Source organism: Glandiceps talaboti, chromosome 7, assembly GCF_964340395.1.
Source record: "Glandiceps talaboti chromosome 7, keGlaTala1.1, whole genome shotgun sequence".
NCBI classification, from domain to species: Eukaryota; Metazoa; Hemichordata; class Enteropneusta; family Spengelidae; genus Glandiceps; species Glandiceps talaboti.
In genome coordinates, this window is record NC_135555.1 from 11782645 (window position 1) to 11926245 (window position 143601).

Consider the following 143601-nt stretch of genomic DNA (forward strand, 5'->3'; position numbering starts at 1 on the left):
TACGAAATATGTCGTGTAAATTAGCCAGTAATTCTTTAAAACAACAATGTCATCCAATTAAAGCCTGCAATTTTCAACCCTGAAGCCTAAATAGGCGATTGTTTTCATCAAAAAGAGACATCTCGTCTATATACACACTGTATTTGGTTATTACAATTGTAAATCTTTTCTTTGTATTGTTGTTTTGGAAAAAAAACCGAAGGCATCTTGGAGACTTTAATCGTAGACTTGTCGCAGGATGTTTATACAGTTGACACCTTGCTGCCACCATTGTCAGTGGAGGAGTCTTCTCCGTCCGAAATGATGTCTGTCATAGAAAATTCTAACGCCAGGTATTCCTATGTGGAAGAGTTAACAAAAATTAAAAAAAAAGATATGTTAATCACATCTAGGATTCGGATTGCAGTCTATTCTAAACAAATGTTCTGTTCGATGGTGTTCCTTACCAATTATAGCCAGCATTACACGCCTTTTACTACAAATGGTAGGTGACCTATTGGCAAGTTACCACAGATACAAACTAAAACCATTATTGTAACATGTGATGTCACCTATCAGTGGACGATGGTGCAATTACACTCACAGTAGGGTGACGTCTCTGATAGAGTTTTCTCAACTGAGGCATATTCAACCTCATTCAGGTTTACACTGTCTTGATTACAGTCTGTTTATATATCCACCACTATCACTATTCTGGATGCTAGACCCCTTGGGCTAGTCTGCTTTACTCTAAAAGCGATCGAAGGCCGCCACTCATTCTGTTGGTGCTATCTGAAGGGCCCAGACAGAGGTCCTCACTCCTTTTCAGCTGAATTCGGTAACCCCCAAAGCCCAGATCCAAGGTCTTACTACAAGACTACACTATCACCCTCCTGTGTCATTTACCACCACATCCAACAATAATAGTCGTGTCCATATTAGTTTGCCGATAGCACGTTTTGCATAATAATATTACACTTAACAATAATATCTATTTGTTTTCAATATCAGAATATACATCTCCTGTTCGACCAAACTTCTAGAATGACCACCAGCTACACTATATATATCATTTGTCTCCTCATTCACTGATAGCAAACATGATTGAAAATCGTTTAATTGACTTTTCCAATCCGTGTATAAATAATATCTTGGTGTAAAACAATGCTTAATGTTAGATCAGGATAATCACCTCATTGGTTGACTGTGATAGAAGTACATCAAGGTCATTTACTAATTTAGGGAAATCGGGTCTATGGCCTGGCACAGTAATCCAGCAACGACGCATAAGTCCATAACTACAAATACAAAATAGAAGTGATTCAGCCATGTCATTAGTTGGGATTTAGGCTTTGTAAGGATATATTGTTACAGAATAGTGATATGTTGTTTAGTCTATTCAAAAGCTATCTTTTAACACCCGTGTCAAACATACAAATAAACGAATGATATAAATACGATCGAAGCATACATACATGCATGCATACATACATAGATACATACATACATACATACATACATACATACATAGACATACATACATACATACATACATACATACATACATACACACACACACACACACACATACATACATACATACATACATACATACATACATACATACATACATACATACATACATTCATACATACATACATACATACATACATACATACATACATACATACATACATACATACATTCATGCACCCATGCATGCATATTTCTAAATATACTTACATTTCAAGCGGACATCCCTTGGGGCAAGCCATTCGCTTGCCTGATTTCAAATATTCAAACATCGTTTCAAGGGGAACGCTTGGATATGGAGTTCCTCCCAATGTCATGATTTCCCATAATACTATACCAAATGACCAAACGTCACTTTTTGTGGTATACACGCGATCGAATAACGCTTCAGGTGACATCCATTTTATAGGAACTCTTCCCTGCAATGGTAATGCGTTATCGTTTATACAAATGCGACACGTTTAAATTGAGTGCATGCTATCCATAATAATACATACATGAATATTAACCGCAAGTAGCTCTCAAAATAGCTGTAAAAAGATGGTAATTGAGGTGATGTATGAGCAATTGACATGTAGATGTTGCTCAAAATGTGATTGTATGACTAATTGAAATGATGACAATTTGCCATGAACTTTTATTTATTGTTGACGATGTGACCATTGTCAATATTTGCAATATAGTGATTATACGATGTCCGTCCGTCCGTCCGTATGTGTGTATGTACCGGTATGTACATGTATGTATGTATGTATGTATGTATGTATGTATGTATGTATGCATGTATTGTTATAAAGATGAAGATCTGATTTATACCATATGCTCGTTTATATCTAATATAAAACATTTGGTACTGACATTTTAATTTCCAAGAATACGTACTTGTGAGTTTTTCTTGTAGTAATCTTCATATCTGAGATCTCTCGCTAAACCAAAGTCTGCGATCTTCATAGTGAAAGTTTCGTCAACGAGGACATTTCTTGCCGCCAAGTCTCTGTGAACACACTGTGAAATACATGTAATACATGGTCAGTAATTTACATCAAAAAGCTTTCTATTGCATGAGTGCCGCGAGTTAAAGTTTTGCAAGACAGTTTCTTCGTCTTAATGGTGACGAGATAGTAATGAAACAAGTCTGTAAAGCATTTGCCAAATTTTCGAATTACACTTTTTTTAGCTTTCTCTCCAATCAGCTCCAGGAACCTTTCGAAAGTGGTTTACTTAGCAGTACACTCTCATTTCGGTCACTTTTACCTGTCTGTCGTGCTGCAAAGGAACTGTTTTTTACCACACCACCGCCAAAGGCTGTTAGATATACTTGTTCCTCGTGAATATATATATAATTTGTAGCTTCGTATGATAAATTACAGAACCAATTACCGAAGGGACAGCATGTCTATTGAAGATGCTATCTGAATATGTTCCTCCTACTGTTATAACATAGCGTTATGCATAGGTGTAGTAGAGGGTAATCAGCACAATGTTTAGAGTGAAACGTTAACGTAGCAGACGGGGGCTAGCACAGTCACAGCTCCAGCGCCGTGGACAGGCTATCTAACGGTTCGCAAATGGCATTTATCCTGAACTGTCTTTTTACAGGGTGAGTTTGTTATAAAAACTGCAGTCAATCCAACTACAAGAAAGGTGCATCTTTAGGCATAGATTTGATAGACTCTACGTTAATTCAAATTTAATAGCGGTCAACAAGTCATATTGTCATCTTCAGTATCAAACTGTCTTGGTGGTCTGATAGCTGTGATGTGGTATAATGAATCAAGTAAAGTGGAGTTTGGGAGCTCGAAGCAAACGTGTTGTATGTAAGGGAATTTCATACTTCATGTATAAAAGGTATATTTATGTGCCTCAAATCTGTTTCCAGGACACTTCACGAAAACGTCATGTGGATTTGTATTATCGTAACCGGTATGAGGTATGTTGTTCAATCAAATTGTCTGATCAAAACTAAAATATTTATTTGTGTCTACAATCCAACTTCCACAGTCATTTGCGGAAAAAAGTATAACATATCAAACGTACCTTGCCAGAAGCGAGGAATTCCATACCCCTGGCAATCTGATATGCAAATGAGATTAGATTCTTATTAGTAAGGGGTTGTGTCCCTTCTGGTTGTAAGTTTTGGTAAATACCAGTGTGTCGTCTTGCTCGGAGAAAATCTCTCATATTCCCGTGAGCTGCGTATTCAAAAATCAATAACAATGGACCTATGGAAAGAAAAATGAAACATCAAATACAAACGTGTTATTTATTTATAACATACCCGTAAGACCATAGAAGATACCTTACAAATGGTTATAGTAATCACACAATTTTGTTTTCTCAATTTATTTTGGAGAGAAATTGACACGTACACGTTCTGTAGATCGCCATGGATACTCTATGCATCCCATATATACGATATCCTTTCAAGTAAATTTTTTTTTTTGAAAACACGTCTTTATAGAAAAAAATTATTAAATTCAGAGACATTACGTCCAATAATCAGAATCACATATTTTATAAGATGTCCAATAATCAATATTTAATGTAATCATGATTGTTTAACAGCTTTTTCATTTACATGAGCTTCGTTTGATCTATAAGAGTGTATAGAATTGTTCATGTATTCTTGTTGGGAAGATATAGACAATTAATGCACGTACTCAGGAGAAACGAGAAACTTCATGCGATGAGAAATGTTTCTAGTTAAAACCATGGGCAAGAGATCGAGAACAGAAGGCCTATCTCCTTTACACTATACAACCGTCCGAGGTGTAAACAACCATGTTACCTCAGACCACGGTAGTAAAACTGATATCGGTAAGCCTCCATATTCTGTACTTTTGAATCATAGTTTTATGTACAGTGTACATAACAATCACTATAATTGAACGAGTCTTCCATATTTTTCCCCTGACTCCTATGGCACTCTTTAGGAGCATCATCCACATATTTGTAACGTGCCTAATTCTCAGTACCTGCAATACCTGTTTACCCCATGCTAGAGGATCGAAGTAGAACAACAATGTCGACTTCTTCTCACGCGCGCCTATAGTAATGGATGTGAAGGGCATGGAGCGGAAGTTACAGTGTCCACCAAGAAATCTAATGTTCGTTATTTTCATGATCTGCCTAGGTAGTCATATTCTATTTCAGGTACTGAGCATTGTATTTGGTACAGACAGAAAGTTACAATTATGTAACACGTAGATATGATTTACCAGTATACGATGATGTGATTTATTTGTTGTTTCCAATAAAGTTCAAAGGTTCTGGCGTTGTGTTTGGTAATCTTGATTGATTGTCACTTTATTAGTGAAGTAATTGTGTAGCTTCATTCACGCAATTAGTACAAGATCATGCCCACAGGCGCCCAGACTCTCACCGGGCGGTGTGCTCAAAGAGAAAAAAACGACGGTTGGTTCAATTCATAATGTTGAGCAGACTGAAGTATAGACAAGACAGTGGGGTGTAAACATTGTAAGTAGTAGTCATGGCGTATATGTAATGGACCTTGAGGAAAACCTCGACTTGAACATCATTAATCAAACATATCCTCTGCTTGGTAGCTTTACAAGATATGAACCTTTGTCTAAGAACTATATATATATATAATAAATGTACATACATACATACATACATACATACATACATACATACATACATACATACATACATACATACATACATACATACATACATACATACATACATACATACATACATACATTATTTCTAAATAAAAACATATATCATTTGCTTACCTCCCACTGTGCAACACCCAAGAAAGGATATAACATTCACATGTTTACCAACTGTTTTCATGTAGTCCATCTCTATGTTTAGAGCCCGCATATCTGCGTCAGTGGCATTGGCTGAAGGTAAAATTTATGATACAGAATTTCATTTATTAGGTTTAAAACTTAGTAATCAGGTATCCAAATTAAGTTGAGTTTAATCTTCTATACTTTATGAAACAAGGGTCATAAAGTTAATTAAACGATAAGAACGTTTATTAAAGAAAAGTACTTAGAAGTGGATTAAGTTGGAATATTGTATCCTTCAATCACGCAAGCTTATTTGACAACACTCATAAAATTCACTGAAAAGTCATAAAATGTATTTAAGAAAACATTCGTTAGCATTGTAAGTACCGTACTCTGCGAAAATCGCGTGTTACAGAATTGTTATTAATTTGTTTCTATCATTTAATTTATCATGGTAGTCCAGTCAGGCTTATTGTTGTCTTCAGTACACTTGTATTGATTACTGCTATCCACGTATATATGATCTTGGGTGATACAATAGCACCTCGGTAACTTAGTTATGTTTGAAATCCTTTTCTTCTTTTTTAAAATCAAAAACCTATGGTGCATTCTCGCAAACCAGAGTTATTATTTCTACCACTACATTTCGAAATATGAGGCTCTTTAAGAACGTTGCCGTAAAACAAGCCGTGGTTTGCGACGATGCTCTGGTGATGACATCACATTTACAAAAGATTGTGATGCTCATCACAAGAGGTTTTCCCATAAATCCTTACAAGCAATCCCCAAAATGACCGAACACATTTCAAGTGCAGAAGGACCGCTTTATCACCCAAAAACTGCATGTAAACTGATAACAGTGATCATAATATGTATACTAAAGGCAGACATAAGTTTGACGGGACTTTTAGAAACGTTGATAGCATATGAATAATGAAAGTAGAGAAACCATCGAACCGCGAAATCATTCATCCTCGTATGAATGCTGTGGTTTGCTGAATGTGTTCATTTGACTGACATAATAACCAACATTCGAAAATTTCAGATCAGTGACTCGAATTATATAAAGAGGTTTAACCATCGTACGAGTGAGCATGAGTACGTGACATGTAGAGCATTTCCAAGGCCTGTACACTTCACTGACCCGGTAAGTCTGCATTCATGAGTTTCATTTCTAATTAGTAACATACATGTACGAACGTGAATTTAAACATTATTTTTTTATTCATTCACCTTTCAGCATTTTGACAGCGACGGTTGTTTCTGCTTGTTCTTTCAAAATTCCACAGGCATCCGCTTTCAAAACTTTACCAAAGGCACCCTCTCCAAGACCATCTCCTAACTTTAATCTGAACAAAATACAAGATTTACGTTGCAATGAGTATTTTTTTAATCACGCCACCGAAGGTGCAATTAATATGTAACTGTTTCCCTGGGATGTAGTGAACACCAAACGCGTAAATCAACCCTTTCAGGAGCATGGACAGTAATATGTAACCTTCTAATACGATATCTCTCAACACCATTGTGTCGTAAAACTAATGGCCATCTTGACTGAGTAGAAAAACGCGGAAAACGTCAATTTTTTTCCCCCAATTAATGTCGAAATATATATTCAGGGAGACAATTAAGTATAAACCTTTTCCGAAAAATCATACATAAACCTAACCGGAGATAATACAAATTGAAATATGACGCATTCTATTGAAAGTGAGATGGTTAACGATCTTCCTTGTGACTTCAGACAACTAAAGATTTTATCTTCGTTAAACATTCAAAGAGCCAAAAAAAAATCTAATGTAACCGTTTACCAATTCATTTTGCATTGTGTTATATTCGGATTTCGATGATACACTTCTAATTTAATTATGTTCTCATGAATCTACTATTTTACTGTGTTCTAGCTCTAATCTGAAAAATTATATATCGTTGAATTCAACTTTTTTTACTTGTTTCTAGCAAACTCCCACGCCGGGTCCACTGATTCCTTCATTATGTCAGGTTTTGCACAGTGCGTAGATTCAACATATGAGTTTTTAGTAGTTATTCTGTTGACACCTGCAGTGTTCAATATATCACAGTTAGTGTACGGTCCTGATACCGACGATGCCTGAAAAATACAATTCATTTCACTTAAATGAATTGATTAACAACAGGCTCACTTTCTGTGAAAATATATTACCCTGAACAGTTTTGGATAAAAAACATGTTATTTTGTCAAATGTCAAAAAGAAGTATATTTATATAAATAATTACATACAAACACACATTATCGATCTGTCTGTCTGTCTGTCTGTCTGTCTGTCTGTCTGTCTGCATGTCTGTCTGTCTGCGTGCCTGCCAGTCTGTCTGTCTGTCTGTCTGTCTGTCTGTCTACCTGCCTGTCTGTCTGTCTGTCTGTCAGTCTATATGCATGCATGCATGCATGCATGCATGTATGTATGTATGCAATGTATGTATGTATGTATGGATGGATGGATATATGGATGGATGGGTGGGTGGATGGATGGATGGATGGATGGATATATATATATATATATATATATATATATATATATATATATATATATATATATATATATATATATATATATATATAAACAAAGAAGAACCCCTTTTCTTTCATTTTTGTTATCTGTGTTAGATATTTAGATATCGGTACATGTATATGTGTGCTGGCGATAGTGTTAATTGGCGTCGTTGTTGATGTCATTGTCGTCATCATCTTTGTTGTTTACCTTAGAGACAACCAAAACACACTCACCAGCCTGTGAAAAGTTAGATGTTTTCCTTGGGCTATCCGTAATTCTCGATTTCGTGAACGACGACATCTCTTAGAGACGAACACGACCACAAGGCAGACAATCAGCAGTGTGAGTGTTGGAACAACGATAATTATAGTTGTAAGAAAACCTGTGGTTTGGACGAATGAAAATATCATTACTATTATTATTGTGTGATACAAAATATATTTTTATTCTTTTTTATTATTTCCTGGTTGATTTATTCTTACATATTTACCGCGTTCATTCCAAATCCGGTCTGTCGTGTGATGTAGGCCTAATACCTTGTCTTGATGTAGGAAAATACCTTTGGGGTTATGAAATGAAATGGTTAACATGCAGCAAAAATAGACAAACGTAAATGGCGTGCATTTATCTTTTGCTAGCAAAGAATCGACAATTTATATTTTATCAAGTAACAGGACTACGTGACGTGCTTTTCTAATTTCACCTGACTGAAAAATCACATACGCTTCTGATCATCGTATTTAAATATATTTTCCGAAAAACGTTATCTGCATCAAAATCATTTATTACCATATTGCTGATATATATTATATCTCTTTTCACCCGTCAAATAAAAAAATTGTTGTCATATTAAGAGTAAAAATAGATCCTAGATTTTTTTTTTAATTTTCATTCACCTACTGCAAAATTAGCGTGACGTGATGATAATGCTGCGTCTGAATGTACAATTGTGTTAAGCTAGCCAAGTCGAGCGAGTATAACATCTGCATTTATTAATTTATTATACTCAGGAACGTTGTGAAACATGTAATAATCTTAACCATACGTTATGCTTCCAACATCTATTGATATGTTGCACGTTCCTGATAAGTATTTTTCTACACCTTACGTCGTTTTGTCAATCCATTGAGAGTGTCATTAGACTCAAGAACAATAAAAAAGTGCTAACTTGGATAAAAGTGTTGTGCACTTATAATGGTCCAGTGAAACAGGTTCCCCCCCCCCCATATACCAAGACTGATATTCCAACAGAATCGATAGAATTTGATCATTTTGACCTTGTATCATTTAGTCCCCTCCCCCGAAGAAATTAAAACCCTTCGAGGGAAAATTGTTCATTCAAAGTTACAGACGCAAACTGCACATATAGGTTTCTGTCAGATTATTAACCCCACCCTAAACCCCCTTTCTAACCCCGGCAATAGACTAATACTCATACAGATCCTTAAACAATCAGCTGCAGCCCATAGGCATAATTAGAACATATAAGATGAGCCTTAGTGAGAAAATGTGGGCTTAGTGTTCTGTAATCTTCCCTAGAGGGTGATATAAAAAGATACTGTTATTAACGGCATCTCGTCAATCTAGTAAGTGCTAGCCGAGAGACGTGTATCGTAATATTGAATGAGTACCCTTTTGTTGCTAAAGGAGGAAATTTATTGTTGGTTCGTGTGAAAATTAAGTATATACGGCTATCTGTTGAGTAGTAAAACATCATGCAATGCGTTGGCAGCATCTCAACTATCTGACTTTTTCGAATTGACAAACAGCAGCAGAGATGAAATGAAACGCATGGACAACTACCGAAGACTTGATACATGCAATTGTTGATAGTAGCTGTGGGATTTAGCAGCTATTTGGATTGAAACAGGGTTGATTACTTTGTTATTTGATAATCATCGGTATTGAGCCAATTATATTTCAATATTGCCAAGTTTTCTGATGACTTTTGAGATAGGATAAGGCAGGTTCCCAAAGTAATGCAAATATCAATGCAATTTGAATACATGTCCTAGTAACACGTGAAGCTGTGGCGTCCTATTCATGCGACCCACAAATTTTAAAGTAACATAATGATGAATATTTAGTGCTGGTGAACCGTTGATAGAGAAAGATCGTAGATAAACAAAGCAAACTATTAAAAGGATGATTGGTGTTCTCACTTCCTGTGCGCAAATCGACATGAATACATCACATGAGTTTTATGCATTTATCTAGTAAAAAGTATGCGTGATACTGTGCTATTTCTTTCTTTCTGTGTTGAGGGTTTTTTCTTTTATGGCAAATGACAATAAAAAATAATTAAATACTTTGACATGTCTTTTTTGTATTAAACCTATACAAATATGAGCATGACATTTATAGATGATGGATGTATGTATGTATGTATGTATGTATGTATGTATGTATGTATGTATGTATGTGTGTGTATGTATGTATGTATGTATGTATGTATGTATGGATGGATGGATGGATGGATGGATGGATGGATGGATGGATAGATGGATGGATGGGTGGATGGCATGTATGTATGTATGTATGTATGTATGTATGTATGTATGGATGGATGGATGGATGGATGTATGTATGGATGGATGTATGCATGTGTGTGTATGTATGTACGTACGTACGTACGTACGCACGCACGCACGCACTTATGCATGCATGCATGTGTGTGTGTGTGTATGTATGTATGTATGTATGTATGTTTGTATGCATGTATATGTGTGTATCTATCTATGTATGTATGTATGTATGTAACGAATATATCCGCTAGATCCATGTGGAATAATTCAAAATACCGAGTACGTATTTTGGCATTTGTACTATTTTCTGTATCGAGTCACGATCAAAGTGTATTCACATGTTTCTGATATTGCAGTGTCTCGCGATCGGTTTTCAAATAGTTAAGAGTGTTAAACAGTCGTCAGTTATATGATTGATATTAAATAATTGACGAAGGCAACAATCACGCATCGATGATGACGATAACACGAAACCTACGTCATAACCCAACAGTGACGTACTTGTAACACCAAGTAATCTAACTTGTATGTCATAGAAAACGCTTGGACTTTTTTTCTCGATACAAAATCTTTGTGTCATCACATCAGGTCTGAGAACCTTCATTATGAAGATAGGGTTTAGTTTGTTGCGAACGCAAAGATACTGGAAAACTTCTATCAGTAGAAAGGACGAATGGCTTTTGAACGGTGAACTTTTATGTTGGTCAAACGTTGCCCTGCGGTTGTTATTGCGATAATTTTGTGTCTGTCGCTATTGGCAGTGCTCCATATATTCAAACAAATATTCAACATATATGCTTTTTTACTTAAATGTGAGCAAACATAGAGTAATAAAAATGTTAGTTTGCATATAGCGTTTTCCCACTTTGTGCTCAAAACACTTTACAACTATTACCTCTGGCACGGACCTATAATAGCACATGGGCCCTTTATACTTCCTCAGCTCCCTCACAATAGTTACAGACACTGGCAGCTTACCTACATCTGATTCAGTAACATTAACACTCGTTACTGTTAATGTTGCACTGCTGTAATCAGAACCAAGGTCATTGGAAGAGTAACAAGTGTATATACCAGCATCGCTGAAATCAACGTTTTGTAAAGTCATTGTGGTGCCCCCCTGTGGATAAATGAAAACATGGAATGAGACTTTCCTTTCTCGTTATATAGAACCAATGATCAGACACAATGCCCCCCTCCCCACCCCGTGGTACAAAATTGGGAGAATATTTAAACACATCATTATTTTTAGTTACAATTTTAATCATATGAGCCATAATTTCGATTTCCATGCATTAAAATAAATACATATTACAGACACTGTAGAAGAATAAAGCTTGGTGTGGAGATAAAACATACTGAAAGCGATTTTTTAAGAAAAAAAGAAGCGAACGTTGGGATTAATAAAAACTATATTCTTTGTATCGGTGCCCTATATCAAAAGAATGAACTATGATCTCCAGAGAATGTGACATTTGCTTCTGTCGTTGAATTTCTTATCAAAAGTTCATTAAGGTAGGAGGAGACTTTTGTTTTTGATGCACTTATTGACAAGTTTATTGAAATGTGTACAGTGTTGCTTTAATACGTACACGTGGTTGGTCAACCTACAGAGATTGTATGTCAGGTCTTCAACTCTCAATGGATGCAGTCTGCGAGGTTGATGATTCATTACAAGCTGTTTTTCAATATATATGTAATATTTTTTATTCATCTGGTTCGACGAAAATTTAAGTGCTATAGGTTCAATGCTTTGGAGGGTGCAATCACCTTTTTAGTGGGTATTTTTTAGTTAATGCCTGAAAAAATGGATACGTTCTTACGTTGTATATGATTTGTGAACAATCCTAGTAGTAGCACAAGCAAAAGGAAATGTAACAATGTTCGCAAGACGTTTCTCCGGCCAGACTATGAAATATATCATCATTGGCTAGTAGCGTGAAAAATATGTCGTTGTTTCCACTTAGGTTGGCCCTTATTTTTTTCTGTTTCTCATTACCCGACTGACCCACATGTTCAGCTCCGACTTCAAAATTTAAAAAAAAAAAATTTCGCCCGCCCGTAATATTTTGCGGAACAGCGCTCTCTCTGGCAGAAATAAGCAAGTGTCTAGACTGTCGACGTCATCTCTACAGTGATGATGGTGGCGGCGATGACACTTGTTCACGAACAGAGCACTTCTTTCATGTCGGAAGTTACCAGGAATCAAATGCAAAGACTGAAGTTAGAGAGGAGGAAAAAGAGAGGCAGAGAAACACGAGAAGAAAAAAATCGACCGACAGACCCATGGTGGCTATAGAAAAGACACGAGAAACTTTTTTTTAAATGGAGTCTCCCTTATGTGATATGCTCTAACCCGGGGTAGCGATCGCGAGTGGTTGCATAATTGGACCAACGACTGGATCTTGCAGACTACGTTAGACTAACTTAAAAGACTTTTCGACAAGCCAGGCAATGTTCTGCTTACGCGTGGTTGACTGATTTCTGCTGTAAAACGTATTGCTTTTGTGTTGTATGAATAAAAAGTTATTGATTGTCATTACGGATGTGAACTGACATTACTACATGCATCAAGTACTTCATTTACTTTGTATAAACGCATCAATATCAAAAGTAGTAACCCATGCATCAATAACAACTGTTGTTACTATCTTCAAAACGTGGTAATTGAATAAGTTATGTGTAAGTCGTACCTGGAACACTAGCTCCATCACCATGTCGTTGAATAAACCATTCACGAATGCGTTGATACTGGTGTTGGAATCTGCTGCCCTTGAATTCTATTCAATGAAACATAAATTGCATGAAAAACAAAAATTGAAACTGAAAGGTATCATGAACGCTGACCCGCTTTCTTCCTACTAACCGAACATCATGGTAATTTCAACAAAGTTCTGGAAGAAAATAATTTGTTTTTTAAAAAAAAGGTCTTTAAAAATATCATTTTTTTGCAACTTTGTTGAGCTCTAATACGTATAAGAGTACTTTATACTGTATTCTGTGGTGTACAGGCAACCAATGTAGTTCCAAGAGAATTGAAGTGATGTGATGTGATGTTTTATCTAAATTTGTTGGAGGTTAAAACCCTACGCTTTGCGATAAATGTGCATGCAGAAAAGTATACCCTCTCTTATACCTTGTGAGCATAAAACACCCCTTTCCAAAGGACTCTACCCGTATGGTTGTCTATGTGAGTTGCCCCCCCCCCTCCCGGGGGTGTAAGAGCTAATAATGGAGTTCATCAGAACTATCTTATATTGTCACATTCATAATGTTTTTTGAAAGAACGCCGGAGGTTGATGCTGCTTATCGTAATCACAAAGGTGCATGATTTTTCTAGATGATATGATGGGATGGCTAGAAGCGTGTCGAGTATAAAAGAAAGTTATCTATATGTATTAAAAGTAACTGACGATGAGAAAATCTGCCCACCATATACGGTTTTAGTCTTCATTGCAAGTCAATGGACTCAACAGAATGACAGTGATTGGACCGAGTGTTACTGTCCAGTGCATAAAGATACGGAGTGGGGTATGCTGGGGTGGGGAGAGAGATGAAATAGCTAACGCATTTGGAAACCCTGTAAAATAAAGAAATCTAATCCTTAGCCACCCAATTCTCCAAACTTCCCATCTCTCGCCACCACACCCCCCCCCCCCAACAAATAGTTGCAAAAGAGTCACAATTCCATATAATATCTGACTTACTTGAAATGCTTTCATGTTTGCATTGGCCTGTTCCTCATTTGAATATTTGTGTTTCAACCAATATGTATTTTGCAAGGGACCATTGTTGACTTGTATAACACACATGAACGTGACATTCGATCCAACGGTGACTATCTTATCTTCTGGATACCTTTTGTCAAACACTGGCATGGTACCTGTGTGAGGATGATAACAACGTAATGAATCAGTGAACGCGTGTGCTGATTATTAGATCAGTCGGTCTTAAACCTGTAGTAGTTGCAACTGGGACATTTTTTTCATCAAAACACCAAAAATATATTCATACTGCACATGTTACAAGATACTGCACATGTTAATCGGTGGTCGAGCCTATCCGTAAAAAAATAAATAACAGGTTGGAATCATGATGGCCGTTGAGGGCGCTGATTTAGGGTGCGAACCCAATAATCAATTTGAGTTTATTTATTGTACCATATCATACATACATATACAGCTACAAAAATTACGTTCACCCACAACTGGTTCAATACTATTCAGGGTTTAATTACGGTATTACGTCGAGTAAGTTATTTAATCTAACAATACATTTTCAAAAAGCTTTAAAGTGATTGTATGGATAACAAATACTATTATTGCTTTTTCCATTTTTAATGAGTCTATTTTTCTATGAAATATATAACTGTAAAACAACATATATCACATCCATGTATACTAAAATTACACTTTAGCACTGTCATTTAACTAAACGGGTTCAAAAATAAAAATGGAGGAGTGGGCAATTCATCTTAACCAAGTTGATACTTAAGTTGATTTTATTAAATTGAATGGACACATTGAATAGTTCTAAGGGTACTAAATGTTGGCAATATGATTTTATGGGCATTTAACAGCTGCCAAACAGCTCTGTTAACAGATACAGCCTTAGGGGTTGGAAACTGAATCAATATTGAGTAAACGAAGGAGATGATAGCAGATAATGTTCACACAATTGTCTTGATTATATTCCTCTTCCGTAATTGTTTTGCGAAAAAGAGTCTCACATCTTAGACATGGTAAATACATGAAATAATTTGTAAAACATAAAGACGAGTAATCACTACGTCACATCTAGTCTACTTTGCATATGGTGTTTTTCGAATTATGATGCATAAATAATTTCATAACTTGTTTACACACAATTCCTTTTATCTTTTTGGACAACTTAGAACACTGACCTGGTCTATGCTGTTCAATATTGTTTTATCATGTGGATGTGGAGCAAGAGAGTAGAGGTGTTTCATCTACTATAGGTCCAAAATAAATACCCCTTTCGTATCCACATGCCCACTCTCAAAATAGAACTGTGGCCTTTAGATTAATGTCCAACCGTTAACCCCTCCTCTACTTAATCCCTTCGTCTCCCCCCCCCATTCTCCTCCTCACATTCACCCTTATTCGCAGCGTAATAACCACCGAGCATATATACGTAGCGAATTCAAAGAATTCCAACAAACATCCCGAATGTAATTCCGCTTAAAGTTTTGCCTATAAACGAACACAGCAAAGAAAAAAACATCAAGGGCTGGAAATGTATATCCATGTCTAACAGTAATTTACTGACCAGGAAAAAAGACTTTGATGATAATTACAATGAATTAGTAAGTCTGAATTTCACTTTCTAGTCCAATGATAACGCATAAACAGTGGAACTTACCGTGATTACTAATGAAAAGAGTAAACATAAACTCCAGACTACATGGACCGTCTTCAGCAATACACTTGTAGTATCCCCCATCACTTCTCACAATAGACTGCAAAGTCAAGTTTCTCTCCACTTGAATAGGCTGTACAACAAAAAAGGACAACATACAAGACAGTCATAACCATACATTAATTCTAATGACATCAGACATTGTGGGATATCTGACTATGCCCACTATGACTTCTAGCGAAAGTACCGGGTTTATAACTTTTTTGTAAAAGTACGAACACTATTCAATGAAACTACAGATAAATAACGTCATGTACATCTTGACAGTACTGTGAACACTGACGAAATGAAAAGGATACGTGATTTATTCACTATGTGGATGGTAAACTAAATGTTTTCAGCCTAGCTTTTAAGAATGTATTATTTCAAATGTCGTTCCATTTATCGTTCCACGTCATAAAAGTCAATAAAAGTTCAAGATGGGTTAAACTATTTCCTTACATCATGATTTCCAACTCTACTAATTCTGTCGGTATAATTGCTGGTACCGGATGGCTTCTTCATCCATCGATACTTTAATATGCCGTTACTCTCTACTGGACATGTGAACGTTATGTCTTCACCAATCAGGGCTGCTTTATTTCTCTTCTTAGGTCCTTCCGGCAAATATAGATTTCGAATCTGTGTATTTTCTGCATTTGACTCTACTGGTCGTGTATAATTGCACTGTACATCACGTGAAGAATTCCTGAACTCTACAAGAGAGAGAGAGAGAAATTAATGACATCTTCCAAAATTTGAAAACAATAGGTTTAATAGGTATAATAAACATCATTGATGGAGGTTGGTTTTGTCGAAAGGCCTTGCATGGTCTGCAGAGGATGTGTGAAATACCTTTTAGGTACATGTGTTATTTGATTAAAGTTCCTACCATTTCATGCTGAAAAGCAACGTACAATATTAACGTCACGTGACGTCACGTCACGTGACGTCACGTCACTTGACGTGACATGATGTAACCTCACCCGATCATCTGATGTGACCTGGAATGACCTAGCCTGACCGTAATGTGCAAAATTCTTTAGAATGCCCACTTTGATAGAAATTCATGATAGCCGATGAAGCATAGCATATCAAAGCTTGTGCTAACGATTTTACCCCGGTGATCTAAAATGAAATGACAGAATGGGAAAAAAATACCCTGCAACACAACAAACTCGGGCACAGTTTTGGCACAATAATAGCATCAGTAACATTTGTCCCGAGGGGATAAAGAAATCATTTATTACTTTACGGAACACATGGATATGTATACAGTGATTTATGAATAATTTAACAGCAGGCCAAACATACCAGTACGCCGTGTGGATGTTAATATGTCTATCAGAACGGTAATAATTGTATTTTACAGATAGTCATGTGTATTAGTCTTGGCGATGGCATACATCTCGTTTCTTCCATCGGTGATGGACATTCTAAGGTCAATTAAGTTGATATTTATTGCTATAGATGCGTCATTTTGTCTGTTACAAAGGTTAGGATCGTACTTAAATCATTCAATCTTTCAAACAGTAGATGTGTAATTACATATCCCATTGGTTTTATGTATCACACAAAGATTTTCAAATGCGTCAGTGGCCTACACAATTACTTGACTTTTAGCTTTGATTCTGTTGAATTATTCTTGTAATACCTTCATCTAAAATTCATTATCTTATAATTGCAAATAAAGGTGCAAATAAGTTCAGCAAAATGCATAGATATTGGTCTGAATGAAGAAAGGTGCATTACCCTTACCGAATGGTGTAGAAGCCAGCGTGTATAAGTAACCACTTTTCATGTTAAACATCAAAAAGCCAAAGGCCACAGATAAACGAGTTACAGCAATGATATGGGTCATTGTGACGGAGAGTTAAACGAGATCAGTACTTAGCGATACTGAATACCAATCGTTGTCCTGATACTGGTATACTGTCAACTCCCGTGATCCTCTCTGTGAATGTTAAAACAGAACGGTCACAGTTATTATTGCTTCGAATGGTGTGCGTTGTGACTCTATGACTACACAGTGTAACTACCATAAGTAAACTGTGCGTTTAGCACCACTCGCAACTAGTTATTGCAGATCGTCGCGGAGAGTCAGGCCAATGTATGGTGATGTCAATTATGTTGATGAACATTCTGAATGTGATTGATTGCTCCTAATTTAAATAAAACGAACAAAAATATCTAGTTGAATAAAATGCCACAGCAATCTCAATAACATACTGCTGGGAATTCATTATCCTCCTGTAATCATAATACACTTAAGAGCAGTATTAACCTCACCCACGTTTATCAATTATTCATACGTCCTCCCAAAGCATGTAAAGCATTCCTCAACAACCGTACAAACATTATTAATATACCGTTCTTTTTGTACGTGCATATTGTACATCTTTTAAGGATTATCTTTTATTGGCATGGTAGACAATCTGGTTTTAAGCAATTTGGAAAAGTCAATGTTTAGAAGGACACTAAAGGTAGAACTTGTGCGCCATATCAAAAAGGTGTAGTATTTTACGTACTAAACCATTGGCAGATATTGCCAGATCACATACCTGCTTTTAATATATATATATATATATATATATATATATATATATATATATATATATATATATATATATATATATATATATATATATATATATATATATATATATATATATATATATATATATATATATATATATATATATATATATATATACCTATATATATATATATATGTATATATATATATATATATATATATATATATATGCGTGAAACTCCGAGTTACAACCAAGAAAGAGTTCCAGAACTACCATATATATATATATATATATATATATATATATATATATATATATAGTATATATGTACACTATCATGTCGAGGAAACCACTATTATACTACATATTCATACTAATAGCGCCAGTAGACATTTTAATGCTATGAAGGTATGCGTCGGCAAACACATTATACAGGTAATCGACGTTAAATGTTAGTTCTATACAACAATTAGAAAAAGCCTTATAAACTCAGCCTATGCCAAACATTTCGAGTTCAATTCAAAAATAAAAACCTGACAAACACAATAACAAAACACTTCCCAACAGGAAGAATGACGTCATCGTTCGTTGTTTATTTCCTCGTGAAATATATGACCACATAGCAAGGGCCAGTCAGGCTAAGCACCCACGCTGTGGAAGTAGGTTTGCGCATGATAATCATCCACGATTGATGAGTTATTGAGTCAAAAAAAAGTACGGGTTGATAGATATTTAAGAGTTCATGTGGCCGTTTCATTTCACTTTCAAAAAGTATCACTTAATTAATTTACTTTGTAGAGGAAAATAACATCTATTGACCTGGAACGTCATTGCCATATCGTCTCAGCAAGCACGGTCTTTATTACCATAATACATTTTTGAGTTGCTATCAGGTCTTAAGTGTTATCATCTACTAAATTACGGCGTTATCAATAATTAATAATGAATCTATAGATTTAAAATGCAAGCGGGAAGAAATACAAGCACAAGAAAGACAAAGCTATCTCTTGATAACTTTTACCCCATTCCAAATGATTTTTTGTGTTTCATCAACAGCCCCATGGTAAGTATACATTTGATGTCAATTTTCATAATTCATTCTCTCTCTCTCTCTCTCTCTCTCTCTCTCTCTCTCTCTCTCTCTCTCTCTCTCTCTCTCTCTCTCTCTCTCTCTCTCTCTCTCTCTCTCTCTCTCTCTCTCTCTCTCTCTCTTTGACCCTTAAATTCACTTTCTGTCAACATCTTGTATCATCATTATTCTGGACAGTTGAACAGAATATGCAAACCACGTTTAACCGTGGAATTAATTCTGATCCGCTTCACAAACCTTTGGGAAAACATTTCACTAGCTATCAACCTTCCGTCACTGATGTTCGTCAATTTTCATTATATTTAAATAGTAATGTTTCAGTTCGATTTACATCAAGCAGATCAAGAAGATGATAACAATAGCTTGTAGATGTGCGTCAAATCGATAATGGCCATCGATATTATAGTTCAAAAACAGTTTCAAATGTAAAGTACAACCGTTACGCTTTAAATGAAAGTTTACCTTATATATGTCCAGCCTTCGCTGTTTGAGTAAGGACATCTCAACTTATTCTAACAACTGTGGGAACTGCTGCCGATAACACATCCTTCTCTCAAAGACGCATATCGAGTAATGATGCTAAAAACCTTTTCTCGTCCGCATGAAGTCCTTTATTTAAAATCTGACGCTAATTATGTGTAAATGCGAGTGCTGCAGAGTGGAGCCCTGCCGGGGAACGTGCAACTGGCTTCGCCTTAATTACGACACTATTACATTTCAGTAACCGAATGCACCGTAATAAGTGTATTTACCGTATAAATTGTTTAACCAACCAGAATTGTAAGGAAGCCAACTATTTGTGGCGCAAAAGATTGTTGTTGTCACGCGGCTAACCTTGGCAGAAATCATGACGACCTAAGAAATTGTATGGCAGAGAGAATCAATTATATGGCGACGCATGATTCGGTACTTGTTCGGCTTTCGTTCCGACATGTAGGCAGCTAAAGTAAGTATGGTTTCACCAAATCACAACTTGAAGTGAAAAATGATGAGTAAGAGATCATAGAGGTGATGTCGAAAAGTCACAGGAAGGATTTCTCTTCCTATCGATTAGATTAAGGTCATATGAAAGACTTGAATTTGTATGGTAAAGGCAATCAAGTTGTAATCATGGGAAACCGCTATGTCATTACAGCTTGCACGGCATAAACATGTCTTTTTTCACTTTACTTCCCTACCACACCGGAAATCCTTTAAGTTTTATTGGTTTAGCAGTAAGACGTTCGTTCGTGTTAAAGAATATCTTACACATAAGACACCTGTCGACGTTAGACAACGTCTTATATATAATCATATAGTATATAGTTTAGTAACATAATGACCACACCAACTGTATCTATACAACATCAACATATTGCTAGCATACTGGGTATGACTGCGCATATTGAGAAGAATGTAGATATTAGAGAAATCTTCCTTACAAACCGTGACGTTGCGAAATAGAATTTAGATCGGCAATTAAACAGACATATATTTGCAAAATTGGCATATGCATTCTGTATACAAAAATGTAAGTGAACACAGTATTTTCCAAAGTTCAAACATTTCATGGGTCACATGAGTATGAATAGAAAGTCACATGTTTGCTTAAATTGATATTCTGTATACAAAAAATATTATAAGTGAACACATGATTTGTCAATGTTCATTGCCTTGAAGAACTGGTAATACATTCAAAAGTTACTCGCGACTTTTTTTAACGAAATCGCTAGTTATTATTATTATTACTATTATTATTATTATTATTATTATTATTATTATTATTATTATTATTATTATTATTATTATTCGAGAATGGCTACGTTTAGGGACCAGGATAACAGAATAGTAGAGAGGATTTTTATTAATTCAAAACATAATAGTATAATATAAATCTTTCCATTTCTTACATCAATTTCAATTCATCTTGATCTCGGAATCATGAATTCTTTAAACCATGAATTCATAACCAAGTCGTCTTTTATAATCAGTTCTAAGGATAACTTGGCCAAAAATGTCTCGATGCCCTCGCGACCAAAACAAATATAAAACCTATTTATTTCATTAGAGTTTTGAATTATGAAAAAATAAACTGCCTGAAGCGATGAAATCAGGCTTCGTGACTTTAGTGGTATTAACTTCCTGATTAATTATACTGCTATAATTTTTCAATTACCATGCATCATTCCCATCAAAAGCTTTTAAGAGCATCTATACGAAATTTACTTCGAAAGTCTGGGCTTAACTCAGTATTTTAAGTACTTGGAATGAGTTTGAACCTTTGAGGTGAAAAAGAATCGATGTAAAGTAAAGGAATTATGTACCGGAAATAAGGACATACAACACGCTGTGTAATAGTTTGGCTTATACGTACGATTCATAGTAATTTTAGCGACTATTCGCAAGGAGACAATTATTCTCTCAAACTAATGGAACGTAGATGATACGAGTCGAGTTATTGGGATATTGTTTTGATTTACAGTTTCCAACTACACTTAGTGACTTTCAGAGAAATGGGAGAGTAATAATAGGATTTTGATTAAATAGTAAAAAAAAAATAGTTTAAAAAAGGATATATTTTAAGACTTTGTCACATAACCATTCTATTTTATACATTTTATTTATTTTGATTTGTATTGTTGCAAACGCCAAATGCGTGAAAAAAAATTCGAAGTTATTGTAAATATATTATAAGGCAAATAACAAAGCAAATGACAAGCTTGTGATAAAAACTATATTGGTTTGATACAGACACTTGTATTATATTTAATAATGCTTTTTTGCTAAAGTATTACTAAAAACATTTCATGATTATCCTGGCAAATGGCACTGACACACACATAATCACAAATGTTCACTCTCAAAATTACAGATACAACCAAACTACTGGAAAAACAAAGTTCTTGAAAAAAAATAACACCCAGTACTATAGCTGGAAACAATATCACACTGTCAGAAACAGCACACATTATAAGGAAACTTTCCAAGCAAAGATGTCATATGCAAAAATAAATTAACAAACACGTGTGTTCAGAAATATTGCAACTCACGAAGAATGCATGGCTTCCTAGATCATATCATCCTATATCCGGATATACTCTCGCAAACTCATCTGTTCTTATCTAACAACACTAAATCATGTTTAAAAGCTACATTTAGAAAATGAGGACTTGAAGTCATAAAATCGAAATGCGACTTTAGCTTGAAATGTTCATTATTTATGGTTACATGAAATCAATTCCCCAAAAAGATGGAATGTAGAAATATAAACGAAAGGAGTTATAACGTCACCAATTACCTAAGGAAGTAATACTACTATACTACGCTAACCACGTAAAGTAATAACAGTTGCTGATTCCAGAGATATTGAAAGAACTCTGAATGACTTGGGGTTTTTTTCAAATAAGGATCTATCCAATGACTCGATATGCTCAAAAGCTATTCATCAACGGTTATATATCTATCATGGGTCATTTGATCTCAAAGATTCTAAGCCTTTAAATGTCTCAAATGAAACAAAGCAATAAATAAGTCCTTTTTTCAGATAAAGTAGTATTTCCTAACCACTATTAAAGAGTACTCTTCACTGTGGGCCATTTGTCATGTTACGTCAAGGTCATACTGACCTACTTCCTCTCGGACATGTTCGAACGACTATAAAGACTATTTTGACGAACATACGTACATTTTTATTTAAATGTATGTACAAGCATACAATAATTCAAAAATTACTAATAATCCTGGACTTTCCCGTTTGTGATATCAGAGGATATTATTATAACACAATGCAATGATCCCAACTGTAAAACGCCTTGCATACACTTAATTGTGGTGTTGTATAGTAAGCAGGAGGGAAGTGGGGAGAAAAAAGGGGTGGATTGGAGGACGATGAAGATTATGGGAAGGGATGATGATGATGATGATGATGATGATGATGATGATGATGATGATCATGATGATGATCATGATGATCATGATGATCATGATGATAAGGCGAAGTTAGGCGGTGGAACAACAACATCAACAAAAAGATGACCATGATGAGGAGGATGAGGGGGGGGGGAGTGGGAAGGAAAAGGAAGAAGAAAGAAGATTTGAGTGAGAAGGAGAGGAAGAGAATGATTATGAGAAAGGAGGACGCGGAGGAGGAGGATAATGACAACAACAACTATATTGGAGGAAGTGAAGGAGAACTTTCGATGTGAGTGCCAGCAGAGAGTGAGTGGGTGGGTGGGTGGGTGGGTGGGTGGGTGGGTGGGTGGGTGGAGGAAAGGGACAGGACAATTAAGCGTGGTTGGTAATAAAGTTGAAGAGTGGATAACAGTGAAGTAGTTTATTTCAATCTAGCGAATCAATTAAGGTGATTGATACAATAATGTAATTCAATCCAAGTTTGTTAGATAATGAAACCCAGTAACGAAGCCGAAGAAGGCATTTTCCATCGCTGGTACAAATTGAATTTATACAGATACATGTATAGGTTGAAACTTTTACTAGGAAATCATGTCCCCTGTGTCCGCCGTTCGACTCACTAAAATCGCATACAAAATTCTGAGATCCTTTGCGAAAAAAAACAACCACTTGTTATACCTTGTGCCAATATAAATGAATTCGGCTCTTGTTAAGTTGCATCTAATTGTTTTCAAACTCGGGTATTTGGTTATTCAATATCCTCTCGGTCCCACTCGGGAATCGAAATTACCGGCTTATGTAGTCATAGAGATATTTATAACGTGATGATTTCTAGGTCTAAAGTATGCCTCCGAAATGTCCTTTACGTTACTGTCAACTCGAATGAACGTCAATACTGTCCAAAAGACTGTTTTCGTGAAAACTGAGACAGTATTTTCTATTGACGTAGACTAGACCGTCTCTCCTGCCCAGTAGGCTAAATACCTTACCATGAATCACACAATCAAGCACAATTTGATTGATTGGGCATTAAAAGGAAGATGTTATTGCAACGCGTAACGGATAACTAAAGCGTTTCAGCTACTTGTCCAGTCACTTAGAACGTCCACATAAGGTGTAAAATAACAGTATTTAATTATCAACCCAGTAGTAGTAGCTCTAAATGATTGTACTCAATTTGTAAACAATGTCGCCAGCAGACGAAACCCAACTGTGTCACAATTAGAAAATAGACAAATTGTATTGACACTTCATCTACCCTTACAATGAGTAAGTATTGTTACTGACAGATTACATTTAATTAGAGTGACCATGTACAGAGCTGATTATTACAGCAGTCAAATGATATATTGCTATTTTACACCTGATATGAACGTTCTAAGTAAATGGGACAAATAGCTGAAACGCTTTAGTTATCCGTTACGCGTTGTAGAACATGTATTCAACAGGTACTATCCACTGACGATAACATAGTTTGTAGTGGTAAACGCGCCAAAAACTTAACAATTATTACTCATTATACAGACCTAACGACACAACGTCTCTTTCTACTTCGCCATTATGATCAGCTCTCTGGGAAGTATACAATCCAATGCAGCCTCTATAATCGCATATAAATAACTCCTTCACACAGCCACCGACATCCAACCCTAGGGGCATAATGGTGATTCAAATCTTGTCCACATTCTTCAGCCGTTCAGACAAAAGTGATAGCAGCGCGGCGAGGCTTGCACCAACAACTTGCAGATTCTGAGCCGACCACTCTTACTATTCAGCCATCATGATTCCAAGTTTAATATAATGTATTCAGGTGTCTGCAATAAGGGTTTCAATATATTTTTTTCTGTTTCTCATTACTTTTTCATAGCAACTATGGGTCGGTCGGTCGGTCAGTCGATTTTATTTTTTAAAAAGCATAAAAAATCATCTTCATGTTTCTCTGCCTCTCCTTTTCCTCCTCTCTGTCTTCTTTTTATTGGATTCCAGGTAACTAGCCCTTTCCCAGCTTCTCTACACAATAGGCATTGCTTCTCTTCTAAAACCCATCCCCCTACTTGAATAACTTCCGTCATGAAAGAGATACTTTGTTCGTGAACAAGCGTCATCATCGCCGCCACGACTGTAGATATATGACGCAGACAGTCCAGACATTTGCTTATCCTTGTCAGAGGGGGTGCTGTTCCATAAATATCAGGAGAGAATGGACATTTAAAAATAGAACTCGTTAACTTGCTGCGGAGGAGCCCGATTGGTTTACACAAAGATATACTAAAAATGCAAAAATCATCTCTAGTGTGTTGCGCAAGTTGTCATGGCTCTATATGTGATCATATACATTAGATTTTAGGTTCGCAATCGTGAAAGACAATTATGCAGATTGAATATGTGGTAGATAATCACTCGATGATAAAGAGCCTTTGTCAATTATTTATAATCCATCATAAATACCCTACAGCATGTATTGAAAATGATAAACTGGTTTGTATCCTTACCCCATTGAGTAAACAAGTAGTTGGATATAAGTTGAAATATCCATGATCACTGTATCAGTACGTCAGTATGTGACGTACACAAAGCAAGACTAATTCCTGATTGCGTCAAGACTGCCATTACAGTTCATTTACATATTGTATAGACAATCTTTTCATTTCTATGAAAATATAAAACAGATAAAGGAAAGCCCCTCGGGTATTCTTTATACTTCAAAGACTGAAGAAAAAAACGTAACGAATTTCCAAATATAGCTCAAATGTTATTCATTTGTTTTATCTTTCGGCGTATGTGTTATTTATACCGGTCTACATACATATGTATTAAGCACTGCTTATTCAAGCATAGACATTTTACAGAGACTGAGTTAATATATTATATATATGGTATATATATAGTATGATGAAAGCTCGTCTGTGCAAGAGTTCAGTCTAAATTATATATATATATATATATATATATGGGGTACCTGGCTTTCACCTCAATCGAGTTGAGTGCAAGTATGTATGTTATCGTATAGGCGAGACTTATAGAACTGACCTTCAAATTATAATTATTTCTAATAATTATAATGTGAAGAAGTCATTAATCAATGACCAGTGGATAACATTGCCCAAATTACTAACAAAGACTGAAAGGTTGGTGGTATAATATACAGAACATTATGAATTGAGACTTGAATGGTTTCTTGTTTGTAGCAAGATACGTGATCCCACAACTACACGTTTTAACTGTAGAGAAAGAGATATCTGTATATGTATTATTGACTAACGTCGTTGATATTCATAAGATAAGCCAAATACATATAAAAGATCACGACCTGGTGCCAAACTGAATTAATTTGCTTATAAACGGTTCGATCTTCACTATCTCACAAAAAAATCGATAGTTTGGCACCGCAAGGGCTGATACTCCGGGGAATTCTTGAAATGTGAAGAAGTCTGATACCCAAAACTAATTTTACAGGTCTGGAATAAATTGCTAGTTGGGGTTACGAAATTGTATACTCCTTGTCAGGCAACTATGTTTTGACAACGAATATATCCTTGAGTAAAAAATGAGATTGGATTCAAAATGTTTTTTTTTCTCGAAATCCGTACGGTGAAGTAAATTGATAATATCTTTCTCCTGCGATTCAGCAAAATACTACAGTATGGTTCATACTGTGTAATTAATGAAAAGGTATGGAATTATTGGAGGGGGTGACACTTTTCGATTTCGGTGCATCAATTGGCTTCATCATGTCTCGGACACATATTGCCATTCACCTAAACTAGCTACTTTGCATGAAACTAGTTACTTTGTCCCTCGGGGTGAATACAAGTTTTTAACACGCACAATAATGTGGTTTCTTTTGGGAGAACACGTTAACGCTTTACAAGGGGTAAGGGTAAATATTGACGTTCTTTTAATGTTGTCATATAAAATAATAAAACGAATTAAACTGTGAATCTGATTTTACATAGTGAGATTAACAATGATATTATTTTACTTTAGATGTATACTAACAGAGAAATTATCATAGTAAATCTTTTATACTAAATTGCAGTGAGGGAAAAAAGCTTTTAACTCTTGCAAATAATGTGAGGGTACATAAATTATCTTAGACAACCAACACAGTTTGTGGATGATTTTCCAATTATTTTTGTACATTTTTCATACCGTCAAAAGACATAGCATTTTGTGAAGGCGTTCAAATACTTAATTCCTCATGTTTGGATCTAATAGGCCTAAATTCCTAAAAAGCTAGACGACCGCACTACCGACCTAGGTAAACATCCCTACTGCACCACATTATCCCCAATATCTTACCACACTGTGAGACTCACTCCTCTCCTTACAACTGTCAGGTAATTCATTTCCTCTCATCGACAGGATATATTACATTACAATGGTGAGAGTGGTGAGATGTAGTAACAGTGGGATATGGAACCGGGTGGTAATGGTGGGATCATGCCAAAATCACGATAATGCAAGTTAGATATAAAAAAATGGGTCAATGTAAAATGTCACCCTCATTTTCTAAAATATGGTCCTCCCCAAGGAACGAATAAAAAGTGCCTCCCCCCATCTCCCCTTTAATTACTGAAGGCTCCCTTGAGGCACTACTCAGGGCGGGATGTGGCGGCAGTTGGATGTGGCATTGGTGGGATTTACCTTGAGGCGTTCGTTAAATACGCCTTCATACTTTCTCTATTTCATCTAGCCACTCATCATTACCATAACACACACATACTGAGATAGATGATGTGAATGTAGTACTTCATCCATGACAACAATTTTAAACAAATTATCAAATACAAGAGTAAGAAAATCCACTGAAATAATATAGAAGATGGTCTTTATCATTTTTTGAGAAGTACATTTTAGCAGTCCATTACACCATACAAAAGGTGTTGTCATATCTGTTGCATTTCATTAGATATGCTTACGTTAAACAGTCAATAACCTGTACAATTTAAGAAAGCTCTTGGTCTCCTCAATGGGGAAATGCAAGTGAAATATCAAAATACTTAGGTCTTGTGATCTTACAACAATCGGACACAGCCCATTTTTGTACCAGGAAAATACCCTCCTCTGTCATCGAAGTGTACAAAACCTTCTCTGGAATTCTTTATAGATTCTTTCATATCTACACCCAATGACAACATAAATTTTCACCTATTTAAAAACCAAGGATGTCTTTAGCCGGTCACATATCTTATACAACGCGAATGATTATGAAGAAAAAAGAAAATTTCGGTGACCAGCATACATCAAACATATGAGAGAAATTACAGACTAGCCATTACATGTTTTTATATATGTGAACATTTCCACAGAAGAATAAAACACTATTGATTTACAGAAACTAAGAAAAGGACGAAAAACCTACAATTAACAATTGTAAACCGACAATTGTCCATCAGCTGTGCTATAAATAATACATACTTGTCGAGACTTTTATTTCGGATTTTATCAATTATAACCATGATAATGGTTGATTATTGGTAACAATTTGATTGTCAAGGCCTTAAAAAAACAAGGAAACTATTTACAACAAAGCTTGTAAACATAATGTTCATACTGATGAGGTAAATTTGGTGTAATTTTATTGGGGAAATGCAGCTGTTATATTGTTTGGGTAATAAATACCAAATCTATAAGAATTAAATGCTTTGTTTAATGGTAAGAGCTAAGTAGACGTCATTCAGGGACTAAGCCCGACAGAATGACGACTACTTGTCAATCGCTTTTCACACCTTACAGTTTTATGTAAAGCACAAACAGACACAACAACATATACTATTTATTTACATATCTCATGAACAGTAGTGAATAAAGTCATGAAAATTTCCATAAAGTTCCTGAAGACAATGATCTGTCATTGTTTGAAATATCTCAACGCCCGGTGACGGTCCTCGCAATGCTTTGTTTTAATTTAAACAGTCTAAAAAATGACAGTTTTCCCCCACTTTTTAAGCATTATGTTGTTAAATTGTTGATATTGTTTTTCGCACTATCAATTCTTTTCAGGTCTTTCTTAAGTGATATAGTGTTACATACACTTGCTCTTTTCATTTCTTAGCGCCATTTTGTATTTACTGGTCTGATGATGTTGTTGTTTGAATGGGCTGAAATCGAAATACATAAACATAATGTTAAGTTTTAGATATAAGCAAATTACATAATCGTCGGATGTTATCATAATCACTGTACCCACAACCCCTACATACTGCAATAGACGCTCCCAAACAGTAACGCATTCTATAAATTACAATTTGTAAGATAATAGGCCTAAGTTTCGACCATTCCCAATTGTGGGTGCACAGGTAAGAATAATTCCACACCACCACAACCCCCACCACCACGTGCACTACTGTGGGAAAAGGTTAAATCTCAGACCACTATAGCGCCCAGGGCACTGACATGGCTCAGTAAGGCGAATGTTATTGTTCATGGTGGATCAATGCCAAATTGCATTTTTTTATCGTACAGCCTCGCCACATTGCACATAGATGATATGACCATCTAAATCACCCATTCTATTTTCCTTAACTTTTCCTAAACTTTTCCTTGTCACTATCAGTAAATTTAGAGAAAACTGACACGCCAACATTTTTCACAATCCAAGTCATGCGTACACATCTGTGAAAATTTGTATACCTTTATAATAAATTCTCCTGGTGTGGGAATTGAATTGCCAAGTACTTGACTGAGAATTGTATAGAAATCAAAATGTTTCCCTCTAATAAGCAAGACCCGTGTGTAAGTTCTCTTCAGTAATTAAACGTCACATCCAATGGAATGTATCAGAATAAAGCTGCAGTTTAAGAGATTTTGTCGGATTTCCGTTCAAAACAATTCAGGTTTTTTTACGATTATATAGAGCTGTGCCTGATTACCTTTCACAGTGTGACAGAAAGTCTATCACCTGTCACTCGATTGTCAAATTAGTTAGTGTACATAACATCAATTCCTTGCAAATGTAATTGTTCACAGTTTCAATTAACTAAGTGGGTATCTAACCTGTGTATATATTTGTTTTATACCAAGTTGAAAAAAATGAAATCTATACTCTGGCTACGTCACGACAGCGCGCGTCTCGACAACGTATGTCTTCGTCACTGGTGCTGTGTTCGAAATAAGAGTCAAAACGTTCATAATTGCCATTACTCACCCACCCCCACCCCCACCCACGATTTTTCTTTGACATTACTGGCGCTGGCATAATTATGTTACTCTCCAATATTTTTCTTCATTCACCCGGGAAATACTCATGACCTAAGGATGACAAAGGTCCCTTAGGTCCTTGGCTGAACGAAGAAAAATATTGGAGGAATAACATCTAATTACCTGGACCCATTAAAGTTCTTCTATATATCTTATAGCTTCAAAACTTGTTGCGCACCATCAACTTTCTGTATTCATGTATAAAGAATCACTATAAATGGTAGCCATAATCACTTGCCAACCCTAATCTGTGATGTCATAACTTGTTATCCCTTATGGAGCTATATATTACCACAAAAATGATTAACTCTACATCACATACGCGGGCATACAGTTTGAGTATACCGCCATAATGTTCAAAAAGGGCATTTTTGGACTATTGCTGTGAGCTGAACATGTTTTTAATTTGCTGAAAACTAGCCATAACAATGCAAAAATGGAAATGAAGTGTTAATTGTAAAATAGCCAAATTCAATATGTGTCATTTCTTTTATCCCAAAGGACAGGAGAAATAGAATGCTTTATAGTACGATTTAAGAAACAAAGTGTTGAAAAGTTGTTAATAATATATGAATTAAATGATTGTTAATTTCAGTAATTTCAATTACAAAGAAAACCGCCAAGGTCATAATATTGATATACATAAATTTAATTAAGGCAAATTACTTTTCAATGATGTTGATTTGTCTTTCAAGGGTAATGAAAATTAATAATTTATTATTCTCTAATAGTAATGGATATTTTATCATGGGCGTAAGCATCAATATTTCTCCACGGGCTTTACGGTGTTTAAGTAGAGGCAATGTATTCGTTGATGAATGTCTGTTTGTGTGTGTGTCCAACTGCCTATAGCCCCAATATCTTAAGCAATTTGGATGATCGCAATACAATTTTGTACACACATTTGTCCAGGTTTCCGCAGCAAGAACTTGCTAGACTTTTACCAATGTCTGTGTACTTTAATTAGCATTATTAACATATTATTTTGAAGAATTTATACATATTTTACATGATGTATTTAACTTTGATACGGGCATGAGTAATTTTGAATTGAAATTCTTGCATACTAATTACACTACTTACCATGATTCTACCAATATGTCTGTATATTTCTATGGGATTTAGCAAACTTGACATGCAACTTGCTGATACTACGATAAAGATACTTTCCAGTGGAAGAGGGGAATTTTTATTACCCCAGTTAGCATAGTATTTGCTGTTTTATGACTACAAGCATTCCATTTTAGTCAATATATTATATATTTGACTTATATTTGCTAGGTTTTCTTGCATACTAATGAGCTAAATCACCATAATTTTGATAACGTCAATGTATATAATAAATCAAGAGGTACAGCTGAGCTTAAACGTGGGTTATTTTTTAATTTATTTAACAGTAATTATAGTATTCTACTCATTGAAGAATTGTTTATCTTTCACCGACAGGCAGACCTCGAACCTGGTATTTAGGCATAATATGTAAAAGCTTTGATGACATAATTTAGTGTGCATGCTATTAGAAAGTCGAAGAAACCTTTACACTGCCACTAACTGTGCGAACAACACCAGAATATTGTTTTAAGCTATGGTGGAAGACATACAGCAATGTTAATATTATACATTGTATTTATCCTGAATAAAAAGTATACAAAATCAAGCTTGTTATACTGATAACGTTTATCAAGTAAAATAAGCGTGAAAACAAGGTTAATAGAAATCAAGTGAGTACAGGGCACAGCAACTGAATGACCTCGCTGGTGCGCAACGTGTCATCTTTAATTCCATATTAAACTTTGTGTAATCATCCGTGCATCAATCATAGAGAAAGAACTTTGGTATTTCAAAAATGTCACATAACTGGTGCTCTTCAAAATCACCTAGGATATATTTCAACTTCTCGAACACACGAGAGTAAGGAGTGCTGAATAAAGGACAGGGGAGGAATGCAATCGCTGTTAGCTAATCGTATTTACGAACAGTCTTAATCTCATCATCTCGTAACCAAGAACAGATATCAGTATTCTGCCATGACGTTTATCCTTTTGATAAGAAATAGTTTTAGGATATTGAACTAAATATAAAACAGTGAAAACAACATGCATTAAGATATTGTAAACCTATTATACAATTTGTAATCTCTGTCGATCGATCATTGTATCTCTCTCGCTATCCTTTTCCCACTCCATTACCCCATTCCATTTCTTTTTCTTTCTCTCCGGTACACATCCCTCTCACTCTTTGGCTCAGAGTCTGTGTCTGTCACCGTCATTCTCTCTCTCTCTCTCTCTTTCACTCACACACACTCCCCATGCACGCAATTACTCTCTCTTGAAGTGCTTAGTATTCTAAACGTTGGCCTAAAATACACGCCGCAATACACCACGATATCAATCATATTACAGTCGTTCCTGGTACAAGTAGTTTGATTTAAGTATTTTTTTGTCACATGAAAATTTGATAATTTCCATAATACATAGTGAATAAAAAAGCTATAATCATTATTCATGACTATATTAAAATACATCCATAAATATTAACCGAGCCATTTCGTGTAAAAATAATTGAACACTACATAGGGAAAGCTCAATGAATGCCACAAGACTGGACTATATACATGTATTTATCTGTACATATTTTGGGAATCGTGAATTATGATTTTTCCAAAGCCTGACCTAATAATTCCAAAGATTCCCGAAGGGACAGTTTCTCATAAACTGTCAATTGAGATTCATTAAACGCTATATGTAGCATCATATTGAAATCGACATCAGAAATGGAACAACCCGCGAACAACCCGTACTCTAACTACAAGGTGCTTGGCTTTCTACATATATTTTACCAGAAATGGAACAACCCATAATCTAACTACAAGTGTATGTTTGATTGTCTAAATATTCAGTCTGCAAAAACATCCCCCTTTTTAGTGGTGTGTCCAGTACTGGCAATGTGATTGGCTACTGACGTCAGGTTGGCTATGATGTCATAGGTTGGAGGGAATTTAGTACTGGAACAAGGTTAGACTTAATTTCACTACAACAAGCACATAGTATGGTATTTATGTTCCAAATGTATCTTGAAATGTCAGATTTCAAACAGGAAATTTTATTTTTACTTTCTGAAGAGGGTAGTTTATAGTATGGCAATGTATGTTTGTATGTATGTATGTATGTCTCTGACATCGTTTTCTCAAAACCGGCTTGCTAAATTCGAACAAAAGTTGGTAGACATATGCTTTAATTATACATTAATGATTCATGTGCATAATTAATGATTTTCGGTTATTAGGCAATATCTTAAGTATGCAAGCTTCTTTCATGCAGTTTGGTATAAGTACACCTTTTGTCATAAAACCTTAGCATTTGGGTGTTTGAGACACACACAATTCCTGTTTGAAACACACACAATCCTGGTCATAAGACCTTAGCATTTGCCGTTTTGTGCAACAATTTACTCTAAAACAGGACACATCAAAAGATGCGCCAGTTCCAGGCGACAAAACAAACACTCCAGTCGAAACCACACCAACTTGTGTCTGCATCAACTCTCATTGACGGAACCCTTGATGTCTTCTGTTTTAGAGTAAATTGTTGCAGCAAACAACCAAATGCTAAGGTCTTATGACCAGAATTGAGGTGTTCGAAACACACTGAATCCTGGTCATAAGAGCTTAGCATTTGGGCATTTTCTGCAACAATTTACTCTAAAACAGCACACATCAAAGGGCCGTCAACACGGATTGACAGTTCGGGTAGTCTACACGACGGGTGTTTTCGTTGAGCAACACCCCGTACAATTCTGACTCTCCGACGCCCCAGCGGTGGCAGTCGCTCGATCATGGATCGGATGGCTGGGTACCCCGGCTTGTTAGCGAAATTTCATATGTACCCCTTTTCCAGTTAATATTTCAATGAAAAAGAACCCCCCCCCCTTTTTTTTTTCATATAGTAAATATGGGAGAAAATCACTTCAAAAACCCCCTTCTTTCCGAAATCCGGGAAGTTTTACCTTCAACTAGCTCTGGCTTTCTATGCTACGTTGTTTTGACACGACCCGTTTGAGCGTATCATACACCACTTTTTAAAATTTGATGTAGGCACTGGACGTACGTACCCTACGAAAAGACACAGCGAGAGAGGGGTGAAAAAGGAGACACGGGAAACATCAGTGGAAAGCGAGATGGTCACCGAAAACACTGGACATCGCGTAGACGTCTACTGACTGCTCGAGCGCTCTCTTCAACGTTGAAAGCGGCATCTTCTGATGTTCATAAATGCTTAGCACATGAGAGTTAATGTCAACAATTTACTCTGTTGGACAGACCAGAAGTTAGTGTGTCTTAGACACCACACGAAATTGTAACAGTGTGTAAAGCAGGATGCTTTGAAGAAGTCACCTCCGACTAACGCATCTTTTGATGTGTTCTGTGTTAGAGTAAATTGTAGCATAAAACGTCAAATGCTAAGGTTTTATGACAAAAAGTGTAATTTGTCAATGAAATTGGTATATCATGTATGAGAACTATACCTCGGAATTTTATATTCCAATAATTAATGTATGTAGTAACAAAAATCTAAAGTATTTGGCCCTTATGGAAGGCATTCAGTTTACATCTGGTTGAGAATAAACAGGCAGTGCCTGAAGGCAAAACAATGAAGCGTCATGCTTTTGTGTACCTACATGAGGAAGGAAGGCTGGCTTTCGGTTATATTGATTTTTAAGTGGGTATAGAATTGGTGTCTATAGTAGAAAATAACACTGTATCATGTTAGAACATTATTGATTTCTATTTGCATAATTGATTTGTGTCGGTTTCAATTCTACATTTCATATTCCAGTTACATATCTAAATATTGAGGAATTATTTAGTCAGTAATGTAATAAATACTTTCATTGATTCTGTTAGTCACGATTGTCAATATGTGTAACTGTTCATACACATAAGCACACAATATAGATGTAACTTAATATTTATAGATCTGCATTGTTCTGGTCATCCTTTTTCATATCTTCCACATCAGCTAAATCGAATTTTTTTTTCTGAAACTGATAGTTTAGAGGAAACATCCTCACATCCGTAATCTCATATTTTTTTCTATATCGCTCATATGGACTAATATTATTTCGGATATTAATAATTTGCATGTGTTGTTTTAGCGAATGTAAGTTTTTTTCACATTCACTAACATTGATTCGCTAACATGCCTGGTTTTCATGAGCATTGCCGTAAATAATCATTTATGACAGCAAGCACATGCAAGCGAAGCGAAATGAATAACTCTCAGAAAATAGGAAAGGTAGGTTGAGATTTTATTGCATTGTATTGTTTAATTTTCTTTTAAAAAGTCCAAGTGAATTGTCGGTCAGTATGCCCCTTTCTTTGATAGTTTGATGAAACATAAAGGAATTAAATTATTGACAATTGCAATAATAAAGCATATAACAACTGGGTGCTTTGGAAATGCGAGCTCCAAATTCCACATAATTACCTAGCACAAGTGTAGTGTAAAGCTTGTTGGTGTAGCTTATAGACGTAGTGAGTTATTCGCATAATTAATTATTTATTTGGGGTAATTGGGCAATATCATAAGAGCAATCTTCAAATTTTCATAGAATGTACACAAGTTGTATTCTAGTTTCTCTGGGGCAATAGTATGGTAGCATGAGAGTGCTTCGGTGATTTGCTTTGAATATGGAAAGAATATATGCCCGTGTTATTTTTTTTTTTAAAAACACATTTTTTAGCAGACGACATATTACCCCCCCCCCCCCCTTACTATTATGTAGCAACTATTCCCTCGCTTCCAGCCTTGGGATGTAACTGTTGCATAACAGCACAGCCAGGCAATACGTGTGAACGTATTACTGATTGCTGATGATGGATATACATGTACAAAAGGCAATCAGTTATTGTAACAGTTGTGATCGCATCCACATCAAATATTATCATCTCTCTAGCAAGTATCATATTTTTCCGTTCAGATAGAATGCATGTATGAACTCTCACATCTTGTCAAAAAGCAATATCCTAAGAAATAGGAATAAAAGGGCTTTGACGGCAAGGATGAATTTCAAAGTGTCATCTTACTAGCTGTTTGATTAATATCCCTGAGCCTATGTTTAAACTTTCATCATCATATTGCAGAATACTGCAGGTTTTTCTGTTCTTGTCTTTACATTGGACAGTTGTAATTCATATTCCATATGATCCCACACACAATTAAATTAGCGAATACTTTAATCTACTATCTCCGGGGATTTTTCATTCTCACGAGTCACGAAGAAAGTAATACTAGTACTATTTTAGTATTTCAATATTTCTCCCTGAATATCATCTACACTGCCTGCTAGCGCTTTCATCCTCCATAGGAGAGTGATAACAAAATTCACAAATTGACTAGACATGTGCATACTCTATCACATGAAAGGGCTTTGCGTATTCAAACTAAGCAAAACATTCTGTCAAAAAGAAATGTAGTCCACGTTGTATTATTCTATAATCTTTTTATTTTACAAAACGATGCTCATTAAGAATGCAGACTTTGCCGAGGGAGTGCCTAAACCCTTGGCCCTATTACAAGTGGCAAAATTTGAATATAAGAAATCAGTAGCTACTCAAAAGAATATGTTTACATCGACTTTCATATTCACCTTCGCTAATTTGAAGTTATTTATCAAACTGTTCAGATGAGAGAACCCCATAGTCAGACAATGACAGGATATGCATGCACTTTGGATTCGATTAGATCAAGTTAAGCGAAACTGATCGCAAGGTTTCATGCTAAGATAAGTGCAATAAAGTAAATTCCTGTAAAGTGTCTACTCTGTATGTATTTGGCTGATCATACAATTAGTAGCAGCATTTAAATTACTACTATTGCAAGAGCCTCACATGTATAGTAGACTTGGTAGATTATGACAATCGCTGCTATTCTCATTGTGTTAAATTTAAGCCTTGTAGCAACGACACCTTGTTAGCAAGTCTCACTGAACTTCATATCTTAACTCATCGAAACGGTATGCTCATCCTGGTACACTGTTCTCTTCATACCCGATAAAGTTACGACATAACACTGTTAGGCCCAAAGCTCAATATACTAAGTGACTAACAAACTAACATCTTTAATGTCCCCAGTGCATTCCCTTAGCATGTAATACATTATCTGACATAATGAATATACGGTTATTGCATTAAGTGTACCCCTAGAAGACTTCCTTGTTTGTGCATCATAAAATATGTTCTATTGAGAAATATGGCGATCCTTTAACGTTGTTTACTAGTTTTTTCCCTATATCTCATAAGTTTGGTCGGTCACTTACTGGCACCCCGTCATGCGTTTTAGGTGATATAGTGATCACAAGATAATGGAATTTGATATATTCTTCGGTGCCATGCTCTAAATAGTGCATGTCTTTGTGGCGGCAACTATACCATAAAGATAACAGAATGCATTTACAATTATAGAGAAGGTGAAGTTAATAGATGGCAGATTTTATGACATTGATCACCCATTAGGGAACTATATCAAATCAAACACGTCGGAGGGTAACAAAGCATGGAAAAGGTAACATGTTGTGACGGAACACTTATTTACCGGAAATCTTATTACACACAGGGTAAATTACTCACATTTGTAAATTGACGTGGAAATATTGGCAATGCAATAGACAGTCGTTGATATGAACTACCGGTGATGTTTGACATAATACATATTGTAGAGACAGATAAACAGGTAATTATTGGAAATCTATTCAGTAGATGATAAATTTATCAAAATAGCGCTAAGTATAAATAAATTCCGTTTCACACTATATGAAACCCCGCAGTTATGAATATGAAGACGAATGATTGATGATAGTAAGGCAAGTAGAAGCAAAACCTAATGCGTCACAGGGACACCAGATGTCAAGAAATGCGTCTCGATAAACACCCTATATGAGAATAAATGATAACCGTGACATAAATAATAGGATTGTTATCAGTTATCACCAACAATCGATTTGATGAGAAGGGTATGTACCTTTTATGGGACATTTTAGATGCAATTAGTGTTAATTTGATTCAATCTACACAAGTCTGCGTCGATGACATACCGCCTCACGCGGTATTTCTGCATTTGGTCGTGATTATGTCGCCATATTGTTTGACTACTTGTAACAGTAGATTCCGAATTCCAAGTTTGGTATTATGGTGACTAAATACCTAAACTCTGCCCTACTAATTACTCCAGCCATCCACAATGACAAATAATGCAAACGACAAAGGCCCATGACACCATAACTAATAGGCCAGAGTGATTAGAATGTTATAGATTTTACAATGTATAAGCACTTATACATGTATCTCTCTCGACACAAATACATGCGGGAAAAAAGATCAAGTTATTCCATGGTTTAGTCACTTTTCCTAATCTGCAGTGTTTGATACAATTTTACAAGTAACCCTTTAAAAAGTATTTTTGCTTTACTTACAATAGAAAGCCGGGCTTGGTACATACGCCCATTACCAGCATTAACTTTTTCTAATTTGTTTTCGTGATGAGGTGCTCTGAGTGTGCATTCACTCGTCCTGTAAAATCAATTACTTTGTAAATCTCTCGCGGTTTCCTCAAATAATATTCAATATGCTGCGGTTTATATTTCCGACAAATATACATTAACCAGTGGTGAAAATAACAAAATACATCACATATCGTGCTCGCATATTGCATGTTACGCTGAAAACATAAAACAGTAAATCCTGCTGCCTTTTTTTTTTCGGTGCAAGCCGAACGTGATATAATGTATTTATATTCACAACTGCTTTCTTCCTAGACAGTTAAGTCATTCCTTGTCGGCACCGTCAAAGATAGGTTTTCAAACACCGACCATCGGCAAACTCTGGTACGGATATAAGAAAGCGGAAATTAAGACCAGTAACGGCACTAACACTAACATAAGCAGATTCATAGACTTTACTACCATATGGTGCAAACAATGGAACTAAGCCCGTATTTAACTCTTTCAATATCGTAACAGATGGTTCAACAAATTTAGCACGCAAACCGAGTGGTTGCCCTTCACTCATGTTTTTATTTGCACACTCATCATATAATAATATTGCATTTCGATCATTCATCTTAATTCTAGAAAGACTTAGTGAAAACAATTTACACTACCGTAATTTGAGTAAAGTACACAAAATGCTTGACAAGGAGATAATAAATGAGGCCTCATAATGGTTTTTATTCAGTCATTACTTGCCAAACGTTTCATGGTACAGTAGGTAACTGCTGTCATTATACATACATTAACATTTCGAAATACGTCAGCAGAAAATTGTAAACAGATCACTATTAATCGTGAAACTGCAGGTATAGGCCTACATATATACACTTATCATCAACAATCATAGTGTATCAGAGGTCTATTTCAGGCATTTGTAAGGTTTCTGGTAATGAAGATCGATTGAGGCTGAAGGAGGAGGAAATTACTTTCCGCCTCGGGACGTTAGAACCCAATGCAATAAATACATTATTTACGCCATTCCCTACCATCTAGCTATGCTGATTCTATCGTTCAGGGCACATTTTTGGATTCTTTCTGGTGCGCTTGACTCTTCGATCCTTCTATGTGTACTTTACCATTTATTAGAAATTACGGTGTGTCGTTCTATATCAGTTCACATATATTAAGTCAGGTTTTCAAGTCACTAGTATGTTCAAACAATCCAAAAGGGAACTTGCAAACCCACCATGTTGAATGTTGCATGGGAAATGTGATAATAAATGCTAATCAATTAGTATTGTAAACAATATTGTTACATTGTTCGTAACCACAGATAATCAATTTATAGTCACCCTGGCCTTTGTGGGAGGTATTATATCGGTAGCACCAGATTAGGTATTACGATAACCACAGATAATCCCACAGTCCTGTGCATCTGATCATGCTCAGTCTGGATTGCAAGTTCCCTATTCACTGTGAAGCATTCTCAGCAAACGTTACTTTCATCAACCAACAGTGCAATACAACATCACAGACTTCCGATATTTCTGACAGTAACCTTCATCTGGAAACGAGGTCAAGACCCAAATAAGACCTAAATTGGTATATTAAGGCATTATGGCTTGTCCATTTTACGTGCAATGGCCACGGGCAACAGTTGGCTTTTGTGTCAGAAACTAACTAAAAACAACAACAAAATATTGAATTTCGAATGTGGATATGGTGATTTAACTCTCCGTATGTGACCTGCTTTGCAGAAAACATAATGCTCGCATTTCGTATCGCGAGCTTGATAATTTCATCTAACTGAGCCTCGAGTACATGATGTGGACAGATAACGTAGTATAATCTTATCAGCTGCAGATTCATAAACGAATTCTCAGTCAAGCATTCATTACTGTCACATCACTATCCAACTGCCAACAGTCAGATTGTATCGATAATCTAAATCTCTTTCCCAGGGGAAAGCTATCTGTACGTGATTTATTATTTATGTGAGAAGTTGCATCCTACCTCCGACCACTATTGTATAGCAAACAGATACGTATGCTTAGGAGTGCCTCTGTTTCAAGTTGGGGTTAGCGCTGGAATATATTAAACACCATGACTTGTCCAACTCTATGTGATCTGACCACCAGGTATAAATGTTTCAAGTCATATACGGTCGACTTTCAGTCAAACGGCATCGCTTCAGATGTGCACAATGTCTTCTGCGAAGGAGTCATACTTGTCTGATTTCGAAGATTCTGGATCATTACAAGTGCATTATGTCGTATCACTCGCCCATTACAATATACACATACGTAAGCGCGACTATAAGCTTAGAGATGTACTACATCTCACTCTATTACACCAAGAGCTACCTAGATTCAAACACGACTATATCATCGTCTATGGATACCGACTTAACCTCGAAGTTCACATGAATTCGCAAATAATCGAAACATTCTCCCAACATACAAGATTATTACTTCCGTTATTTGTTTGCTACATTGCTCAGTTGTACTGAAATAGTAGTTAGAAGTCAAAAACAGGGGACTATTCAAACAACTGTAATCTACCTAAAGCGTAATCAATTTCAGCAGTGTCTGAGTCAACGCGTTTCTTGAAACATCAGCTATCTAATAGTGTCTGTCTCGTGTTTACCGGAAGGATACCCAGAGCGCAAATCGGCAATTGCGAAAATACACCAAAAGCGGGCAATCGGCAAAACTTCGGAGAGAATTTAAACACAATGGGCTCAAAACAAGAGTCAGGAGGACAATGTGAGCATCAAGCGAGTTAATCATGGACCGGAGAGGGAAAACATCGTAAACAATTTTAAATTAGTTTACTTGGTGTTTTCTGTGCTATAAAAACATTGAAATGAGAACATTAATCAACGGTTATTCTCATTGGTTAAAGTACCTGATATATAGTTGTCAACACACTCTTACATACATCTATCTCAAGGTTAATTGCGTAAATGTGGTGTTATTTTTCTCAAGTCTCTGCACGCGTATCGAATGAGGTGTGATCTTCTTTGAAGAAAGAGTAATAACTCCCAAAACAGCTATCAAGATAATAGGCAATTTGTATCGATTCTACTTGTACAAAGAAAATATGATTTGCTACTTGACAAATAGAGGTATGATTGTAGCTTGTCATGGCCTTTATCTATTTGACGCACATCTACAAGGAATTATAATAAAATATAATATGAACATCTACTTGGTCTACTTGATGTAAATCGAACGGAAATATTGATATAATGCGAATTGACGAATGTAATAGACAGAAGGTTGATAGCTAGTGAAATGTTTTCCCTAAGATTTGTGGAGCGTATCAGAGTTAATTCCACGGTTAAACGTGCTTTGCATAGTTAGTTCAACTGTAATGATGATACAAGATGTTAATAGAAGTAACTTTAGGGGCAAAAGGGGAGAGAGAGAGAGAGAGAGAGAGAGAGAGAGAGAGAGAGAGAGAGAGAGAGAGAGAGAGAGAGAGAGAGAGAGAGAGAGAGAGAGAGAGAGAGAGAGAGGGAGAAAGGGAGGGAGAGAGAGAGAGAGCGAGAGAGAGAGGGGGGAGACAGACAGACAGACAGACAGACAGACAGACAGACAGACAGACAGACAGACAGAAGTTGGGGTATGGATGAAGATGTATATAAATAGTTATCTTCAATGACCAGCGAAATACCTACATGTGATAAAACATTTGAGGTATAATATTTGTCAAATCGTAAGATAGCAGAATTCCAATAAAGTTTGGTATAGTTGAAATATTAAAATACGTGAAGTATGTCACGTTGAGTGAAATGAGCAAAAGTAAAGTGCGGCGTATTCTCCAGGAAATATGCAATATATTACATGGCGAATTCCTTATCTAAATATCCCCCGAATTTGTATAGTTCCATTAATGAAATCGAACGACGGTGCGATATGGGTACATGATCACCTAGCTCATAACTCACACAAATAGAGGCGTCGTGTTAAACCACGGGAGTTCTCTGTGTTTAATGTTGGATTATGGGATAAATCAACTGATTAATTATTCTCATCCCTGTGGATTTAGTTTGCTTGATAGCTTACAACAACAACAAAAAGTGAATGGAAATTTACAATGTAAAAGCGTTCATAGAGATTAACCTGAGCTTAATCTATTACGAACGATTCTGAAGTAATGGGAGTATTAGAAGTAGATACTGTATATCAAATTAATCGAAATACGACAGCAGAAACCAAGGTTTCAGGCTTAGATTGACACAAACCAAAAAGTGTTGTTGCGATATGCTAATATGAGCTATTAGATAGACGTTGGTTTATGGTGAATTGTAGCTGTAGAAAAGAAGCACCGATATCGTCCAGTTGCGTAATATACCAAACGATATGAACAGCAATACCTTTCATTTTGTGTCTTAGTAAGCTTTCAGCACAGGGATAAGCGAGCGTGTAACTGATTGATCGATCGATCAATTTATTGATTGACTGATTATTTGATTGAATGATTGATAGATCGATTGAATGATTAATTCTTGTGGTGAAATAAAACTTATTCTGTGTATGATAATTGATCAATTGACTGATTTATTGTTGTGGTGATATAAAACTGTTTCCTCTTCTTTCCCTGGCTACTTTTCTCTCTTTCAGCTGTATTTAATTCTCTCTTTATTGACTAAATAAAGACATCTGGTCCATTCTTCTCCTCTTATCTAAATCAAAACACCCCTAATCTCATAATTAGCAGGGAATAGTTACCGCGAAAATTTGCTTTATCTCTTATCTACTGGGTGATTATCACACCAGACAAACACTCAAACATGTCTTCCTTGTAACACGATTGTCTTTTCAGCCATTCAAAGCTAGACTACAAAATTGAAAACAATGAAATGAACACCTTGTAACTGTTGTGAATTCAACTCGAGGCGTTTAAGTATGTTTCCCCTTGGAAATATTTATGTAAGACAAGAGGTGATTGAGTTATCTAAATTATCTCTCTAGATTATTCCAGTTAGTGGAGTGCCGAGCGGTACGTGCAATTGTTTGCACATTCATAGTCTGGTATATCTATCGCTGAAATAAATAACTTGAATGCATCGTGGTTTACGACGTTGCTGGACACATACATTGAATTTTCATTTAAACTGAAAGTATTTGAGATATGTGGGTGTATAAAAAAGATGATGAAACTTGTCCTAGACAGACAAGCTAACAAACAATGAAGTACTTATAGAGTGGAAAGATATGTTGTACCAACCATCAATAAGAAAGTATCATATTTTGGGCATATGATCAGACGAGACAACATCCAATGAGTCTTATTAGATGGTCAAATAGAATTGGAAAGATAGGAACACCACAAAGGGAGTGCACACCGAATATTAAATAGTATACTGAAATAACAGAATATGACGACCTGGTGAGAACGGAACAAAACGGATAGAAGTAGAGGATGGTGACACCCAACCTTCCTCAGTAAGAACAAACATGATGATGACGAAATTTCAGTTACCGTTCGATACGTATGTCCGCGGGAAGTCTTTTTTTTATTTGTTGAGAAACGCGATGCGCCGTCCCAACATATCATGATCACCATGCAAGCTGTTTACCTATCCCGAGTTTAGACGACCACGTTGAATATTTGGCTTATTTACATGACGCCAAACTTCACTACTCCTCAGAAACAAAGTTTTGTTTACTGGTTATGTTTTTTGTAGCGTGGGACCCCCAAAGAGCGTATGCGTAAAACGGACGACTGCCTTTAAACTACATTTCACTATATGATAATATAGTCATTGTTCGTATTTACTAGAGTTGACGACTGTTTCGATTCTAAGTTGATATAGTGGCTGATTTAGTTGCTTGAACTCTAATCGGCAGAAATAATGATTTAGTATTTGCCAGTGCTGAAAAACTCTAAGTTGTTTTGTCAATTGGATAGTGTTAAAAGTTGTGAAAGGGAGGAAACAGTAAACAGTTAAACGTCAGTAGAATGTCAATCTATTGTAGTACGAGATCAAAGTAAGTGAAATTCGTGTCCACATAACCATTTACCTGCTAAGATTAATGGCTTCTAAAAAATATCAGACAAGGTAGAAAAGAAACAAGTAATAATGTTATGAAAGTTTAATGATTCTCAAGGCTATATTTTAATGAGATATCCTTTAATATAACCCAAAGAGAATTGTCAGTGAATAGAATCACCAAGTTGTTGTGTTTGATCGATCTGAGGTATACATCAGCTTTTACAATCATTCCCCACCAACAACCTAGTCCGCTCCGATCGTTTTCGTTCTTTGTCATTTCTAAAATACCCCAATTAGTTTGAGATAAAGTCATCAATCATTATTGTACATTTCATTCAAGCAAGCACGGTGAAATAAACAACATTTTGCATTGAAATGCCTTCAGTGTCTATTAATTCAATACTATTAGGATACTGACTATTATCAATTACTTCAGCTGACTTGGCTATCTGGGATTCGTAAACGAGACGAGTGCCTACAATACATCTCAGAAAGGGGAATAAGGGAAATAGATAGATTTATTGGGGAATAGATTCACTCCCTTAGCTAATTCAATGTACAGAGATCGTATACGTAAGCTGGGCTTTCACTGGATGGATTCACACGCACACTGTCATGATTTAAAGTTGGTGGCTCGTGGTTTTAATACTACAAGATGAAAACACCTTAATGGACATAACTAGCCAAATCTTGGCTCAGCAATCTCCTCCTAAAACTTCGGATTTCAGCAGTTTAAATAGTATCCTATCTATTGTTACTTCACATAAGACAAGACTTGTTAAATACTCAGCTATCGGCATGTCTGGTTTCCTAGCCAAGAGGAAGGCATGTATAAAGATGTAAATTAAGTTCGCTATATACTGTGTATATACGAACCTTCCATTATCAATTCCAAAAAATGACATCTGCGCGGGGTCATTGAATGTACAGCTGCAGTACTTGCTTTCTATTGTGTGGAAAAAGTCAAAGTTCTCCTGTGAGAATATGCCTGAACAAGTCAGTTACAATTAAGGGTCTAATTTCAAAAATGGGGAAATGACATCATACGAGTAGAACGGAACAAATATTATGATATCACCGTCTCTGTCTTGCTCACCGTATAACACGTCATATATCAAACAGTACATTACGCTTCAGTGCCAAAACCCATTTGTACATATTCTACGAAGAAAATGTTGACTCGTCCCTCTAACAACACCTTTACACGTATCTATACTTAATTGGTTAAGAGGGTAACTTAGATGACGGTGACATTTTTCGATACGTTTAACACTTTAACGAGGAGAGAATCGTAACTAGTATTGAAATGAATATATATATATCATATATGTCTTTTATTATGTTTCCTTAAATTGGTTATGAATAATATACAACACCCTTGAAGCATACGCCAACGGGGTATTCTTTTATAAAATGTAACTCAAATAAAGAATTTTTGAATTCGCTAGATTCGTATACTGCTGGCACATACCTCTGTCATCATTATAGCAATCCACTGTCACCGTGTGGATCAAATTTAAAGAAGAGCATCATGAGTCCGTGCTCGTTTTGGTATTTATAGTATATAGCCATTGAATCGTAGAATTTTCAATCAATGAATTTCACGTTGATCGACTTGTTACTATGTATTATTCGCACACTCATTCGGAATTATGCAGTGTCCTGCAATGAATCAAGTCAATGTCCTTGAGAGAGACCTATCGGCAATTGCGATACATAGCACTTCTGGCATTTACATACTGCCCTTAGGATGTAGGATTACCACCGTCCCCAGCAATGCATATATAGAGAGAACGAGCCCTATATTATTGTTTTGCTGTAATCTTCTTATTACACGGGATTATATTTTCAAAATTACAAAATGCAAACGTTGCCTCAGTTGCACATATTGTGGAACACATAGAGCAGATATCATGCTGTCCTTTTTTGCGTTATATTTGTTTTACTGTAACGGAAGTAAAATCACAAATTACTCGGTAGTGTATCAAAATAACAGTAGTACAATACCTGATACAAAAGCAGATTCCATCGAAATAAGGGATGACATATTTAATAAAAAAGGAATCAAATGAACTAATCTGAATACAGTTATGAACAGTAAAATTACAAACTACATCACTGAGCTATGCTGGACATTTTGTGCTTTGTTATCAATGTATATATCAAATGATATGAAATTTGAAGTTACATTCTTAAAAACATTACGTAATTACCAAAAATCTTTAATTATGCAAATACTTCATTTAAACTAAAAGTGCTTTGCTGTTAATGTATATGCCAAGCGATGTGAAATTTTAAGCTTGAATTCGTAAGATACTAGTATTGCCCTAATTGCAGACAAACATTAGCTATGCAAATACACTAAAAGTTACATCAACAAGTTGTGTAGGACACACGTGACTTGTTACCTTCAATGTATGCACTAAATGACATGAAATTTTAAACGTTCTAATTACCAATATATTTATGTTAATATACACAACTCACCACAAACATGGATGTGGAATGGTGCGACTTCTACTTTTGTTACGTCCAAACATACAATAACTGTTCATCATCTCTTCATCGAAACAACATACTGTGACATATACGTTCTAACTGTGTTAACAACGTAGATATACAGAACTCCTGAAGTGACTATAATTGCAAATTTGAATATTTTTTTTGGCAGAACATAGCAAACAACCAATAAAAGAGTTATATATCAATAATCTAAAAAAGAAGTGTGATGGAGTGCAATTTATCCTGCCTTAAATTCTAAACTTTTGGCTTTTTTACGAAGATATACACAAATACCTGTTCTATCAAAGCACGACCCTGCAATGATTGGCACAGGCATGTCTACTGACACAAAATAGTTGACGACAAATAAGATTCAAAAAAATAACTGAGAGCCAGTCAATTTTGTTTAATATAAAAACACGTCTTGATATGCAATGCTGTTGATAGAAAGATATGTTGCTGCCATTCCCTCTAGAGAGATGTAGCAGGCATTCTAAGTCAGGAATGATTCAACTTTAGATATTATAACAGTTTTACAATATACAAGGGCACAAAAAAACTGTGATGTTATTGATATCATTTCCAAGGAATCTGAATTGAGAAATGTAGACTTAAGACGTGTTGGTTGCTAAGTAAATTAAGAGTGGATATCGAAACGAAGCAAAAAGTCTGGGGACTTTTCTCGTGAGCTGAGCCCTTTCCCCTCAGAATGTCTAAATAAAATAGCTCCAGTACTGTCAGCAATGCATTGATTACAAGTCGTCGGTGGAGCGCATGATAAGCTCGAGTAATAAATGAACACGCCGGAAAAAATAAGAAAGACATAGAGATCGTCGGCTTATAATTGAAATATAACTACAAATATACGAGGAATGCACTGACATATATCGTCCTACTCGGTGACAGTGCATTGGGCATATAGATAGGCGATTGGCGTTCTCCGATGTATAAGAGCAAGCGGCATCGCGAATCAACCACCGCATCTAGTCACGGACACGTCCCAAATACTATACTATAGTCTTTGAATATAGATTATGAAATAGTCCATTTAAACGAACACATTTCGTTACATTTGAACAGGTTCGTCTGTGATGCTTCTCCAATTCCGAAAATGATCATCGCTTGTGTTATAAATTCTTAAAACAGTATCAACTTACCGGTTAGCAAAGTAGTACAACAAGCCAGGAAGTACAATTTACAACCAAACTCTTTCGTGGAATTGATAGAGTGAATGGGATGCCGAAAACAAATTGATGCGTTGGAGGTGATCCACAGATCCACGATATCAATCGTCTGAATGTAATGCTGTCGTCAGCTTTGGGTGAAATGAGGACACGTAGATGTCGATAGTGGAAACCAATGGGGTTCAACCATTAGCTATGCGGGGGCGAATGCTTATAATTCTACTACAGAAGCAATCGCACAAAGTCTTTTTGTAGCAAATATGTATTAGTATTTGTTCGTTGATTTTGTACGTGTTTGTCTTCTTGTCGAAAGAAACTATGCTTAAATCTGTCAAAATGTAATGTTTGGGTAGATTCAAACTTGTTGCTGTTAGGCTTCCAACAACAAAAAAACGGTGTGGTTGAATGTGGTCTTGCGGAAATAAGGCATTGTTTTAGAAGTTAGAAGTAGGAAGTCCCCTGACGGCTTTCGTACTATGCAGCACAGCACAAAGATTCACTTTTAAAAAAAACGTATTCGTTTGGTGTTCCTACTATCATTGGCAGTGTGACAAATTACAAACAAAATTAATAACTTTAGAGTTTCAAATACGGTTATCAGTCTGGTTATGTGTGTGTAATTAGTAACGTAAAACACATCGTTCCGAAACTTAACGTTATTTTGTTTTGGTAGTAGTACATCATGCATGGCTTCAGAAAAAAATGAAAAGGCGACTTCTTTGACACCTATCAGTCATGCACTGATAAATTAATTCATAGAAGTTGTTATTCATCCTACGACATCATACGCATGGCCGACTCTACGAAAAAATGATGCACGGGCTGACCTGACAAATAAGGCCATTTCTGAATTCTAATTAGTATGAACATAATCAATTTTTTTTTTTTTTTTTGGGGGGGGGGGCGTTCCCTTGTCTTGAAATAATGATCCTTATTTTTCTAAACACATTGAAACTGATTGTCATTGTGTTACCAGGTAACAAATAACATATATTTACAGCAGCGGCAAAGCAAGTTGCAACCTATTGATACAAGCTATCAATGGATGTTGGGGTAGTAATTTTTTTCTCGAATATGTTTTTCAAAAGTTTAGGGTCGGCAGTGAAAAACTAGGTGGGGTCCGGTAACCGGAGCCAAACAATTATTTAGGCCTTATCAGGGAAGTGTTTTACGGCTAGTGGATATGCATTCATATTGTAGTTTAGTTTAAGTACAAATTGTTATACACCTTTCACAAATATCGGAATCCAACAATGAGAAAGGACAATACATAAGACATACACATCTCGTAAGGAACGAGCGAGATGTTTTATGTTGTCGTAAATTTGGCCTTTTAGCTCTGCTAATTAGTAACAATCTGAATGTAATGAAACTGAAATTACTTTTCTATAATAGCACTTATTCATCAGAAATCCATTACAAGGTTGAATCTTTCTGTACATCGGATATTAACAACTTTTAACGATGTACGACCTTAATCATTTTCAGTCTACACACACGATGTCCCTCGTGATAGCGAAATTAGCACTCCCATATATATACATAGTGGTGCTCACATACGATAAACATAACATATAAATTAAATATTTCATGACCAGATTTCTACATAGTATTATAGTCTTATTTTGTTAACATCAAAAAAGCATTGATAGATCTACACTCCAGGTGATTAAATCCACACGTGGGAATATATATTGATTCCACTCAGTGACATCATGTTGGGAACGTTGTCAGCTAAATCGAGTATTGGATGTCCAATTATCGAAAGGTGAACTGAATGACAAGAATTTGATATTCATGAGGTTTTTCAATTTCGTCGACAAGTACGAATACATGTTAACGAATGATGACTTGGGGAAGAAGGTCTGCTGACTACTACATGTTGTTGTGTTTATAAATTGTATTGTAAATAATAAAGACTGCAGATGCCGATACCGATAAGTATACGTCTTTTTATTGATGTGTGAGGAAAACGATGGAAGGCAAAGAGACGACTAGATCATTCGTTGTCGTTAGATTAAGAACGGTCGCCTTATATCACATCAGAATGTTTTGTTTTAGGGCCGAGGAATTCAGAGTTGTAAGATGATACACTCACTTTAAACAAGTAAACAGAAGACATATCAAGTAGATTATCTTTCCCATGCTATAATACAGACTAACTATGTACATCATAAGAAAATCCGCCAGGACTATAGTGCCTTTGATAATGTGCAGGAAACGATAACAGAATAAATGGTTCTAAGCCCGTTAACCCCCCTCCCCCTTCCCCGGCCTGTTGCATCCGGCCCGTTGCCCCTCCCCCCGACCTTTGCCCCCCCCCCCCAGCCCTTTTCCTGGTTAACAATGGTTATCTCTTTTGCTTTGTAACTATATATCAATCAACCGTTATTTATTCTCCTTTATTTTCTATTCTTACAGGTCTCTAATTATAAAATATGTATGGGTCGTTTCATCATCACCAAGAAGCACTAGATCGCTTGTTCAGTATCCATTGAAAGGATTCGGCATTTAAAAAAAAGTCTCTATAAATATATTTACTACAAATTGTTTGTATGTTATGTCAATTTGATGTGATGTTTGTATGTTATGTCAATTTGATGTTATGTTTGAATAGTTTCCAATCGGATAAAATTACTTATACTGCCTTCCTGAAGGGGATATCACATTTTCTCTAAAAGAAATGTGTTTTCAATAATGCCATAACTCCACAATTAGAAAAGATAAATGAGTATTGAAGGTTCATTATTCCGGACTGTGCTGTGTAGAAGATAAGATGACGCGTGGTTCAAATGTCTTTGACGTCACCAAATGATGATGCTAAGGATGGGTGAACTAAAAAGGGTCATTTTCACACACCAGCTAGTCACCGTTACGTTAGAGACGGTGAAAATGCGTCTATATTAATAATATCAATAAACTGTTCCAGATTCAGATTTTATTTGCATTTCAAGGGCTCTGGCCCATGTGTACAGGGAGTTGCATTTCTATAATAGAGCAGATAGCGAAATACGTACTATATACATATGTCAAACAAACAGCAAGCCAAGAACATGAACAAAAAGTATATGCATACATAAAAAAACACTGCGTAAAAACTATATAGCTTGGAAGTTAAGGTGGCCCTATTTTTTATGTTTCTCATTACTCGACCGACCCAAAATTTCAGCATGCATAATTTCAGCAAACATCATATTTTGCAGAACAGCAAAGAATAAGCAAGTGTCTCAACTGTTGACGTCATCTACAGTCATTGCGACGATGGCGACACTTGTTCACAAACAGAGTATTTCTTTTATGACGGAAGTTATTCAGGTAGTGGAACTAAGAATATGTCAATTGTGTAGATAAGCATGCGCAGGGAAAAGGCTTGTTACCAGGAATCCGATAAAAAGAAGATAGAGAGGAGGAAAAGGAGAGGCAAAGAAACATGAAGATGGTGATTATTTTACCTTTCTACTTTTTTTAATCGACCAACCGACCGACCCATACTTGCCATGAAGTATAAATGAGAAACATTTTGAAAAAATAGGGTCACCCTAACAGAGGTGAACCAATATTTGAAAGAATTTGTACCTTTTTGTAATGATAATAGTGTCGAAACTGAAGCATATTTTCTTTTGCAATGATGTACTTTATATAATGACTTTTAGAATGTACGTATATTTTGATTTTGACGATGATTATTCTGATTCGTCAGACAATGAAAAACTAAAGTTTGGTGTCAAGAAAAGTGAGAAATATGACAAAGTTTATTAAGACAGTATTTCTAAACAGAAGAGACAACCTGTACATTAGCAGATAGCTGCATTGTACATAACACTTCCTTCACTGTTATAAGCTCCTCACTCTGTGCTAGTTAAGTTGTATTCACCAAGGTGACGTGTAAGCCCATTTGACTGAGAGGTTGTGTACTGTAACATTTTTGTGGATTTGTCATACTGTACCTCATGTCACTATAATAAACTATTCTAATACTACTACTACTACTACTACTACTACGTACTACTACTACTACTACTAATACAACTACTACTACTACTACTACTACTACTACTACAACTACTACTACTTTCAATCTCTAGAACCGTCTATGATTGTTATTGCATTTGGTATGGTGTAAGGACCTTGCAGTAATCACGGAGACTGTTTTGAGGCAACCAAAGGCTTCTGTATGACGTCATTGGCACATTGCAATTCAATCATAGTTGAGGGTACTTTAAATTGTCCATGCTTTCCGGGCTTCATGTGCTTCGTTAATTGCGTTATGTTGTTTGGTAGTGATAGCTATATGGCTCCTCTTGTACTTCCTCTGGGCACTGAAAAGATAAAATGTATTCATGTAACTATATAACTTAATTTGTTCATCGAAAGTCATTATTTACCACGAGTTTGTTACAGTTACACAGTTTCTGAAAATTTAACCTGGAACCATCTTATAATACGTCTTAGAGACGTACGTACCCGACAGCGTCTTTGCCAGTTCTTTGTATTTTTCGTGTAAACATGTTTTGTATGTTCTATGGACCTGTGGCATTTCGCGCAACAAACCAACCAATCTGTCTATCTGTCTATCTATCTTAGTCTACCTGTCTAACGTAGTTTCTTAGCGTTCAGTATGTATACCTGTGTCTCTGTTTTATGTCTGTATGTTTGCAATTGTTTGTCTAAAACGATATATCACTGTAGACTGAAATTTTGGAAAACTGCTACTACTTTATATTTTTGTACCGATAGTAGTGCTGCCTACCTGCCTACCTACCTACCTACCTACCTGATTGCCTGCCTGCCTGCCTACCTACCTACCTACCTGGCTGCCTGTTTGCCTATACCTACCTATAAATCTGCCTACCTGCCAGCCTACATGACTGCCTACTTGCCTACCTAGTACCTGCCTACCTACCTACCTGGCTGCTTACGTACATGCCTACCTACCTACCTGACTGCCTGCCTATCTGCCTACCTACCTACCTGCCTGCTTACGTACATGCCTACCTACCTGACTACCTACCTACCTATCTATATGCCTACCTATACACTCTTCAGTACTCATCACCTTCTCTATAATATAAAGAAGAAAATATGAGCATATTTTATCACATACTGATGCTATGATGTAGAATAATTTCAATGAATCTACACAACTACGTTCTCAGGTGTCATTGTGAGAATACATACAAGCCATGTGTTATATTACACGACTCATTGTCCCGTGTTATTGATACCCTCGTAATAGCTAGCTTAGCTATCAATTTTTCATGAGCTTTGGTGCCCGAGATCTTAAAAATAGAGAACAACTTCAAGAAAACTCATCACTACCCATCTTCCAAGAAGTTGTGCTTTCGAACAAATTAAATAAAAGTCAACGTTGTAACGAACATTATACAGCGTTTCAACGAACATTATACAGCGTTTCCTGATAATATTCGGTATTTACAACCACGCTTGTTGTATGAAATAGTATGATATAGCCACCTTCAACAAAAAATGGATGATTAACACAACTTAACTAGGACGATGGGAATACTAGAGGAATAAGCGTCTTCAATACACGCTCTCTCTCTCTCTCTCTCTCTCTCTCTCTCTCTCTCTCTCTCTCTCTCTCTCTCTCTCTCTCTCTCTCTCTCTCTCTCTCTCTCTCTCTCTCTCTCTCTCTCTCTCTCTCTCTCTCTCTCACAAAGCAATAGATGAGGCTGAGATACGTTTAGTTCGACGTAGAAGTACTTTTGTGCACAGTCTGTGGTTTTGGGAAAAGGTATACATATTGTGTTACTCTCAGTGGACAACGGTTAGCCTGATATAATAAATGTTGTCATTTTTTGTGTCGTATAACATATGCATATCATTGATTATTACAACTCTGGTAGCTTTAATACATCGATGAGAATTTATAGCAAATCAAATACTTACATCGTTTGAATATTTTCTATTACTTTCACATTTTTTTCTCTATGCCACCGAAAAATTTGCAGATGGACAACACAAACAATACACGTTTCCGACATCCTTGTTATGTCTCTAGTTAAAGACACGAATGAGCAAATGACAATATTGACTCAATTCAGAATCCGACAGGGATTCCTTTTCAAATTCGCATGAAGGATAAATTGATAATGTTGTGACTTCAAAATGATCAAACAAAATTATACTCTCAGATCTGCCTCATTACTTCTTTCATATTGTCTTTGGCCCTCATATTTAGCTCTAAATAGAGAACCCATGATTTATTTGGATGTAATAGAAAGTTAAATTGGTCGTTCGAATGTCATTCTTTTTGCGGATATTGCCAATTTGACTAAAGTAAGTTTATAGCTCTGTGATAACATTTCAGCGAATTAGACTGTGTTTACTTGTCATCCAATGGATAATAATGCACCAAATTTAATAACCAAACACATAATAGCCATATTGCAACAGACTATAAAATGTCGATACGTGAAATTTGTTTTCCTCTGTTTAGCCTTAATTTATAAAACAATTTCACCATTGCGTTCTACTTAGAAGATCAATGTAAAACAACATATGCCGTGTTTGTAACTCAATACATGGCAAAAGATTATTAAAAAGTGTAAAATGTTTTAAAGGTACGTACAATAAAACAAACTCTTTACACAATTTTTAGCTTTTTTAATGTATTGAGTTGCAAATATAGACCCCGGATATAGACTTGGTCAATGTTGCTTCACATTGATTTTTCAAGAAGAAAGCCATGATAAAATTGTTTTATCAATTAAAAATCCAATTTGAAAATAAATACCAAATCCGCATTCATATGATCACTTTAATATAGGTGATTCACAATTCACCCTCAAAGTTTACCCTCTCCAAGATGGCACTGGTAGGCATCCGTATCAACATTTGTAATTTACGTATGTGATTAAATCACATGATTAAATTTCACTGATATGTGTTCGAAAGTCCAAATATATAAATCGTCGTCAAAATAAAGTTGTTATCTTATAGAGAAGAATATTTGAAAAATATGATGAGGTAATATAATTCAAACCGGAGAGGTTTTCTTTGTTTCAAAAGTATGACCAGTGACACAGTACACAGATATTAGCAGAATGATGTCCCCCGTTGCATTGAAAATTCGCATCGCCGTAAACTTTCTAGGCCGTTTCATTGCAACTGAAGTCCAAGAACACAGTTTTGAGTGAAACGAAGACAAATGACTTCGCGAAAATGTGATAACAACAAAGTGTGTGTTTACTTATCAATAATATGATATTCCAGTTCGTCGTCCAGTCACACTTTGCAACTTACAGGGAACAAAGGCGAAGTGAATTTTTTATATCTTTATCTGTATATCTGCATATCTATAACCTACAAAGCCATTTTCACCAATTCTACTTCGCGCGAGCTCTTTAAGAAATATACTTATAAATATTGGCAATTCTGATTTAGAAGAGGCCTGCAGTATACGCTGGGGCGAGGCATTCTGGGGAAACAAACAAAGTTAGGATCTTCACACCTCTTGAAACAATGGCATCAGCATTGTTTGGGCAAAGATTTAAAAAAGTTTATTTCCCAGCATACCTCGCCCCAGTGTAACAACAGTGCTGTCCTGTGTCAGATCTGCCTATTCTTATAACTATACGTTCAATATATATAGCGAGGTGTTGAATTAGTAGGAAATATGGAAATGGTGGAAATGACTTTTCTAGATTCCCAAATGCATCTATAGGATAGAATATGCCTTACCTTTGATATACACAGTAGTTGCTTGTACATAAACAATTTTATCAAAACTTTGAAAATCGATGTACTGTAATAAAATACAATATGATAAATAAGCTTACTGGATTTTTTTTTTAAAACTAATTTGATTCACGGAAACCAAATTAAAGGAAATGCATGTTGTGGAACTTTTCATTAAATTAAGTAATTATTTACCTACCAGCGACGGAAATGATTTGTCTAAATTTCAGGAAATAGCACACTGGTGATTTTAGCTATAAGGGGCACGGTATAATTGAATTCTAAGTATTGATATAATGTATTCATATGTTTTTGCGGACTACACAGTACATTGTGCATCGATAATGTATGTACATAGTCGAACAGACAGGATGTTTGAAAAAGTGCTCGCGGCATATCAAGTCCATTAGTATGCCCGTGTATTTTCTTTACAATCTGAGGGTACACAATCAATGGATGTGTTCCCTCAAGATCGGTTTTCAAATACAAATATAACAAACTTCGGGTTAATTAAACTTCGAGGCATTTTTTTTTCGGAGGAGCGATTACACTTCACTTGTTGAGGAAAAAGTCTGTGTATTTATTAAATATAATATAATCAAAAGGTGTAATGCAATGGTAGGTAATAATTGGATCATTTTATTGTAAAACCAGTTTGATCAATATTGTATGAAAATTTAAGTAAATTACTTCATTTACTGATATATAGAATACAAATTGTGCCTGTCCCAATTAACGGCGATACCATGGCAACACATACAAGAGCGCGAATCCATACTCACAGATACTACGTAATTGCGATTAAGAACACAGACGAAATCTTACACGTTCTATGACTTGAAGCGGTGATAACATATCGTGTTTCTCCTAGATAAAGTGTCACGTGACTTCTGATGTCGAATATACGGATTTACTTCATCACATATGCTTCATTATGTCGTGGTTAATCTGAAATATAATACGAAATCAAAAGAGAGATTCTACTATAGCTATTCAGTTTAATGGCTACCATAAATCCTACAGGCGTGATGTTCTTTTGATACCTTCGTACGTGACAAGTCGTTACTTCTTGAGACGCATTATTCTCCCGTTCATTCCTCCATATAGCGATGACGTAATTTCCGCTTCCCCCCCCCCTCCCTTTCATTTCATTTCATATACAATGAAAAAACTTATTTCGCCGTTAACTACTTAGTTGTATCTTGTGAGCTGTTGATTTATTACCTCGTCGAATTGGGTTTTTTAAAGCCATAAAGGCCAAGTACGGATTAGGGTTAAACTTTAGATGTGAAAAACTGGTCTTATGGCAGAGACATACAAAACAAACAAAAGAATGATCCTATGTAATTTAGGGTTTCAATGATAATATGACATGTAATTTGAGACTCTGGGATTGAATACTTAGCCTTTCAACCTGAACTAGCTGCAACTGACACATGATTTTTCATAAAATAACCAAACATATATTCACTGAAAACTGGTCAGTTATTTATTTAAAAAAAGACATTGCATCTAGATCTGTTAATATTAGTGGTCAACATTATCTGTAGGTAGTGTAGTCACAAGTTTAAAGCTTGGGTGAAAGGTAGGTTTTGAATCTGTTACCATGTCGAAACTGTATTGTTTTTAACTGTTGTATCATTTTTCGATCTGACAAACACAAAATATGCACTGAAAATCGTTAAAATACCAATAATTATACATTGTACATGATAATCAGGGGTAGATAGTGTCCATAAGCAGTACAGAAACAGGTTGAAACCGTAATCGTCGTTGAGGGCGCTGATTTTTGGGTGCGGACCCAAAAATCAATGATTTTATTTACAGTTTATACAGCTTCAGAAAAACTTTACACAAAGATGATGAAATAATGTTTACATGATAGAGTAAGTTGTACCTAATCCTTAACATTTTTTTAACGTTCCAGTTCAGTGCAGCTAGTGTTACTGATCAGAGCGAAAAACAATTAATGTACCAGTTGCAAAATAACAACTGTGAAGTCTAGTTTTTTTAACCTAAAAATTTAACAAAAGTGTGGACTTTACCTATGTATGTCCATTGTATTAGTGGGACAAAGGGACGGCAAAGTCAGGGAGACATGAGTCTATTATGTGGTAGGGGTACCTTTAACAACAGAACATTGATGTCACTGATATAAACAAAAAATGGTGATGCATAAACAATATCATCAACATATCAAACTGAAAGTGAGTGTTTTTTTAAATCTGAGTGAACCACACTGAGCTGCATCTCAGTCAGTTAACATATGGTGATCATAATGAGTTCCAAAATCGAATCGATAATGGATGATTGACCCACTATCAAATTCATGTACAAAGTATAATTTTATTACTTCTGGTGTTTGGGTATGATATATATGTCGGCTTATTGCTATGAAATAACAGTACAATGAAGATAGTCAATTTTTAATTATCTATTAAGTCAGTCATGGCATGTATAGTCAAGGTATACAACCTGTCAAACAAAGATGGCCATCTCATTTTACAAAACTGCATTGCAGCATAGCCTAAGGGGATAAACAAAGCACAATCTATTATCACATAAATCTTGAGATCAACAATGCAGAAGTACACACAAACTTGACAATTCTGTACCCTATCATTTCCTCCCTCCCCTCCCCTTAAATTTTGGTAAAAGAAACAGCATATCAAACATGTTATCAAAAGCTGTACGTATGTGTACGTACATGTATAGCATCATAATTTTCTTCAATGAAGGTATATTGTAGCATTATGTTTTCTGAATAAAAATTCCATTCCTTTGTATTATTTTGCATTGTACATCCCAAGTCTTGAAGAAATCTAATTCATGATTTATTTTCTAAATAAAAAAAAAATGAAAATAAAGTGGTGGAATTTACAATACAGAGATGTATTTGGAAGTATGAATCTATTCATTACTAACATACACATACAAACAGGCACCCAGACACAGACACAGACACAGACACAGACACAGACACAGACACAGACACAGACACAGACGTACAATATCTGGTAGATGACATACACATCCAAATGTATGCACCACCACCCCCCCCCCCCACACACACACACACACACGCACATGCACACACATATATGTATATACCATACACATCACCAAAGGTCTGTTGTGAGGGGCTAAAATTTCAACATTCCCCATAGTTTAAACTACTACATGCTGGCACAAGAGGAGAGTAAAGCATGGACAGGTATTAGCTTCAACATTGAAAAGTGTGAGTTTTGAGTCAAGTCAGCAACCACAAACTGCAATTCTAAAGTGTAAGTAAAAATGACAAAACAACATCAATTAGGTTTCATCAGCTGAAGTAAACTGCACAGAAACCATTCACAAAGGGTATGTCAGAAGACTGTTGAAGGCATCCAAGTCATTTCAATGATACAAGTTTAGTTTAAATTAATAATTCTTGGCACTGCGTATATGTTAATCATAAAATACTGCTACTCACTGACCCAGAAAATTATTCAGAATAATTCGAAATTTTCATCATTCATTGTTTCATATTTCTCTAGTGAGACTTGTAGCATCAGTAATTTATATGTTAAAATAGTTTCACTCACTGTGTTATCAACAAAAATTAATTTCATCAATCAACAGTGAAACAAAATATCAGAGTTTTCCAACATTTCGATGACTATTATATAAACAGCCATCTTCATCTGGGAATGAGGAAATGACCTAAATCACTCACAGAAAGAGACAGGAAATCAGCTCTAAGTAAACATCATGAAAAGACAGAACACGCCATTAGTAGGGGTCCACTCATGCATTGACAAGGTAAAAATATTGAATAGAGAAACAAGAGATCAATACAGAAAAGTGCTTGAGGCTACACACATCAAATTAACAGGAAGAACACTGAACAGAAATGATGGATCCACTCTACCAGATCTGTACCTACCATTGCTATGGGAGGAGACTCAGGGGAACCAGTTCTTACTTATACACAACTTTAGGTTTAAGGTCATTCCCAGATGTTGATGGCTGTTCATCATCGAAATGTTGGCAGACTCAGAAATTTATAGTACAGGTAAACTCCTATAAGTCCTAACGACAACAATGAGATGTCGGGGGATAGTCTTCTGAGTAGCGAAATTCTTATTTTATCTTAAAAAATTTGATTTCAACTGAGTAACTAGATACATTTCAAGGAAAAGTCCATTCAGTCTGCCTTTAGTGCACTTGTATTGATTACTGCTACTAACTTACCTATGATTTTTGTGATAAAATAGCACCTTTTGCAACTTACTCAACTTTGAAATCTACTAAAAGAAGTCCCTCTGTACTTGCATGTGTTTGACCATTTTTGGGATTTCCTGCAAAGTTTTAAGAGAAACCTTGCGAGGAAATGAGTTTATGGTACCCAAATCTCTGTTGAGACAAAGAGATCCATTGTGGTAAACATGATATGCAAGCTGAAAGCAATAATCAATATATATACTTTGAAGGCAGTAATAAGTCTGACTTGACAAAATAAACATCTAATCTGTCATCAACTTCTATTTAATGTGATCGATAGTAATACTTATGTACACACTGTGTTTAAGGATATTAAATCTGTGTAGGAAGTCAAAATGTCAAAAGTTGGCATCAACTACCATTATGTTTTCTGGCAACCATACAGCTTTTTTTGACATCAAAAACATTATCATGGGTAGAATGATCTGAAACAATGTGTGAGAGAGACAGTCAGAAAGTACAAATACAGATGATGGTACCTTTGATTATTTTAATAGTCAATATTACACCTATCAAAGCTGTAACTAGAACGTTTCTGGAGGAGACTCTTGTTACATACAATGACTGACTTTAAACCGGTATGATGTACATCCTGAATTATGAATCCCCCTAGAGGTAAACTTGTGTGCGTAGCTTTCCATAACCATGATGATATATACATGTCTACATCCATTACACAACAAAGTGAGTAAATCATTACATGTAAGTGTTATAAAATTGTGCCAAAAAATGCTCCAGGTGAAACAATTTTTTTACATTATACAGTTTAGTACTAGATGCTTAAGGATGATTGCACTATGTCACACACAAGCTGAATAGAGGACCTTCGTGTGTTTAGGCACAAGTGTGACATTGACACGTTTATATATGATGTAAACCATGACTTGTTCTAGCAGTCTCACCACTACGATCAATGCAATGTAAAAACACAGCAAACACATTAAAATATTAATGAAAACCAAGCACTGTATATCACATTAGCAGTATATTTTAATCATCTTATCAACATCTAAATAGTAAATACAAAACCTGTTATCATTGAAGGTGTGAAAATTAACATTTGTGTTGGTTATCAGGGTAAAAATAAAGTTCAGCAATCGCATTGACACCAGACGCCCTCCCTCCCTCCCTAAACAAACAAAGTTCGTTTATTGAGCTTCTGTGACATCATGCGATCATTCCTTATACCACACTTCCTTGTCTTCTGTGATCTGAACAAAAATAAGTTGCATTTGCTATTCAATTATCTCATGATTGGTGGTTTGGTATGTACATGCAATGGAAGATATTACTAAGTCTCACAATAGTCAATTTTTTCCAGTTCCAAGATGCATTGCATGAGACAGCCTAACCTTTGTGCCTTATTTTGTATTTTGTGGGAAATAACATTTTTGTCACTGGATTAGGAAGAGACATATTGCCCTCTTTATTTCTGGGTGATTTTATAGAACAACGACTAAACAGCATCATTAACACTAGTAAATCCCGGGTACGGTCAGGTGACATCCTTCCCTCTGACTAGCACACACACACACACACACACACACACACACACACATATGAAACCAATTGCACGAACAGAATATATGGCATTGTGTGGGGTGGTGCTTGATGTATCTTGGAACTGGTAACAGGTCCATAACTATTGGTATTGTAGTCATTATATCCATTGTCAAAATATCCATCAAAGTTGTTGTTGTTGTTGTTGCTGTTGTTGTTGTTCTTGTTCTTGTTGTTGTTTCCTCGCAAGTTTCTCTTTCATTTCTTTTGCCTTTTGTGCATTTACATGCCTTTTGTTTTCCCTCTGCAAAAAAAGTTTAAAATGTGCGCAAAATAAGTCATAAAAGTTGTCAACAGCAAAATCCATACAATACCAACTAGGTGATTGCAACTGTGGGGGTTTTTTTCACTGAATAACGAAAAGGTCATTCACCCCTGCCTGCTCAGCTCACAATTTAGAATTACAGCATTCTACCCCGACGATCTCTCATTTGGGGGTTAAAGAGTTTGTAAATAAAGTTTTATAACTATTGACAGTCAGACTAAAGGACTGTCGACCTCTTTTATCAAACCTGATAACTACAAGAATACATAAAATTTTGTGAAACCCACAAAAAAATAAAGTAATGGCAGAACCACGTCTACCTTGCCATGCTGTTTCCATGAAATTAACTTGTAACCATTAACAGATAACAAATTACAGAAGTTATGATTATGATACACAGGCAGTTCTACTTAGAAGAGATCATTAACTTGAGATCTGTGCAGATCAACAATTCTCAACAGAATGACAATTTTGCACACTTGTTATTCATTTCAACTGATAGCTCTTTTGGGTTATGACAGATAACATACTTTGCCATTTTATTATTGCGCCTGTAAATACTGAGAATGTACACATTTTACTCTGTAAACTGATTTTAGCTCATTTACCTAGCACACTTTTTGCATTGAAATAAGCACATATGATAAAAGCCTTTATATTGCAACCTCTATCCTAATAGGTACCCATTTATACAGCTGGGTTAACTGAGCCACAATCGTGGTTTAACTCTTGCTCAAGGACTTTAGCCATTCAGAAACAAACAGCAGCAATGAGGCTTGAACCTGCGATCTGTAGATTACAAGCTGGCCACCCTTAACCTTTCAACCATCATGACTCCACAGTATGAAAAACTGTCCTTTTGCTGAAAATGTTGTATGCTAAAATTCATGCACCTTGGGTCAGTATCTCCACTGTCTACATGTACATTTTGAGCCCCAATAATCATAATCTTATGCCATGGAAGTATCAGCTGTATGAAGGATACTTCCACACTCCTACAGTACTCCTACAGTACCTACCTCTCTTCTCAAGCATTTAATCATTGCTGTATCAAGCTCATTACAAATCCCAGTAAATTTCTTCCATGGATTCTACAAAGCACAATAAAGAAATACAAATAAAATACAATTTAATAATCTAAAACAAAAGATGTTATGGAAAGGGAAATTCACACCTGGTATTATAGAGAAGTGATACATAACAGCAAGAGGGGTAATATGACATCTACTAGTGCCCGAATACGGCAAGGCAATAAGTGTTTTATAACACATCACATTCTCAGGCACACGTTCTTTCTATAGTCAAAGCAAATCACCAATAAAACTTCCATAATACACGAATATTGCCCTAGGGAAAACAGAACAAGACTAGTTCCCCTATATGCAAATGGGGGTCATTATGGGTCAGTTGTCCATTCTACATGATATTGTCTAAGTTAATGACTGAAAGCTATATGAAAAGTTAGTTCAACAATGTTTTAATGCCCCTGTCTCCACAAGTCGACTCAAATCTCATAGGTCCCCCTTTAAGGGTTGATACCACCCTCACTAACATGAGTAGCAGTCACTCATCATTATTCCTCACCATCAGTATTAATATTTTAATACAAGACTATCCTTGCCCACCTCACTGGGGAAACAGATAACAAACCAATATTCATGAGCATGTCCTTATCACCCTCTCAATACACTAACTACTGATAAATATTCATTAACTTGTCAATAATCAAGATCTCGTAGGAAATTGTACTCATCACAGTCCAGCTATCATACACTGTGACTTCCTGTACTTGTTACAGATTACCCTCCAATTTAATTGACATGCTCCAACGATCAACCGGAATTACCGCTAGAACCGTCCTGAGAATACGAGTCTTTCTAGTAATCCTGCAACATATACCTCTTTACAAATGAATCTACAAATTACAAATGTGATTAAAAAAAATTCTTTGCAATCAAATCCCAATTTTTTTCCGCTAGAACCATCTGAGAATACGAGTCTTTCTAGTAATCCTGCAACATATACCTCTTTACAAATGAATCCACATATTACAAATGAGATTTAAAAAAATTCTTTGCAATCAAATCCCAATTTTTTCCCGACATCTTATCCACATCATCAGGAGTGTACAATTTCTACAAAAATGGGTTGATGATGTCAGAAAAACTTGAGATTCATTTCCAAAGAATTTTTTGACTCTGTGATTCAGAATTTTCATGTGTAAGTCACACTTGTCGAACCAAGAGTTCATGAATATTAAATCTCGAAAAACATACCTCTTGATGACACTGCTGTAATTGCTTTATAAGTTCATTGCATTCTTCTGTGTGTAAATGTGATGATAGATCCCCATGCATGGTGAACAAACCTTTGTCTGCAAAACAGAACAGAGTGTTTGCAAAGATTTTTTCACAGACAAGGTAAAACATGGTAAAAGGTACTAGAAACTGAAAGCCCAGATAACATATTCATCAAGATATCCCACATGTTAGAGTATCAACCCTTGGGGTTGCACAAGACTAGCCTGAAGGCTAACCTCAGATTAGGATTACCCCTGGTAAGACTTAGGTGAGAAAAACCGTTGTCTGGCAGAGCAAAAAAATAGTCACATACTATTGTCACATATTATTATTTATTTGCCAGAGGTCAAAAAAACAACAACCAAATTTACATATCAAGTGAGGTGGTCCAGAATAAAAGAATGATCTTGTCTAATCATTACGGGTCCACTGATAACTCCACTCTATAATTATTCATGGTTGAACAATGAATATGCATGACTCCTAAGTGCTTATTCCCTTCAGTGTAAAACATCTCTTATGAATATTCATTGTTCAACCATTAATAACTATTTCTGCTGACACCCATGAGACAAAGGCCCAGAACAAGGTACCCTTTAAAGGCAAGCGATCGACTTGATGTTCTCTGAACTTGCAAGTAATTATAGGTGATGTAAAATCATGAAATGACTTTCCAGAACCCATTGTTTATGACGCATTCCCCTTTAAATACTGAAGTAGCTTGAGCTAAGAAGACAAAGAACAAAACATAGTCAAGCAAGCACTGAACCTTATATCCAAACTGCTAAAGGTCAACAGATGGATATGTAGTACATGTACTCTACTACACAAGTTGACAATGCTGTCTTTAGTTCACACTTCATTTACTGACTTCTATCAGAAAAAATGTTCGTGTTTCATTGTGGTGGGGGTGCAAAAAGTCAGCTAGAGTTTGACAGCTTATATTTCATGGTTCATAGAAACTTACTGACATGCATATCTCAAATGAAATTTATCACTTTCAAGATACATAGACGACAGTATTGTCCATGAATTTTTTAAGATATGGATCACACACAACCTTTTCTTGCTAAATTTTTCATGAAATATATTCCACGATTTTTATCACGGATATCCTTTCGGATCGTTTTTCTAAAAACCTTATAAGAAATATTTTAGGTACACTGTACCTCATTTTTTTAAACTTCAGATGTGATACTTTGAAATGCAATTCTCTTTAAATATGAAAAGTATCTTTGTTTTCTAACAAGATAATCTTGAAGTGATGACATGCACTACAATTAGATATTATTCCCCAATATATTTCTTCGTTCAGTCAAGGAAAATCTGAGTGACCTAAGGGGCCCATGTCACTATGAGTCCCTAGAATGGTAGTGAAAAAACCTTAGATCAGGAGTACTTTCCAGCTGAATGAATAAAAAATATTGGGAAATAATATATATTTTGTAATTATACCATTGGCAGTCATATAAAAACAAATCTGGGAAAGTAATGACAGTTTTGATTGTTTTGACTCATAGTTCAAATACAGCAGAACATTGACGTAGACATGTGATGTTGTGACATAGATGAATGTTGTCATGATGTAGAACGACCAGAGTACATATTCCATATTTGTTGTTTAACCTGACTCGTGCATGGTACAACAACTATTATTCATGGCTACCTGAATGGTCACCACTTCCTTACATTTGACTGTTGGATGGTTATAATCAGTGTTTTCATGGGTTGCAAAACCTAAGTAACAAGACAACTTTACAATACTGTAATACAAGGCATTCTCCCATAGTTCTAGGTTTTCCCCCGAGACATGTCTGATTTTATCTACTGTCTTTAAACAGACACCCACATGCTGTCAGTCTTTGAACTGACTGATATATTCATATAAGAAGTACTATTATACATACAGTCATCAAAATCTAATCCAATATTTTTTCTTTTTTTTGCAAGACATTCAATCAAGTAAGATTATCTCTACAAATTTTATTGCTAATTATATATTATGCAACACATATATTCCTATGGGATAAAGATATAATCTTTTTTGTCAAGGATTATAAAAAAAAAATCCTTTCCTCCTCCAATCAAAGAGTAACTCTGTTGATGATAATATTGAATTTTTATGACTTGCTATAATATACATTACACACTGTGTAAACAGATTTAAAACTAGATGTCTGTCCTTAGTAAAAGATCTGTGAATTATTGCCAGGGAATGTTAGTTAACCAACAGGAACAATTTGTGAGATTGGATTGGACAATACTAACACCAATGATGTAGATGATAGGACATCATAAACATTAATGGGTATGCTTACAGACAGAGTTCAGGCACCTGTAGGAGAGATTGGATGACCCAGGTGGCAAGAATATATAGTTCTTGTCTAGAGAAATGGACCAACAATAGAAACATATTTGTATTCATGCTAGGGAATTACACTGAGGGTTAGGTTAAAGTAAGGAATACGAATAAACTCCCTAGCATAGCCATGACTGGTATCTTCTCTGTTATGCTTGAAAAGAAAACTCCCCATTCAAGAACAGTGAATTTATTTATACTTACAGATTGCTCTTTGGGGCGGCACCCCCCCCCCCCTCTCAAAATCTGACAAGTTCCTAACAGGCCGCTAGGCTAGACGACTATAGCACTGAAGAGACTAGTCCTGCTTGCAGAGTTACAGTAATTTCGGGACTCGATTCTGCATACATCCTCTGCAAGCAGGACTAAACAGGCTAACCCTAACTAGTATTTATTGCAGTTAGATCACTATTCTACCAGCTAGCCAAGGACACAATTCTGATTGTTGTGCTTCATTCTGGAAAAATCACAGGCACTTGTTTCCCCGTATGTATCAGAATGTTTCTATCAGAGTACGATAAAATGTTGACATCTCGCAGTGAGTGGACTTGTGCGATCACAAAAACAAGTGTTATTTTACCACTTTTATATACAATTGACTAAAACACATCAATATTATCGATATTTTTTATTATATTCTGATAGAAACATTCTGATACATATCTCGGGGAAACAAGTGCCAGTGAGGAAAATTACCTGAATCAAGTTCCTTTGCATAACAGTCATTGAACCACTATCTATGCATATATGAATAAAAGAGAATAACGTACACCTGTATATTGTAATTGTCAATCTTTGAATGTAATAGAAGAGCATATATCTTGTGTATGTATTACTATCCTATCAACTACTACTACTACTACTACTACTACTACTACCACAGGTACTCGAATCAATGTGTATGATTTAAAAAAAATATATGTATGTAAATAAGACTACATTTTTTTTTCTACACATTGATTTGAGTACCTGTGACTACTACTACTACAGTATATCCATACATATACATATATATATATATACACACATCATTCTCTTTTATTCATATTTTCATAGCGGCCTATGGTCGTTATCGTCTGCAACTTCAGTAGTCGATCGGATAACGATCGGATGATGTAGCTTTAGGAAGTTTATGTTAACTGTTAAAGCTTAGCTTACCTGTTTGTTACAAAGTTATTTACTACTGTCGAAACATGGAAGACGATTATAATACCGTAGAATTAAATTTTCCTGAATAAACACGTTATTTAGCAGACGAAGTTATGAAAAAAGCGACGACCGTCGTGCTGCAACAGTGAGACGGAAGTGAACCATAAGTGACCCGGAAGTCAGTTCCCGGTAGTGCATGGTGGGTAACTTAAGCAAGTCTAATCTTCAATCTGATTGGTCAAGATAGTCATAAGCGCCATTTTGGGTGCGTTTTGAATATTTGCAAAGTTTCAGCAAAAAGACTTTTACATTGTTACACTTTTACAGTATCATGGATGTCGTGTTGACATTGAGAAGGGTATTGAATCGTTTCAAGAAGGAGAATTTCATCGATATCTTGAGAACATGGGCTTTCATAAACATTGATGATCCAGACTTCATTGCTACTATAGACTTTCACAGAAGCACGAAAACAAGTATTGTCAGCCACATCACTGAAATTTGCAGGGTAAGTTGTCAAACAGTCACCGAGTTTTCATGCTTATCTCGTTATCCGTATCTCACTTTAATATTGCCAATGTAACGTAAACAACAGCATCTTGTAAGATAAAGAATACAGTCTCAATTTGATCATGCCTTACCACTGCTTTGAGTAGTATATCCAGATCTGATGAAAAGTTGTGTTTACTAATACCGTGTACTGGTAGTGTACTACTGTAGTAGTAATTATATTTTTCACAACGTTTACATAATGATCAACACTGTATTTACTATTGGCTAAATTATTAGGCAAATAACTAGTGATAAAGCAAGATTACTTGCAAAATGTCGTATATATTTTTAGCGGTTCAACATTTCAATGACATGGTGACTACATGACTGAGTTACATGCATTCCCAAAGGGAAGCCCTGAAAACAATGAAGCGTTTTGAGAAAAAGCTAAAAATAGTACAATGTTTTGCATATCAATAAGAGCATTGAAGTGGTCACAGTGTCAAAAATTCAGAATGCACTTGTACTAGTATATAAATTCTGTAAATTACAATATGAGGATTCAATGATTTGGATTAAAATGACCAACTTTTACATTATTTTTTCAAGTATAAAATGTACTCATCCTCTACGCAGGTGCAATTCTTGAAGTTTTCTGCTTCATGTATTGGTTTTGACTACAGGTTACTAAACACTTCAGTATTTGATATTTTCTCAGCTGCAGAAGTGAAACTTCATCATACATTGTGTTGAATGTTACTATGGCAATGACATGAATCTGAACAAAAGTGTAGGTCCGAGGGGGGGGGGAGTATAGGGCCACTGTAAAACTGGAAGGTGTCAAATGCATGTAGAATTCATTATTCTGATAATTTTTATAAACAAATTCTGCAATATTAGAGGTACCTGGTAATATCTTTTTAAGCTATATTTTACAAATCGCTTACTCTACAAAATAATAAACTAACCGAGAAACATTTGATTACTTTTAATGAATACTTTTATGTTTGTTTGCAGGAGAAAAACATCAAGTTACACCATGTTGCACAACTTGATCTTATATGTAAGTACTTCTAAAAAATTTAGAATTAAAAACAGTTGTACTACTAGTACTACATTTATGTGTATGTCTAATTGTTTAACTGTGTAAATGAAATGAAAAACTGGTTTGATTTTCAAAATAAGAATTAAATCTCCATAACAAATTTAAATAGTGTTTTTACCCTTTAAGGCACTATCCAAGGCCAGATGTATCAGCAGAAAAATGTTCTGGCTTGGAAGAAAAAATATATTATATTGCATGTTGATACTTAGCCACAGTGTAGCAATCAAGTTACTGCCTTAATTTTAGATTTTATTATTGTTTATTTATTTCAATTTCTTAAAAGCACTCGTCTCAATGCTGTTTAGTTACACATCAAAAAAGAATAATGTACTAAAAAATGTCAGGGGAAAAAAATATTTGTTGCTGAACTAATTAATTGTTTGGAATTTGCAATGTCATTACAGATCATCAGAAGAACCCAAACTGCAAGAAATGGACAGTGTTCAAGTTATCACAGGCACATGGTGAGTTGGAAATAAGCTACATGAATGACTGGAATTAATTTTCATTGTTTTATTTCATATGTTTGACTCATTCATGTTGTACTTGCTGCAAATTTTATGAATATTCAGTGATCAAACTTATTGAAATCTCACAAGTAATTTGTTGACAATCAATATTTTTATTTATAATAATACATGGTTTTGATCATTGACGTAAACTCACACTGTCTACATATGGACATCAAGACTGTGTACAGTCAATGACTAGTAAACATATAATTTTGCTACCAAAATCTTGTTTCATGTAAAAGTTTGATGTAATATTTCCAGCAGTCAAGCAATTGAAAAATTCAATGCAAATAGCTAAGCCTTACACTGAAGTTACAGCTACAAATTATACATGTACTAAGGATTGAAACATTCCCTGCACGAAACGAAATTCTCAAGTATACAATTTACAAATGACAATAAATATCAAATGCCAGTTACAGATATAAGTACACTATTAAAGTGACCATATGGACGAGGATTAGGTATCTATTTTGGATTTTTAATTTATAAAACAATTTTATCATGGCTTCCTACTTGAGAAATCAATGTGAAACAACATAGACCAAGTCCTTGTTTGTAACTCAATACATTGCAAAAGACTGATAAATGTGTAAAATGTTTGTTATTGTACGTAAAATAACAAAGTTTATACATTTTAGCTTTTTGCATTGTATTGAGTTACAAACACAGACTTTGTCAATGCTGTTTCACATTGATTTTTCAAGTAGGAAGCCATTGTTTTATAAATTAAAAAATCACAAAATAAATACCCTCATCCATATGGCCACTTTAAACTGAATTTCTTTCAGTGCTGTAACACCTGCATATATTGCTTTCAGGTGAAAATGGAAAGCAAGGAGCGATAAAAAATCACAAAATAAATACCCTCATCCATATGGCCACTTTAAACTGAATTTCTTTCAGTGCTGTAACACTTGCATACATGTATATTGCTTTCAGGTGAAAATGGAAAGCAAGGAGCGATAGAACCTGATGTGTTTGAAGAACGGCTTCGACAACAGTTGTCAGTATTTTTTAGACATGTATGTATTGAACATTTCAGCTATCATTTATGATATTATACATTTCCAACTTGTATATTTTTATGGGTGTTTTTCACTCACAAGAGAACACACAGTTATTTAACAGACACAAATGGTTCAAATACAATCTAAGTACAGTAAACAGTCGATTTCAGTACATTACACTCTCATGGAAATTTTAGTTTAAAATGAACAATCAGTGTACTAGTAATACATACATTATATTTAAGTATTTTACTAGCCAGTTGGGAGTAATTAAATAGGTTTGTGCCCTTGGATATCACCGGATTAGTATTCAGTAACTGTAAGCGTATGTATCCTGACATTACCGTTTTTAGAGTTGCAAGTCTGTCCTCAAATTGAACAATTTACCCTTCTCTCAAACCTTTGAAATTATTTGCTAGAAACTATGACATCTCGCCTCTATATTTGTATGTTCACTATTTTGATTTTGATGTTTTACAAATTAGCTAGTCTAGTCCTTATATGTGCTATGATCATCTTCACCGAACAGATCCTAGAGAACGACTTCACTATAGTAACTAGACTACAAATTAAGATGAAAAAAGGAAGAATTTAAGCCCAAATACCAATGTTCCTACAATTATCTTTTGACCACAAACATTCTGTATATTGCGTTTGTATTCAAATTGTGATCCAAACAGAATTTAGATACTTTTTATCCATCATGATAAATGCTTTTTCGAGTCAATCATGTCCTGTCTAAATTAATTGAAATTATGCTCATCTATGGTACCTGTCTGTTCAGTTTTTGATCCTAGCAGTTTTTACATAGTTTTCATTATGATGAATGTTCTGCCAAGTAAATCATGTCTTGTGTAAATTAATTGGAATTGTGCTCACCTGTGTGTTCAATGACATCAATTTTTTATTACTGGTAATCCACCAATAATACAAGTTTTTTTTTTTAATTTTTCAATTATTTCATTACCAGGAGTTGGATGTCCGACCACATGATGGGTCGTTATGGTTTAGAATACATACACATGGTTATGGACTTCAAGTCAATCTCTCAGATGTCATTTACATAGTTCATCACCCACACTCTTCCTATCTGATTGCATCATCCATCAAAGTACATATGAAAGATTACATTTTACAGGTACGTAACACTTAGATTTGTAGTGGGGAGCAGAACACTTGAACTTGAGAATAGTGGTGTCCCGTTGATCACAGTCATGATTGAGTGCACATCCCAAAAGACCCAAAACATTTGTATCAGTTGATATTTTTGTCACAAATCTGTAATACCGATAATTTTTTGAAAAACTCAAATGATTTGTGATAACAAGAGCTCGAAAATTACAAAAGAAGTACTGTAGTATTACATACCTACATGTATGATTACTTGCATCAATGCAACTGTGCATAATACTGAAAAAAAGCTATCATTGGATGTACACAAAAGCATGTGAATACACAGTTACTATTTCTACCAAATGTGCATGATGAAATATGTATAGGTATCACTGGGGAAAGAAAACAGACGTCAAGAAGACAAAGAATTTCTTATCTTTTTGCTGAAACATTTCACAAATGTTTAGGGTTGGCAGCTTAAACTGGAATCAGTAGGATTATCAGAAACATGCAATTTTTTTTATTTTGCCTTAACTAACGTTGTGATCCCATTCAACAGTCTATTCTCACAAGTCTTGGCTGTACAGAGCTGAAAGAATTACAGTTGTGTGGCCACAACCTGAAGTCCTTAGCTGACATGGTACTGTATCAACAGAGTCAGGGTTCATTCAGTCAATACAGATTCAATCAAGTTGATGACAATCCACTCAGCAGGAAGACTGTCAAACGGAAAGGTAGGTTTTTCAATTCACTTCACAACCTTGAATATTGAACCCGACTTTCAATTCGTCTCTATAAGAAATGTGTGAAGTTGTGTATGGTTTTTATAACAACTTTTTTAAGTCGTACATCTACTTCAACCCTAAAGTGCAAAAGGTTAAAAGCATGCTCTTGGTGATTTGGAATATAAAAATAGCGCTTTTTGTCATGAAGTTTTATAATTTGATACTTCAGGTACTATTATATTACTTATAAGTTATATATAATATTTATAAGAACTGATACATTATGGTGTTTTGTCTTAAGGGCAGGGTTTTTTATATACATCAAATATTAACATATTGTGCTGGAATCCCATCTCCTACGTTATGTGTACAAACTTGTATACATGAAAATACAATACTCCCTAAGGTCTAAAAAAAAATTGTGTGGTTGTTCCAGTCGTCCCCCCCCCCCCCACCTAGTTTTTCACTGCCGACCCAAAACTTTTTCCATATATATAATTATTTGAGTAAAAAATAATAAAATTGCGAAAGTTGTGAAGTCTTGCCAGAAATAGTGGATGTGGATACTGATATTAACTTAAAAAGACAATATAATACTGTTCTTCCAATCTGTAATGGCTGTACATCTCATGGGAAGAAAACGATAACACAGAGACCATATGGAAAACAACGGAAAATATAACTACCAGAACTAGACACTCACATATGAAAAAAAATAAAATAAAATAAAATAAAAAAAAAAATCTACCTACCCAACCTATTCTGAAATTGAGTGTAATCGGAACCACACAATTTTTTTTATTAAGCCTAATGAGAAAAACAGTTATTTGGCAGAGCTATAGAACTGTTGGTCCTGAACAAAAAAAAAGTCCTCTTCTAATCCTTAAATTATAGCTCTATCAAAAAAATAGTAGTAATCCAAGATTGTGGTTTTCAAATATTGGGGTTTAAATAACAAGCAGACATAAAACATGTCTTTCACACATAAATTAATATACCTGTATGACCACAGTATATTGAAATTCTATAACTCATACTGACTTATGGCTTAATTAGTCATAAAAGGTGTCAGGAGAGAACATTGTCCCCTCGGGATGTTTGAAGTGTTCCAGGCCACTGCTTGTATGTATTTGTAGCCAGTAACTGTCAAATTAGTATCAATGTGTCAAACTGTTTAATTGCATTTTAAATAATTATTAGTGCAGGTACACTGTAATTGCGTCAATTATAAAGATATGATCTTTGCAACTGTCTCTTAATTAATTTTTCTTTCTCCAAAGAGAAAATTTGATAATTACATGTTATTGATAAATGGCCTCATTGAAACCACAGAAATGTGCTAGACATAATGTGTCTTGTTACTGCAACTAGTATAAGTCAAATGGGTACTGTAGTTGTAACAATGCCCCCTGTGTAGGGATATAATTTAAAAAGAAGCAAGTAAAATAGGAAACGTACATGTAGGTGGCAATCCTTATGGGGGAATAGAGTGGCCAAATAGTAGTTGGTGCAGGAGGGGCTTTGTTTACCCTTGATTTTTTTTAATTCAAAAACTAAAAGGTTGCTTTCTGGTGCTACTTGATAACAAGTGCTGATGACAGTACCGTCTCCTATCCCAATGGTATCTGAATTTACAAACTAAACAAATTCCTGAAAAGTAGCTGGTATGGAAATTGCAGAGTTGCAGGTCATTTTTGCTGGCTATCAGCTCTCATCTACATCCCTACCTATGATACTACAAGCAGTTTAAGTTATATAGTGGAAAAGTGAGGTTTCTAAAGTTTGAATAAACTAAATATAATGTGAGTTAATTCCATGCATGAAAATAATAGACATCATACATTCCACCAAAGTTGACACTCTGTATTTGTCAAGACCAAGAGAGTAGATGTGATGTCATTGTAAGGTTTTCCCATAAACCCTTGCAGGAAATCCCATTAACCCTTGCAGGAAATCCCCAAAATGACTGAACACATGTCAAGTGCAGTAGGACTTTTTTACAAGATTTGAAAGTGGAAGAAGTGACCAGGGCGCTATAGAAAAAAGACCCAGACTAGACGGCATCAAAATTGTTAGCTTTTAGTTTTCCAGGAGATTTGGTTAATTCCAAACATTTACGTTGTGGAAATAAATATGATAAAATGATCAACGTCAATATGTCAATGCTTAATACAAAAAGCTAACTATTGCCTTTGTGTGGTTTTAATTCAGCAGATTCGCCCCCTGATGTGTTAAGAAGAAGAATGACGTATGAAAACATACAGGAGAAGAAGGCCAGGATAGCAAAAACTGAAGAAGCATTTGGTACAAATCAACAACCAACTTTAGAAAGGTTAACCTACCAGGTAAACTTTTTTATCAAATCTGATTATAATTTGAACAAGTTCTGTTTTTATTTTATTTAGTTATTACAATATTACAATATTTCACATCTTTGTTCTTGGAAGAAGTGGTATAGCAATTAGGAACACAACAATTGGTTGACATGTTTACAATTCAATCAAGATGGCAACAAGACCTGATAAGGTACTGTAGTGTCACACAGGGGCTATGTGACTGATTTTTATATTGTAGTATTTTATATTGCTTTTCTTGTGTATGGGCTGGAGGCCTGGAATAGCAATAATATGGAAGCTTACTGAATATGTTTCTATTTGTTTTCTTGTTCAGCTTGAAACAAGATTCCGTGGAGAGCAGCATATACCTGCTATGACTGATCACCATTCACCAGTTCACTGTACTGTCAAATTTGAAGGTAAAAGTGTTTTAGAAGGCATCAAACAACTCGGAACGTGTGGACTGGCTACGTTACCACTGCCGTCACATTTAGCGAATGTGCATTCTCTGGCAAAGAACACTATAGTCTTAGCTGAGAAGAACAAACCAAAAGATACAAGCAACGTGAAGTGACATAATTGTACAATGTATTACTAGGAAATGTCAACAACAACAAAGAATGTAATATCAAAGTCATGCTCCAAGGACACTCGATCAGGTGGATGTCAGCTGTTGTACATTATATTACTAATGCCTGTGTGTACACATTTTTATTTTATCTCAGTGCTGTCAATGTCAAAGTCATTAACAAACTAGGACATTTCTGAATAATTGTACAAAAACTAACTTTCAAGTAGTATTTTAGAATAGTGTTGTTCCTTTTTTTATCATTTATTATAGCTAACATAGTCATGTTTTAAATACAGACGTTTATGTACAAACTATCTAATTTACATTCATTGCTTTTAGTCTGTATATGAATGAATGAATGAATGAATGCATGTATTGAAAGAGTAGGGAAATAAATATACACACATATTCATATTTAACTCTTGTCTTTAAAAGTGTACCTACTTTTCAAAACTGTTTTATTACCTGGCCAATCTGGTTAAAATCTGATGTAGTGTATGTTTACTGTTCTTTTGTGAGCGCCCATTACCTACATCTGACACAATACCATACGTTTTCTCGAGCCACACATGAGTGCCGAGTGAATTTACTCAACAAATGAGAATGTGTAATGTGCCGTAACATACGGGTACAGTATTTCAGCGTGCTCTGTTCGAAAAGAGCTTGAGCACAGAGCGCAGACAACGATGTTATCATTACTGTTTGATGGTTCTCTTTCTTTCAATTTTCAAAGTTGAGTGTTATACTGTAAGACGAATTCTGGTCGGCTACTCATAAGTAAGACATTGGTATTGTGAGAGATGTAGGTAATGAGCACTCACAAAAGAACAAACGACAGTAAACGTAAGAGCTAAAAATAAATCACGCTGAGTAAATTACATCGGATTTTAACCAGATTGATACCTGGTATAGACCAAGTATGTTTAAAGAGCTGAATAATTCTGTTCTTATATTTACTTGGTTATAACAATTTGTCAGTTTATTTCATATACTTTCAAAAAGTACATTGAATACTGCCATTATCAAATACATGAACCTTTTCACAACTTGTTATTTACAATACCTACTGTGCATATTTTGACTATGTTTTATTTGTATTTGGGTCAAACAAATTCTAATCTATATATATTTTTTTTTATAAACCTTACATACTCATATTTGTTGTTTTTATTTATGTTTTTGTTTTTGTTTCACATCATCATAAAACCACAAGCCTCGTTATGGAACTGTCAATGACACATCTTGCGTCAGCAGAAAAAAATAGGCTCTGACTTGTATAGGAACGTTGTTTCTTTATTATCAGTTATGTCGTTGTGTTTCATGAGCACCATCTGATGTGCTCAGGTAGGAATTATTTAAAGGAGATGGGTACCTTGTGAATTCACGTTGTTTAATAAATATTTGAATGGTCAACACTTATTGCTATTTCTTCATGTTCATTTCCACTGTACTCCAAGATATCCAAAACTAAAACTCCCACTGCAAATATCTGCATCTGTATTTTTGTAAGGCTTTCATTGTAGTTTCTGAATACATACATGTAATAACTTACGTAAACGTTAATGGACTTTTTACAATGAAAATGAACTAGAAGCAGTCGACAACACGTTTAGTGGAAGTTACTTAGCTAGGCCTGTATGTCATTTTAAGTGCAGATTGATGCCAACTTTGTACTGCTACCCCGATGAATAAAAGTGAATGAAACAAATCTCATGTTAACATTCAGATTTTTATTGCATAATGTGAATTCCCAAGATATCCTTTCCAAATCTGCTCTAATCTTACAATGATGACTTTATTGGTAATGATTAAATCACATGTAATATACTGGCAGTATCACCGTGCCGATACAAATTACAATATAATCCCTCTGCTGTAATTGGGATACTAAGTTTATGATGAATTCAACAAAGGAAATAGATTTACAGTAATACTGCACTTTTTACATACATTCATGTCATAAAAATTGATAATCTCCAACATTCATGTCATAAAAATAGCAGTCTTGAACTAATCCTATTGTAATTGTATTTAATAGCTCAATACAAAAAAAAAAATTCATCTTAGAGATTCATGTCTGTCGATGTCATAGCCTGTTTACATCACAAGCACAGATCTGTGATTTTGCTTTGCTGTCTCACAAAGCGCTTGATATGCTAGTAACAGCAAATGGTTAATTTAGCCACGCCTCCAAATGTCACTTCTCAGCATGCCTGTTTGTAGATATTTACATACTTTTCACTATTATGTAAATTTATGTAGCTCTTGTGCTCATTTCAATCAATGGGGGAATATTTATATAAAAGACTTCATTTGAATATGGTAAATTAGGCTGGAATACATTATCACTCTCCATTGCCACTAATTACAGGTAGTTCACTTGCATTTTTTTCAAACTTATCAGTTTGAGCATACAAATTTCAAACAACATGAATTGTTTGCCATTGCTAGAAATATAAGTGGTTTGTGAGCCATCAAATAAAAAACACAGATAGCAATTTAAACAGGCTTATGTCTATCAATGCTCAATACATCATGAATTTGTAGCATGGCGATAATTATGACTCTTTTTTCACAGGGTTTTTTTTCATTAATAATGAACCAAACAGCAGTGCACATACCTCTATTTTGATACCTTCTGAGTACTTCATGTAAAAAAAGTGAATCTTTTGTAGGGAGATTTAGTTTTGATGTTTTCTTTTAGCCAGTGTTATATGCCATCAATGAAACTGAATACAGGAGTTTGAGTGCACATACTTGTCTTCTCATGCCTTTTCCACCTTTCAGTGAATCCATAGTGAATTTCTTATACTACAGTTAGTAATAGAATGGCAGGAGATAGTTCAAGCTTCCTTCATTTTTTTCACTCTTGGTTTAATACATGACCATCAAAAATGAATTAATTTAAACACAGAAATGCACATTCTGCAATTGTTCTAAAAATACCTTCAGTTGTTGAGTAAATTGAGAATTTTCAATCTTCAAAATTATCAAAATTCATCTGTGTTGGTAATCCAATGTATTACATTTAGCTTTTGTTCCAAACACAAACTTGAAAATTGTTTATACATGAAATGTTCTACTGCGGAACAAAAGGATCAATGTAATACATAGAATTTCTAATCTTGGGCTTTAGTTCTGTCTTCCTCTTTTTTGTAACTGGGTTTTGTCCACCATCATTAACGAATTCTGAACACAGAAGTGTCACATACTTGTTATCAAATAAGTCTATGTACAAAGAAAATCTACAAGCTGTGTTCCAGCTTCTCAGGTGCAAGGTAGTATTCCTATAAAGAAAGTCATTTGAATTGGAAACAAATATTGTATGGTGCGTAAATTTTGAGAGGCATACACAGCCTTTACTGCAAGAGTGTGTAGTACACAATGCTTCACAAGTGTTTGCTCTGTATTTAGGTAATGCATAATGATGTAAACAGCAGCCACAGTAGGTAGTAACAATAGACAGTGGGTAGTAACGATGGGTAGTAGGTAGTAACAATGGGCAGTGGGTAGTAACAATAGACAGTGGGTAGTAACAATGGACAGTAGGTAGTAACAATGTAAGACAGTAGGTAGTAACAATGTAAGACAGTACAATAGTTACTGCAGAAAAGTAAATTGGAAACAATGGCGTTTTGATTCATCTACTTCAGACCTTGATCACACAATGATTTAATTATTCAGCATTGATGTATCTCAGAACTAGGGGAATAATAATAGTAGATAATGGTAGATTTGGGCGATTTTACATGATTTAACATTCAAATATTCAACTTTACAATGACCACAGAATAAATCGCTTTCACAGTGCATGGATGTATAATACATCCATGCACAGTTTGAGGTCAATCTCTGCTACCTTTGATCCACTGTTTGTAATCATTACATGAAACCTTGTACTTGTAGCCACTCTCTGAATTTGATATCTCATCAAAACTGCATGCTCATCCTGTAACAGCTGTTGTAGCACAAATTTACAGTTTGCGATATATTTTTTAATGTTTATTCACAAACCATCACTAATGTTACTTCGGCAATATACATAATCTTTTCACTCTTCATGTAGGCATATTAACCTCAGTTAAGTTGTGCTAAAAATGCTCGTTTGAAACCAACTACCTTATCAAGATTATGCAATACCATTTCAGTCATTATTCGTAGGGTCTTTTTAAATACGTTACCCTACAGGGATATCAATAAACCTGTGAAACTCAGTAATCTATCAGCCAGTAGTCATCCCACGTGGTTAACACACAATATGAAGAATGATTAGCTTTTCTGTCAAGAAAAAATGTAGTTGACAGCTTGCCATGAATTTTGATTGCTAACAGCAAACAGTTCTTGGCATATCACAGTCTTACTTGTCTGTGGGCATATTAAAGACCTAAGTCTTTTTATGGTTTAGGTTGTCTGTCAGTCAGTCAGTCAGTAAGGTGATTATCACAAAGTTGCGTACAATCTCAACAGATTGTACAATTTTTCTCAAGAAATGCACATAAAACCTAGAAGCAATGGAGCAAGAGTGTCTTCAAAATTTCAAAATGGTTGTATGAAAAAATGGTCCCACTGATAAAGACTTTAGAGAAATGTAATGATTCTCAGGTCTCTTCTAAAATTGTTATTTTCCATTTAGACAGTCCTCTCTCTCTCTAAAACATGATAATAATCTTTATGTATTAGATATGGCTTTTGTAGATGAGGATGTATGGTACAAGGGCCCGGCGACTTTAGGAGGACCTGTAAGCTGTACTATCAAGGTTCATATACATACCCATATCCAGTTTTATCATACATACCCTATGGAGTGTTAAAATGCATTAGAAAATATTATTTTGCTTATTTTTGGAGAAAATAATGGTTTAACAATTCACACAACTGACCTTATTTGGGCAAAGTGTGCATGGGCGCGATACTGCAAATTATTGTACAGATGTGAGAGTGCTGCCGTCCATTGAATTACAATAGAGACAATAGGGATGTTGTACAGGGTATATGATAATTCAACAAATGGCTGGTTAATTAACATCCATGATTCATAGCCAACCTGATAGTATGTCAATAATAAAATGTACTTAGACTTTCATTTATTGGACATCTTTGAGAACTGCATCATTGTCAATTACACATTACTACTTTGCTAAAATTTTCGTATTTCAGAGAAACAAAACAGACTGCTATGCTGAATGGCAGTTTTGAAATTATCCTTGTCATACTCTTAAGCTTGCCAAATTCTGTGTTTGTTTGTAGCTTTCCCCCCCCCAAAAAAAAAAAAGCAACAACACAACAAACAAACAAACAAACAAAAACCAATAACAACACTTCAACAGATTCAGAAACACACCAAATATTGCAAACAAACACAACACAACGGTGGAAAACATTACATTTCTCTTGGATGCCCATTTTGGAAAATATGTACCAGTAAGAATAATTATATTGTCAGTGAATTTACTGCAAAAACTGTAAACATAAAACAAATGCACATCAATTGATAATAAACAAGTATACAATAATTATTTGTGTATTTCAGTTGTTTGTATTTCTGTCACCACGTTAGAAAGTATACTGGATTATAACCATCGAGGCTGCACCTTGGTTAGAAATTATTATATGAAAATTGAATAAAAAATACATTAGAATGTAAAAAGTTGATCTTGCATGTCAGGAAATCTTCAAGTCATGTATATGCACAGTCATGTAATTAGGAAAAGAGGCACAAGCTAAGATAACATGTAAAAATGTTTTTAAAAATCTCGTAACTACAAGCTTTTCTGCTGATAATGCAATAAAAACTACAAGTACAACAATTCAACCATTATAAAAGAATTATGTTAAAAATCAATAAATGGCTAACCCGATATCCAGAAAGAAAGAACTTTGACTGCATATGGATTTTCAAAATTCAGCTGTTGGTAGTCACTCTGTCTAAGTTAGCCAATGTTCTTTTTCTCATGAGTAGCAACATACAATCATATTCTACCATCCTGCAACACACTATTGCCACAGTTGTTGTTTCAGTAGATAAGATTTATTATCTGAACACAGTTGGAATGGAAGTGATTATGGAGTGTTGTTAAACACATTCAAGACAACAGTTAGTTCAAAACACAACATGAGTACATCTGCTTTATTCATGTAGTTTGGGTAGATACAACTAAATACTACTTGATTTCAGTACAATCTGTTTTTAAATTGCTTCCTGTCCATCCATACATACAATACACAGGACACTTATCAATTACACTCCCACTGTGTACAGACAGTAAAAATGCTTCTATCTATCATGGAAGCATCACCTATGTATCTCTCTCTACATTGTACTAGAATAACAACTGAGACACTAAAGTGTTCCCAGTAGGATGATTTTCATTTAAATTGTGTTTATCTACAAGTTGATGTATTATGTGGCTTTCCATCTTCTAAGTACATGAAAAGAGCTATATAGCATATCTTCAAAAAAAAATGGTGTTCATTCTAGTACATGTCAAGAGTTTATAAGCATATCTCCAAAGTGGATTCATTCCACATAAAATTTAAATATCCCCCATGTCAAATTGTCCACTAGCCTGGCGCCTGTCTTTCAAAATTTTTTGATGATATATGTGATACTTTGGCAGTGTCATGATTCCATTGCCTCAATGTACCAGTATATCTTACACCACAGTATATCACATATGTTATACTTTGACAGTGTCATGATTCTGTCTCCACACCTCTCCTTCACCACTAACATAAGTCTACAATTTATCAAATTGTAAATCATTACAGAGAGCAGTGACACGTACTTCAAATTTATGAAGTGATATCCTGAACTACTACAAACTTCTCTTATATCATGGACATAAATCATGAGACGACACATTCATAAATAACCAGTATTTGTCATCAGGAAAGACTACAAAAGTATAGAGATTTTCCCCTGAAACATAAAAGCCGTGTTCTCGGTTTTTCCATGACACCGGGGAGTCCATGAATCCATGCACAGTTATGCTGGCCCAGGGGGTCTTCTTACTACTTTTAACATACAACCTGAGAACAGATAAAAAAAAAGAAGGGTTCATGTAATCCTCTGTCTATCAGTGTAACTCTTAACCAGGCTGTCAAATATGCCTACACATTATTGTAACTTCTTACATGTAAAGCAAACTTACATTAAACTCTACTTCAACAACAGACACTTTCTGATTCTGTATTTGCTATCATACACCTACTGTAAAAAGTATGACTTATAAGAACTACCGTACTTACCTCAGATTATCCAGTAGTTTTTCTACTGTATTTGGAGTAACATACCCTACATATTGATGTGATACGGCATGGTCTACTACATGTTGTGGATCAGGACACGTGTATCTGCTGACAAAACCATCTGACTGTCCCACTGAGCTGTAAAAATAACAAGAATTTATTACATGGTCAGTATCCTAATCTCTTGTGTATTCCTGCAGGTAGTCTTGGAGACTACAGTGTGTGTGTGTGTGTGTGTGTGTCACACTGTATGCGTGTGTGGCTGAGTGCATGTGTATGTATGTATGTGTGTATGCATGTGTGTGTGTATATATGTATTTGTGTGTGTTGTATGTATGTGTGTATGTATGTATGTATGTATATGTATGTATGTATGTATATGTGTGTATGCATGTGTGTATGTATGTATGTATGTATGTGTGTGTGTGTATGTATTTGTGTGTGTGTTGTATCTATGTATGTATGTATACATGATGTATGTATGTGTGTGTGCATTTGTGTTTGAGTTCATATATCTGTGTATAGACTCTGTATATTACCTCTAACATAGACTTATAATTATACAACACATCAGCTGTACCTTGCTCTACTCTGACAATGTACAATCTTTACTACACCAGGCACTTGGGAGGAAATCTGCTATATACAAATCATGTCCTCCCAGGTACCAATTTTACATGAACCACACATGTGGTTACTTCATATCTAAGAACTTGCTCAATGACTGGCTAAATGGTAGGAACAAACACCACCATTAGTGGTTGGGTATGGACTCAGTATTGAGCAGACTGAGCTAGTCACTCTATTTGACGATCATCAACAAACTCTTGGTCGTGCAACATTACCGAACTATCCATTTTCCCATATGGCCAACTATCATCTTGGCATGTCCAAAATATAAATAAAAGCGTATTTTACTGACTGCCTACTCCGAAGGTACATACATACACACACAGGAAATGAGCGATTTTGGCCGTGAAACTTCCAAATCTGAGAACAATAGTTGACTTACCACCAGTCTACTTGACAAGCCATAGCACCTAACCATTCATAGAAATCCCAAGCGTTACATTGTTGACAGCTCCCATCGTCAGTCAGTGTGGTATCAAGATTGTCTGAATTTATCACCGGCACTGCTGTATCAGTTAATCTCTGTTTTGTCAACTTCAGTGGTACTTCCTCACATTTGTAATTTTGAAAAAAGGATGCAATGCTTTCCCTTCCCTTCTTGTCTGAAATAAAGAAACCAAAATTTTAAGTCTTGCGTAAAATGCTCACCAAAGCTCTGAATAAGGGTGGCCATATCAATGAGCCAACTGAGCAAATGTTTAAAAAAAAAAAAAAGCCCTCTCTGGCTGAATCAATAAAAAACATAACTTCACTGATGGTGGTGAAATCTGGGTGAAAAATGATTGTATTGCAGTTGCTGAAATTACATGAAGGGTCCCACAAGCAAAGCATAACTTATTATCTGTGGGGCCAACCCCAAACAAAGTATAACGTGACTCTTCTCGATTTACTGCTTCTCAGACAAACACAATTGTCATATACAGTACCTGTAGGGTCCCAAACATTGCAAAAACATAAATTGCCATATACTGTACCTGTAGGGTTTCAAATATGGCGAAGTATAATTGGTATTTACCTATGGGGTCCCAGAAAATAAAGATAATTGCCATTTACCTAAGGGGTCCCAAACAAAGTAAAACATAATCAGCATTAACTTGCGGGTCCCAACCAGACAAACCATAATTGATACTTACCTGAGGGGTCCCAACTCAAGTAGAAGTCAAAGTTCAAATCTAATCGGTCTTTCAAACACCAGGAAACTCGTTCGTAGTTCTTCTTACCAGGATGGAAGGCAGTAGCAGTTAAATCTATTTCAATAACTACGACGACAAAGTAAAAGAATGAAATCAATCGCAGTGCAACAATAGCAATCATTTTGTCAGCAAGTAGTGCAATTTTTAAAAACATTTCATACATGTTTGATTTAAGCAAAACTAACATCATTATTACCGATTTTGTAAACACGTTTATGAATATAGTTCCTAAATATTTAGTGCTGCATTAAGAAAGTAAAAGTCATCGTGTATACATGAAATACATAAAATAATGAATTACAATTTTCCGATTGTTCAAATTAACTGAAATAAAAATCCAAGGTTGTGGGAAATCTAATGTAGACCATTTGTCTAGCGACTCATAGTGACAAGGCCCCTTAGGTCACTCATATTTTCCTTGGCTGAATAAAGAATAGTATTGAGGAATAATATCTAAGTGTTGCCATAAAGAGTACAGTACTTTCAGACAATAATCACATGATACACAGACTTACCAAATTTCCTCTGTTTTTTATGAATATTGAACTGTGATGGTGTGCCAACAAGACCTAACTCTTCATAGGTGTCTTTATCAACTGATAGCAACAGTATACCTGAAAACATACACACAGATAATTAGGCCTTTAATAGTAATACAACACATCTCAATATGGAACTTGCAACCCAGACTGAGCATGCTCAGATGCAAAGGACTATGGGATTATCTGTGGTTAACGTAAGACCTAATCTGGAGCTACCGATAAAATAAACCTCCCACAATGCCCAGGGTGACTATGATGAATTGATTATTTGTGGTTACAAACAATGTAACTTCATTTTTCACATTGCTAATTCATTAGTATTTATTATCACATTTCGCATGATGCAACATTCAACATGGCGGGTTTGCAAGTTCCCTGCTTATTTGCTCATGGTCAATACTGAATACAAGAAAAAGTAATACTTTGTCAAAATTGCTCAAAGTTTGACAATCTATTAAACTGAATGAAAATCATAAATGCAAAAATCAATATACATTTCATATCTTACAAACGGTCACTCAGCATGTAATAAAAATGTGCCGTTGGATCACAATGTTATCCACCCTCCTTATGTCGGCCACGTTATGAGCACAAATGCATATAGTAGGGCAGTAATTTATCTTCTATTTCAGTTACATAATAGGCAGCCATTTCCAATAGAAGCACCATGTGAGGGTGCCCCAGTAAAGAAAATGAGGGCTAAAAATTCTCACCAGCATTGACAATGACATCAACAGGACATGAAACAGTCAACACGATGCATGCAACAGAACTTGAGTTCCTAAAAATTACACCATCATTAAAATGCGGTGAAGTTGTTTCAGACCCAACACTATCAGCTTACAAATACAATGTATAGAAAATTGTGGGAATCTTGAGTTGGGACAGGTCTCTAAAAATATAAATTTCTCAGGCTATCATTTCGATTTTATTTATGTAAGCTACATCTGTATATATTAATTTTCCCACTGTACAGGGGATCTATGCACATGCATTGGAAAAAACGTCACAGAAACACTGTAAAATGACTAAAAAAAACTTTAAAAACCCCAAAAGTAAAACAATTTGAATTATTCAAGAACGCTATTGATCTTTGCTATGAAATACTGACTACTATAGGTAACTTTTCATGAAGGCTACATTATTCAACTATTCCTGCTCTAGAACTAGATTCAAAAGCAGCTTTTGAACAGCACTCCTAATGGCCAAATAATGAAATGTTATCGGTAGGAAGATCACAGGATACCAAGTAAAACAAGAAGACGTTGAATATCAGACTAAAGTGACTCATATACCCTGAAGTGATGGATGTATAAGTGAACATATATGTAATGTATATGAACAAATGCATTAGGCCATGTAATTTAATTATACATACCTTGCACGCTATTCAGCATTATTGATTCATTCTTTCACTTCAGAATAGGAAACATACTATCAATATCACATCTATTAGAATGCATGACACTCAAGGCAATATTATCAGCAATATTTCAAAACTAATAAATTTTTTTAAGACTAAATGAACTACAGTGTGTGTGTCTGATGGGCTTCTTTCTCACCTGTTGGTAAAACTGCCACTACATTGCCTGTGTCTATGTGAGGTCCTCTTGATAATGCATAGAACTTGCCTGAAAACGAGTAATAACAAATTTATAATTGGATTTAGTGATTAAATTAAAACAGTACTTAAGTTTGAGAAGTTTGATTAAAGAAATATGGATAAACATTAGATTGCTGTGTTTCATATTTTCAGTTTGAATCAAATGGTTTTAAAAACAAATGTTATGAATGATATTATGCAGTGTTTTATTTAAGGGCGGTAAGTAGGTAAAATCTACCGGGGTTCCCACATCATTTTACCGGGGTTCCCCACCTAAACTATGATACATTGCATGGGAAGCACTACCAGTTTTACCTCTTTCCCCCTTTCTGTTACCGGGGTTCCCAAACCTTAGCAAAAACACTGTTATGTAATAATTTAATAATCTTCTACATACACACCAAATGGTGATGATAATTTCATTCCTAAACTGGCACCAGTTCCTTGAGGCATTTATTTTTTTAGACATGTTGCTGAAATGTTGATTTTAGTTACGTCAATTTTGCCTTCTTTTTAAAAAAATAGTTCAGGGGTGAACAAATCATTTTGTGAACTGGTGGTCCTCGGACCAGTGCCTTAAAAAATCCAGTGATCCTGCTAAACAAATTAGTGGTCCAAGGTCACACTATTGTGAAACATTAAATCTTGCCTATGAATCTGTATATTCAGACAACTTTTTAACATAGTTATTAACAGTAAGGTACTGATGCAACGGACCAGACAAAGTAAAATTTGTTTGATCCGCCCAATAAAATCACTAGTCCTGGACCTTGGACCAGTGGATTTATTCACCCTGTATTAAGGTTGCAAGTTCATTGTCAGATATTAAATCAAATTATGCGTAATTACATTGTATGTCATTGCATGAAACTTTCCTGCTTACAAAGAGCAAGTAAATGCATCGGTGTTTTTTCACGGGTTGTAGCACTTGTTAGCTTGATCTTACAAATATACCAGAGATAATTTCCCTGGGAAACAAAGTAAGAGGAATCAATAACACTTGAAAAAGTATCTTCTTCATACCTTACAATCCTTACCAACAAGCTTAGAAATTTAAGAACTAGCAAATTAAGTCAGACAATATTATCAAAATTTTCAATTACTTACCTTTTTTAATAAATCTGTTAATGAATTCAATAGTTATAAATTCAGAAATTGGTAGATTTTTGACATGATAAAAAACTTCACTGCTTGGTAAACTCTCTGCTAGTTCTGTTGGAAAATGCTTGCAGCCTGGGAGGAGTATCTCAATCTAAGAATGACAATAAAACAGAGCATATGATAAATGTGATGTCATTTCCTGCATGGTTTACCCATAATCCCTGGCAAGAAACCCCCAAAACGGCCAAACACATGCCACATGCAGAGATGGGCTTCTTTACAAGATTTCAAAGTTGAGTGAACTTGAGTTACCAAGGTGCTATTACATCACCCAAAATCATATTTACATTGATAGCAGTACTTGCCTTGACATTTTTTGCCATTGTCAAGAAAGAGTAAAGCAATGATGGAATGTGACGTCATCATCAAAGGTTTTCCCATAAACCCTTGCAGGAAATCCTGAAAACAGCAAAACACTTGTAAAGTGCAGTACTGCTTCTTTACAAGTTTACAATGGGAATAAGTTACCAAAGTGCTATTTTATCAACCAAAACAATATGCAAGTTGATAGCAGTAATCAATACATTTAGTACACTAACGGCAGACATTCCTATCATGACTGTACCCGGCTTAGGCACTGGAAGGGGGAGTACACATACAACCAGACAGAAAGGTCAATGTATGCAAGGTTCAACAGGTAGTGACTATGAAACTGCCAACTTTGTTGGAAATCAGTCTCCCCAACTGCTTCTCCAGCAGATATCTTATATTTGTTGCTATGTTGTTTATCATTTTAGATACTGAGGTGGTGTCTGAAACCTTCCCAGCTATTTGATCCTTCTTGCACACTAACAGCAAGAACAATGAGAGAAATATGGTAATTTTGCCCGACTTCTTCACTGTCTATGAATGTCACACTGACTCACATATACACATACACCAGTAGACATAAGCACACACTGATCAGTGGTAAGTACACACACACACACACACACACACACACACACACACACACACACACACACACACACACACACACACACACACACACACACACACACACACACACACACACACACACACACACACACACTGATATACACAAATGCATACAAATTCACACAACAATGTGCATTGATACCCACTGGTAGACGCAACACTGATATACACAAATAAATACCAAACACAGATACACACAAAAACTGGTCTATACACACATTGGTACTGGAAGTGAAAGACTCACTAACACATTATAAATATCAAATATTAATAAGTGCATTTTTATTAACAAAATAACAGGGAAGACCACTTTATGAAAATAAAGGTATTTTTGTAAACTTTCACCATGGTGAAATATGCATAGCACCAACAGCTACCTCTAAATGGTAATCAATATTTCTTGTTGTAGTTTCATCTCAATAATTTGTGTTCATCTCAAATGCCTTCAAATTTCAGAAAAAATGTATTAGTCACTTGAGATGAAATACTACATGTACATGAAATTAACAGTCATTTCACATATAGCCTACAGCATCAACATTATGGCTTATCAAAATTTGAGCTGTCAATTTGGTAGAAAATTTCATGTAAGTTCAAATTGTATAATCCTGTTGTCCTTGTTTTAGAAGCGTAATAAATAACAACTGCACAACACGACATATCTCAGAACTCATTCTCTCACAGTCCTTGGAGGGTAGTTTTGCATGTACCAATCTACCGGTACATATACTCCATTATTGTACTAGAATATCCTTGTACTCTGGGCTCTCATTGACTACACTGGGGTAAATCATTTATTGATGTGTTACTTTGATGCTCCGTGTTATTGCTTGGGGCATTGCAGTAACATAGGAACATCGCAATATGATTAGCCCTATGTAGTCAATGAGGGCCCCACAGTACAAGGATATTCGAGTACAATTATGCAGTAGATATCGGTACATACAAAAGAGCTAATAGCAATGCTCCTGAGGACTGGCGGGAGTCAAGACATATCTTAGTCTGTGTGGCGTACAAGCAATGACAAACCTATTAGTCAAATGAGCTAGATACAAAATGACGCTGCAATTGAATGTGGAGAAACACACGCCAATAAATAACCTTTGTAAAGTACAATACTTGTAATACTTACAGGAGTGCAAGCTGTGTTTGCAGGTTTTTGGGATGTAATTTTTTCTGCATTTTAAAAGGTACTCACAGTATTCTACTTACTGATGTATACTTAACTATCACTTGCAATTATTAAAGTGAACTCAAACCTCCTATTAGGATATAACTTATAAACAATCTGATGATATAATTTATTATACACATCAAAAAATGTACAGGAACTCGAATGGTAGCCAAATTTTGTTGTCATGGGTCAAAATGAGAAAAACTGACATTTCTTGTGAGTCACCAAATAGTAAGAGATAGGAGACTATCAAATTTTGGTGCATCACTAGCAATTGTGTGCATCAGTAGTGCATCAAATTGGCCCCCTACTATGTAATCAACAGTACTAACAATGCCAGAACACAAATTGTAATGTCATAGAGGGCATGCATCGACATAAACATTATATTGGGATAGTTTTATTGCAGTTTTTCTTATAAGTATTGTCACTAGAGTAAAAAGCACATAAACTTGAGCTTGTGCCACAATAAAGTCTATATAAAGATTTATAAAAAGTCTGTAAAGGTGTTTTGAATAAAGTCATACTGAAGTAATCTGATATTGCAAACAAAATATATGGCAGGATTCACCCCCCCCCCCCCCCCCCCCCCCCCATATATTATAATGCTAGCAGCTACATGAACAAAAACAAAGGAAAAAGAACGTACATTCTGGAAAATTCACATCAATGAATTTCAGCTATGTCCTCTCCACAAATGCTTAGACATTTGAATTCAAATATTCATCCAACAGAAATTGGTTGCAAATTCTTACTGACTTTTAAATCTCCCTGATGTGCTAGATGGCATCAGTAGCGCCCTCTTGTGGTCTGATAATTATGCATGAATCAAACTCAATAGACTGGATCAGGCAATCACAAAGGGAAAAGATTTTGTTAGTGATGTAATCATGTGATATCGATATCTGAGTTGGTTGAGTCATTGCAACATGAAATCGTAATCTAATTTAAGTTTGAAAACAGAATCAACCGGTATGTATGTCTACATGTTTGTGGAGAGGAAACAGTAGAAACCAACAACAGCAGTGGTCTTAAGCTTGTAAAAAGTCTACAATATATATTTCACTGAGACTCTGAAACAATCACTGTCAGCGGATAATCCGTAGTCGATTTTTCATTCAGTTTGGCAACAGCAGCTTGCACATGTGAGTATGCAGCATCACAGTTGTCTTCATCTACATAGATATGATAACTGGCAGGAATGACTGCACTATCCTCCTCCTCCTCGTTCTCCTCACCAGGTGGGGGGATATTCTGTCTTGGATTTCCACTTACACAACTGTAAATAAACGCGCACTATGTCATTGATTCAGAATAATATGAAAGTACTGAAAAATAAAATCTATCTGTATGGGGGTTGGAAGATTACAATTATGAAAATATGCTAATTAGAAGAAAGAACTTCACATCATTACTATTTAATATTTGTGGTATATATATATTACAAATTTCTTGGATACCAATATTAAATATTAATCACAGCGAAATTTCAAGAAAGAATTCTTCTTTGTTTGTTATGTTCTTAGTCAAAGTCAAAGTCAAAGGCTTACATAATTAATGCGGAAATCAAGCTTTTCGCTTACCAACTTTGACACCAAATTATTGTTCAATGATCACATAAGTGAGTGATACTGGTTCATCGGTTATGTGGATATAAATCATAAAGACCCTACTCTGTAATCAAGATTGTGTAAAAACTTGAAGTTCACCAAAATGTAAACAGGAAGATCACAAGAAGGCTTTGAAGATAAAAGCTGGAGGAAGGTTGGTTATCAAAAAATGCAGCCATACAGTGAGTGTAATTGCACCAAACATCTTGTCATGGTGTATATCAATATATAAAATATCAACTGGAAGATCACAAGAAGGCTTTGTAAAGGTGGAGGAAGGTTTGTTATCAGTTTGTGTCTGTCTAAGCTAGCTGTAATGTTGCTTTCCATTCATAAAACAAATGTTCACATTGCTGTTAAAGACTTAGCCTAAAGTATTCTACTAGAAAAAAAATGTTAAATTACCATGTCACTTTTGCATCTTCTTGAAACATGCATTTGTAGAGGCCTTCATTAAGGATGGAAGGCACGACACCCATGGGAAGACTTGCCACTTGTGCTAACTTCAGCTGACGGACATCATCAGTTATTACATCATGCATTCCTTCTGGTATATCGGCAAGTTCTGGCAAGTAGATCATGAGACTGTGTTCACCATTTCCATACTCTTTTTTGATGAGCAACTCTACGTTTTCTGGTGGATGTGTTTGGAAAACGTGATAGCTTTGAAAGAAATGACAAATAACACAGAGTTTGACAGAATGAATACAAGAGAATTAGTACATGACAATGCAGGAAATCCCCCAAAATGGCCCCATTCAAAAAATGTAGTCTAGGTCCCATATCTGTCAACATTTTCTACATTCACTATCCTCTCCATGTATAATCTAACTGACAAAGCTTACCGAAAATCTAGCAAAACTGCCTGCTGGGGAAAGGCTGGACAATGAATGTCAGTGGTAACCTAACACTTGCTGACAAGCAGTTTTAATTGGTTTATACTATTGGTCCAATAGTTGCTTATTAATCTTCAATTAGTATGGCCGTGTTTGATTAAATCATGTTCATATCAACTCACCAATACCATTAAACTATTGCTAGAGTAACCAGTTTGACTATATAATGGCAATGATCATACATGTGTAGTGATTGTAACACTTATAGGAAATCAGACTAAATACAAATGTCAAATTGAACACCTTCACAAGATTGCAAAGTTGAAGAAATTACCGAAATGCCATTTTACCACCCTTAATCATATCTAAGTTGATTGCAGTAATCAATACATAAGTGTAGTAAAAACAAAACTATATCTGACCTTTCCTGCTTCAAAATTATACTTCCACACATTTTACCTCCCTTTTTCCTGATAAAGGTCATAAAAGAGGAAAGCCACCAAAAATAATTGTGAAACAGATGACTTACCCCTCAATTACAGCATTAAGAATAGTAATTCGAGATAAGTTTCTTCTGTTCTTTATCTTTGATACGTCCAGCGGATAGATACCAGAGCATCTGAAGCCATCTATAATATTCTGCATGGTAACACTGTTCTTCCAAGCAGTACAAAAGACTCTTGCAAATGTTTTCTTGGAGACTTCACCTTCAGGATTATCTATAATATACTCGCTGACAGCTCCTGGCCATGCATATGTTAGCGGTGAAAACAGTGATCCTTCACAAGGTTGGATCAAATGAGAAGCTTTAGGGAGTAAGCGATAGAGGAGTATCTGGTTTTCTTCAGCAAATCTAAAGGTGTCAAAATCTAGATGTGACTTGTGGGTGCTATAGAGAAGGACTACTGGTCTAGCCGGTGGAATGTGGTTAACGAAATGATTACTTAACCAAGAGTAGAATACTTGTGAATCCATCAATCCTGCTTCAGTAAAATCACAACTTGAACCAACTTGATCCCCTGCCAATGGGTCCCATGTTCGAGGTCTTGTCTTCAGAGGAAACAAGTGGTATGGTGATGTGAATCCCCCGGCAGCATTAACACACATCACGACTGAGATTCGAGATTTACTGTTGCCAGTTATTTGTGGAGATGTAGTTGATCTATTTGTTGGACCAAGAATTTTGCCTGTTTTCACCTGAATTGAAAAACAGTACTCATCACAGTTCCAGATGTTCATACATTTGTCTGAAAGTCCATGGTTTGATAAAAAGAGGGTAAAATCTGCAAACCATTGGTCCACTTGTTCCTTTGTAACTTCCACTTTTTTCTGTTCAGGTTTATTCCCGGCCACCATCTTCACATTAGGATTTCGTTTCAGAAACTGGCGATACCATTTGTCACCTGGTAGATTTGGTGGATCTTTGTGTTTGAGTGGGTTGTCACGTCCATCTTTATCAAGAATATGTTTGACGGCTTTGAACAGATTTGCATTGGTTACAACACGCCCACTTTCTGTCATATTTATCAACCAGTCTGCTAATTTGCTTTCTTCTGCAGGTGTTAGTATTGGTGGTGGACCACTCCTCCTTCCCATCGCAACTCTCCCACTCATTCGATCAGCCAGGGTAGACTGTTTCACTCCCCATTTCCTTGCTGCCTGCCTTTGCGATAACTTATTCTCTATGATATCATGTACAGCTCCCTCAAGAGCTTTTTGTCTTTCCATACCAACAGTCTGTTGTAATTCAAAATAAAAATTAAATGTACAATGTATGTAGGTTTGGGTTATTTGATGATTTGCAATGAACTCTACACACATTATTATTGAAACTTGAAAGTGTTATCAAAAATTGGGCATTGACCACAGGTACACACACAATAGTATGACATACCCAAAACCCTAAACTGACAAGACAGGCAGGCATGCGCATGCAGAGACAAACAGACAGATAGTCAGCCGGCTGGCTGGCCGACAGACAGACAGACAGACAGACAGACAGACAGACAGACAGACAGACAGACAGACACACACACACACACACACACACACACACACACACACACACACACACACACACACACACACACACACACACACACACACACACACACACACACACACACACACACAAAGCTGGCCTACTTCTGCCATGGATGAATTAGTATCACTAATACATCCATTCTTCTAGTACTAACAGCATGAAAACCTATTGGCGCGAAATTTGACCACACACACAGTTCGTAGTAAATATTGCACTACTACGCGGCCTTACTCAAGTCAGTCATCAAAGGCCGTTCGATGTCCACAGTAAAATTAGTCAAAACTCCTATTTACTTCTAAAACAACATAAAAGTATGAAATCGAAATACATACCTCCAAGTATTTGCTATGCGTTGATCGCGGCCGGCCCGGCGCCCGGTAATAGCCGATAAATCCCATCAAACACAGCGAGCTAATGTTATTACGGAAGTCACGTGGGATTTCTTGCATTGCCCGAGAAGTGAAATCCGGATATTATGTGGTGTGTGTGCAAACACGTATGTCTGCATTGTGTGTAACTTCTAGTTGAGGTAGATATTGTCATAAAGGATGAAAATATAAATGTTGACTTACTGCTGCGTTGAAAGGGTGTTCATTGACATATTTCTTGTGTCGACCTTTCGAATCACTGAAAGTGGAAGTTTCTATCACCAGTTTACTTTTTGGGGTAGGTATGTTGTTTGCCATGGTTAGTGTAAACAATTTTTGCCTCGTTTCGCCTTCACATTAAACAACGCAATTGGTGTATTACCACTGTCTCTGAACCATTAAATTGGCTATATCAGAGCATTTGATTAACTAACAGTTGGATAAACTTGCGGCCGCCTCACATCTCCCACTCTCCTGACATGTGCGCCACCACCGGCTTCAAATTTCAGGTCAGAGGTTGTCAGCCTTGATCAGTACATATAAATAACAAACATTGATATATAATTGTAGATAACATAATTTTCTGATATCGCGTCGCTATCAAATATTCTTTTTGTAATTTTAGATAGGTATCACTACAGACTTTATGAGTTCATTCTATATGCCAGTGCTATTCTCACAAGATATATATATATATTTAGGTACGAGGATAGCTTTAACTTATCGCTTATATAGGTCAAAGGTTGGCACATATTTTGATTAGCGTCTCGCTCTTGCGGCTCGCACACCGAAAGTACCTGTGCCAGTACGTTCTCGCCAAGTACTTTTCTTCGATTTTGAATCATCGCGGTAATTCGCTGCATGTAGTAAGTCGCAAGAACCTACCCGTACCCAACCAACTGCCTTGCGAAGAAACGTAAATGCCCGTTACATTGTGACAGACGATCGATAGAGGGGTCACTCTATCATCCAACGGCCGAGGATGGAACAGGGTGGATGTTACCATGGAGGCTATATCTCCATGATGTTACGTACGGTATAGATGGTCATGATGTCAACATAGCGGCGGTGCGTTGTCCGATTTGTTGGAGCCAACTACATGTACAGTTAATTTTTCAGTTATTGTTATCGACAATATCTGTTCGAGTTGAAGAACGAACAAAATGTCTGACAGCACAGGTGATAAACAACAGCAAACAACAGTGGATGAAGAACAGAGGCAACGCAGACAGACTGAGGAGGGAGAGGACGAAAACGAAGAATGTGAAATTATTTGCCCGACAATTGAAGAATTGATGAAACAACCACAAACTAATTTGACTTGTACAGTGCCAGGTTGTTCGAGAATTATTTCTAACCCTGCTGCTATGAAAATGCATCTCAACAAGGTCCATCATATTTACGAGGTGAGCAGATTTTGAGTTGGGTGTCATTATTGTCAGTGTGTTTTTGAATGGATATAAAGTTGTAAATTTATTTCAAACCAAAATATTTTTGTCTTTCTGGGTTTTGCACTCAAAAATTACAAAGAACTATAGAAAAAAATTAAGAATAATGCCACAATTATTGCAGCTAGGGACAGCTTAGTATTCGAAATATGCACTTCAAGAATTCGATACATATTAATTATTTCCAGACCTACTGAAGGGTAGGTACATGTCTGACTTTACTCTTGAGGTTACATACAAACTAATTGCAGATAGTTCTGCTTGCTGACAGAGTATGGGACTTGATTCTGGTATTGTACCTACACATAGGAAGAAAATACTTGTATGTATGTTGTTTGTATAGAATCCAGATTTACATACACACAAATACTTACATGTAGTATTTTATCATATTTGAATCAGTATACATTATTGTTTGTGTGTTTGTTTGTTTGTTTGTTTGTTTCTTGGGAAACCTTGTAGAATCTAAATTTTAAATCTGTGTACATTAATTTTTTATTTTGTAATTTGTCTGTGAATCTTGTAGCATCCAAATGAAGCACAACTATTTGTGCCTTTGAGGAGGACAGGAAAGAAGAAAAGTGTCACCAAACTATTCTACTGTCCTATAGAGGGATGCCGTAGAAGTGTCGGGAGTAAACGACACTTTGCAAGACTACCCCTTGTCAAACAGGTATTTCAGTATTTTATTGATGGAGCAAGCAGATACAACAACTGACATCAGACCGCGGACGAACGGACCTTTGACAAACCGTAAATAGACAAATTAGAACAATAACACTTGACACAGTATGTTGCATGTTGGAAGTACAGAGACTTGTATTACATACCATAAATTTATAAGAACAGTTTTATGGCCTCTTTATATAATAGTTAACTGGTCACAAACAAATTTCCATTTCCCCTGGGTATTTTGTGTACACATAAAGAGGCCATAAAACTTCTTATCAAACATTGGTGTTTAATACAAGTCTCTGCTGTTCCAATATGTTAAGCCAAGTGTTATTAATCCAATTAATTTGTTTTAATTTCCCTCTTTGTAAAAGGTTCTGTTTGTCCACAGTCTGATGTCAGCACAGTTGTAACATAGTGTTATTGCTTGAATTAGTCTGTATTACAAGGTACACTGTGACAGGGCGCCCTCATACATCGGTTAACTCCTTTTCCCTGAGTGCCAGCTGATAGGTGTGCACATAGACGTAGGTGGAGGGTCATGGTGTGCACTAGCATGATGTGTCATATTTGACTGAGTATGCCTGAATCAGAGTTATGTGCTTATACCTACAATGATGTGTACATGTACATGTATGGTCATACTTACAGAAGCCAAAGATTTCTCCATGGCAAAAAAAAAGCAATTTCCCATCAAATATCTCCAATTTATTTAGACTATGTGAATAGAATAACCACTTAGTAACTGGATCATTACTTTGACAACACTGTGACACAGTATTTAATTTATAACACAATCATAATAGATGTCATTAGGAATCACAATGATGGAGTAACTAGAATCATGGTTTTGCTGTTTTCAATTTGTCAAAATTTGTTCGTGATAATGACCTACTGTTCTTCACTTTTCATCAGCATTATTTAAAGATGCATGCAGAAAAGAAGATGTTCTGTCGGAAATGTGAGAAAGGTTTCAGTACCCAGTCAGATTGTAAAAGACATGAAGAGATATGTGGTCGTTTGTTTTACTGTGGATGTGGTTGTCCATACTCGACAAGAGAAGCATTGCTAACTCACCAGAGAAGACAACAACATTCACTGCCAAGTCAACCCAAAGACAAACTGAAAACCATTACATTTCCAAGGTCAGTCTCAATGTCTCAATGTTGCAATGCATGTAATGCAGTGTTTGCTCTACAGCTACAGTACCAGAGAATATTATCCAGTGTTTACACCTTGGTTATACTGCCCTCTAGTGTTCATTTCTGAATACTCTTAAACGTGAAATCCTGGATAATACTTCTTTAGAGATGAACATTTACCACAGTAACTGAAACAAAAAGCCTTTTATTTAAAAATAATGTACCAAACAATAGTTTTTTCCCTCTAAATTACAAGCTTCTTGGCATGGAATTATTGCTGCCTCTCACAGCAGCCATATTTTACTTTATCACAAGCATTCCTGTGAACAGTTATGATTTTGAAGTCTATACATATCTTTCAGTTTCATTTCAGACCACCTCTGACATTATATGATGTTTGTCAACTATTTGATGTAATGATTCTTGTATCACAACAAAATTTAGTGTCCATCTGATGTGTCAATGATGAAAATCTTAAAATCCAGACATTTTTCATATCAAATGATTTTTTTTTTCTTTTTCAGTCCGGAAACTGTGCTTATCCAACGAAAACCAGAGCAACCCAAGAAGGATAAAAAATCTTCAAGTGTTACTGAAAGTAAGAAAAGTACAGTTGTTCCTATTTTACCACGACCATCATTTCAATATGTGCCTGTAATGTTAGCCGTGCCTATTGGTGTACCAATACCACCTGCACCTGTACACAAGATTCGAGCCTTTATACCACCGGCTGAGGATAATTCACGAAGCTGTGGAGCACCAGAAAAACTTCCCAATGCTAGAGGGAGAGCAGAGAGCGTCCCCAGAACTCTGAGAAATCAATCTTCAGAGAGTGTTGTAAGTCAAACTGTTACTTCGGAGAGTGTATCTGACAGTTTCGTAAGCCAGTCTCTCAGTACTCAGACAATGCGAGCAGATACTACTTGTGGTCAGGCAACGCAGACTTTAGCATTACGTACTTCCGCATCTCGTGTTATGAACAGACGGTCATGTACCACAAGCACTAACACGTCACCAAAAATGAGACAGAAACAGAGCGCCAGAAAAAGACACCATGTCACCACACAAACATCAACAGGTGTACAACATAGAACCACTAAGCATACTCAGACCAGTTCGGTTCAAAGAAAAAGAGTAAAGACAAGTAAACATCAGAATTTCCAAGACAGTGGCAGTAATACAGATACACCGTTACCATCGGGTCTGCCTTTGAATTATGCACAAGACATCCAGACACAGACCAGTGGAGACTGTATCATCAAACAAGCAATGCTGTCAGTTGATATAGACACCCAAACAAACGAACATCTGCTAGGTTTGAGTGTGGATGCCTACACTAGTACTACCAACCCTGTCATCAACATGGAAACTCAGACCAATGAAAGCATGCCTCCAATGACTCACATCCCAGGTGTTCCTGATTTGAACCAATCAGCACTCTCCAATGCTCATACTCAAACCTACAGGACAATTAATCCATTAGATTTGGACATCCCTCCCACGACAAGTTGCGAGACCCAGACTTTCCTCGCATCGAGTCAACAGCCATCTGGTAATTTAGACATGACGAACATGATTCACTTTACTGATTCTTTGGATCACAACAACAGTTCAAGTGTCACTAGCACTGTCACCCAGACTGAGACTCAGTCAACAGGAAGTTTTGGAGGGCTTTCTGACAGTCAGACTCAAACGTTTCAACTTCTACAAGACTTGAATTCCATCATCGGCTGGGAAAGCAGTGCCACACAAACACAGGAAAGTTTTCTGAACGAGACTGCATGTAACGATGATGTACATAATAACACCGTGGAGACACAAACAAGGGAAGCAGATGATCAAGTTTTCCACTCAAATGGAGTACAAACAGATACTATGGAATTTGACTTTGAAAACTTGATAACTGATCAAGAGGCTGAGAACGTGTGCGTTGATTTCACAGCGACAGACCCTGATGTTGAATTCCTAGATTCATACGCACAAACAAATCTACAATTTGCATATAACGGGGCTGATAACTTTACCCAAACAGGAAATGATTCATTCTTTGGAGAGACAGAGGTCGTGGACATTCACACTCAGACATCAGCAACGGTACTGAGAGTAGCAGAGGACTTTAATACAATGACTACACAAACAGTATCAAGTACATGTACAGACATGTTAGCTACTGAACACAATGACTGTCAAGTACAAGTTGACTTACAAACAGCCACCAAATCCACAGACACTCACACACAGACAGCCGTTAACAGTTACCTATCTGATCAGGTAGAACAAACAGATATGGAGACGCAGACGTTTGGACGCTATGAATATTTTCCGCCTTCTAGCACAGAGCTTGCTCATACAGAAACGCAGACGCTATTCTCAGATCTGGGTATTTTAACAGACTCTAGTTTGACAGATTCACACACTCAAACATACTTCCATGAAAATAAAAATAATTGAGTCTACGAAAATGACAAAATACAGTACTGCCAAATGTGGGGATATATGAAAATATATTTAAATTGAATAGCTTTTGATATATATAGACCTGCAAATTAAAACAACTTATTTCAAATGCTTCTCAAAAGCAATTTGAAAAGCATATTGACTACTAAACATTATATATAGACTACTAAATTAGGAGTAGTCCAGGGCACATAGACTACTAAACATTGTATATAGACTACCAAATTAGCAGCAGTCCAGGGCACATAGACTACTAAACATTGTATCTAGACTACCAAATTAGTAGTAGTCCAGGGCACATAGACTACCGGGTACTAAACATTGTATCTGCAGTACTAAATTTATGAGGTGGCAGTCTGTTAGAGCAATGGAAGTCAATACAGATTTGTAGTTAAGTTCATGTGGCTAAATCCGACTACCAACTTAGATTCAAGTTCTGGCCAGCTGTAGTTCCTATAGTATCATAATGCAGAGACTGTACACCAGCTTTATAAATTTTCAAATAAATGACAGTTAATCTTAACATAGATCAGTATGTTTGAGATCAGAATAAACACCAACCATTTCAAAGTCAAAACCGATTACACTGTCATCAGTTATCAAGTACCATCTGGTAATACAAAGCCATGTAAGCTATCAACATGATCCAGTTGTCATGGAACTGTTGCCGGGATACCATCAGGGACGTAATCTTTTATAATTTCAAAACTGGCAGATTTACAAAGATGGGAGCTCAAGTTGGATTACAATGTCCTCAAAAACAATATGTATATGAATAGAGGTATTCTGTCTGTCAGATTAACATGTGTTTCTTATCATATTCCATCATGATTGCACAGTGGCCTGAAGTGAAGGACTTGATGCACTCCAGAGTGCCGTATCTCTAATTGGAAAAGCCAAGGACATGTGGTGTAAATAAATAATATTCTTTATAAGTCAGTTAATTTTTATTTTTCTGTTCTCACAAAAAGAAAGACATGCTAACAAATAAATCTATGAAATCATGCATGCATGTAACATCTATGTCATGTATTCATGAATTGCAGTTCTGTTTGTAAATATTTATTTTCTTCATTGTACAATGTGTATTTGCTTGTTTGTATTTATATATACAAATATACATACATCAAACTATTCTAGTGTACAAGTTTGACAGAGTGTGTTGTTCACTTGCAAATATTTATCTATTCACCATATATTTGCTTGATTATATATATATATACACACACTTGCATACACTACACCAATATATTTGTTTCATTTATACAGTCACAACCCATTGTGCTGTTTGCTTTATGTCTTGGTTCTGTATTGAAGCCCGGGTTCATTGAGGTTTTTCCACTTTCTACTGTACTAATACTATGTTTACATTGTATGTATGTATGTAGACAGGATAACATAGGTGACTCAAACAGGAGCCCAGAATTAGATATCATTCCTCATTGTAAGAATATTAGATATTATACCGTGCACAAGCCATTTAGAACAAAAAATAAGCAATATATACTATGGTCATTCTACATCACAACAACGCATCTCTATGTCAAAACAATGCGTGCCTACGTCACTGATTCTGTTGTGTTCGATGTATGAGTCAAAACCTTAAAATTGCCATTACTTTCCTCAATTTTTCTTTGATATTACTGGCGCTGGTATAATTATGTTATTCTCCAATATTTTTCTTCATTCAGCCACAAAATATTTTCTTATTGACTTGTAGTGACAAAGACCCCTTAGGTCACTCATCATTTCCTTGGCTGAATGAAGAAAAATATTGGGGAATAACATCTAGTTATTCCTCAGTGTTTAAGAATATTAGATATTATTTTTCCTATCTAAAGGAAAATATGTTGGGCATTATCACTAATCATCTAGCGACTTGTAGTTACAAAACCCTGATGTCATGAGTTTTGAAAATATTGGGAATATTATAATTGTACCTCCTCAAATATAATTTATGCAAATCAGGAAAAGTAATTGTGATTTGCAACATTTTGACATAATGAGTATCCTGTAACTAATTATGGTAATTTTCTGTTTACGTACGTGCATTTCATAATATATAATTAACACTTGTTCCAACTTTCTTTTGAGTCATGACCCGTAATATTTACACTTTGGCACGTTCCTCATGTCTGGCTATTTTGTTGAAGGTTGTACTGCATTTTCAGCCACCATGCACCGAATAAGGAACTTGCAAATTCGCCATGTTGAATGTTGCATCATGGGAAATGTGGTAATAAATACTAATCAATTAGTATTGTAAACAATGTTGATACATTGTTTTTAACCACAAATATTCAATTCATAGTCACCCTGACCATTGTGGGGGGTTTATTTTATCGATAGCTCCAGATTAGGTATTATGGTAACCACAGACAATTTGTGTATGACTTTGATTTAATACGTTGTGAATGTGATAAACCAGAACATATATCAGTTCAAATGTCATTGCTGAAATTCAAAACTACTTGTATAGATAGCATACAGTTATTATGTTATTGAATTTCAATCCTAGGCTCTGCAGACATCACAGGATATTTAATATTGTATCTAAAAATTTATCCATATCAGTGGAAATGTTATCTACTGTATTCTTCTAGATTGTCCCCAGTCTGATATATTTATATAAAATGACTTGTCATTTCCCTGAATATAGAATATTTTAGTATTTTTATGATTTCTGAAAACATTTTGATTTTCTATCCTGGTCATGACAACATACATCTATACATCATTGGTTCTTCGATGCTCAAAGTATGAGTCAAAACATACCAAATTACCATTATTTTTCCCAATTCAGGGGTGAACAAATCATTTTGTGAACTGGTGGTCCCCGGACCAGTGCCTTAAAAAATCCAGTGGTCCTGCTGAAAGAATTAGTGGTCACAGGTCCTGCTAATGTGAAACATTAAATCTTGCCTATGAATCTGTATCTTCAGATGACTTTTTAACATAGTTATTAACAGTAAGGTATTGGTCCGACGGACCAGACAAGGTAAAATTTGTGTGGTCCACCAAAAAAAATTGTTAGTCCCGGACCCAGGACCAGTGGATTTGTTCACCCTGCAATTTTTCGTAAATTATGCTTGCACAGGTATGGTTATATTATTCCTAAATATTTTTCTTCTGCCAGAAAATACTCATGATCTAGTAGAGTTTTGTCAGAAGGCTCCTCATGTTACGAGTATTTTTTTTTACCAGAACTAAGGAAAAATATTGGGGAATCATTATACTTTCATCTGAAAATATGGAAACAAGATTTCTCAGTATAATCACTTAGACCACTCTGTTGATGAAATCTGTCTGGAATTTGTAACCATTACACAAAATGAAATCAAAACAAATCTCATCTGTACATTCACTCTGACCACTCTATTGATGAAATGAGTCTGCACTTTGTAACCATTACACAAAATGAAATCAAAATAAATCCCACTCGCTATAACTTTGAAATTGTGAATGCACAAACATAAAGCTATATTTTGGGTTTTGCTGTAAATTACCAGGAACTGATTACTTCCTGTTAATATCCTGTTAATAATCCATATTGTACTAATTGATGCCTTTGCTAATTAGACAGATGTATAATTGTATTCATAATAAACACTTCTATTACCAAGGAAAGAACACCAGGTTACAACTGAGTGTAATCACAGGGTCAGTTTCAGTTCAGATTGAATTTTGAGTTAATTCAAATCAAATGTTTGGAATTTGTCAAAGTAATATAAATTGAAAACTTGGTGTAGTATGAGTAACCTCAAATAACTTGGAATTCATGTTTTTATTAATTTACTTATTTTCATAATTTTAGTATTGAGTCTCTAAGTGTCAATATTTCTCTTTGTTGAACACGGCTATCGCTATGATGAAATGTATTACCATGACGACTGTCTCAGAAGTAAAACAATACATCACAACAAGTTAGCATCAGAAGATTTTTACCAATTAGCCAAGACACTTGGGGGTTGCCCAGTTGCTATAGCAGTGTGATAACATAACTAAAATTAGATTAAAAATAAATATTTCATTTGTGAAAAGTCAGTTATTCAGTTCTTATAATGTAGATTTTTCTTGTAAAAGTGTGCATGAAGGAAATACTAGGACGATTTAAGTTTTGTGTGTATGTAGAATGAACCAACGTCAGATAGCTTTTGTAGACATTCAAATCAACACAACAGTGAAACTGAGTTGTTTTATTGTAAACATTCAGTTTTGTCCAAAATATCTCTCCTGTAAAGTATTAGATTTTCTTAAATTACTTCATATTTTCATTTCTTACTTATATATTTTTATTGCGTCTCTTTATATTTGAAAAATAATTTGTTCAGAAATGCCCGATAATTACATCGCCATGTACTGCCACTCACCGAGGTTTGATTGTGTCAGAAATAATTATCCGAGTGCATGTAGCAGTGAAACCTTACAAGACTGAAAGTGAAAAAAAAAATCTGAGTGTTCTTCCACGTGAAGTGTTGTAAATACTCATTAATTTCCAGAATATATTCAGTGTAAAGTATATATTTAGTTTCCTCACAATTTAAATGAAGAAAGAGATATAGAATACTACAGTTAATAATGATACTCTGGTATTTAACAAGATAATGAGGTCACCATGGCAATATGCAAATTCTGTAGCACCATGGCAACGGTATTGATACATGGTACACATTGTGTTCTCAGAAAGATAAAGTGAGTTTTGCTAGGTATTATTGAATGTGTGTACCAAAAACACAGCAATCTGAGAAGGAAATAGGAATTCTACAAGATCTACGAGCAGAAAACCCTCATGAAAAGAGACTTAATGAGTTGTAGGCCACACAGTATTGTATATTTCTATTGCGTATCAAAAAATCAATCTTCTGTATATCTGCTAAATCAACCCTGATATAATTCATTTTGTTCTCAAAGCCTTTCCCAAGTACCCCCAGAGTTGAAATCATGTAGAGCGCCTGCTGTCGCCATGACAACTGTAATTGTACTCTCAGTGAACCAACATTTCAGATTTCAATTACAGAGTGTGTAATGCTGTAACGTTGAAGGGCCAGGCACATGAAGCTGATAAGTCATCTACTCGGCCTAAAGAGACCAGATGCCAGTGTAATTTGATGTTAATAATTTGTCTCCTAGTCTTTAAACAATGTGTTTAACAGCAGCTGTTATCCACAGAAGACAGAATTGATGACTATGAGGCATGTGATTTACTTGGAAGTGGTTCAGTAACTACGTATAACACATTGGGTTAATTGTATATGGTGTCGTACAATATATCACAACAATATACAATAATCCCCTGACTCTAAATCACCTGAATTCCTCAAGGTGTCAGGGGATTAAGTCCAATATGTAACCTGATTTATATACTTAGTATTTTTTTTCTCACTGTAAACATATGTTCTTCACAATCAGTTAGGTGTTTCCCCCTTCTGTTAAAGCTGTAACATTTCAATCATACATTTGATTAAAAAAAATACCCATTAGTGGATCATTTATTTATTCTGATTTCCAGTTACCACAATATTATCTTGATAACGTTTCAGGTAAATTTTAACCACTGGTGAAATAAAGTTCTGATCACAGCTGATTTTATTCAACAACAAAAACGGTTGTGTAAGTGACAGTTATTTTATGCTTATTGTTTGCTGTGTATGATAAATGAAGTAGCATAGATATGATTAGCCAGAGGAGGACTGTGAGGATAAGTTGAATTTTTTTTTTTTTTTTTTTTTTTTGGTAACTCTGAATTTTCATACATGTTGCACCTCAAACAGAATATAGTACACTGTATGACTGCAGATATGAATAATATAGTGTGTTGTTTCATATAAAAGTTGTTTCATTTGGTTGTTTTGTTTGAAAATATCATGTAGTGATATCCATCATGAGGATGAAAAATTATTTTGAGAAAAAAACTTCAGTGAAAAAACTCCTTTGTAAATCAGTTTGAGTAAGCTATAAATTCTACTTGAAAAAAAATATTGTCAAGTACTATGGTTGCCATGGAAACCATGCAGCCTTAGAGTGATGTTTCTTTGTGTTGAAAATAATGTGCGAAATGAAGAAGTATTCCTCATCGTTATAAAACCACTGGCCTATTTATGGGTTGTGTCAGAAGAAAAATATACCCTGACTTGCGGGAATGATATTCCTGCTTACTCTATACTAAGTTTAGGAATTCACCGAGACTGGCAAAAATTCCCATGTTGAGTTGAGAATGAACACATTCATTTATTTTTCTTTTTTGTCACTTGAACTCCAGTATGTGACATGCATCATGGTCACTGTCAACACATTATTAATGCCAGAGTGAAAGTTCAAAGACTCTGGGTTCAATAGTATAGTTTAAGTTGCAAATGAAAATTTCTAAACAGATTGCTTCCCGAAGAATATTTTTGCAATGATCAATGTTTGACATTTTGCTAATATAAAGAGTATTTAATAGAAATGTTACAAGCACTTTGCCCACATCTTGAATTAATCAACATCATTTTCTGCTTCAATCACAATGCACAGTTCATAAAATAAGAGTTATTTTAATGAAAACAAATGATGTAAGATTGAATGAAAGTAATAATAAAACACTGTACAGGTAAAGTATCTAAAATAGCTGCTGTCGGAACCATTAATACTGCAGTATAGTACCTGGCAATCAGAACCATAATACTGCAGTATAGTACCTGGCAATCAGAACCATAATACTGCAGTATAGTACCTGGCAATCAGAACCATAATACTGCAGTATAGTACCTGGCAATCAGAACCATAATACTGCAGTATAGTACCTGGCAATCAGAACCATAATACTGCAGTATAGTACCTGGCAATCAGAACCATAATACTGCAGTATAGTACCTGGCAATCAGAACCATAATACTGCAGTATAGTACCTGGCAATCAGAACCATAATACTGCAGTATAGTACCTGGCAATCAGAACCATAATACTGCAGTATAGTACCTGGCAATCAGAACCACAATACTGCAGTATAGTACCTGGCAATCAGAACCATAATACTGCAGTATAGTACCTGGCAATCAGAACCATTAATACTGCAGTATAGTACCTGGCAATCAGAACCATTAATACTGCAGTATGGTACCTGGCAATCAGAACCATTAATACTGCAGTATAGTACCTGGCAATCAGAACCACAATACTGCAGTATAGTACCTGGCAATCAGAACCATAATACTGCAGTATAGTACCTGGCAATCAGAACCATAATACTGCAGCATAGTACCTGGCAATCAGAACCATTGATACTGCAGTATAGTACCTGGCAATCAGAACCACAATACTGCAGTATAGTACCTGGCAATCAGAACCATAATACTGCAGTATAGTACCTGGCAATCAGAACCACAATACTGCAGTATAGTACCTGGCAATCAGAACCATAATACTGCAGTATAGTACCTGGCAATCAGAACCACAATACTGCAGTATAGTACCTGGCAATCAGAACCATAATACTGCAGTATAGTACCTGGCAATCAGAACCACAATACTGCAGTATAGTACCTGGCAATCAGAACCATAATACTGCAGTATAGTACCTGGCAATCAGAACCACAATACTGCAGTATAGTACCTGGCAATCAGAACCATAATACTGCAGTATAGTACCTGGCAATCAGAACCACAATACTGCAGTATAGTACCTGGCAATCAGAACCATAATACTGCAGTATAGTACCTGGCAATCAGAACCACAATACTGCAGTATAGTACCTGGCAATCAGAACCATAATACTGCAGTATAGTACCTGGCAATCAGAACCACAATACTGCAGTATAGTACCTGGCAATCAGAACCATAATACTGCAGTATAGTACCTGGCAATCAGAACCACAATACTGCAGTATAGTACATGGCAATAAGAACAATAATACTGCAGTATAGTGCCTGGCAATCAGAACCACAATACTGCAGTATAGTACCTGGCAATGAGAACCATAATACTGCAGTATAGTACCTGGCAATCAGAACCACAATACTGCAGTATAGTGCCTGGCAATCAGAACCATAATACTGCAGTATGGTACCTGGCAATCAGAACCATAATACTGCAGTATGGTACCTGGCAATCAGAACCATAATACTGCAGTATAGTACCTGGCAATCAGAACCACAATACTGCAGTATAGTACCTGGCAATCAGAACCATTGATAATGCAGTATAGTACCTGGCAATCAGAACCATAATACTGCAGTATAGTACCTGGCAATCAGAACCATTGATACTGCAGTATAGTACCTGGCAATCAGAACCATAATACTGCAGTATGGTACCTGGCAATCAGAACCATAATACTGCAGTATAGTACCTGGCAATCAGAACAATTAATACTGCGATACGGTACCCTGGCAAACATGATTTATTTGCCAAATTATTTTTGATTCATTGTTATACAAAGTTCTAATCAATTACTTCATACTTTGAACCATTTTGTTTGATAACCTTTCATAATCGGTGATAAAGTAGTGATAAACTAGTGATAAAATGTCAGCTAGTAGCAATATACAGAATTAGATTACATATACTTGCATAATAAACTATAGGACTTTACACCCACTTCAATAAACTCATGGAATCACTTTGTCATGCTGAGGTCATAAGAACACTATAACCCAACTCAATTTCAAATGTATTGTAGTCATCAACCTTTTATATGCTTGCTTGAGTCCACTTCATTGTTGTGACTTTTATCTCAGTCCTAGCCGAGAATCCAGGCGATTGGGCATTTCGAATTTTGATTTCCCCTCTCTGTTGGGGGAAATAACCCCCCCCCCCCCCCCCTTCTGCATGGATTGGACTCCAGGTTACCTCAGCCATGACTGTAGCAGTTACCACAGGGGCACATATTATTGGTTAGATTGTCGTTTTCTTAAGAAAATATTGTACGAATCCTGCTGCTAGAAAATGTATCAATCTCTATTCCTGAGGTAGGAAATTATAGTCAAAATGTTGTCATATTTAGCCTGTAGACCAGGAAAACAACAATCTAAGAAATACTACATGTCCCTATGGCAGTTACTGGTATGGTAGCCTATAAAGACACTTCATACTGGCAGATTTTGACTTTGGAGAGGACATATTGTTATCCTTTGGAGTCAAATATGTCGTGTGGGGATTTTGACTTTATCGTCTTCACATTTGATGATCCCCATATGATGACTTGACTCTAGGATAGTTAGGACATCGTCAAAATCTGCTAGCACAAAGAGTCTATAAGCTACTGATATGGCTTTAATACTCTTTGAAATGGACTGACTTGAAAAGTTCAATCATACATATAGCCAAGTGTCTTAATTGCTGGGATGTCACAATCTCAAGCCTTATTAGTATACCATTAGTGGCATTGAGATCGTGGACTGGTTGCAGATATGTCATTGTTGAGTTTGTGCAAGTAGCGGCACTTTCAAGTTGCAGATATTCACCCTTTCAATTAAGACTGTATTGAGTCAGACCATTTCAATCTCTGGCTGAATCATACGCTACATAGGACTTGATAAAGACACAATGAATCCAGGTATATAACCTGTCTTCATTTGAAATCATTACAAAAGTTTTCCTGTTACAGGTATTGTAAGTACAAGCATTGTAATATCATATCATGGCATGCCATACATAGATATGATACACACCCATGGTTACAGTGGGCTGTCAACAGTTATGTTGTAACACACACACATGTTTGATGGCCTCCAGTTGCCTCCACTTTAATCAATTGAAGTCCCTAGAGAATTGAGGTTTTATAAAGATGTACATAGGTGGATCAATTGATAATAAAATATACAGTACAATGTATTTTAATTGCAAGTTATAAGTAAATAGAACCAAATAGGTGTTGCCTTGTCAACACAGAGTTTCATCAACCCCAAATTGTGTACACAGTATGCATGGTTTATAGTCAGATAAATTTAACAAATGCTCACACTAATATATTTCTGGGAAGAGTGTATACCCCCCCCCCCCCCAACTTACACACACACACACACATATATATATGATACATACATACATACATACATACATACATACATACATACATACATACATACATACATACAACAGTTTTTACTTGTCTATTTCTGCATTCAAAGATGTATTACTCAGAAAGTAGATGCTATTATCTTTGTAATTGCTATTTTATTTGTCAATATGTCATTTATCCTTTTTTTGTGAATGATGGGCGGTGATGGCCATATTCTTACACACACACACACACACACACACACACACACACACACACACACACAGTATACATGGTGTAATTTAAAATTGAACTCACCCAGACTGAATAAAGTGGCAAATAAATATGATTATTGTCACTACAAGGGGAACAATAAAATGGTTATTACATGAACAGTAAATAAATAGCTCATAAATGTACAGTAATTGTTTCAGTGGACTTTATTTTGAGATTGTAAATTTAAGAACCACACAGCTTATTATAGATGTATGTGCTTGTCAATGGGTTCCATTAGAGTTTGATATTAAAATAGCCTTTTCCTGTAACTGTTACTTTTATAATATAATCATAACAAACAAAAAGAAACACTTTAGAATTCATTTAATACCATTTATGCAAATTATGGTGGTGCTCACTATAAGTTTATATGACCATAACTTGGTGTTCTTAATTAAAGGAGTCAGTAGTGTTAATAAAATTGACGTCCAAAGTGTGAGATATAAACAAACACATATTGAAAAACTTATCTTTTCCAACAAATAAAAGAGACCAATTGCATTTCTAAGCACATTCTACTGACAAATCATTGTCCATATTTTAAATGCCAACAAGCACAGGCAATTATTTTAACAAGATTTAATCAAATTTTAAGGAGAAGAAAAGTGGGTAAAATATATCTCAAAGAATTGACTTATAAACAACATGGCACAATGTAGTTACAATTTGTACATGGTCAACATAGAAACTGTATTTTCCTTAGTACAAAGGCTAGCAATTAACGATAATTAAAACGTTGTTAACAAAAGAATTCTAAAGAAGGTTTCTAACATGTCAACAGGGGCTCGCATCTTTATTATGCTCAGTCTAGCACACAATTACTTCATTACCCAACTGGACAAAATAGTTTGTCGTACGTCAATACTAAACCATAATGCAGGTACATTTTCACACAGCTCAACTGATCAATGCATAATGAATGTTATGCTCCTAGGAAACAGTTAACTGTCACATACTTGGAAGCATAGACAGTTTCCCTTCCACCGTTTATGTTGGAAGTTATAAAATAACTCTAGCTGACGTTTTTGTTATGCTTTCTCCTTTCCGGCTCCTAACATTTCTATACTGAAAAGTTATACTTATTTCCACCAACTCTGTCCGGTGTGATCTATGCTCATTGAATGAATGCTAAAATTCTACTCATAACATCCTTGAATAGTTAATGATGTCAATCATGTGTATCCTACTTCAAAAATAACAAGTAGGGCTCAATTGACATTCCCCTCATCAGCTCTCTTCCCCAATCCAATACCAAATTTTTACAGTCACAATTTCTCACAACTCCAAAACATTGTATGTTTGATCACGTGACCTATATATCCAGCAGCTAGTCATAGACTTTTGAATATACAAAAGCAGCAATAACTGAATTGTCACTTTAACTTGATCAAGTTGATGGGCACCTCCTTAAAGTTTTTCTATAAATAATCAATTTTTTATAGAATATTTTGTTTGCTTTCATTTGTCTTTCGTGACATAGACAGTGACTGATCATGCACTGAGTGGAAACCAATCAACAACATTCCATAAAACTATATATATATATCAAACTAAACATTAAAAAGGTATCTAAATTTAGTACAATAATAAAGAGGAAAATTCTCTCTGGAGAATGTAATCCAATTCTACCTAAACACATCACTGTGAGAGCCTTGAAATAAAAATTTGCCATAGGTAAATATTGCCATTCTTTATAATGAATTAAGTGCATTGATTTTTTTCAACTGCATTCTGCAATGGAATGTATCGATATTGATTAGTACTCTCAGTATGTGTGCCAAGCCAAGACTATCACACTACTGGGACAAAAAGACTTAAAGTAAATAATGTTATTAAATAAAAGATAGGGAACTTTTCAGAACTAGATAGTAAATGCGTGTTCATTGCATGAATACATTACAATTTTGATGGTATGTTATATATTGACTGAGATATACCTAAATTTACTACAAAAATAGAGATGAAAATTCTCTCAGGAGAGTATAATCTAGTGTAATCCAAACCTGTGGAGTAACTTTTTTTGAGATAAAACTATTTTTAAAAAATTTTTAAAAAAATAAATAAAAAGAATAAAAAATCTCTGATTAATACTTTTAAAACTGCTCGGAAATCTTATTTTCAGGTTTTTAGAAAGTTATCTGGTTTTAATTATTCAATTGTACAAACTAATAGTTCAATGTTTGTCAGTTATCTATACGTACTTTTGATGAAGTTTTGAAAACGACTCAGTTTTTTAGACAGACTGTATTTATTGTGTAATCATATCGTTTCAATTACTGCGTGAAATATGATTTTGTCTCAGCGTACGTTGTGGAATATTTGGTGTCAGAGGATTTTTTAACTTCCTCTATTGTATATATATATTATTGTTCCTTTCTCTACTTTCATTTAATTCTGTATATGGATATTTTTTTGTCTGAAATAATGGTAAATAATAATAACAATACTGAACTTACCACAAGTATTGTTGACAACTTACCCTGTACCCTAGCTCTCTATCAAGACTGATTCTTAACACATCACTGTAAAACTATCAAACCACTTTACTGTGTGTCAGTGGAAAAGTATGCTCTTGTTTGCAAGAATGCCTCTTCATCACAATTTGAATATGATTTCAATCTGCTGACATTTTACAAGGGTCACCATAGTCATTTTTCATGGTTGGTTTTATTTTGACTGTGTTTGTTTGTTTGTGTGTGTGTGTGTGTGTGTGTGTGTGTGTGTGTGTGTGTGTGTGTGCATGTGCTTTGTTTTATTTTGTTTCTCAAATGCTTGTTTCTCGATTTTTTTTTCAGTGTTAAACTTTCCATTGTACATGTATACATAAAGAAATACATGCACATATTGTAAACTCCAATTCTTTGCCTAGAAGTTACATTTCAAAAGCAAAATTGGGGCATTTAGTGTATCTTACATATATTATGGTAACAAAAATAAAGATGATAATTTGATATGGTTTATTCAGCTATCATTTATTATCATTATAACAATGCAATCATTTTCTGGTTCATTTCCCATGCAAATCAACACATCCAATGACTTGTAAAACAGGAATATTTGGGGCCATTCCAACACGAATACATGGTTTGTTAATTATTCCTTGGAAAACAAATATCCTGTATTATCTGATCTTTTTGACATGTGATAACTTAATGGAAATGACAGATGCAATGAAGATATTATGTTGCTATGGCAACAGCCTCGTCATCAAAATTGATGAAATAGACACAGACAATCGTTTCATAAGTTGACTCTTCAGCTGTCTTTAATACATTTACACTTGCGGATACAAATGAAGTGTAATTAAATTGATTTGCCTGTGTTTGTATTTTATCTGGTGTTGCTAAGGACGTTTCCATGGAGGAACTGTGTACAATTCTTCCCTTTCAAAATTCAATGAATTTTTAATAAGCACCGGTGTATGGTTCTAACAATTAATATATGAGGAAACTACTTTTATATGCATTTCCCATGGAAATGACAATAGCTTAGGAACACATTTCCTGACAAATTAATAAATAAATTACACATTTCAAGATTGTGAATGCTTTACAAGTCATATGGTGCTGATCAAATATATGGTGCTTAGTATACTGTCGGTTAGTTGTAAAAGCTAGGCTCTCCATTATTGATATATGGAAGGAGTCGTAAGGTTTTATTTGCTCTTGCCGTGGCAGTTCTGAACTGACCGGGTCAACTGTTTGGTTGGCATTAATGTATTCGCATAGTACACAGAATTCCTAACAGCTCATATACATGTTATGGTCAACAATCAAACGAAGAAATGAGACATGACAAAAAAAAACAGAAGAGGGCAGGTTAAACATTATAATATTGCACCCAAAGCAGGTATCTGTGTTATAAATTGAGGACTGATGTACAGTGGCGCTATTAGTTCCAGCTCAGTGGTTTGTGTTTTTTCATGCTAAATAAATGGGATTTTAATAGCATGGTTGTCTTCAGAGTGCTTGTAGCAGGACATTAAATGGCTAGACTTTATGGCATAGAGTACAATGATGAGGACATTTAGATGTTACAGGGAACTATTGCAATTATCTAATACACAAATGACTGAATCTGTGTCTATACATGTAGAGTGCCAGTAGTAATATTTCAAAAGTATTTCTGAGCATGCTGTATTTGTGTATGGGATTGAGTACATGTGCACATTAGATATCTGAGTACTCAGTATGTAACAGCTGACGTACATGCTGGCTGCAGCGAACAAACAACTCAGTGTCTTTGCAAAAAGAAAACCACTGTATACCACGCTCACAGCTAGCATTAATTCACAACTGTTCCTTTGCCAAAAGACCTATGACCACTTTCACAACTTTTGTGTGAACCATGGTATTTAGAAAGGGAAGACACGTACATGATAACAGGACATTTAGTGTTTGCATGTAACCCAAGGTTTCAGATAATCTTTCACAGTGACACTTCTGTCATGCATATCATATTTACATGCATTACCACAGACACTTGTAACAGGTGACACTTCAGAATGTAATAAATCATCAGACATGTGGCTAAGAACATATACAAGGGATTCCATGACACAGGTTTGAACCAGTTCTAAGATTGTTGACATTGGTGTGTTTGTTTTGCACCCTTTGAATATTATGTGGTGCTAAATTCATAGACAGCCATGTTATCCAATCCAAATTTAAGTCTATATAATTATCTGTATTTTATTACATTCTAAAACACAACAATTGGGTCACAAGTGTCTGTGCATCATAAACAAAGTACCCACTATAAAAGTACATAAGCTAATACAATAAAAGGATTATGACTGGACTCAAGTCTTTACTTGTAAGAGTGAACGTTTCCCTTGTAAAATCACAACAGCATGACATCACACAGAGTTCAGCTGAATGGAGATTAAAAGATCAACTATAGTTTTCTGAATCAAGTACTTTTAGTCCTTCTGGATCATGTGGTAACACTCCTTAGAGCACAGAATTAGTGGTAATGTGTTATGCAAGCACAGAATTAGTGGTAACACTCTTTACAAGTACAGAATAAGTGATCACATTTCTCATGATCACAGAATTAGTGATCACATTTTTCACAGTATCGCATTGTGAAAATTTTGCTTGAACCATCACTGTGGAAGTTTATACATTACTAAATAGTTTAATATATCTGTATAAACTGAGAATTAGGCCAAGAGCTATATCCCATTTCAACTGATGATCATATTTCCATATCAGTTTAACATAAAGAAATACATTTCAAGAATACTGACCCAAATCGAGTGAGGGTTTGTTGACAAAGGGTTGTTCTATTAATGAATATCATGTAATTATGTTACTTTCTGAATATATTAGCCTGTCTGGCAAAAGCTTGACTACTGCATTCTTGTTCTACATGTTTGCCATGTATAAGTGGGTGGCCAGAAATAGAAGTCGACCGATGATTGAACTCTCAACCTTACATTTTGTATAAGCTTGGAAGAGAGTATCTTGCACGTATGACCCACTTCACCTAAACTGATATGAAAACAAAGCTGGAACAAAGCTGGAACACCATAACACAGGCTTGCTTATGTATCACTGATTAATTCTTGTTGATAGACACCTGTGCTATGGTCACACTCTGCACCAAGGACTTGTTGACAATCATTAATAAACAAGACCCACATACCAGAGTCTTATGTTACATTCAACATTATGCTGATGTGGAAGTATAATGGTGGATGACGTAAAAGAATGCATTGTAATCTATTTATAAGATTGATTGGTGGTTCACTCAAGATTATTCTATCAGAGTGATCTACTTCTACAGAATGTACTGGCATGACATGATTTTGTCACCATCACTGCTGATAACAGAATCAATTCCAGATGTTATGCAAAAACTTTCAGCACTTCATGGAAGTTACTGAAGTTCCTTCTTAAAGAGTCTGACAAGCTGCATACCAAGTTCTGTTTGAATGTTCTGTTTTCCATTCAGATACCTTTTTTTCTACTACATACAAAGGAAGTGTAAAAAATAGAAAGATTTGTACCATATGAAAGTCTAAAGTGCCATCATACACTGGCCAAGCACTGACCTATCAACAACAAAACTAGCTTGATGGCCTGGTCCAGCTCTCCTAGTAATTAACAAGAGCTGGAAAAAGTGCATACAGATCAAACTAAGTTCATACTAGGTCCTCTTATAGGGCAGGCCACTGTCAACACAAAAGACTTGAGTACCTTGAAATGCTATAGTCCCTAGGCTACAGTAAAACTGTCATCACCAAGTTTGGCCAAATGTAATGGTGTTGAAATACAGCATCTGAATTGAAGTGCTCTGTAGCATATGGGGTGAAGTGCCTTGAGAAGCATCTGAGGTGTGAGGTGAAGTGCAGTGTTGCAACACAAAATAGAGTCAAGTGTCATCAACCACCCCAAACCCCATCCCCCCCCAAAAAAAAGAATAGGTTGATAATCGCATTGGTTGACAAATTCAACGAGCTGTTGGTATGCACTCAGACTTGGTTATGAAAAACAAAAACACTTTCAACATGATCTGAGTGATGGGCAAACAATACTACATACATAGTCTGGATGCCAACGTGGTCTCTAACTAAAGTGAGAGGAAGTGTAAATCATAACGATACAGTACAGGAACCAGACTGCTACATACAGTACAGGGGTCTCATAGACCATTGAACTAAAATACTCACTCATGAACGCTAACATTTTAACATTTAATCTGCTTTGTTTCTTCCATACAATGCACATTTACAGATGTAACATTGTTACTAAAAAACAAGTCCTTGTGTATTATAGCCGAGTTGCTCAAGCAGCCATAACATATGCATGTCCACAAGACCAATTAATTGCCTAGGGCATGGCATATAAGCCACCAGAATGAGATCAATCAATACACAGGATACTTTACTACTTCAGTTGACAACTCCGGACACCCATGATTTCACTCTATAAATCTATCAGGGCAGCAAGTCACATGAATATGTCCATAATAAAATGTTGCCTGAGGAGCTAAACACAAACAACCCACCATAGATAAATTTCGCAGCACAAAATACTGCTGTAAGGGGTCGTTGCTAACAACCATGCCTGTTGATGTGTATCCAAGTCTTTTTCTTGATTACACAGCATACAGTACTAGACGCAAGTGCAAACGGTTGTACAGAATAGATCTACCCCTGAATAAACAAAATTTGGTGTATATATTGTCCTTCTTGTTTGGAGTTACACATAGTGTGAAACCATTGATGACATTTATAGGTACAGGCCATTTAAAATTTATCTATATCATGGCTTCTCTAGTGAAGTAACTATGCAGGGAATATTGACTGGAATCAAGTTGATAGCAATTCTACTATGATTCAATGGAATGTTATTTAATTACGAAACACATTATGAGATCTTTTTGATCACGATGACGGTAAGGAGAACCGAGAAAATAACACCGTTGCTGAGATTAACACTGTTGTGTTCTTGAAGTTTTTGTAATCAAAACAATTCATTCTATGAGTACATTCAACACATAGTTTAAATCACTTATCTGTGTTTAAATTAATAGTACTAAGTACATAAATAAAAAAAATACATGTATGTTCTATATCATAGTATATGTACCTTTGTGGATTAATGTTATTTGAATTTCAAATGTATGGTTATATTCAATTTTGTGAAGTTCTTTTAAGATGTTTGTGGTAGTTAAAAATAAGGTAAATGGCCTTGTGTATGTGGCAAACTGCCAATTACATGGCTCTTTAAATATCGCTTATGTCAGTGTTTTTGTTATAAACCTAGGTGTTGGGTTGGTAAAATCTACTTGAGTTTGCCATACTTTCTACTGAAGGTAGTATAACAGTAGGTAAAAGATACCTAAAGAGGCCACATATTTTGTTTACTTAGTTTCCCTACTCAAATCATGACTGAATAAAATGGAATTGGTCAGTTTCCCCTGCTTTTTAGTATAAACCTGTGGCTTCTGAAATCTACAGAAAAACACTGGGTACCAATTATGAATGACATAATGTAAGATAGTGCTCAAATCTATGTGTACACACAGAAGAGCCTTCTCAGTCTGTCCCAAAACGTTTCTGACCTGTTGAAAATACTACCATAAGTAATCTCTTTGTTCCGGATAATAGTCCCTGAGGAACACTTTATGAGTACTGAGTCAAGACAGGATAACCTTGGATCAGGTCTACACATACAGGGGTTAATTTATAAAAACATACAAAAACATATCAGATGATAAGTATTAAGTAATTATCAGTTGTTTTAATTTCACAGTTTTGTTAATTGTAAAATCTTAAACAAATTACAGTCAATGTAAATGTATAAATCTTACAAACAGACCTTCCTTCCAACATGCAGGTCCTGGTTCAAATTCAATCTGACAGCTATGTACAATATAATTATACAAAAATTTCATTTTGATTTTCTCATTAGTCATTCTGAAGTTCTATATTAGTCGTTTGTGGCATTCAAAAAGGCCGCATTTCCCTTGTTTAACATATGATGAATTATTTTCAAAATGCAAAAATACTGTGGCAGCTAGCAAGTATCAAACTCTTTTTTTTTTAACAAACATAACTGAGTTACGCAGCGGCAACAACATAAAATGCTATCAGTCAACAATATACTATTCAAAAATTAAAATATGCAGGACAACCGGTCCAGGCATGAATATCTATTATTTAAGTACATTCTGATAGCACCAAGCAAGAAAAGCAGTCTCATACCAGTGCGCAATGTATTTTTTTACAAGCCAAAATATGTGTATATTGACAGTACGCAGTGTTGCCAAAATTGAGTCAAAACAAAGTATGATATTACACTATACCAGTGTGTGTATATATTGGAACACAATATATATATATCGGCGCATGAAAACTGTCGGTTGCTGAAGTAGCACCATACTAAAAAAGAACCTTTTATGAACACTACAGAAATACTACATGCACCAATGTCATTAACAATGTCAGTAAAATTGACACAATAAATAATTTGCAAGTATCCCTGTACATGTATAATGTCAATTCCATTTATAGGCAAATACAATGTACAATTGTTAACAGAAAAAATATCAGTTCCTGATGTCTAAATGTACATTTACTAGTCAATATACAGTCTTTATGAACATATACCAGACATGTGGTACAATGCATATTGTTATGCAAATGTAAAACAAATTATGGAGAAAAATGTCAGTCGGTGATGTATATGTGTATATTATTACTCAAAATAGTTTTTATGAATATAAATGTATCCCAGACATACATAACTCAATCAGGACAATAAAATACAATACATTTTGACAATAAGACAATAGGTGATATACTAGTATGTACTTTTCACATTCAGCGTATTGTACTTTGTTCTTTTAAGGTGGAGGACCTCAAACACCCCTACTTGATAAAGCAAAGAATGTGCCTTTATGTAATGATGTATTAAATCAATTATGCCATAGGTCAAATAGATATTGGTATAAGAAAAAGATAATTACTGTACTACATACTCCTACTGTGTACATTGCCATGGGAACAGGAAAAACAAAACATTCAGTATCAAATAAGTACACGCCTTCATGTTCGTATAAGTAGTTCTCGGGTATTAGTTTGAACATGGAAGTATCACCCATTGTTATACTTCCATGGTTTGAACTAAAAACTAATGTTTACTAGTCCGTTGGGATCTTCCATTCATTGTACAGCACCGTTTAATTTAGAATGTGTCAATAGAGACTCATTTACAAGAAAAGTGTTCACTAAATGTACTAGTACAATACAGGTTATATGCTTGAAGTGTCCCTACTATCAGCTGGATTGTGTCTGTGAAGTTGAATTGTAAACCAAAATTATGCTAGCCCTTCAACTTGAAGGATATGTTCATCGAATATGTAGTTGAGATAATTTTTTTCTGTGCACTACTGTATTGCTGTGTGGCAATTGCTGGCTTGAAATAATATTTTTTTTATGTGTATTTTTCTGATACTTCACACCTGAGTGCTTGTTTTCCAATACATTACTTTTTCAAAATATCTCAAAAGTGTATTGAATCAACTTGTAATTGATGGTGATAGCACTCATGTCCTTGAAACTGGTTGCTGGGCAAATGCGGAGCCTCAAACTATGCCCCCTGTGTCTAGTCAAGATTGTGATTATTATTGTATTAGTTCAGGTGTAGTTGGCACTTTGCTGTTAAATGGTCTTTCCTTTAATGCACATAACTAAATGTAAATATACTATCAGAATATCCAAACACATTGAAGTAAATTTGATACTGGATTTGAGCTACTTTGCTGTTTAGCTGTGCAAATTTCAGTTCGGGTTTACACTAATGGAGAAAGATACATTTGTAAACTCTGGTATACAGGTTTCTATAAAGAGGCTTGCTTTCACACTAGGTTCTAAACTTCATCATCATGACAATAAGAAATAAATCTACTGAGAACAATATCTGTTTAGAGGGCAAAGTATGCTATACACACCCAATGTATTTCATATCTTACACCCATGTATATGTACACTGTACAATCATATACATGTACTTTTACAAGAATAGGGTACAGCTGTTTGCCTCAATACAAATAGTCAATTCAGTAAATCTCAGTCAAAAAATTGTATTGGTTGCCTGCAAATAAATTTAGTGTTCTCTCCCTGGAACAATTTGCAAATTTCCCCAAACTCATAAAAAAAAGTTACAGTATCTGCAATGGCAAAAACTTGCCTGTTAGTGTTACAGAAAGCCACTTCTTTGCTAGTGTCAAGTTGGCTAAAAGGCATAACAAGTTTTACGATAGACCATACTCATGCAGGGTCTACAGTTGACTATGATAGACAGTAACATGTATTTGGCACAACACACTGTTTGTTTTCTCAGGTAAATAATAGCTTTCTGGAGTTCTAATGTGTTGTCATGAAAGACAAACACTTATTATTATTAGATATCCAGCTACCTATGTCCTAAAGTTGATGGTGGAAACTTCAAATATATGTAATAACTTGTTTTATACTATTTTTATAGTAGTCTCTGTGTCATCAATGGCACTGCCATCTTTTTACCATCGATAACAGGCAACAGATCAGCTGCTATGGTGGTACTACTGTCTCTATCTGATCTTGAATTAACAGGCTGGCCAATATGTCTTGGGCTGATTCCATCTGTATTATTCGATGAGCATATACTAGCCAATTTCCTTGGACGGACGGACACTTTCTTTTTACCATCTCTTATGCTGACCTGTTGAGCGTATGGACTTTGTTTCAGTCCATTCGGAACTTTGGAAGAAATGGACTTGCCATTAATTCCCCTTGTCATGAAGTTTTTATTTGGAGAGTCTGATACGGACTTGTCTGATTCTGACGGTGTAAATGACATTGAACTACATGTCCCTGACACAGGTAGAGTGGGCGCACTTGAAATGTGTCCCCGCAAATCAACCTCACTCTCACTTCTCATCTTGGATAGCATCTCACCATCATCAGATGCCTTTCGTTGAGATGGAGTCAGTTTTCTGAGAGGCCTCAGATCATGATCTACAGGCCGTATGGTAAATGCTGGAAACTTTTCATAGCTACGTGAATTCAACTTATCTGCACCTCCATCGGTTTTCTTTCTCAATTTCACAGTATATTGATCATGTTCAGCGAGAGATTCATCTAATTTCCTATTTATTTTGTCCAGTAAGTCTAACTCTTTGTCTTTTTTCATGACAGTCTCATGTTTGGAACACAGTTGTTGAATTGCTTGTATTCGTGAATTTTCCACGATCAATTCCACATCACCATTTCCATTTCCCTTGCTTCCTTCATTGCCTTTGTCACCATTCCATTTAGCCTGATTGCTATTTTCCTTTCCACTTGTTTCTCTATCTTCAGATTTTTCCACAATAAAATCCGTAACTTTATACCTAGTTGGACCGTTGCTTTTCTCGGTTGAACTACTATGTTTTGGGTGACCTTTGATTTTACCTTGTCCCAACGAATCATTCTCGATTTGATCTTGCAAATTTTTCAAGAAGTCAGCCACAAATGCTTCGTTGAGTTGATGTTTTGTCTGTACATCACGTTGGCTTCCGCCTTGTTCTCTACTTTTAAGAGCTATCTCTAAATGTTCACGTACTCTGTTGATATGTTCCTGTATGGCATGGTCTCCCTGTTTTTTATATGCAGACGACTCACTACCAGTTTTCACAGATGAAGCCTGTGATTTGTTTCTGTTCGTGTACCTGTATGTTGCTGTTTCACCTTTTCGCCATGGCTGGGCATCATAAGGTGATCTATGTTTAGTACTAGATTTGTCCTCGTCCTCGTCCTTCCGTCGTTTGGACGGTGGGACTTGGGTCACAAATTTTACATTAGGTATGGTAGCTTTCCAACCAACAGTGGCTTCAGTCCAGTCATCACAGTGAATAGTATCGATAAAATCTTCCAGTCGTTCACTACAGTCCAGAAGTGCGTCGATGCAAGACCGGTCGTCGTACGTTGAAATATGAAGATTTTCGTCTTCGTTCTCTTCCTGGTTTTTCTTCTCTGATCCCTGAGTTGTGACAGACATATTTATCCTCACTTGTCCTTAGCACATACAAGTATATCAATTTTTAATTCATATCCTATTGTACTGACCTCATGGAATCAATCACTGGTTTCAGCTGCACTCGAGACTGGACCGTGGACGTGTTTTGTTAACCGCCGTGTACCGACGACGACTACACCACAGCACTGTTTATTTACAATATCATATTATCGTGTAACTTCTTGGTCGTCGCTGTCTTTCACAAACTCATTTGCGGCAGCACGAACTGTTTCCTATAACCAAATTTCTTGAACACAATGTCTTGGTCTCTTACCCACTTCTCCTTTCGCATTAATATTTGAAATATTAATCTCACTGACGGAGGAAATCCACAGTACAGAATAATCGACCAACCGACACTCGGGGCAACAGTTTCATGATGGCGTATTGGCAAGGTAAACTGTAAGGTGAGGGCGAAACCATTAAATAAAGGGGTGGAAATGATCACGTGAAGATTTGTGCGAGCAAAAAATAAAAATATGACATTAACCGGAAAAGATTTTGACATGTTAAAATAAAAAAGCTACCTAAGAATATCATTAGAATGAAATATAAGAAACCAAGCTGAATAAACAATAGCTGTTAATTTATATGTTATCGAAAATGTATGCATCATCCCCTCTCTCCTGCACATTGGTTCAGCCCAGGGGAAACAAAACGAGGCGTTAACGGCGTAGCAACGTGTCGGACAACGTATAAATGCACACAGAGTCTGAGATGGGCGAGACCGTTCGACCGTTGACAGAACTTTTTGTGGACGGTAAAGGCCAGGGCAAAGAAAAGCTTACACCAATGTTAGGTTTTATATGAGGCGAGACAAAAAAAATAGTTGAATGTACATAACGCATGCTACTAGTAACAATTTATACTCTGATCATACTGATCAATTTTACGAGACTATAAACATGCATTAAAATGTATATTTAAATAAATGAGTGAGTGAGTGAGTGAGTGAGTGAGTGAGTGAGTGAGTGGGAGAGAGAGAGAGAGAGAGAGAGAGAGAGAGAGAGAGAGAGAGAGAGAGAGAGAGAGAGAGAGAGAGAGAGAGAGAGAGAGAGAGAGAGAGAGAGATATTTCAGGTTGGAGTGAAAATCATTAGAAGTGTAAAAAACATCAACTGTTTCCAATGCATGTTTTAAAAAAAACATGAAATCTACCATGTGTGTGTGTGTGTGTGTGTGTGTGTGTGTGTGTGTATAGAAACTTGTAGGTGCACGTGTTTTATAGGCGTTTGCTGTAGAGATTATATATAATATCCGATGAACATACGTTGCTGCCACTGACCTAGATACCATATTTGTGTTTTGTTTTTTTGTTAGGTAAGGTTAATACTTTAATGACGATGCTTTTCTGGTTTTTTTTTTATTTTATCCGCTTACATTCAAAATGCCGTTGTGATATCATAAGTACTTCTCTTGAAATTCATGTACAAACAAACACTAACGTATGAAAAGCTTGGAGATTTTTCAATTTGGCGGTTTTTTCCGCTTTGTACTTTTGCAATCAGGGTTACCATAGTAATAGTGTTAATGACAGTTTTGTTTTGAGGGCAGCTGCAAAGTTAAGGAGTTTGAATAATGAATTGTATCACAGGTTTTCCTCTGGGTTTTCATGTGCGTATGAAAGTGCAAGGTTTCTGGTCATGGCTTGACTTCATTTTCGTTCTAAAAGACAAAGGATTTTATACATAGTCGCAAAGAGGGCGCAGTTTATTTCTTCTTTGACGCTGTTTGAGTTGGCCAAGCAAGCATGAGTCCATTTAAACTGCTTGGTTTTTTTAAAAATACACATGCTTTCCACACAATTTATGGATTTCAATCTTTGATACAAATATTTACATTTATGAGACTATACATTTTCATCCAACCAATCCGTATGGCATAAAACTGACCATTGAAAACAAACACGAAATTAGTGAAAGTTAGTCTTTGAGAGCTCTCTGAAGACTGAAAAATCTCAAAATGTTCAAGTAGTGAAATGATCTTGGTTTACAGAGTTTCTCTTCATTCAGCTAAGGAAAAATGAATGACCATAGAAGCTTACATGTTAAACATAAAGGAGTGACAAAACACTCAGGTCAGGAGAATTTTCAGGCTGAATGAACAAAAATATTGAAGAACAATATTAATACCTCCTGATGCATAATTTATGAAAAATTAGGAAAATAATGGTTATTTTAAACATTTTGCCTGATATTCTAAACACCAGAAAACCAACAACGTAGACACGTGTTGCCATGACACAGGTTTTTGTGAAGAACATTAACCTTTACATGCCCAATACCCAAATTTTAGGGTATAATTTTATAGACTTTCTAGAAACCATGGGTTTATATGTTGAATAAGTTTAATACAGACAGTACTTTTAGGTTCAAGCAAAGAAAAAAGTGGCTGGAAACATATCACAAACAGAAAATATCCAGTTATTTTCACCTTTTTATGAAAATACATGAAATATTAATTCTCTTTATTTTTTCATCTTTTTTTTTTAAAAATCCTCCTGTAGTGGTGAACTTTTGCATTTTTATTTGATATATATTCACAGGAAGAAGGTATATCATATCAAAGATGCAGACAAATATATTTTTGAATGGTATTTTATTATTTTTTCATAAAATGGGACAACTGAAAAAAAACAGTGAAAAATAAATAACAAGAACCACTTGGAAGCAAGTAGTGTGATCACAAGTTCAAGTTGAAAAATTTGTAGAAAATGTCCACATATCATTGTGGACTGACTTTTTAAAACACTTTCAACAGATAATCTTAGTTCTTGAAGACATAAATGCATCCTCAATATATGGTGTCAGCTTTTGAAGGGCTAAGAAAAATTGAAAGTTGTGTAGTACAGTCCAGAAGTCTGCAATGTACACCGCACCATGTCTTGGGCTACCTGTTCTGTGTTTGTGATCTTTGTCTCATTTCATATGTCCCTGGTGGACTAAGGATGTAATGACGATGTCTGCTGGTTTTCAATAGTCCATCACTCTCATCCAACAAGGAGTGTTCCGTACTATAGAGAGAAAGAAAACATGAATAGAGAAATGTAATATTTCTTTTATTTCTGGTGTGTGTGTGTGTGCGTGTGTATGTGTATGTTTGTTTATGTACGTATTTATGTATGTGAGTGTGTTTGTGTGTGTTTGTTTGTGTGTGTGTGCATGTGTCATGTCAGAAACCATGGCATTAACTTGTTTTAAAGTGTTTATGTATGTATGTATGTGTGTATATGTATGTATGTATGTATCAAGTAAAAAACTAGAAACCATGGGATCAAGTTGTTTTTATGTATGTGTATGTCTCTGTCTGTCTGTCTGTCTGTCTGTCTGTCTGTCTGTCTGTCTGAATCAAGTCAGAAACCAGAAAACCATGGGATAAAGTTGTTTTCATTTATACCTGGGGATTATTATTGCAGACAATTTGAAAAGTTGTTTGTGAAAATGGGACTAATTTGTCAATGTTTAGATAAAAGATATGAGTTTATCTACTTACTAGAAATGACTGTAAACAACAAAATAGTAGACAATTAATAACATAAAGAGGAGCACCACAGCAACCACATAGGCTGTCATTCCAAACGCTGAACCCTGGTGAAGATAAAGAGTAAAACATAGATAAGTGGAATAATGAATTTCAATGACACACAAGTAACCACTACAGACTACACCGTTACATAATGTAACACTTCATGGTGACCATGCAGGATAGATATATCAGACTATCTGGGACAATTAAGCTCAAGATACAAACGGTTAGCAATCAATTTATTTATTTTCCTACAAATGGGTAAACTGTTGTCATTGAGTTATAACAACAGCATGCATACTTTGGATATGACTCACCAGATGACAAACTGGCTGCCATGACAACTCATTTCCTCAGCCAACATACCTACTTTATGGTGTATTTCTAAATGATTCTTACCTCTTTCAAAGGCACTTCCCAATATTTTTCACACGTAAGATACGAACATAAAGACTCTTTAATCTTTCCTGAAAAGATGTCAAAATTGACAATTATATTTTTTATCATCTCCTGTACACACTGATTTGACAGACTTCCAAGTTTATCAACTCCACAAACATAACAAGTTCTCTGACAACCTTTTGTAAATATTGACATTTCAGTCATCAGCTCAATTAGAATTCCTTTGTCTTTTAACTTTTGTAGTTGAAATCCAATCATTAATTAAAGTAACCTCTTTTACATGCTCATGATAAAAAAAAAAAAACCTACAACTTCTATCTGAGGGATAGGGAGGGGATATGGACGGTTTGGGGGTCCTGGAACCTATCCTTGAATTTGATAACCCAGAGACTTGTCCTGGTGTTACTATCTCAAACTCTACACCATGGCCAGAGATTTGTCTTGGTGCTACTATCTCAAGAACTCTACACCAAGCCAAGGAAGTTTGGCCATCTGTTTTGACTTTGAAATTACTACTCTGCTAAATATAAATGATCATGCATATATTGGCAACCCTCCTACTTTAAGTCACATGGGGGGGGGCCATGATTACATAAAAGGTTTACACTTGGCACGGCGAAGAGAGCTTCTTGAGATAATAACACCAAGACAAGTCTCTTGGCTATAACTTCAAACACCTACAGAAAGTTTCCCAGTACATGGTTCGGAAATGTTCTGAGCTTGTTCTGTATATGAGTACCAATATGATCACTAATAAAAATATATTTTTGTTGCGGGTCAAAATGACAAAATAAGATTTTCACGTGAGCAGCTACATCTACATATGCTACACAAAGTGGTATGTTGTTGAACTTACTTTGAAAATCATATCTTGCTGTTCCAATAAGTGTCAATGGTACACACGACTTGACCATAGCCTAGTGAAGGAACCAATCCAATTTAAAATCATAGTTTATCGATACAACATATGTAGATTCTCCTTAACATTGACTGTCAAGTTAGGGTAACAAGGTGACAACATAGTCTACTCTGTTCTCAGTGTGTTCTTTTCCAAGATACATATATATGTGCTTCATATGCTTCCGTTTTGTGCACAATTTTTTGATAAACTATTTAAACCTAAGAGTCTCCTCGAAAAAAAATGCTTTTTGACTCGGTCACTGCATCTTTGTGTAATTCACTCACTTTGTACAAGTTTATTCCTCCTGAAAACTGGAATGTTTTTGTAAACAAGATGTGTAACTATCACGACTTCTGTATAAATGATATTAATTGCTTCTAGGCTAGACTTATCTTACTTTGACTGTGAGGGCGCTATGACTCACCTCACATTTCTCCCTGAGGACAACAACTTCTGATTCTTTACAAAGTGCTTCATCCCAGTAACTTGGTTTCCTCACTCCTGACACAATATCACATCGAAGGAAGTCACAGTAGTCTGCTAAACACACTGAATTGTCTGCCTACAAAATAACACAAATAACACAAACATTTTATCAATACATTTCATCACATTGGCACATCTGTCATGACAACCCATTTACCTAATCAAGCTGTATTGAGAGTACAAAATTGGGGAGATATATGGACTAATACTTTTATGTCTGCGTGCATTACTAGCTTTTGTAGTCACCACAGAAAAGGAGAATACTACTATTTATAATGGGATAATGGAGGTCAAGCTATACGCAAACTAATATAAGACACACACTAAAATTATTGTTGAATGTTGATTGTTGTAGATTACACACGAGGGTGATAGTACATAGTTATGCCTTGGTTGTTAAGATGGATGTACTCCCTCAGTAATCAAGATAGTGTAAACACTGAGCTAGGTTGGATAAATGTGTGCTCACTTGAAGAAAACTTGCTATCAGAGACGCTACTCTACTGTGGATGAAATTGCATCATCATTCATTGCAAGCTTATATCACACTACACTGTAAGATATGTCATGTTGTTCAGCCCTATCAGGCTTCTCAACCACTCAGTTGAGTGTTGGCTAATAATATAAATAGCTTGGTACAAATGTATCTTACAGACTAACATTACATATGTTGCAACAATAGTTTTAGTTTGTGTCTATTTTACCCTTTCTATCACACTATCCCTGCCAGTCCTGTTACTGTTATACATGTGATACTACAGGTCCTATCTAAAGATCACGTTAAGGACAAAAGTAAGTATGATAATGTACGACACAAACCTGAAGGACCTTGTCAGAATGTCTATTGTCAAAGTGAGCATCCAGTGTATGTTCTGTCATGAAGGCCTTGCCACAGAACTCACATGACCATTTAGTTGCGCTATCCTGTCTCTTGTGTTGTTCACTGACAAGGTACAGATCTCTTGACGGCTTGAATGCACATGATTCAGGTAAACTTGTATTTTCATCTATGTAGTGGTTGAAAAAATGCTGCAACACAAATGCACACAATTGTTTGTTATTTGGGTAGAATTCATAAGAAGCTTTGGCAAATCAGACATTCAGTGGTGCCTTTATGTATTGTGAGGGTGGTAAGGATGTTTTCAGAAGCTGTAATAGCTCACGCAGCGGCAGATCAATGACTAGTACGCATGCGGGTCCTATATACTATGCGATATTTTTTTGGTGCTTTTAACCAAGGATGCATTGCGGTGCAATGACTACGCATGTGTGTTCAATATGCTATGCGCATTCTCCATGCAGAGGGCGCTATCTACAGTATCGTCGTGAGGCAGCCCGTCACAAATGAATCTACCCTGTGTGAGCTTATGGGCATTGTCTAGTTATGATATTAAGTCATATTCTGGTTACAAAAGTTCCAGTCATTTCTGCAATTGTTCAACTGTTTCACAAATATCACTTTCATTGTGTTTCTCTGAGTATTATCAAACAAATGAATACAAAGTACACAATTTTCAGATGGATAGAAATTTTTTTTAAACTTAGTAATTTTTTTTAATGATGACATGGCACTATAATTTCAAGCACACTAAAACTTCCAAACAGTCACTAACATCTAAGTATAAAACAAATGTATAAAAATGTTTACTTACCTCTTCCAGAATCTGCCTGACTATTCTGGAGTGGCGTCTCGAACATATGTTACCATAACAACATACATTTATTGACAATATCAAGAAAATTATGATAGTTTCCTGCAATAAACAAAATACAGACACCTAACTTCAAGAACTCAGTAAGAGAAATCTGTATGAGTTGTAAATTTAAATTTCTGTGTTGTTTCCCACTGTAGCTTTTTAGCAGTTGAATAAAATAAGAAATAGAATGTATTGTGGTTCTAATAATCTTTATAATGCTTACTTCCACATAGTACTACATTTCGACCACAGTAACCTGTGAGCTGACATGCTATTGAATATTCGTAAATATCTCATTATTTTGTATTATGGCCATCCTTGAATATTATATTATTATTAGCTCACAAGTGACTGTGGTTTCGACCATGACAAGGGAGTCTTCTGCAGGATCACCACAGTCATCCGATCATTTCATAACACTGAAATTTCTTTTTTTTTTCAGTGATATGTAAATGCACTTGTTCCTTTTTCTTGCATGTCCCTTGGTCTGTAGCACAGGTACTCGAATCAATGTGTAGAAAAAAATGTATTGTATACTTATTTATATACAAATTACAATACATTTTTTTTCTACACATTGATTCGAGTACCTGTGGTCTGTAGGCTACCTATTTGATGGAACCGTGTTATCAGTTATATTTTAAGATGGATTATTACGGTGTGAGTGACTTGAATCTAACAGAGGAGCCTGGACTCGTGCTGGAGTCTGGAGAGAAGCTTACCAAATGTTTTACAGCAGTCGACGTTCCAAACATGTCACCGTTCGTTCCCTATCTTCAATATACTACTAAATACCAGTCCAAAGACAGATTTTCCGCTAAAGCAATGCTAAATCTGATACAGTAAACATTGCACATTAACACCCACAGTCGCTAACTTCCGATACTATTGTGGTTGATCACCATTTACAGCGCTATCGCTTGACTTCCGAGGGGTTATATTATTTTCCAGTACCCGGAAGTTATAGCGTTTTGACGCAAAACACTGTGTGAGGGCGCTGTATGTCGTGTAACTTCCTATATATGGGAATGCACGGGAATTCCCATGATTGTATTTTACATTGGATATAGCTCAACGCCTATATATTTCTGCAGGTATTTTTTTTTCGATATTCTCTTTGTCTCGTTCTGGTTTCATCATTGAAAAAGAGCTTCATACGGACATAGTTTGAACAAGAACTGATTACTTTTTTTGGTTAGGCCTAGACGTAAAATTGTGATTTAAAATTAACTTACTTAGATTGTGTTTTTTCGCAAACTTTGAACCTCGACAAATTATATATTCACCAAATGCGAACGTAGACATACTTTTCACAACTGCAACCGTATCAAAATACTCAAGACGCATTCAACACCGATTCTAAAAATCTTATAGGTATGCATACAGACGCTTAAAATGCAGTAACCGTACAATTAACCATTCATTCTACAGCAAACTGTTGCTTACTATTACTTGACGTAAATATTTCACCTGACAGTACTTCCTGGAACCACCATTGAAATTCACAAAATGGCGAAGGAGTCGGACGACCTCCCTCACTGGGGTATGTACATATATATATATAAACAATTACATGGGGAAAATGCATACACAAATTACGGCACCGTGTTTGCAAACTTCTCCACAAGTAAGCCACGAGTATGATTGTAAAATGTATACACCAGAATACACACATATATTGTGTAGTTAAAATTATTCCTAGGCCTGGTACGAGAATTAGCTTCAATAATAAAACAACTTTCTACATAAGAAAACAATCTAAAAATATATTCTTTGCAATCATAACCTTTTATATGATGCTCTACTTCCGTTGAGGTTTTGTTTATACCTTCAAAATTTCCAGTATATTTTACTTTCATTTCACATTTCAAAGCTTGTTGTGCCAAGTATAGCTGGCCATTTTTGCAATATAAGTACCCCTAGACGGAGTTCCATTGACCCTTGTGTTCATACTAGTCTGCGCTGTTTCGCGCTACCTATGCGTACATGTAGTAGTAACGTTAACTATTGATAACGTCGCGGTGATGGTGGCATGTTCCAGTGACTTTGTTATTACGTTTTTCATTTGTCGATCTACTCTTGTTTTAAAACTATACTAGCTGCAATTGGAGGGTTTTCTTAAAGCTGTTTTGTTATGTATATATATATATATATATATATATATATATATATATATATATATATATATATATATATATATATATATATATATATATATATATATATATATATATATATATATATATATTTGTGTGTGCGTGGAGAGAGACATAGACAGACAGACAGACAGACAGACAGACAGCCAGACAGACAGACAGACAGATAGACAGTTCATAGTAACACCGATTTAATCGCATCGAGCCCTGATTTCAGTGCAACGTACCATATACACGTACTGTACTATTTCAGATTTGAGAGAACATCCTCTACCCGACCAATGTCGATGTGATTTGGCCAGGTACTTGGACAACGAATATAAGTCCGAAATCTACTGGCCAAAGTTTGCTGCTCATCTGGGATTTGACACAGAGCTGATTCAATTAACAGAAAAAACATGTATAGAACATAATTTAAGCCCCACGGAATTTGTCTTAGTTCTGTATTTGGGTGCTACAGAATCGCCCAATTGGCAAAGTTTGCAATCGGCCTTACAAAAGATTGGACGAAGTGATGCAGAATCCGTGTTAGTTGCCCATGGTTACGCTAAAAGACGGCGGCAATCACTGGAACGTTTGCTACAATTTCAGAAAAACTGGAATCACCCTCTAAATCTGGATCGCAAATTAAAACAATTCAATCTGTCTGGAAAATGTGTGCAGGCCCTATCCGAAAAGTTAAGCGAGAAAAATTCAATGTTTTTAAATTGGAGACTTTTAGCAAAGAATCTTGGTTTCGACAAATGCGTTGTCCAGGCACTGAATGAACAAGATGATCCGACAGCAGCAGCCGCGCTACTGCAGTGTTTCCAAGACGACGACAGCGCCACAATGGGTAAATTGTTCGAGGCTTTAAAGGAAAGTCTCAGAATAGATTTAATCTACCTTCTGTGGAGACACGATGAACTGATCTTAGACATCTGCGCTGAAGAAAAACACACATCAGTGGAGGAAAAAGATGTGGATAAGACCGCCAAGGATGATGCGTCGAAACCGAGCACATTTCAAGCTATCAAGTGAGTACTTGTAGGCCGATATGATGAAACTGTCTTGGACAACAGGTTAGCTGCTGTTGCATGATAGCCCACTATATCAAACATCACCCTTTTTCATACCAACGAACTCAGCGACTATAGTTAGAAGACGAAAATGGCATGATCTGTATATTTTGTCATATTTGCATGGTTTTCATTTTTAAAAAGGCGAAACGACTGTGAGTAAATTGATTTTGATAGCATTAATAATCACTGAATTGAATAGGCATGTCCCAATTTACCTGTTTTGTATTTATAATGTATATTCCAGGTCCGACTTAGCCAATGATCTGATAAATTGGGTGAAAAAAAAAAGGCCGAAAAATTTCAAAGGTTTTGGATGGTAAGTAATCAATTTCCGTGTCTTCTTAGTATATTGGCACAATAACGTATTTCTGAATAAACCGCAGTATGTTTGTCTATCTATCTATCTTTCTGCCTGTCTGTCTGTCGATCTGTCTGTCTGCCTGCCTGCATGTATGTATGTATGTATGTATGTATGTATGTATGTATGTATGTATGTATGTATGTATGTATGTATGTATGTATGTATGTGTGTGTGTGTGTGTGTGTGTGTGTGTGTGTATGTATGTATGTATGTATGTATGTATGTATGTATGTATGTATGTATGTATGTATGTATGTATGTATGTATGACTGTCATTTTTGTTTGAATGCGACCTTCTTAGGGACCGATGAGTTTCTGCGGCCTGGGGGGGGGGGGTCAGTAGACTTTTCCATCGGGCCATATTTTAGAAAATGGGATTAGGGGGAGGGTCACTTTTACTTTGACTCATTGTATTGTCTAACATTTCATTATTTCACTCTTTGTCATCCCATCGCTGCCACCGGTTCCAAGTCCCATTACTTGCATTTAGGTTAGGGTTAGAGTTGGAATTAGGGTCAGGGTTAGGTACAATGATATCGTCCTATATCAAATTGCTGTGACTACCATGTAATGAATTAATAGTCAGTTGTGGTGTGAGGAGAGGAGTGGGTCTCACATGTGTAAAATTGGAGTAGTTGGGTAAGATAACTATGGATAATGTTGTGGGGATGTTGACCTCACTTCCGACGATGTCAGGAGTGTGCCAATCTAATCATTTGGAGTTGAATTGTGGTCTTCAGCTCAGCCTATGAGATCCAAACAAAAGTATTTATTAATGCCGTGCCTTCACACACACATCCACATGGCGGTAGTAGTGAGGAATTATTCAATGCCTTTAAAACTTTCAACATTGGGGCAGCGGTGGGATAGATTCCTTACCATTCATTCTGGGACTCGTGTCCTTTTACATGTATCCGACAGCTCGTGTTTCAATAGGGGAGGGTCATGCTTTAGAGAAAGAAAGTTGAAGGAGGTCTTCTTAGCACAACGGAGTCGGGGGAGGGTCAAATTTTATGCAACAATCCAAACTTAATTTTCCCCCGGCCCTCCCTCCCTTGTAATTACTGAAGGCCCCTTATGATCAACATGTATACAATACAGATATGTGTACAGACAGCACTGTTAAAGATTCGTCAAAGGAGAAGCACCCAGCACGTGCACCACGACCATACATCAAAAACTACTTTAGAATTTGCGGTGGTAATTTAATATTTGGAGATAAAGGTCACATCGTTCACTACGGAGAAGGCCGTGTGGTTGGTGATGATGACATTGATGACAACGATGGCGAACATGGACCAACTCGTGAACCATCTAGTGATTTGGTTAATCCAGGTAATGTCTGCGTTGATTTGCAAGTAAATCAAATTACACCCACACGCACGCACACACACACGCACACACACGCGCACACACACACACACACACACACACTCACACTCATACATACATACATACATACATACATACATACATACATACATACATGCATGCATGCATGCATGCCCGCCCGCACGCACGCACGCACACACGCACATACATACATACATACATACATACATACATACATACATACATACATACATACATACATACATACATACATACATACATACATACATACATACAAAGTCTAATATATGTCTTGTTATCAAAGCAATATTCTTATGCAGGTGCACGTGACGAAGGTGAGGTGTTGGCCAAGACGGCGAAGCAAGCCGAGTACGAAATTAGAATGCAACTCCTTTCAATGGGATTTCCTAAAGATGCTGTTGATCAAATTGTAGGGAAATACCCACAGGTAAGTGAATTGTTTTGCAGAGCAAGCATTTTAGAAAGTGAAATGTTATATTATTATAGTCATGCCACAGGATCAAGTGTCTATCACAATAGGAATAAATGAAAAGATGTGCGCAAAACAGAGTAGAGAGGGTGAGCTGTTCGAATTCAGTGACCCAGGCATGTGGTAAAATAGATGATTGATACTGAATACTGTGATATGGTAACCCCAAAGATGTATTTTGCTTGACAATGCTTAGTTGTGTATTTGTTCTATTTGCTCTATTAACCCTGTTTGCTTGCTTGCTTGTTTGTTTGTTTGTTTGGTTGGTTGGTTGGTTGGTTGGTTGGTTGGTTGGTTGGTTGGTTGGTTGGTTGGTTGGTTGGTTGGTTGGTTGGTTGGTTGGTTGGTTGGTTATTGGTTGGTTGGTTGGTTGGTTGGTTGGTTGGTTGGTTGTTTTTGTATTGGAGATTAGATTGAACGATACTTTGCCAATAATATAGCTGTGGCATTACTTTTGAAAATATGAGACTTGGTTGTTCTAAGTTGGTAGTGTATTACTAGTACTTGTTGGGCATTATTCATTGGATGTTCACCTCACGGTTGTTAGTATATTATTATATACTTATTGCTTGTTGTCTTGTAGAAGAGTCCAATAGAACTTGCTAATATCTTAATGGAAAAGGACAGTGAGGGCGGTGCATCTCCGAGAAAGTCGCCACCAAGTTATCGAGGATTCGTTACTGTTAAGGAACCTAGTCACGAGTTCAAGGAGTGCCAGTCCGAGGCTGACAAGTCCGTAGGTGTTGGGAGTGAGCCGGAGGACGATATAACTGCGACTGGTGGAGCAACTGGTGATGTACATGTACGTACAAAGCTCCCTTTTACATGTAAAAGTCCGACTAACTGCACTAACTTCGTTATTTCCATACCAAATTCCACTATAATACGAGTAACCTATTGACTACTCCACAAATCGAATTTTACAAATAATCACAGCAGTCGAAATGTGCATTAGAGCAAAAGTTGTCAATGGCCATAAACTGTTAGGATTCAATTTTGCTACTGTAGAAGTAATTTTCTGTATATATTGCAATATCAGTCATGATTGTATATGTATTAGATATTTCGATGAAATAAGAAATTTCGTTCTCCTGTACATGCTACCAAAGCTCTCTAAGCGGCCTCAAGACAGTGGAGTGTCGGCTAGGAATATCGTTCAATCTGGGGAACAAGAAAATGAAATCGCGTCGTCCGCTCATAGACTTCCACAAGGTTAGTCCTATATTTTAGACTTAAATATTCGTCGTTGGTGGCGTTGCATAAGCTAAGCACCGTTTTACTTGTATAAATGAGTGGTCAAAGGAGTGTTTTTGCAATTGGACGTTGCTGTTATCAGATCTAGAGGCTGTGGTTTACGACCATGAATCGATCAGTCTATTCATTTTTTTCTGGGTGGAATAGAGTTGAACGATAAACCGTAACCAATATAATTTAAAGTTGCCGTATGGATGAGAAATAGGTATTTATCTTTGATTCTGGGTTAAATAAAACAACTTGACTGTATCTTTTTACTTCCAAAAATAGACAATGTATGTGTTGAAAGTTTTTTTGTTTTACACTTGTATATGTATGTATGTATGTATGTATGTATGTATGTATGTATGTATGTATTGGAAATGATTTGTGATGAAAGTGGGTAAACAAATAATCACAGCATCACGTCATGCACCTGATGGTTGGTGGTTGTCAAGTGTTTTCGTGACAAAACATGATCTCAGTATGAAGATTTCATTCATTTTACAGATATGGCAACTGTAGAAGAAAAACGGAGGTATTTATACTCAATGGAATTCGAGAAAGATGCAGTTGACAACATCCTGCGTAGATACCCTATGGTAAGTATAAGACTAGGGTTATTGTCAATAAATAAGCATACAAAATAAAGTTTTAAGATGACGGGTGTGGTAGTGTAGTGTGGGAGTGTGGTGTGGTGCGGTGTGATGTGATGCGGTGCGGTGCGGTGTAGTGCGGTGCGGTGCAGTGCAATGCAGTGTAGTGTAGTATACTGTAGTGCAGTGTAGTGCAGTGCAGTGCAGTGCAGTGTAGTGCAGTGTAGTGTAGTGTAGTGTAGTGTAGTGTAGTGTAGTGTAGTGTAGTGTAGTGTAGTGTAGTGTAGTAACTTTCTATATAAGGCCTTAAACTGTAGGAAAAAAATCATTCAATTGAGACGTATGTGATATTTATATATTTATTTTAGTTCATTTTTTCCCTAGTGTCCTATAAGCCCGGGGACTGGATGTGGCTCTTTCTTTTGTAAATTTCATTTTAAGTATAAAACATAATAGGACACCGTAGTAAACAATAACATAACATAACATAACATAACATAACATAACATAACATAACATAACATAACATAACAGTATGTTTGTCATATTTTAATAACATTTAGATGTCTCTCATATCACTAGTGGTCAGGTACTTGCAAGTTCTACCCACATAGACAATATGTACACCATAGCACATTTAAGTATACCACACAATTCAAATTTGAAATGTATATGTATATATATATATGTGTGTGTGTGTGTGTGTGTGTGTGTGTGTGTGTGTGTGCGTGTGTGTGTGTGTGTGTGTGTGTGTAAACATATGAAAAAAAGTTCACATCATTCCTTATCTATTAAGTCTGCTCCTTTGGTTCTCGTTTCTTGCAGAAGAACAAAACCGTCCTAACCAATATGTTACTTGAAATGGATACTGAAGGTGACGAGTCACGTGGGAAGTCATTGCCTCACCGTCAAGAGGCCAGCGTTTTACCAGAACGTGTGGTGGATAGGCGTACGTCACAAAAACTTCAATCCGAGAGGGAAACACCACTCTGTGAAGATGGTGGACGTGAGAGGGCGATAGATGGAGATATTAAATATAACACGATGCGAGCAACTGCTGACGTTCATGTACGTATGTAGCAATCTACAATGATTTGAACCGAAAGACTAAAATGTCTGTGAACGTACGTGCACGGACAAATGTCAAATAATGTATAATGTTTGTCGCAATTCTTATTTTCAGCATTTGTGTAATAATTGATTTGTGAACAGATTTTGTAGTTGAATGAGCAGATAGTTTCATTTTTCAGAAGATGTTTTCATTTGTGTTCGTCGTAATTTCAGTAAAATTTATAACTTACATCACAGACAAGTAACACAAGTGTTACTTGTCTGTGCTTACATACATACTTACAAAAGTACCACTATGCGCAATTTGTTTATGAGTATATGTGATCATTATTATGTGTTTTGTGATTCGATCTTGTTTCTTACGTCGGGGAGCAAATTTCTTGTATCGTCTGCAGACATTTACACAACCTCAAGACAGTGAATTCGAGAGTACAATTATTGAACCTGCAGCGACAGCTCAATCGGAACGCCCTCTAGGTTAGTGACGTCACATAACAAATGACCATCAACGCACATTACACTTCAAACTTGGTCAAGTTAATCCACTTTTCATATAAATGATTGGGTGCAGGATTTAAGATGTTAGCTCAAAAGGTAGAATTTTGTATCTGCGTTATATATATTAAAAGTTACAACTTCAATGACGTAAAAATAGTGTAAATTATCATATCCTCGATGGCTTCTTGTTACGTTGCTTCTGCAAAAAAAAAAATCGTTTCTGTAAGCTTGTTATCATAAATTGGATTCTCGATGTTATTTGCAATTAGCTGGCATATTTTTCACATAATATAAACAGATCAATTGTCGTGAGTTTTGAGACAAAGTTCGTTTATCCATCAGGGCCATCTATGACTGGCCCTTTCTAAAATTGTGATAAAGATGTAGTTTCTATTTATAACAGACGCAGACGACAGAGAAAGTACAGGAGACATAGAACAACAGCTTATAGAGATGGGATTCGATGGACCTTTGGTTCGATATGCACTGGAAAAGTTTCCTGGGGTAAATATTTGTTACAGTATATATTTTTATATAATTTGCAACGAAGTGACACCCGGAACCTTTAAGGATGAATGATATGTATAAAATAATGCAACTTATCCATAGGTTTTGAATTTATTATAAATGTGGAAAGAAAAGTGACATGTGTAGGAATTGAACCCAAAACTCCTAAACACTAGTCAGAGTGCTTTAACCAGCTACGTTAACGTGCCAACTGGTAGATAATGTGAATTTATCCTGATGTGTGTACCTTCTTTCCTCGAGGCAGTGGTTTTATTAGTTCAACATTTTGGACGACAGAACCAGCTCTTGGTACATGTAAATATGTCGTCGTTAACGTGTTTTATTTGTGTAATATTACTGAGTGAATTACGACTACTGTGGTCTTATAAAATCCATGAACTGATAATTAGAATTAAAGACAATTAAAAATATTACCAAATTTTCGCGAGGAGAATTTGACAACTGTCGAGTGATTCAGACTGTTTGTACTATACATCGCTATCATTTTTTACAGACACATCACAACATCACTTTCCTTGCCAACGTCTTGTCAGAGGTTGAATGTGAAGAAGACAAAATGTCACAAAAGCAGAGGAAATCCGATGTGACAGACAACCCTCGTGATTCTGGTGTTGACCCTTTGGCTAAGGAACCGAGTGATCCTAGCTGTTCAATAGAGGGCCAGGAGCAAGATAACGACGGTGTAAGTGTTTAATTGATTTTACTAATTCACAAATTAAAAGTCTATCACGATCTCTCCATTGTATATATGCATATATACCAATTCCTTTAATCTTGCACTCCTTTGGTTATATTCATATTTTTTCCATCATTCGAAATTCCAATTTTAATGACATCAATCATAAATTGAGTTTCACATGTATATTGACAGGTTTCACTCATCAAGGACATCTAGAGTAATTTAATAGAGTTTCACTAATGGGTCGTCTGTCGATTGGTGTCATATGTGCTAACAAAGAAGTAGTCTTTCCTCAGCATTAGATTACAAAATTCAATCATTTTGAAATATTTCATCTATCAGCAACAGTATTCAAGACCAAAATAACATCCTAAGATGTATAATGCGCCATTTTAATTCGAAAAGAAATGTTTACTGGAGCATTTTTTGTCAATATCTTACCTACAGAAGTGTCTCCTATATGCCGAAGCTCGAAGTGGTAATGATGGAGCCATAGAATCACCGACTGATTTGCTCAAAGGTAATTATTCTTTTGTGCCATTTTTATTGTACAGGAATTGTTAGTCTGTAAGATATGTTGTGCCAGCACCCAAAGAGAAGATTGGTTATATCTGAATATGGCAAATTTTGTAGTGGTCGAATCAAATAAGTTATCGAAGAGCAAAATAAGTTGTTGAAAATGTAGTCGTCGACTCAAATAATTTATCCATAAGCATGTCCCTGATAATGCGCCTGGCTGAACGACACGACATATCTTAGAAGCTAGAGTTCTGTTGGCCGGGAAGGGACTGAGATTATAAATTACGTTTCCAGACGATAATGGCGTAATGCTAATTTAAGTAACAGAATCTACTGAATTACAAGTCTAAAATAACACTAATGTCAATCATTTGATCTTGAATATTGACCACAATCTAATCTCAAATTAAATTGGCACTAGGGACGGCCAAAGATGAATGGACAAACAATGAACAAACCCTGAAACAGATGGGTTTCGAGGAAGAAGATATCAGACGAGCACGTGACCTTCTTACTGAGGTAACGATTATATCTTGACTGTGTTCAAATTAGATTGCAAACATACATTATAAGCCTTCCCAGCTGTAAGACACTCTAAGGTGAATATCTGATTGTTTCCTTGGGCCAACTATTTTTAAAATATTTACCGATATTGTAAAGACCGAAAGACGATCAACAATTAAAACTACGAAAATTTAATAGCGTCTATAAAACGGGATAGAAATGTTAAACTTATATGGATGAATTTCGCAGATATTGATTACAGGAATGTATAAATATCTTCAACGATTCAACACACATTTTTTACCATTCTTTTTCACGTAGTTTTTAATGTTTGTATTATTGTATTGTATAGTTGTGTGTGTTTGGAATGGGATTGCTGACCTTCCGGAGATGTTATTCTCTCCAATATTTCTTCGTTCAGCAAGCTTTAGGTTAAATACTCTTGACCTAAGTGATCTTTCTCACTACTCGTCTAGCGACTCGTAGTGATAAAACCTTTAGGTCAAGAGTATTTACTGGCTGAATGAAGAAAAATATTGGAGAATAACATAATTATACCAGCGCCAGTACTATCAAAGAAAACCCGAGGAAAGTAATGACAATTTTGAACGTTTTTACTCATATTACGAACACAGCAGAACCAGTGACGTAGACACTCGTTGTCGTGACGTAGACGCACGTTGTCATGACGTAGGACGACCAGGGCATATTTATCGCTTATGCATGGTGTAATGCATATTATCTTATCTCTGTTATATTTTGTACTAACAAAGGACAATGTACAAGTGCTTGCAACATATCTATCCAATGTCAAAACGGTTGGACAAATAAACACCACTGCTGAATCGGAGTCTGGAATTAAATGTCCAGAACAACATTCAACCATATCAGAGAATGTATCTACTTTTGATGACATACGGCAAGATGAAAAATATGCAAATGAAGAACCGACGTATTTTGAAACAAGGTCTAGATCTGATGTAAGTGAATGTAATTAATGATTCAGTAAAGGCGTGTGTTGAGCCATTTTCGGGATTTCATGCAAGGGTTTATGGGAAAATATACTGCTGACACCATTTATGTACCATAATGTTTATTCTTGACACTCTTTGCATTTGTCAAGACAAGGAGTTTGCGGTAAAAAAAAAAAAAAAAAAAAGATGTCATCGCAAGAGATTTCCCATAAACCCCTGCAGGAAGTCTTCTAATATTGCCGAACACATGTCAAGTGTAGTAGAGCTTCGCTACAATCTTTCAATGTTGATATGATTAAGTTATCAAGGTGCACTATTTTATCAACCAGAATCATTTTGTACGTTGGTAGAAGGAATCATACGGGCTTTCCTTAACTATCAAGTCACAGTTTACGGGATTCGACATGGCGGTTACAGAAGATTATTCATTGTTTTAGGCATATATTTTACGGGGTCAACCAGCCAAGTATTTATCACACACCTCAGAGTAATACCTTGTCTGTAAATAACTATTTTGTACCACCACCATAACGGATAAATAGGACCTACATGCTAAGATCACATCATCCTAACATGGACCACTGTAGTTC

The 143601-nt window shown here is 35.7% G+C and overlaps 7 protein-coding genes across 8 annotated transcripts in view; 3 read left to right on the top strand and 4 right to left on the bottom strand.

Moving 5' to 3' along the window:
- Nucleotides 1-17551, bottom strand: part of LOC144437937 (fibroblast growth factor receptor 2-like) — an 18441-nt gene extending 890 nt beyond the window's left edge. Inside the window, exons 1-15 of the mRNA XM_078126971.1 lie at nt 17509-17551; nt 16213-16466; nt 15715-15844; nt 14040-14215; nt 13026-13112; nt 11311-11452; nt 8041-8189; nt 7226-7386; nt 6510-6625; nt 5274-5384; nt 3550-3734; nt 2395-2517; nt 1723-1931; nt 1172-1277; nt 1-338 (exon numbers count right to left, since the gene is read on the bottom strand). The exon at nt 1-338 is cut by the window's left edge and continues 890 nt beyond it. Coding sequence (XP_077983097.1) covers nt 243-338; nt 1172-1277; nt 1723-1931; nt 2395-2517; nt 3550-3734; nt 5274-5384; nt 6510-6625; nt 7226-7386; nt 8041-8189; nt 11311-11452; nt 13026-13112; nt 14040-14215; nt 15715-15844; nt 16213-16466; nt 17509-17551 — 2088 coding nt within the window. The 3' untranslated portion in view covers nt 1-242. The remainder of the gene's footprint in view (nt 339-1171; nt 1278-1722; nt 1932-2394; nt 2518-3549; nt 3735-5273; nt 5385-6509; nt 6626-7225; nt 7387-8040; nt 8190-11310; nt 11453-13025; nt 13113-14039; nt 14216-15714; nt 15845-16212; nt 16467-17508) is intronic.
- Nucleotides 17552-62186: 44635 nt separating this feature from the next.
- On the bottom strand, nt 62187-81059 carry LOC144438316 (COX assembly mitochondrial protein 2 homolog). 2 transcript variants are annotated; one of them, XM_078127382.1, is made up of 4 exons: nt 80987-81059; nt 64711-64808; nt 63454-63525; nt 62187-62413 (listed from the first exon to the last, which is right to left on the bottom strand). In XM_078127382.1, the coding sequence occupies exons 2-4, from the start codon at nt 64789-64791 to the stop codon at nt 62294-62296; spliced, it is 273 nt and encodes a 90-aa protein (XP_077983508.1). In that variant the 5' UTR covers nt 64792-64808; nt 80987-81059; the 3' UTR covers nt 62187-62293. The 2 variants fall into 2 exon arrangements, with proteins under 2 accessions (XP_077983508.1, XP_077983507.1); XM_078127381.1 differs by lacking the exon at nt 80987-81059 and adding an exon at nt 68252-68391.
- LOC144437938 (centromere protein N-A-like) lies at nt 68574-76109 on the top strand. The gene is made up of 8 exons (XM_078126972.1): nt 68574-68750; nt 69752-69797; nt 70244-70303; nt 71294-71376; nt 72332-72499; nt 73034-73208; nt 75411-75544; nt 75870-76109. The coding sequence occupies exons 1-8, from the start codon at nt 68574-68576 to the stop codon at nt 76107-76109; spliced, it is 1083 nt and encodes a 360-aa protein (XP_077983098.1).
- A 943-nt stretch (nt 81060-82002) lies between the features above and the next one.
- Nucleotides 82003-95924, bottom strand: LOC144437939 (uncharacterized). The gene is made up of 11 exons (XM_078126973.1): nt 95659-95924; nt 93572-94779; nt 92612-92869; nt 91683-91875; nt 88430-88574; nt 87282-87350; nt 85693-85791; nt 85118-85243; nt 84370-84586; nt 83355-83492; nt 82003-83135 (listed from the first exon to the last, which is right to left on the bottom strand). Exons 1-11 carry the CDS (start codon nt 95770-95772, stop codon nt 82940-82942), a joined length of 2763 nt encoding a protein of 920 aa, XP_077983099.1. The 5' UTR covers nt 95773-95924; the 3' UTR covers nt 82003-82939.
- A 693-nt stretch (nt 95925-96617) lies between these two features.
- Nucleotides 96618-102078, top strand: LOC144437941 (uncharacterized). The gene is made up of 4 exons (XM_078126974.1): nt 96618-96860; nt 97429-97575; nt 98490-98719; nt 99241-102078. The coding sequence occupies exons 1-4, from the start codon at nt 96618-96620 to the stop codon at nt 101165-101167; spliced, it is 2547 nt and encodes an 848-aa protein (XP_077983100.1). The 3' UTR covers nt 101168-102078.
- A 24524-nt stretch (nt 102079-126602) lies between these two features.
- LOC144438224 (uncharacterized) lies at nt 126603-131933 on the bottom strand. The gene is made up of 8 exons (XM_078127266.1): nt 131711-131933; nt 130944-131045; nt 130111-130320; nt 129230-129367; nt 128761-128821; nt 127902-127969; nt 127470-127564; nt 126603-126990 (listed from the first exon to the last, which is right to left on the bottom strand). Exons 1-8 carry the CDS (start codon nt 131741-131743, stop codon nt 126867-126869), a joined length of 831 nt encoding a protein of 276 aa, XP_077983392.1. The 5' UTR covers nt 131744-131933; the 3' UTR covers nt 126603-126866.
- A 3736-nt stretch (nt 131934-135669) lies between these two features.
- LOC144437942 (uncharacterized) overlaps nt 135670-143601 on the top strand; it is a 12014-nt gene continuing 4082 nt past the window's right edge. Inside the window, exons 1-12 of the mRNA XM_078126975.1 lie at nt 135670-135901; nt 136240-136367; nt 136993-137211; nt 137519-137621; nt 138153-138244; nt 139064-139306; nt 139705-139786; nt 140211-140311; nt 140829-141017; nt 141462-141534; nt 141955-142052; nt 142811-143017. Of these exons, the coding sequence (XP_077983101.1) occupies nt 135670-135901; nt 136240-136367; nt 136993-137211; nt 137519-137621; nt 138153-138244; nt 139064-139306; nt 139705-139786; nt 140211-140311; nt 140829-141017; nt 141462-141534; nt 141955-142052; nt 142811-143017 (1767 nt within the window). The remainder of the gene's footprint in view (nt 135902-136239; nt 136368-136992; nt 137212-137518; nt 137622-138152; nt 138245-139063; nt 139307-139704; nt 139787-140210; nt 140312-140828; nt 141018-141461; nt 141535-141954; nt 142053-142810; nt 143018-143601) is intronic.

Bases quoted from the DNA above. Each gene is read 5' to 3' on its own strand.
- LOC144437941 (XM_078126974.1), top strand. From the start codon at position 96,618: ATGTCTGACAGCACAGGTGATAAACAACAGCAAACAACAGTGGATGAA. The intron at 96,861-97,428 runs GTGAGCAGATTT...TGAATCTTGTAG, and splicing joins AGGTCCATCATATTTACGAG to CATCCAAATGAAGCACAACT. The intron at 98,720-99,240 runs GTCAGTCTCAAT...TTTCTTTTTCAG, and splicing joins AAAACCATTACATTTCCAAG to TCCGGAAACTGTGCTTATCC.
- LOC144437939 (XM_078126973.1), bottom strand. From the start codon at position 95,772: ATGGCAAACAACATACCTACCCCAAAAAGTAAACTGGTGATAGAAACT. The intron at 85,792-87,281 runs GTGAGAAAGAAG...GTATGTTTTCAG, and splicing joins AGTGGCAGTTTTACCAACAG to GTATACTGTTGCTATCAGTT. The intron at 83,136-83,354 runs GTAAGTACGGTA...ATCTGTTCTCAG, and splicing joins AAACTACTGGATAATCTGAG to GTTGTATGTTAAAAGTAGTA.
- LOC144437938 (XM_078126972.1), top strand. From the start codon at position 68,574: ATGGATGTCGTGTTGACATTGAGAAGGGTATTGAATCGTTTCAAGAAG. The intron at 68,751-69,751 runs GTAAGTTGTCAA...GTTTGTTTGCAG, and splicing joins ACATCACTGAAATTTGCAGG to GAGAAAAACATCAAGTTACA. The intron at 71,377-72,331 runs GTATGTATTGAA...TTTCATTACCAG, and splicing joins TGTCAGTATTTTTTAGACAT to GAGTTGGATGTCCGACCACA.
- LOC144438224 (XM_078127266.1), bottom strand. From the start codon at position 131,743: ATGTTTGGAACGTCGACTGCTGTAAAACATTTG. The intron at 128,822-129,229 runs GTGAGTCATAGC...TTCCTTCACTAG, and splicing joins TCCTCAGGGAGAAATGTGAG to GCTATGGTCAAGTCGTGTGT. The intron at 126,991-127,469 runs GTAAGTAGATAA...TTCTCTCTATAG, and splicing joins GTTGTTTACAGTCATTTCTA to TACGGAACACTCCTTGTTGG.
- LOC144438316 (XM_078127382.1), bottom strand. From the start codon at position 64,791: ATGCATGGGGATCTATCATCACATTTACACACAGAAGAATGCAATGAA. The intron at 63,526-64,710 runs GTATGTTTTTCG...TGTGCTTTGTAG, and splicing joins TACAGCAGTGTCATCAAGAG to AATCCATGGAAGAAATTTAC. The intron at 62,414-63,453 runs GTAGGTACTGTA...CTTTTTTTGCAG, and splicing joins TTAAATGCTTGAGAAGAGAG to AGGGAAAACAAAAGGCATGT.